Source organism: Coregonus clupeaformis, chromosome 11, assembly GCF_020615455.1.
Source record: "Coregonus clupeaformis isolate EN_2021a chromosome 11, ASM2061545v1, whole genome shotgun sequence".
In the NCBI taxonomy this organism is placed as follows: domain Eukaryota; kingdom Metazoa; phylum Chordata; class Actinopteri; order Salmoniformes; family Salmonidae; genus Coregonus; species Coregonus clupeaformis.
The window spans coordinates 40,217,785-40,361,963 of NC_059202.1; the positions used below are offsets into that span (position 1 = coordinate 40,217,785).

Below are 144,179 nucleotides of genomic sequence, written 5' to 3' on the forward strand. Positions count from 1 at the left end.
ACTCTGCAGCACACACAAAGCTTCTTTCTGCATCACATATCATACAGTGCATTCGGAAAGTATTCAGACCCCTTGACTTTTTCCACATTTTGTTACGTTACAGCCTTATTCTAAAATTGATTAAATCATTTTTTCCCTCATCAATCTACACACAATACCCCAAAATGACAAAGCGAAAACAGGGATTTTGAAAGGTTTGCAAATGTATTAAAAATTAAAAACAAATACCTTATTTACATATGTATTCAGACCCTTTGTTATGAGACTCGAAATTGAGCTCAGGTGCATCCAGTTTCCATTGATCATCCTTGAGATGTTTCTAGAACTTGATTGGAATCCACCTCTGGTAAACATTTCTAAAAACCTGTTTAGTCTTTGTCATTATGGGGTATTGTGTGTAGATTGATGAGGGGGAAAAAACAATTTAATAAATGTTCGAATAAGGCTGTAACGTAACAAAATGTGGAAAAAGTCAAGGGGTCTGAATACTTTCCGAATGCTGTCGGTCATGCACATGCTAAGGAAGTGGGCACCATATCAGGCAGGAATTGGCAGAGAAAACATCACAAAGTTGATTCAGAAGATTGACTGAAATCCAAACCACCGGAGGGAGTTTTATTTGAGAATGTATAATATTTTAGGTCCTTTAGGTAACACGTTACATCAAGCCGTCAGGTCTTGCCCACGCAATGTGGAAATGTGTCTTTCGCTTCACAATAAAGCAAATTACATTCAAACAGACAGACAGACAACATACCACCATGTATAGGCTACTCACTGCATGCATTTCGTATGTGAAGTATTAGGTTACATGTCCCTTCCAAAGGAGGGAGAATACAGTAGAATAGGGGGGGAATGGGCATCTGTGAAAGGACTGAGTGTAAACTATTACTGTACCGTGTCCCAAACAAACTCTGGGAACATCATTAGGTCCAGGGACATTAGGGCTAGACCGGTGGTGTGTGTCAGTGTGTGCATGAGTGTGTGTGACCAGTGGTGAGGTTAGAGAGTGGTGAGTTATGGCCCTATACTGCCTCGCTGGAGCAACGTTAACAGGTTTTCACATTAAGCAGAGCAACAGTATAGTCTCTGACAGAGAGAGAGAGAGAGAGTCAGACCTGGGTTCAAATCATATTTCTAATATTTCTAATACTTTATCAGTGTTTGATTGAGCTTGCCTGGCGCAAAGTCCCCAAAGTGCAGACCCTTCCCACCTGGCACTCTAGGCATACACTCAAAGTATGAAAGATTTCAAAAAGTCCCTGGTCGGGAGAGTGTGAGAGAAAACACAATGGCAATTATGTTTCTCCCTCTTCCTCACCTGGCTACTACTACTAGCCTACTGCAAACCAAACCCACACAACCCAGAGAGTCTATTGAAACGCACATAACCAGAGTATGTTCTGTTCTGGCCCTAATAGAGCTGCTGGCAAATTTGAATTAAGATCGAAAAAAAGAAGTTGACAAAGCCTACACACACATGCATGCACGCACACATTGCACAAACAAACACACACACATAGGCAGGCAGGTAGGCAGGCAAGCACACGCGGGCACACACACGCACACAGCGAGGTCGGCAAACGTAATACAAAAATTATATATATGGTATGTCCTCGCTGTGGAAAATGAAAACCCCAAATCAAAATTCCATATGACACAGAAATGAATCATTCCCCAGCACTGAATCCGATTTCTGGGGCTGGAGGAGAGAGGGAGAGGGAGGGAGGATGAGGGATGATGAGGAGGAGGGGACGATGTGGCGGTGATTCCCTTGCCCTACTTTCCTCCATTCACCAGCTTCTCCTGGGAAAAGAGGAGGTGGATGGAGGGAGGATGGAGGGAAGCTCTTCTGCCATGCTTGGCCTGTCACTATGAGATGCCACATAGCTCAGCAAGCCCACCACACCATACCGCTCTCTCTAACTCTTATGCTCTAACGGTCAGTTTCCCAGACCCAGATTAAGCCTATAGTCCTAGGCTAAAAATAACTGTCAATGGCTGACCACGTGTAACCACGCCAGCCCAGGACCTCCACATCCGGCTTCTTCACCTGCGGGATCATCTGAGACCATCCACCCGGACAGCTGATGAAACTGTGGAGTATTTCTGTCTGTAATAAAGCCCTTTATGGGGAAATACTCATTCTGATTGGCTTGGCCTGGCTCCCCAGTGGGTGGACCTATGCCCTCCCAGGGCCACCCAGGGCTGCACCCCTGCTCAATCATGTGAAATCCATTGATTAGGGCCTAATTAATTTATTTCAGTTGACTGATTTCCTTATATGAACTGTAACTCAGTAAAATTGTTGAAATTGTTGCATTTTGCGTTTATATTTTTGTTCAGTATACATAAAACGAGTCTCAAAAATAAGGAAGATGTCTGTACATTTCAGCAGAGCAATGTTTCAAAAATATTGCTCTGCTATTTAACATTTTACTCTAAGAGTGTTGGCTCAACAAGACAATTATGTTTACACTGCCATGTTTAGAGGGGGGCAACTGTCGGGCGAGTGTCATGCCCTACCTCTGGAGGTAGCATTGGAGACATGACAAGTTCGCAAGTTTACATTGTAGTAATATGTGTAGCCGAAAAGTCTAGTAAGTGTGAAGACCCTCTAACTTCACAGTTCCATTTCATTTCATGCTGCTCATATAAATAATTTATTATAATGTACTGGTTTCTCCCAGTTACTTCTCCCAGTAAAAGGGAGTGGGTTTGGGCGGGAAATCTCTGTTAATCTCGGTAACACGGTTCCCGCTATTAACCTCATAGTAGCAACCCAACTATCAGTGGTGTGTCTGTCATAAATTTGATTACCACAAGATAATGAAATTATTTTCATTAGAAAGAGGTGGTTGCAGGATGGAACCTGAAGTTGCATCCCACAGTGCCTTCAGAAAGTATTCACACCCCTTGACTTTTCCACATTTTGTTGTGTTACAGCCTGAATTTAAAATGGATTAAATTGAGATTTGTTGTCAATGGCCTACACACAATACCCCATAATGTCAAAGTGGAATTATGTTTCTCACATTTTTTACAAATTCATAAAAAATGAAAAGCTGAAATGTCTGCAGTCAATAAATATTCAACTCCTTTGTTATGGCAAGCCTAAATAAGTTCAGAAGTAACAATTTGCTTAATAAGACACATAATAAGTTGCATGGACTCACTCTTGCGCAATAATAGTGTTTAACATGATTTTTGAATGACTACCTCTTCTCTGTACCCCACACATACAATTATCTGTAAGATCCCTCAGTAGAGCAGTGAATTTCATACACAGATTCAACCACAAAGACCAGAGAGGTTTTCCTATGCCTACAAAGAAGGGCACCTATTGGTAGATGGGTCAAAATGTAAAAAAGCAGACATTGAATATCGCTTTCAGCATGGTGAAGTTATTAATTACACTTTGGATGGTGTATCAATACACCCAGTCACTACAAAGATACAGACATCCTTCCTAACTCAGTTGCCGGAGAGGAAGGAAACTGCTCAGGGATTTCACGATGAGGCCAATGGTGATTTTAAAACTGTTAGAGTGTAATGGCTGTGATAGGAGAAAACTGAGGATGGATCAACAACATTGTAGTTACTCCACAATACTAACCTAATTGACAGAGTGAAAAGAAGGAAGCCTGTACAGACTAACAATATTCCAAAACATGCATCCTGTTTGCAACAAGACACTAAGGTAATATTCCAAAAAATGTGGCAAAGCAATTTAACTTTTTGTCCTGAATACAAAGTGTTATGTTTGGGGAAAATCCAATACAACACATTACTGAGTATTACTCTCCATATATTTAAGCATAGTAGTGGCTGCATCATGTTATGGGTATGCTTGTAACAGTGGAGGCTGCTGAGGGGAGGCTCATAAGAATGGCCGAAACGGAGCAAATGGAATGGCATCAAACACCTAAAAACCATGTGGTTGATGTATTTGATACCATTCCACTGATTCCGCTCCAGTCATTACCATGAGCCCGTTCTCCTCAATTAAGGTGTCACCAACCTCCTGTGGCTTGTAATCGTTAAGGACTGGGGAGTTTTTGAGGACAAACAAGAAACGGAATGGGACTAAGGACAGGCAAATTCTAGAGGAAAACCTGGTTCAGTCTGCTTTCCACCAGACACTGGGAGGTGAATTCACCTTTCAAATCAAATCAAATCAAAAGGTATCGGTCACATACACATATTTAACAGATGTTATTGCGGGTGTAGCAAAATGCTTGTGTTCCTAGCTCCAACAGTGCAGTAGTATCTAACAATTAACAAAAATACACACATCTAAAAGTAAAAGAATGGAATTAAGAAATATATAAATATTAGGACGAGCAATGTCGGAGTGGCTGTGACTAAAATACAGTAGAATAGCATAAGTATATACATATGAGATGAGTAAAGCAGTATGTAAACATTATTAAAGTGACTAGTGTTCCTTTATTAAAGTGGCCGGTGATTCCATGTCTATGTATATAGGGCAGCAGCCTCTAAGGTGCAGGGTTGAGTAACCGGGTGGTAGCCGGCTAGTGATGGCTATTTAACAGTCTGATGTCCTTGAGATAGAAGCTGTTTTTCAGTCTCTCGGTCCCAGCTTTGATGCACCTGTACTGACCTCGCCTTCTGGATGATAGCAGGGTGAACAGGCCGTGGCTCGGGTGTTTGATGTCCTTGATGATGTTTTTGGCCTTACTGTGACATTGGGTGCTGTAGGTGTCCTGGAGGGCAGGCAGTGTGCCCCCGGTGATGCGTTGGGCAGACTGCACCACCCTCTGGAGAGCCCTGCGGTTGTTGACGTAGAGGGAGAGGCCATTTTCCTGGCACCACTCCGCCAGGGTCCTCACCTCCTCCCTGTAGGCTGTTTTGTTATTGTTGGTAATCAGGCCTACTACTGTTGTGTCGTTTGCAAACTTGATGATTGAGTTGGAGGCGTGCGTGGCTACGCAGTCATGGGTGAACAGGGAGTACAGGAGGGGGCTGAGCACGCACCCTTGTGGGGCCCCTGTATTGAGGATCAGCGAAGTGGAGGTGTTGTTTCCTACCTTCACAACCTGAGGGCGGCCCATCAGGAAGTTCAGGACCAAGTTGCACAGGGCGGGGTTCAGACCCAGGGCCCCGAGCTTAATGATGAGCTTGGATGTTACTATGGTGTTGAAGGCTGCGCTATAGTCAATGAACAGCATTCTGATGTAGGTATTCCTCTTGTCCAGATGGGATAGGGCAGTGTGCAGTGCGATGGTGATTGCATCGTCTGTGGATCTATTGGGGTGGTAAGCAAATTGAAGTGGGTCTAGGGTGTCAGGTAAGATATGATCCTTAACTAGCCTCTCAAAGCACTTCATGATGACAGAAGTGAGTGCTACGGGGCGATAGTCATTTAGGTCAGTTAACTTTGCTTTCTTGGGTACAGGAACAATGGTGGAATTCTTGAAGCAACTGGGGACAGCAGACTGGGATAGGGAGAGATTGAATATGTCCGTAAACACTCCAGCCAGCTGGTCTGCGCATGCTCTGAGGATGCGGCTAGGGATGCCATCTGGGCCGGCAGCCTTGCGAGGGTTAACACGCTTAAATGTCTTACTCACGTCGGCCACGGAGAGCCCACAGTCCTTGGGAGCGGGCCGCGTCGGTGGCACTGTGTTATCCTCAAAGCGGGCGAAGAAGGTGTTTAGCTTGTCCAGGAGCAAGACGTTGGTGTCCGCGACGTGGCTGATTTTCTCTTTGTAATCCATGATTGTCTGTAGACCCTGCCACATACGTCTCGTGTCTGAGACGTTGAATTGCGACTCCACTTTGTCTCTGTACTGACGTTTTGCCTGTTTGATTGCCTTATGGAGGGAATAACTGCACTGTTTGTATTCAACCATATTCCCAGTCACCTTGCCATGGTTAAATGCGGTGGTTCACGCTTTCAGTTTTGCGCGAATGCTGCCATCTATCCACGGTTTCTGGTTTGGGTAGGTTTTAATAGTCACTGTGGGAACAACATTCCCTACACACTTCCTGATGAACTCAATCACCGTGTCAGTGTATACGTCAATGTTATTCTCAGAGGCTACCCGGAACATATCCCAGTCCGCGTGATCAAAACAATCTTGAAGCATGGATTCCGATTGGTCAGACAAGCATTGAATAGACCTTAGCACGGGAAATTCCTGTTTGAGTTTCTGCCTATAGGAAGAAAGGAGCAAAATGGAGGCGTGATGTGTTTGCCAAAGGGAGGGCGGGGGAGGGCCTTGTAGACATCTCGAAAAGGCGAGTAGCAGTGGTCTAGTGTTGTTCCTAAGCGAGTACTACAGTCAATGTGTTGATAGAACTTCGGTAGCGTTTTCCTCAAATTTACTTTGTTAAAATCCCCAGCTACAATAAATGCGGCCTCAGGATATGTGGTTTCCAGTTTGCATAAAGTCCAGTGTAGTTCCTTGAGGGCCGTCGTGGTATCGGCTTGAGGGGGAATGTACACGGCTGTGACTATAACCGAAGAGAATTCTCTTGGGAGGTAATACGGTCTGCATTTGATTGTGAGGTATTCTAGGTTTGGTGAACAAAAGGACTTGAGTTTCTGTATGTTATCATAATCATAGAGGGCATAGATACGCTATTGTGTGCTAGTTAATTTACCACTATATCTATGTCCTTTTGCATTACCAATGCCCACAATAGTCTATCTATGCCCTTTTGCCATTCACGTCAAACACAGAGAAGTTAAAGAGTGAACCAGCCTGTTACTGAGAGTGTGGTCACTCACTGTGACAGAGTAAACACAGAGTTTCCACCTCTATTGCACAGAGCCATACAACTCAAGGACCATGGAGTCTGCATCCCTGATACCACCCTATTCCCTATGTAGTGCACTACTTTTGACCAGAGCCCAGGTTCTGATGACTGGAGAGTGGAGGAAAACCAACAGACATAACTGATCTGGTGGACTTTCCCAACAACAGTATATTGACCTTATTGTGTGTGACAAGCGTGGACCTCTGTCCTCTCTGAGCCCTGTGCTTAAAACACCAGACAGCTGCTATCATGTAGGCCTGCACACACGCACACACATGCACACACAACACACGCACTGCCATTTTGATGGTCATTTAACTCAAGTAGTTTCTTCTACTCAAGATCCTGACACTTTCTCTCTGTATTCAAATGTTCTTGTTAGGGTTAGGCAAGTAGAGGGGAAAGGGATCAGGAAAACACACTAGTAAAACACAAGGGAGTGGGGTTGGAGGCAGTTGGGGGTATCACCTATGACACAGGGAATGTCAGTGTCACGACCTTCTGAGAGAAGGAAAAAGATGTCTGGAGACCTGCTTACCTTGCTCTCCCATCTGTAGTAGATTTTGTGACATGAGGGTACATGCAGGAAAATAAAACACTTCCATCACCCCAGCAGCACGCTCTCTCCTCCCACTGGCATTGTTTTGGATAATCAGGGACCCAAATTGCATTTAATGTATCATAGTCTTTCATCTGTGAGTAAAGTTATCATTACTTTATTCAAGAGCATTGTGTTTAGAAGATACAATCTAATTCAAGCTAAAATAAAGGAGTTAAAAGGGGGCGTGTCTTACAGGATGAGTGCCCGCCCCCGGGGGCTGAACAACATGTGGATGGCTCGAGAGCTTTACAGTGTGTGGTTCGTTCGGAAGAAAAGTGTTTGCATACCAATCTCTCTCTCGTCTCGAAGACTGCGTGACCAAATTGGGGCTATAGTTATCTGCGGCTCTGGAATTTATTTGCTGAAGACTGAAGTCTATAGGCTTGTTGTTATTTTCTTGGACACATATCCTACTTGGCTATTTTCTTAGAATATTTATCTTGTTTTTATGCACTGATTTTAGTGCATAATTGTATTATCTGACATATTTTGTGGAGAGAACACCAGAAAGCTCGCGCAGAGGTGTTGGACTAAACTGCAGTTTTGAGGTAAGAACAGTCAATCTCTCTTTAGTCGATCTCAATACAACAACAAAACTATTGCGACATATTCAACTTGAACCGAATTCTGAATGTGTTGCTTGAAAAGTAATTATAGAGAGGAACATGAAGTGATGGAGAAAAGAGAGCGAAGTCTGTTATGTAAACAATGTTGTCCCATCTCTTCTAAGCTTGCTACGGGGGTTCTGTGGTATAACTTTGCAATATTGATTTAAAAAAATTGTACTATGCTAACTGTCTGTGTTGTGCGCAATGTGGAGTGCAATGTTTTGTTTTGGAAATTGTTTGGATTAGCCTAATGGGCTAATGCAGCTGTCGACTATTGTTCTAGTTAATTCAAGTAAAGGTTGTTTTTCTGACCGTGATATGCACACATGATTACACCACCACAAAATGTGGTAAAAGGCTATCTGTTGAATGAAATGTCAGTATTGCGCAAAGGAAATATTTGCTACACGTTGGATTCATAAATGTATCCAATTTCTCATGCGTCGAGCAGCGCGCATTGTTCAATACTGTTTATCAGTATTAACTCAGATGAGTGGAAATCATTAGGTGTGTACGTGTAGTCGAAAACGGAATTATGAAAATGGTTGTAGAACTTCTAATTATCGATTTTGCTTTAGCCTATACCTAGCCGCATTTTTCAAGATATAAAGCTTATTGTCAGTGGAGTGTATAAGTTATACTGAACATAATATAGCCTACTTTAACACTGTTGAATAAACTAATGATAGGCTACATTAATTTTGTATGACCAATACATTTATGATGCCAACATTTATCTTGCAAGATTAAATTCACATTTCATCTCTGGCATTATGAACACCGTTGACATATTTACCAATTAGCTTGCCTCTGAGAGAGTTGGATATTGGAGAGTTGAGAGGGAAAGCCGATGTTTGCCAGTCTGTCAGTCCATCAGTCTTCAAGATGGCATCTTTCCCACGCGAATTGACAGCGTGTAACGCGCGCGGCCCATGGGGTCCAGTCATAAACTGGGCTTGTCCCCCACGACGCACGTGGTACCAGATGGGAACGTCTCGAGCTGTCTCAGTTGGAGGCACCTTGGCTAGAGGGCAGGAGTTTACTGACAGTTAGCATTAATCAAAGACTAGCACACATGGGAGGGAGCCCTTTGCTATTATATGTAAACTGGAGTACAGTATGATAGCAGAGAGGTTTGAAACCTCTATATAGACTCCAGCCACCCAAATTTACATTTGACATTTTTACATTTTAGTCATTTAGCAGACGCTCTTATCCAGAGCGACTTACAGGAGCAATTAGGGTTAAGTGCCTTGCTCAAGGGCACATTTACGTCATTTAGCAGACGCTCTTATCCAGAGCGACTTACAAATTGGTGCATTCACCCTATAGCCAGTGGGAAAACCACTTTACACTTTTTTTTTGGGGGGTAGAAGGATTACTTTATCCTATCCCAGGTATTCCTTAAAGAGGTGGGGTTTCAAATGTCTCCGGAAGGTGGTGAGTGACTCCGCTGTCCTGGCGTCGTGAGGGAGCTTGTTCCACCATTGGGGTGCCAGAGCAGCGAACAGTTTTGACTGGGCTGAGCGGGAATTATTCTTCCGCAGAGGAAGGGAGCCAGCAGGCCAGAGGTGGATGAACGCAATGCCCTCGTTTGGGTGTAGGGACTGATCAGAGCCCGAAGGTACGGGAGGTGCCGTTCCTCACTGCTCCATAGGCAAGCACCATGGTCTTGTAACGGATGCGAGCTTCAACTGGAAGCCAGTGGAGTGTGCGGAGGAGGGGGGTGACGTGGAGAGAACTTGGGAAGGTTGAACACCAGACGGGCTGCGGCATTCTGGATGAGTTGTAGGGAGTTTAATGGCACAGGCAGGGAGGCCAGCCAACAGCGAGTTGCAGTAATCCAGACGGAGATGACAAGTGCCTGGATTAGGACCTGTGCCGCTCCTGTGTAAGGCAGGGTCGTACTCTCCGAATGTTGTAGAGCATGAACCTGCAGGATCAGGTCACCGCCTTGATGTTAGCGGAGAACGACAGGGTGTTGTCCAGGGTCACGCCAAGGCTCTTCGCACTCTGGGAGGAGGACACAACGGAGTTGTCAACCGTGATGGCGAGATCATGGAACGGGCAGTCCTTCCCCGGGAGGAAGAGCAGCTCCGTCTTGCCAGGGTTCAGCTTGAGGTGGTGATCCGTCATCCATACTGATATGTCTGTCAGACATGCAGAGATGCGATTCGCCACCTGGTTATCAGAAGGGGGAAAGGAGAAGATTAGTTGTGTATCGTCAGCGTAGCAATGATAGGAGAGGCCATGTGAGGATATGACAGAGCCAAGTGACTTGGTGTATAGGGAGAATAGGAGAGGGAGGGAGGAAAATGTGGCAAAGAGCTTCCTAGGGTTAGAGGCAGATGCTTGGAATTTAGAGTGGTAGAAAGTGGCCTTAGCAGCAGAAACAGATGAAGAAAATGTAGAGAGGAGGGAGTGAAAAGATGCCAGGTCGGCAGGGAGTTTAGTTTTCTTCCATTTCCGCTCCGCTGCCCGGAGCTCTGTTCTGTGAGCTCGCAAATGAGTCATCAAGCCACGGAGCTGGAGGGGAGGACCGAGCCGGCCGGGAGGATAGGGGACACAGAGAGTCAAAGGATGCAGAAAGGGAGGAGAGGAGGGTTGAGGAGGCAGTATCAGGAGATTGGAGGGAGAAGGATTGAGCAGAGGGAAGAGATGATAGGATGGAAGAGGAGAGAGTAGTGGGAGAGAGAGAGCGAAGGTTGCGGCGGCCTATTACCATCTGTGTAGGGGCAGAGTGAGTAGTGTTGGAGGAGAGCGAGAGAGAAAAGGAAACAAAGTAATGGTCGGAGACATGGAGGGGAGTTGCAGTGAGATTAGTAGAAGAGCAGCATCTAGTAAAGATGAGGTCAAGCGTATTGCCTGCCTTGTGAGTAGGGGGGACGGTGAGAGGGTGAGGTCAAAAGAGGAGAGGAGTGGAAAGAAGGAGGCAGAGAGAAATGAGTCAAATGTGGACGTAGGGAGGTTGAAATCCCCCAAAACTGTGAGGGGTGAGCCATCCTCAGGAAAGGAACTTATCAAGGCGTCAAGCTCATTGATGAACTCTCCAAGGGAACCTGGAGGGCGATAGATGACAAGGATATTAAGCTTAAATGGGCTAGTGACTGTGACAGCATGGAATTCAAATGAGGAGATAGACAGATGGGTTAGGGGAAAAATTGAGAATGTCCACTTGGGAGAGATGAGGATTCCTGTGCCACCACCCCTCTGACCAGATGCTCTCGGGGCATGCGAGAACACATGGTCAGACGAGGAGAGAGCAGTAGGAGTAGCAGTGTTTTCAGTGGTAATCCATGTTTCCGTCAGCGCCAGGAAGTCGAGGGACTGGATGTTAGCATAGGCTGGGATGAAGTCAGCTTTGTTGGCAGCAGAACGGCAGTTCCAGAGGCTGCCTGAGACCTGAAACTCCAGGTGTGGGGTGCGTGCAGGGACCACCAGGTTAGAGAGGCAGCAGCCACGCGGTGTGAGGCGTTTGTGTAGCCTGTGCAGAGAGGAGAGAACAGGGATAGGCAGAGGCATAGTTGACAGGCTGTAGCAAATGGCTACAATAATGCAGAGGAGATCGGAATGAAATGAGCTAAACATCTGGGAGAGGAGAGAGCAGGGCCTCCCTCACCAAAACTTCCACCTCAGAAACTATAATTGTTTCACTGAACCACCCGAACAAAAACTCTCCCAACTCCCACCTTTAGAAATCAGAATTGTTGTGAACCACAGCGGTTCAATGTTTCAAGGAATAGACTCAACCCACTTTATTCAGCTAGCTAACTATGACACCATAGCTAACTAGCATGCTAGCATCCAATAACACACAGTTTAGCACCAACACTTGGTTACAACAAACTACCAATAGTGTGTTAACACACTAAACAGATAATTCGTGTCCGTGTCTAGTTCCTTTCATAACGCAGCAATAATTAAACGTTGGCTAGCTAGCACAAGTATATTGTATTTAGCTACTACAGTACAGTTAGCTGGTCGTGTTGGCTAGCTAGCAATGGCTACTGTGTTGACTTTGTTTGAAAAACGGCTAGCTAGCTAGCTTCGTGCTACACCCGGCACCTCCGAAAAACAATGCTAACCTACAATAACTACCCACAACAGCCCACAATGCCTAACTATGACGCCATAGCTAACTAGCATGCTAGCATCCAATAACACACAGTTTAGCACCAATACTTGGTTACAACAAACTACCAATAGTGTGTTAACACACTAAACAGATAATTCGTGTCCGTGTCTAGTTCCTTTCATAACGCAGCAAAAATTAAATGTTGGCTAGCTAGCACAAATATATTGTATTTAGCTACTGCAGTACAGTTAGCTGGTCGTGTTGGCTAGCTAGCAATGGCTACTGTGTTGACTTTGTTTGAAAAAACGGCTAGCTAGCTAGCTTCGTGCTGCGGGCCTATCTACAATACCTAACTACAATCTAAATACATAATTAAGCCTTACTCGACAAAGCCCAAGCTATGTATAACGCCAAACTTACCCGACGCCAGCTAACATTTGTCTTCTGCAATCAGTAGGTGTAATTAAGTACAGTAGCTACTAACTACCTAACGTTGATGGCTCAGATAATGAGGTTAGAAAAAACGGCTGAATGGTAGGGTAGCTAGCTGGCTTAATTACAGGAACTCTTAAGCGTGAAATAACATTGGAAACAACTCTCCACCGTTGCTAAACGTTACCAGTAGCTACCCGCTAGCTAGCTAGCCTCGTGCTTCGCCGGGCTCCGCCGTAAACAATACTTACCTACAATAATTACCTACGGAAACCTACAATAACTACCTAAATAACTACCTAAATAAACTACCTACAATACCTAACTACAACTACCTACCTACGATCTAAATACATGGTTTAAGCTTTACTCAACACCATATAAGAAGCCAAGCTTACCTCCTGCTAGAGAAAACACAACCTCTCCCGACCACAACCTCTCCCATTCCTTCAGGTCAGGATAATTGCTGCACAATAAGGGAAAGTGATGGCCTGTAAGTCTGAAAGCACAATATGAAGAAACATTTAAATATGAAAAAGATTGATATGCAAAGAAATAGCAATGTCAATATTGCATTAATGAATAGCTTATTTCAGGGGTCATGGGGTACGAGCTAGCAGGATAAATGGTCAAATAAGACAAATAGCCCAAAATGGTGTCCCTCTCTTTTCACAAATCAGACTGTTCTCTCTGCTACCGCACAGCAAGCAGTACCGATGGAACCAACATGAGACCCTGAACATCTTCTAGCCCCAAGCCATAAGACTGATAAATAATTAACCATAGCTCCCAGACTATCTGCATTGACCCTTTTTGCACAAACACTTTTGACTCATCACATATGCTGCTGCTACTGTTTATTATCTATCCTGTTGCCTAGTCACTTTATACTTACCTATATGTAAATACAGGATCTACCTCAATTACCTCGTACCCCTGCAAATCGACTCGGTACCTGTACCCCGTGTATATAGCCAAGTTATCATTACTCATTGTGTATTTATTCCTCCTGTTATTCTTTTTCTATTATTTCATTTTTTTTTCTTTCTGCATTGTTGTGAAGGGCCCATATGTAAACCTTTCACTGTTTGTCTACACCTGTTGTTTATGAAGCATGTGACAAATACAATTGTATTTGATTTGAGATAATTGATGATAGTCTTGATGGCAGTGAAGATGGGTTATTTTGAGGTTTCTTGTCTTGACAATATTTGATTTTAGAATCTGCCTCTGGTGCATAAGGTTGCTTTCCCAGTATGAAAAAAAAGATGTATGCACTCACTAACTGTAAGTTGCTCTGGATAAGAGCGTCTGATAAATGACAAAACATTTAAATGTAAAATGTTGCATGTTCGAAACCAGCAATATAAGGTTATTTCAGAGATTTTTTTTAAGCCTATGCCAAACCTTAACCTTAATCATTCAGGGGGTTAATGCCTAACCTTAAGATTTTGGAGTTAATGTCTAAACTTAACCTTAAACACTTTTGAAATTTGACATTTGAGAAACATGGACAAACTCTAATTCTGAGGTGCGACTGAGAGCACATTGCACACACAAAATGTCAGTTATGTTTTTCATTTCCCCATTCCAATTATCCCAATAAACCATTTGTATAACAAATTATAGCTCCCTACTTATTATATTAAACAAGGCAGCTAGTGAAAATGAGTGTAGAGGTTTCAAAACATGGAAGCTGCCTGGTCATAGACTAGCTAACTAGCCTGGGGCACTGACATTTCACATTCAGTTGTTGCTCTGTATAAAGAGGTTTGCTGCTGCCTGCACTTGTTCACACACACTCTCTCTCTCACACACACACACACCAAATCAGGTTTCAATTAGACCAGCACTTGTGTGTGAAGAGATTGGCTCCAGGGGATCCATTACAGTAACACAGCTCTCTGGTCAGGTGTGTGTGTGTGTGACGGTGCTGGACTGCTCAGCCTCAAGTAAGACAGATTCACTTACTCAGGTTCTCTGTCTCTCTGAGGCCAGTCTAGCTAGCAATACTCTCCAGACCGCAGGGTGAGAACAAATGAGAGACAGACAATAGACTAGGTTAAAGATAGCTAGCTCTGAAAGACTGACTGACTGAGGATTGGAATCATCTCGTATCATGATTAATGGACAACACAAAAACACACACCAGCAGTATATACAACAGTACATGGCAAACAACTCAGGCTAAGTCAGTGGTGTAGCTATAATCTTCCGTTATTCAGTGCGTGCCTATAATGGGGCCAGTGTAGCGATATAAATCAAATATATTCTATTACTTCTATTTCTATGAGTGTAGCGCTCCATTCACATTGCAGGGTGAGGACAAAACAAGGAAAGAAGACAAACTATTATTCAACAGCTCACTGGCTCTGAATAACTGTGAGTGACTCAGATCACGTCCCCTATCATGATTAATGTGTTGGGCTAGGATCATGTACACCCCGATGTTTGTTATCTCTCGTTCCCTCTTTTTCTTTATCCAGCTTTCTTTCCTAAACCTGTCTGGTAGCTAAATGGTTTTTGAGGGGTGAGACGCACACATACACACACACACACACACACACTGCAAAGTGAAAACAGAGGAGTGTTTTGTTCCTTGTGTGTGTTGCGGCTGGGTGGGAGAGCATTTGCCTTGTTAAAGAAAGAAAAAATAGTAGTGTGATGATGGTAGAACAGCTGCCAACACGGATGACTAAACACACGAACACACACACACTCTTACCACCGCCTAAAGCTTTTCTTCTCTTAACTTTCTTCAGGAGTGTTGTTGGGAAGTAGTTTTGTTGCCCAGATACAGAAGTTATGTCCACAGGATATAAAAACGCTAATGCCAACACAGTTCACAAACACTACAATTTACACAGTATTACACAGTCATATGCGTCAGAGAGTAGCAAAAATGCATTCAGTTTCCTCAGCAGACCTTCTAATATAGCAGTGGACCCTGAAAGATCGCAGGAGAGGGAAATGTTAGGAAAAATCTAATCTCCACCTAACAAGCCTGCATTGATTTTGCCTGCACTCCAGAGATGAACTGGATTTTTGCCATCAGTGATACCATAATACTTGTGAAACACACAATCAGCCAGAAAGAGACAGACAGGGAAAAGGGACTGTGCCGATGTGTGTTCTTTGTCCCTACCCAATCTAGACCAATCCAGGTATGGTAGAAGATATTAATGTGTGAAATGCCCATGGCAATAATAATAATAATTTGGTGGATGCTTATATTTGTCTTGGAGCAATTAGGGTTAAGTGCCTTGCTCAAGGGCACATGGACCGATTTTTCACCTTGTAGGCTCAAAGGTTTCAAACTAGCACATTTTCGGTTAGTGGGCCAACGCTCCAACCGCAAGGCTACCTGCCACCTATCCCTCCCTGTTGCAGCTGATGAGGGCAGGGGTGACAGTGGTGTGCTGCGCTAGCTGGCCTGGCTTAGTATCATCATTAAAGAGATAAAATTAAAGATGCACTCTGCAGTAATCGCTCTGCCATTTCCTGGTCGCTAACATTCTAATAGTTAGACTAATTTAACTTTATATGACAAAACAAGGAAGTATAGTGTAGAGAATCATTGTACCACCTAACCGCTGTGAAATATATTTTCCATAACCAAAAATATTGTATTTTCAGCTGTTTGAAGCAGGTGTACAAAACGAACTACAAAACCAGATGTAAAAACGCAAAAACTAAACTTAAGAATGGGAAGCATAGAAATAGCGCACATAGAACATATCTACTGCTTCTTAGACTTACTTTCAATGAGAATGACAGAGCTATAATACACATTTCTATGTGAATTTGGTCAGGTGGCTCAAAAAGTCACATATTGCAGCTTTAATCAATCTGTGGAGGTTCCACATGGTGGGGTTCAGAGCCTCTCTCTCTCTCTCTCTCTCTCTCTCTCTCTCTCTCTCTCTCTCTCTCTATAGTTAATAACTGCTGATATGGCTGTCCGCTTGGCCGGGTGTCTGATCGCTTCATGGCCCCGTTTTCACAGCCTTAATCACACCACATGATTAATACTAATTCACCATACCCACTACCTTTCTCTCTCTTTCTTTCTCTTTCCCTCCCACTCTCACCTCTTTCTCTCCCTCCTCTCTCTCTGGTCGGTCGTCTGATCGCTGCATGGCCCTAATCAGACCAAATTATTCATACTAATCCACCATCCCCTTTCCCACTACCTTTCTCCTTCTTTCTCTCTCTTTTACATCTCTCCATCTCTCTTCTTCCTTCGTTATCCCTCGCTCTCTCTTCTTCCTTACCCCTTTTCTCTCTCTCCCCCCTCCCTCTCTCTCTCCCCCCTCCCTCTCTCTTCCCCACTCGCTCTCTCCCCTCCTCTCATCCAGCTTGCAGGGCACGTCAGGCCCGGTGGGTCATCTCTGTGCACTTTGCTTCCCGGTATCGTATCAGCCCCACTGCTCTTCACTCCGGCACCATCCACCATGCTGCATTTCACACGCGCACACACACACGCACGAGCACACACACACACACTCTTCCGCTGAGAGCTCGGAACTAAATGGAGTATCTATCTATTGGCTCAATGTGAAAATTGCTTTTTTCGATCGCTGGAGGACCCTTCATTTAATGTGTGTGATGTAGGAGAGTAGAGTAGCCTGTAATGGGTTCCGTATCTTTGTTGTCGAGAGACACCATGAAAATGACATTTGCTTCCCAGTGTTGTAGCAGAAATAATTTATACAGTCGAGGAGAGGAAAGGTGGGTGCTTTTCCGGCAACTTGTATATTTCTGGGGTTTTCACACACAATACATGCATTGGAATTGCACCTGTTGTCTTGCAATTGTTTTGATGTTCAACGACATAGTGGGATTTTGTAGTCTTGCTATTTCTTTTAAGATAAAGATCATTTCATGTTGCAATTCCTTTCAATGCTGCCCAGTTCTAAAAACAACAACCAGTTCTTAGAACAACCCACAGTTTTATCAGCTTTCCGGGTGGCTGGTCTCAGACGATCCCTCAGTTGAAGAAGCCGGATGTGGAGGTCCTGGGCTGGCGTCGTTACACGTGGTCTGCTGTTGTGAGGCCGTTTGGTCGTACTGCCAAATTCTCTAAAACGACGTTGGCGGCAGCTTATGGTAGAGAAATTAACATTCAATTCTCTGGCAACATCTCTGGTGGACAGTCCTGCAGTCAGCATGCCAATGCATGCTCCCTCAACTTGAGACATCTGTGGCTTTGTGTTGTGTGACAAAACTGCACATTTTAGAGTGGTCTTTTACTGTCCCCAGCAGAAGGTGCACTTGTGTAATGATCATGCTGTTTAATCAGCTTCTTGATATGTCACACCAGCCATCGCTTTGGCTCCCTCTCCTGTCCAGCTCAGGCATTCGGCGTCGCCGGCCTTCTAGCTGCTGCCGAACCTACTGCTGGCAAGCGCCCTTCACTCATCAACCCCGGACTTGTCTCGTCATCATTACACACTCCTGGTTCCAATCCCCACTCTATCACTGTATATATACTCTCCCTGCCATGTGTCTTTGTCGGTCATTGTATATGTTGCTTGTTTTCCTGAGAGGAATCGCTCCTACTATTTCCTGAGTACTTTATATTTTGCACTGTGGGTTTCGTCCCGCTTTAAGCTATGATGCTTTAATAAATTCAGTAGTTCTAAACCTGCGACTGTCTCCTACCTACTCCTCTCTACACTTGTGACAACATCTGTCAGGTGGATGGATTATCGTGGCAAATGGGAAATGCTCACTAACAGAGATGTAAACAAATTTGTGGCATTTCTTTCAGAGAAATGCTTTTTGTGCGTATGGAAAATTTCTAGGATAGTTTATTTCAGCTCATGAAACATGGGACCAACACTTTACATGTTGCATTTATATTTTTGTTCAGTGTAGATTCAACCGCGGGACGAATTATTATTGAGCAGATGGTCAGGGGGCCGGAACATAATTACAAATAATTTGTAGACTGCAAATTGACCGCAAGTAGCCCAAACAGATATCATATTTGACTAAAACATAACCATTTCAAACCTTGCTTACATTTGAATACGATCACATATCTCTCTATTATGGGTGAGGATACTTTGGTACAGATTTCCAAAATTAAATCACTTTGAGCTGATTTACTGGTGTTTTTATAGTCATTTAAATTAAATAAAAAATGTACGCTCAAATTTAGTTGCCACTTAAGGACATTCAGAGACTTCTCCCGAAGCCACTCCTGCGTTGTCTTGGCTGTGTGCTCAGGGTCATTGTCCTGTTGGAAGGTGAACCTTCGCCCCAGTCTGAGGTCCTGAGGGCTCTGGAGCAGGTTTTCATCAAGGATCTCTCTGTACTTTGCTCCGTTCATCTTTGCCTCGATCCTGACTAGTCTCCCAGTCCCTGCCGCTGAAAAACATCCCCACAACATGATGCTGCCACCACCATACTTCACCATAGGGATGGTGCCAGGTTTCCTCCAGATGTGACGCTTGGCATTCAGGCCAAAGAGCATTCAGGCCAAAAAGTTCAATCTTGGTTTCATCAGACCAGATAATCTTGTTTCTCATGCTCAGAGTGCTTTAGATGCCTTTTGGCAAACTCCAAGCGGGCTGTCATGTGGTTTTTCTGAGGAGTGGCTTCCATCTGGCCACTCTACCATAAAGGCCTGATTGGTGGAATTCTGCAGAGATGTTTGTCCTTCTGGAAGGTTCTCCCATCTCCGCAGAGGAACTCTGGAGCTCTGTCAGATTGACCATCGGGTTCTTGGTCACCTCCCTGACCAAGGCCCTTCTCCCCCGATTGCTCAGTTTGGCCGGGCGGCCAGCTCTAGGAAGAGTCTTGGTGGTTCCAAACTTCTTCCATTTAAGAATGATGGAGGCCACAGTGTTCTTCGGGACCTTCAATGATGCAGAAATGTTTTGGGACCCTTCCCCAGATCTGTGCCTCAACACAATCCTGTCTCGGATCTATACGGACAATTCCTTCGACCTCATTGCTTGGTTCTTGCTCTGACACGCACTGTCAACAGTGGGACGTTATATAGACAGGTGTGTGCCTTTCCAAATAATGTCCAATCAATGGAATTTACCACAGGTGGACTCCATTCAAGTTGTAGAAACATCTCAAGGATGATCAATGGAAACAGGATGCACCTGAGCTCAATTTCGAGTCTCATAGCAAAGGGTCTGAATACTAATGTAAATAAGGTATCTGTTTTTTGTATTTAATACGTTTGCTAAATTAAAAAAAACTGTTTTTTCGCTTTGTCATTATGGGGTATTGTGTGTAGATTCATGATAAAAGTGTATAATTTAATCAATTTTAGAATAAGGCTGTAACGTAACAAAATGTGGAAAAAGTCACAGGGTCAGAATACTTTCCTAAAGCACATAATTTAGATTGAGTGTAAGTCTGTCTCAGGGTTTTCTGTATTTATTTCTGTATGTATTTGTATAAATTTTACTGCTCTAGGGTTATTATTATTGCTGGATAACAGTATTTACTATTATGTATTGATTTCTGTTTCATTCTTTATGCGGTGCGCACTGCACAGAACACCGGAATAATTATTACCTAATTATCACTGTGAATTATTGTTGCCTAATGTTTGTTTATGTTAAATTTATCCCGTAAGGGATAGGTTGCCAACTGGCGATCTTACATTAATTCATACACACACAAACCCCCCACCACACACCTTCACTGAGTTGGCTTGTCAGGCAGCTGTGAGTGATCTCAGATTGGGGGCAGCTGGAGATCCCAGAGTTCACTGAGAATGGGAGGAAACACACACACACACACACACACACACACACACACACAAAGGAAGTTTGTCTGTCCAGGGGCCTCTCTCTGAGACTCCCTCTTTATCTAGAGGAAACAGGCTAGTTGTTTGTCCTCCGCCTCACTCCTCGCTCCTCGGCCACTCGGCCCAAGGATTCTTGGTGCTTATCTCACACTCTCCCTATTTCCCTTCAATAATAGCCTGCCAGAAACTTGCGGAGAGCAGGTAATTAGGTAAAAGTTATCGTTCTGTTAAGCTGGACTGGACAGATAGCAGCCGAAACTATGAGCAAGTGGAGATTGGATTCTGACAGGCGAGTCAGACGATTTGTGGAAAAAGGAGAGAGAGGAGACTTTTGTCTAAGGATGTTGGAAAAACAACATGCCCACAATGTTTTTGAGTCCTAATAAGCCGTGCCACTCATGTGTCCATTTAAAGCCTACAGCCAAGCAGACAGAGGATATGAGAGGGGAGCCGGTGGTCATTATAGAGACTGAGGACACAGAGTAAATCCCTGCTAGGCTTCATCTCTCATCTCTCCCACTAGTTTATTCATCCCCTAGGCTCAGAGAGCCAGTCTATGTCCAGAGAGAGGCTTAAAGAGAGCAGGGTGTCAGCCGTCTGATGGGCATGTGTCTGTCTGGGGTGAGGGATGGGGTTAGATGGGATTGGTTGACTGTGGGAGATTACCTAAATGACTGTAGAAAGACAGGGAGGTAGCTCTGATCCTGTGTGATGCTGAAGATTAGGGTTGGGCAAAGTCTGGAAGGACACGTTGGTGATAACAGAACTTTGATTTGGTGCATAATGTCATTCTATTTAAATTGTTACAAAAGTCACAAACAATATCGTTACATCATTGTTAGGTATAATTATGTTTTATCTAATTTAGGCTGCAGAATGATTTTCAAATTGATAGGGTTGTTGTTATATCATCTTGATAATCTGGGTAAGCGCATTTGCGACATTCTTTATTCCATTAGGCTACTTTCTGACAGTTTTAGACTATAATTTTTTTTTGATTTCACTTAGTAACTATAGTATAACCTGCCTTAGCTAAATCAGAAACAACTATGGCTGACTTGGTGGGAAAGAAAAGCAGGTCTTTGCCTGTTTAGCAGTTCTTAGCAGTTCTTCGAATGATAAAGGTGAGCCAGCAGTCCTGAACCAAGTCACTTGCAGAATATGCAAAAAGATTATCAGGGCAAAGGATGGACAAACTACAAACCTCCATCATCCTGCTGAGTTCGCTAATCTGGGGGTGAACATGCTGGTGTTCCTTGGTATATATAATCATTTGTTTTATCTGATTGTATAGTTTGGATTTTTACAGGTCAAAAGGCAAAGCCAAAGGATAATAGGCCTATTCATTTTTAGGCTAAGCCAATGTTCATTCAAGTGTTATAAAGAATGTTATAGTTTCAATCATTATTTGTTTTATCTGATTTTTGTTGACTTTTATATAAATGCACAATTTGTAAGCTATTCAAAATAAAGTTTTGTTCCCACTTATTGGAAGTGCTGCTGTAGGAGCATATACCTGATTGCCCAATTCAAGGACTTTAATAAACACTTTGACAATATTCGAAATATTAGTTTATAAGTTTAACGTTTACTGCAACTTTTATTGACAGTAGCCAATGTGTAGGCCAATATTATTGGCCGTTTGGTTTGCAAGGAGGGATTTTCCGGTAGCACAATTTATTTTGCCTACACTTCGGTCAAGTAAAGCAGAAACATATCAGGTTTGTTAAACTTCCTATTTGATTAGTCTATCTTGCAATTGTTTGTTATTTCACGCATTATTACTATACTACATTTTATTTAGGCTATTCACAAACAACTTTCTGAGATGGAACTCCGTTAGGCCTATAGATCCATTCGATGGTTGATCATGAAAGAGTAGGCTAGCCTGGGCCAACAAGTCACATTCAAATCGAATGGGGATTAGGGAGAAAAAGGGAAATTAAGATTTTAAAATAATAAGGCAGACAGCAGAGTGTCCGCTGCAAAAGCCGGCCCATGATCATCCGACATTGGAGAGGAGAGGGGGGGAAAAGTATGTTAAGCCCTAGCTGACATTTTGCTCTGCTTTGGGGCTCTCCGCTCTCCGCTCTTTCTACAATCTACGTTGTTCTCTTGCGTTATGTTAATAGTCTAACTACCACATATGTGTTGAAAATTTAGGCAAAGGCAATTAGGGAATATGCCACCATGCCAACCCTACTGAAGATAAGGTGTGAATTACTCTGGTGGGGGAAAAAAGAGACGGGCTTATGCCATAGAGTTCACTTGAGTTTGCCTGTAGAACTGCACATCATATTCTGGGGTTTGTGTGTTTATTTATTAAGGGTATATCGTCAGAGCTCTTAAGTGCGACCAATTTGGTTGCATATTAACTAAATATTTTGCTGTGCGACCTGGAGTTTTTTGGGGGGAGCACAAGTGCGACTAAAAGACAATCCAATAAAATGTTTAATGCGTAACAATATTTCCCTCAACACTCTTCTCTACACTGCTCAAAAAAGACAGGCTGCCTCCCAGGGCTGCTTGCTTCCAGTTCCAGGGCCACACACACCAAGCCCCGCCCCATGTCCCTCAAGCAGGCGCCACACAGTTCCTCCACTGTTTATTCTCTCAGCATAATGTAAATTCATGCACTCCACATATTCTTCTAAAACAAGAACGATGATGCTTTCCACGTTGCTTCTAAATGTGATTCCACATGATTTCTCTATTATACTATTAGTTTGTGTAGCTTGCTCTCTTTGGCATGTGCCTATAATAATGCTCATGCTAACTAGCTAGCTTGCTAGCTAAAAGCCATTTAGCTAAATGGACTAGTTAGGGCAAAGCAAACGTTAGCTCTAATACAGGTTGCTATCAGTGGTGGTGTAGATCAGCATGTTGTTTGTGCAACAGCATGTTCTTTATCTAAATGCAACATCTATTCAAATGTGATTAGGGTTTTGGTCCATATTGTGCAACCCTACTATCAACCTGATATCTGCAAACATTTGGTGGCACAGAAAGAAAGGAAAATTGATATCTTCTTCAGGAGATGTGCTTCAAAAGTAAGTAGGATTCATATAGGCCCAATGTAGGCTATATCTCAATTAATTTAAAAATCAATTTTTCTGGTGCTCCTAAATTTGATTTGAATTAATATAGTGCAGCAAATGAAACGTTTTCATTTAGATCCCTGTATATCGTAATATTCTAGTCAGTACCATTCTCCGACAGGACACAGTGGCTTGTATTGAGGAGATGTTCAGTGTTGAAAACAAGGAGAATCCCAACTGTGTTAATCCTACAGCACGGTCTGTGAGTGGGAACTCCTATCAAGCCGTATAATATCTGATTGTTTTCCACCCGCTCCCTTTAACACTGTAGTCTTTCACTCAATTTCCTGTCGTTCCAAATCTGCCAATTTTTTAACAAGTTTAAGATAAGCAGTGTAGTGATGCCACGCTTCGACACTGAGTTTAAATGCAGAGTCGCCCCCCACTGCCCTTGCCCACACCGTCTGTTCAGGAAGGATACCTCCTCCTGCATCTTCCAATCTACAACTCAACACCAAGATGAAGACGGCCGACCTGATCTTCAAAGTCACAGATGGCGACATCTTTTACACCGGATCCTGTGTGTTATCATAATTGGTGGATTGTGTACCCGTTTAAAATGTGTATCACTGAATTAATATAGTGAAGAAGAGGAGCTTTAGTGGAATACGGCTGGCTTAGGCACAGTGAATAATTTAAGCAATAATGCCTGAGAACTACTGACAAGGGCTGTTCTGAAGCCTGAGGTGAAACCAAGGGCCGGGAGAGAGTTATCACACCATAATTCCCGGGTTTGAGGGCATTATTGCTTTTATGAAACGGTTGGCAACATATTTATAAAGATATGAATGATATTCTTTTCATAAAAATTTTACATTTGTTTTTGCATTCTGAAGTTGCTACCCAAGCAGGCTGGTCGTTTAGTTATTTTCTGATGTTTTGACCCAGTCATTCACTCTAATAATTATATTCATTTGAAGTTGCTATGCTAAACAAATCATTGGCATGTAGATAGCTAGCAGAGATTCAGTGATGATGAGAGACAAGAACTTCAATAAATATCCAATAGGCCTACATAGGACGCATTTGCACTGGTTAATGAAATTGATTTTCACCTTCATTCTTGGGCTAGCTAGCCTACTGGTGCGGGAGAGATCGCATTTGTAAAATGATACATTGTTGCACAGGTCGTAGAGGTGGACAGGTAGGTTTATACGTTTTTCCAGAGGGAGATTAAGTTTACGAATTTCCTGCCTGGGCTACGGGACAGTGGAATTGTGACATTAACACGTAATGGTAAAACCCCACTGCTCACTATGACTCCTCCTGCCATGATCTTTAGATTGTAGAGAGGAGACCTTAACAGCACTGTTGTTGACTGTACTTTTGCAGATAGTGGCTATTTTGAATAACTTGCAATGGTCGTGATATGTGCTTGTTTTACCTACTTTAGTTGAATGCATTGATTGTATGTCACTCTGGAGAAGACTCATCTGCTGAATGACTAAAATGTAAAGCAAATGTCTGTGTGCCTCTAGGACTCTCCTCTCCTCTGGTCTTCTGGGCCGGTGCTGTGACTGTGATCAGAGCCCACTCCTGTTTTTACTGCCTCTCCCTGTTATGTGACTCTGACTCACTGTGCCCTAATGGCTCCTTTCTCCTTCCCCTGACACACACACGGTTGCACACACACACACACACGCCCACACACATACACACAAACGGACGCACACACACACACACACACACACACACACACACACACACACACACACATATATCCCCTGACTCAGGCATTCTTCTGATGAAATGGGACTCTTCTCTTCCAGCTTCTGGTCTTTTTTCTGTTTCCCCCAGCCACAACTGTGTCCCAAGTCTTTCCCTCTTTCTCTTTCAGTCCTTCCTCTCTCTTTCTTTCTCTGGGTTCTGGAAAAGTGCCTTAAGGAATGCTCCTCCTGCTGCTCTTTCAATCTGTAATTGAGTGCAAGAAGAGTGTTGCAGTGCAGACAAGACCTACTGTGCTGTAGGTCAGTCATTGTGGGCTTTGTGTGTTTGTAGCTTCTAGTGGTTGCTCTGTAATGGGATGCTATTGTTTTGGCATTGTAGCACTCCACTTTATACACTTGTACCTTGTATGTACTACTATCATTTTCCATAAGATAACTTCTATCCAGACTCCTGCGTCTATCTAGCTGCTTATTTCAAATCACACTAGGGCTTCAACTTGAAATACTCATTATCACACACAAACACACAGTCATGCTTTAGTATGCTGATTTCGCCAGACACCAAACAGTTGTCTTACATGCTGACTACACCGGCCACACGCGTGCGTCCTTGTGCGCATGTTGATTTTGTCCAGACGTGATCAGGACACGCAGGTTGAAATTAAATATTAAATATTCATGGACATTTAGCTAGCTAGCCTGCTGTTGCTAGCTAATTTGTCCTGGGATATAAACATTGGGTTGTTGTTTTACCTGAAATGTACAAGGTCGTTTTTTTTGCTGGATCTTTGTAGAATATTGAACTATTTTGTGTCACACAAGTGTTCTCTACTCCAAAAATTATTCCACAGATAAAAGGGGAAACCTAGTTAGTTTCTAGTAATCTCTCCTTGTTCAGTCTTCTTCTGTGGATTTTATATGGCGGTTGGCAACCAACTTTAAGGTGCATAACTGCAACCAACTGGACTGGAGTATGGACCTTGTTCATCTTTCAATCACCCACGTGGGTATATGCTCCTAAAAACCAATGAGGAGATGGGAGAGGTGGGACTTGCAGCGTGTCAAGCGTCTAAAATAGAGCCAAGTTCTATTTTAGTGCCTTGCTACGCGAGCAGTTTGGATGAAATTATTGAATAACATGTATGTGTACATTTATTTTGCAACACCCGCGCACGCAACACGGCCGGTGTGGTCAGCATGTTACAGGGATGAATGGTTGTTAGTGATGATCCTACCAATTAGCCTAATATTCATTCAAACTATTTAATTTAAAAACGTGTGTTGAGGGTAGCCATCGTCGTTACCTCAGGATTGGGGTTTATGAACGGAAGTCAACGTATTATACTGAGAGGGTGCAGTTAAAACAGATTTATAGACCTGGAGCCGACTGGAGACTTGGTGTGCTTCCAAATGGCACCCTATTCCCTATATAGTGCACTGCTGTTGACCAGAACCCTATACTGTAGGCCCTGGTCAAAACTAGTACACTATCAAGGGAATAGGGTGCCATTTTGGATGCACCCTTGGTGGTGGATGGATGTGGATGACGTTATTCCCTATTTGCTGTTTCTGCCTTTTCAGTGAATTATAGAGTGGCTTTTCCAAGATTTATACAGAGACTGATTTGGGTCTGCCTAATGTTCTCCACAGAACACACACACAAACACGCACCAGGGTTTCCGTTAGCCGGTAATTGCCGGCTTTTGGTCGATAAAATAAATTAAAAGCCGATAAATAAAATTGTAGCCGGCCAAATTGTCCGGGGCTGCCTCTCATACATCCCGATTCCCACTCCTTGAGCGCTGCCTTATGTGCATGCTCTGCGCCTGCTGCTGACGAGAGAGCGAGAGAGGAGCCTTGGCCTAGGTCAGTGGTGTAGTGGAGGATATACGCAGCTATACGTCGTATACCCACTTCATTTTTTGTGGGGATTGCGACTACTCACTTCTTAATACAACATATCAATTAATATGGCTGATGGAACAGATCAGAATGTTTAGCTTAAAGGGTAGGAAGTATGAGTTTTTACTTACCAATGTAACAACACAGACATAGTAACTTAGTTGTCGTCACGATCTGGTTACCTATAAGTACAAACATAGTTATGTTTTTGGGTATTAGATATTTATTAACTTATTTCCGGATGTCTTCTAAACTAGCCACAATGCACTATTTCTCAACATCATATGGAGGATCTACTATGTGCTACCGAGTTTGTATGCTAGCTTTATCTGGCTAAGGTTAGCCACACCTCATGCTCTTCACATATTTTGTGGCTGTGTTATCTAGTGGGAACCCATTAGCTTGGCAGACTCTAGTGCCTTCTTGCCGTGGGCTCAAAACGAAAGAGAAAATCATACCTGCTTGCTCTATTTGATTAGTACCTCGTCTGTTCTCCTTTTTGTTTTGTCAACTTTTTGGCATGTTCTCTGTGAAGTAGGCTATGAGAGTTTTGTAAACTTTTTCCACCTTGGCTAAGTGCTAGCGTGCTAGCTGACTGACATCTGGAATCTATCTATTTTAGATTTTTCTCGCTATATAGCTATTGGATTTCCCTGACTCTCCCTCAGCCCGGGGAAGCACCCACCTCCCCGTCGCTTTGGTAGCTAACTCAGCCTGCACTCTTTTAAAAGTTTTACCATCGGATGGGCCCCAGCCATCAATCTGTAAGTCTTTGCTCTCTCTTTGCTTTTGATCTGCGGTTAAGTTTTAGTTGTGTTGTGTTCGAGCTGGTCTCCAGTAGTTAGACTCTAGCTTGCCAAGCATAAAAGTGGTGGTTGGCTAGGCTGGCTAGGCTAAAAGCTAGTTGGCTAAATAGCTAACGTTAGCTGGCTGACTAAGATAACTACTTATAGCTAACATTCTTTGATATTTGGTAAGATGGCGTTATGTATTTCCAAAACTTTGGTTTACTTTAATGTACAGTGCCTTAAAGTATTCATACCCATTGACTTATTCCCAAAACATTTGTAGCTGACTGGTGGTGGCTATTCAGCAGCCTAATGATCTGGGGGTAGAAGCAATTGGCCAGTCTGTTAGTTTTAGCCATGATGCTCCTGTACTGCCCACGTCTGAGTGATGGAAGCAGTGACAACAGGCCGTGGCTCGGGTGGCTGAGGTCCCTGATGATCTTTAGAAACTTTTGTGAAGGTTTAGTGTGGTGTAGCTCAGTTGGTAGAGCATGGCGTTTGCAACGCCAGGGTTGTGGGTTTGATTCTCACGGGGGGCCAGTATGAAAAATAAAAAAATTATGTATGCACTCACTAACTGTAAGTCGCTCTGGATAAGAGCGTCTGCTAAATGACTAAAATGTAAATGTAAATGTGTGGCCTATTATACTGCAGGCCTATGATATGAAGGCAGTGCGCACCAGCGGTCCAACTGACTCCGACAGTTGAACTTGAGGTGAGGAAGAATGTTTTAGACTACCAGAGTTACTCCTATAATCTAACAATATAATGCTTATCTTGATATAAAATATTCTGATCTAAAGTTAACGAATTAGCCTCCTTCTGTACGCCTACATCTGTATAGCAGACATTGTAGCCATCTGACAAGGATAAAGAAATGAATGTCCGTGTCGTAGCATTCCACCGGCATATCTCTCTCTCTCTCTGGGGCTAGGCATAAGCTTATTTTTCTTTATATAAATGTTTTACATATGTGCCTGTGTATTTGAATGTTAGTGAAATGTATGCTAAATGTTTGAGATTCAGAGAACGTGGTGTAGAAAATGGCTTTGATTTGGAGGTGAACTTGGGTAAACTTCAGAAGACATAAGTGGGCTCCAGTTTTCAATGTAATTCTATACAATCTATTCTAATATCATGCTAATATCAAGGTAAAGATTCTCATAAATATTGGAGGGATTTTTCTTTTTAACTCTAGGCTGGTTTTCTTTCTTTCTCTTTCCCTCCATCTTTGTCTCTCTCTCTCTCCCAATCTTCTTCTTCTTCTTCTTCTTTCATCCATCTCTTTCGCACTTAAGCCCACACACAGCCTTAGTTCCCTGTAGGTCTTCTTTAGTAACAGTAATATCACACTACCTCCCACAGGTTTACCTTCATCACTGGTCTCCCCAGCTCCCTCTATGCCTGCCTCCATGGCATCACAGTGCGTCCTTGGAACTGATCAATGTTTGATTAAAATATCCCCTAGTGGTTCATAGACTCTACCTGGGGAGCTGGACAAGCTAATGATCCCTCCCCTGCTGCTAGCAATACGATCACAGTCCTCCCTTCCTGAGACAGAATTGAGGCGGTTTTACGCACATACAAAATAGCCTAATAACATGAGCTGGGCAAAATGAAGGTCCAACACGTAGAGAAACAGGGAATGTCCACTAACTACCCGGGAGGTAGTCTTGTGTTCTTCTTCTTGAGGGCACACAGAACACACTAGATTATTGGTACGATAGTGGATTTCTGTCACATTGCTTCAGGACTGTAGTGTTCTGGTACAGGGCGTTCACCTTTGACAGCTTCACACTCAAACTATTAGACAGCATAGGTTTTACAGTAACTGGAGCTCAGAGTATTTTGCTTGCAATTGAAGCCACTGAAGCGCTCTTAGTTACATCCTTGAGCGATCCAGGTCACTCACTTAGTGTGAAGACGGTCCAGTGACGATGGTTCTAGTACGTCTTTCTTTTTTTTCTCTCACCCCCTTTAATATTTCTTTAAGACTGAGAAAGTAGAGAGGGATGCAAATCAAATCAAATCAATTGTATTTGCCACATGCGCCGAATACAACAGGTGTAGACATTACAGTGAAATGCTAACTTACAAGCCCTGAACCAACAATGCAGTTTTTTAAAATAAAAAAGTAAAATAAAATAAAGTGTTAAGTAAAAAAAATAAAAGCAAATAACTAAAGAGCAGCAGTAAAGTAAAATAACATTAGGGAGGTTATATACAGGGGTGTACCGGTACAAAGTCAATGTGCGGGGGCACCGGCTAGTCGAGGTAATTGAGGTAATATGTACATGTGGGTAGAGTTAAAGTGACTATGCATAAATAATTAACAGAGTAGCAGCAGCGTAAAAAGGTGGTGGGGGGGCAGTGCAAGTAGTCCGGGTAGCCATGATTAGCTGTTCAGGAGTCTTATGGCTTGGGGGTAGAAGCTGTTGAGAAGCCTTTTGGACCTAGACTTGGCGCACCAGTACCGCTTGCCGTGCGGTAGCAGAGTGAACAGTCTATGACTAGGGTGGCTGGAGTCTTTGACAATGTTTAGGGCCTTCCTATGACACCGCCTGGTATAGAGGTCCTGGATGGCAGGAAGCTTGGCCCCAGTGATGTACTGGGCCGTACGCACTACCCTCTGTAGTGCCTTGCGGTCTGAGGCCGAGCAGTTGCCATACCAGGCGGTGATGCAACCAGTCAGGATGGTCTCGATGGTGCAGCTGTATAACTTTTTGAGGATCTGAGGACCCATGCCAAATCTTTTCAGTCTCCTGAGGGGGAATAGGCTTTGTCGTGCCCTCTTCACGACGGTCTTGGTGTGTTTTGACCATGATAGATTGTTGGTGATGTGGACACCAAGGAACTTGAAGCTCTCAACCTGTTCCACTACAGCCCGTCGATGAGAATAGGGGCGTGCTCAGTCCTCTTTTTTTCCCTGTAGTCCACAATCATCTCCTTTGTCTTGATCACGTTGAGGGAGAGGTTGTTATCCTGGCACCACATGGCCAGGTCTCCGACCTCCTCCCTATAGGCTGTCTCATCGTTGTTGGTGATCAGGCCTACCACTGTTGTGTCGTCGGCAAACTTAATGATGGTGTTGGAGTCGTGCCTGGCCATGCAATCATGGGTGAACAGGGAGTACAGGAGGGGACTGAGCACGCACCCCTGAGGGGCCCCTGTGTTGAGGATCAGTGTGGCAGATGTGTTGTTACCTACCCTTACCATCTGAGGGCGGCCCGTCAGGAAGTCCAGGATCCAGTTGCAGAGGGAGGTGTTTAGTCCCAGGATCCTTAGCTTAGTGATGAGCTTTGAGGGCACAATGGTGTTGAACGCTGAGCTGTAGTCAATGAATAGCATTCTCACGTAGGTGTTCCTCTTGTCCAGGTAGGAAAGGGCAGTGTGGAGTGCAATAAAGATTGCATCATCTGTGGATCTGTTGGGGCGGTATGCAAATTGGAGTGGGTCTAGGGTTTCTGGGATAATGGTGTTGATGTGAGCCATGACCAGTCTTTCAAAGCACTTCATGGCTACAGACGTGAGTGCTACGGGTCGGTAGGCATTTAGGCAGGTTACCTTAGTGTCCTTGGGCACAGGGACTATGGTGGTCTGCTTGAAACATGTTGGTATTACAGACTCAGTCAGGGACATGTTGAAAATGTCAGTGATGACACTTGCCAGTTGGTCAGCGCATGCTCAGAGTACACGTCCTGGTAATCCGTCTGGCCCTGCGGCCTTGTGAATGTTGACCTGCTTAAAAGACTTACTCACATCGGCTACGGAGAGCGTGATCACATAGTCATCCGGAACAGCTGATGCTCTCATGCATGCCTCAGTGTTGCTTGCCTCGAAGCGAGCATAGAAGTGATTTAGCTCATCTGGTAGGCTTGTGTCACTGGGCATCTCACGGCTGTGCTTCCCTTTTTAGTCTGTAATAGTTTTCAAGCCCTGCCACATCCGACGAGCGTCAGAGCCAGTGTAGTATGATTCAATCTTAGTCCTGTATTGACTCTTTGCCTGTTTGATGGTTCGTCGGAGGGCATAGCAGGATTTCTTATAAGCGTCCGGGTTAGAGTCCCGCTCCTTGAAAGCGGCAGCTCTACCCTTTAGCTCAGTGCGGATGTTGCCTGTAGTCCATGGCTTCTGGTTGGGGTATGTACGTACGGTCACTGTGGGGATGACTTCATTGATGCACTTATTGATGAAGCCAGTGACTGATGTGGTGTTCTCCTCAATGCTATCTGAAGAATCCCGGAACATATTCCAGTCTGTGCTAGCAAAACAGTCCTGTAGCTTAGCATCTGCGTCATCTGACCACTTTTTTTATTAACTGAGTCACTGGTGCTTCCTGCTTTAGTTTTTGCTTATAAGCAGGAATCAGGAGGATAGAGTTATGGTCAGATTTGCCAAATGGAGGGCGAGGGAGAGCTTTGTATGCGTCTCTGAATGTGGAGTAAAGGTGGTCTAGAGTTTTTTTCCCTCTGGTTGAACATTTAACATGCTGGTAGAAACTAGGTAGAACGGATTTAAGTTTTCCTGCATTAAAGTCCCTGGCCACTAGGAGCGCTGCCTCTGGATGAGCGTTTTCCTGTTTACTTATGGCCTTATACAGCTCATTGAGTGCAATCTTAGTTCCTGCATCGGTTTGTGGTGGTAGATAGACAGCTACGAAAAATATAGATGAAAAGTCTCTTGGTAAATAGTGTGGTCTACAGCTTATCATGAGATACTCTACCTCAGGCGAACAAAACCTCGAGACTTCCTTAGTGTTAGATTTTATGCACCAGCTGTTGTTTACAAATATACACAGACCGCCACCCCTTGTCTTACCGGAGTCAGCTGTTCTATCCTGACGATGTAGCATATTTCCAGCCAGCTGTATGTTATCAATGTCGTCGTTCAGCCACGACTCTGTGAAACATAAGATATTACCGTTTTTAATATCCTGTTGGTAGGAAAACCTTTAATCGTAGGTCGTCCAATTTGTTTTCAAATGATTGAACGTTGGCTAAAAGGATTGATGGAAGAGGCAGTTTACTCGCTCGCCGTTGGATCCTTACAAGGCACCCCGACGATATCTCTGTCTCTTTCTCATGCGAATGACAGGGATTTGGGCCTTGTCGCTCAACCAGACTCCGACACAATTCTTGTAATTCATGAGAACGTACAAATGAGTACCTGTAGACTACTCCATTACATGTTCTTCTAGTCTAGGTCAATAAAGGTTAACTTGTCTGTACGCTCTAACTTTAACTGTGATGTTATGTGGTTGCTGTACTTCCTTCATAACGTACAGAATACTCCACTACATCCACTATGTTTTTAAACTGTAGCGCTTTATGTTTTATGTTGTAAATGTGTCTGAAATGTTGTGTGCTGCTATTTTTGCCTCTCTTGTAAAATATATATTTTATATCACTAACTAGGTTTCCATCCAACCATTTCATGCCGATGAATTACCTTATTCAAGAAAAAGGTCTCGACCGGGCTGATGGAAATAGGATATGCCAGTACAATTGTATAAATGCCGACAGACAATTTGTTTGTTTGACATGGTGAGATCTTCTTGTGTCGGTAAAATGTATTATGTGAGAAATGGCAGTGAAAATGCTTTTTATTCGCAAATATTGATATAATAACCATCATATCGAAGTAAACTTGGAGTCACGCGATGACATGTTGTGTGGTCCTCCCACTACGACTCGGGAAACTATACAGTTTATTAGGCTACAGATGAAATAAGTTATGATGAACTTCAAAGGGAGGTGAAAGTGCACTTGATGATCTTGATTCTTGGGATATTCTCCTATTCTTCTCTGCAGATCCGCTCAAGCTCTGTCAAGTTGGATGGGGAGCGTCGCTGCACAGCTATTTTCAGACCACTCCTGTGTTATCTTGGCTGTGTGCTTAGGGTCGTTGTCCTGTTGGAAGGTGAACCTTCGCCCCAGTCTGAGGTCCTGAGCGCTCTGGAGCAGGTTTTCATCAAGGAGCTCTCTGTACTTTGCTCCGTTCATCTTTCCCTCGATCCTGACTAGTCTCCCAGTCCCTTCCGCTGAAAAAACAACCACCATGTTTCACCGTAGGGATGGTGCCAGGTTTCCTCCAAACGTGATGCTTGGCATTCAGGCAAAAGAGTTCAATCTTCGTTTCATCAGACTAGAGAACCTTGTTTCTCATGGTCTGAGAGTCCTTTAGATGCCTTTTGGCAAACTCCAAGCGGGCTGTCATGTGCCTTTTACTGAGGAGTGGCTTCCGTCTGGCCACTCTACCATAAAGGTCACCTCCCTGACCAAGGCCCTTCTCCCCCGATTGCTCAGTTTGGCCGGGCGGCCAGCTCTAGGAAGAGTCTTTATTGTTCCAAACTTCTTCCATTTAAGAATGATGGAGTCCACTGTGTTCTTGGGGACCTTCAATGCTGCAGATGTTTTTGGTACCCTTCCCCAGATCTGTGCCTCAACACAATCCTGTCTCGGAGCTCTACGGACAATTCCTTCGACCTCATGGCTTGGTTTTTGCTCTTACATGCACTGTCAACTGTGGGACCTTATATAGACAGGTGTGTGCCTTTCCAAATCATGTCCAATCAATCAAATTTACCACAGGTGGACCCCCATCAAGTTATAGAAATATCTCAAGGATGATCAATGGAAACAAGATGCACCTGAGCTCAATTTCGAGTCTCATAGCAAAGGGTCTGAATACTTGTGTAAATAAGGTATTTTTGTTTTAAATTGTTTATAAATTTGCAAACATTTCTAAAAACCTGTTTTTGTTTTGTCATTATGGGGTATTGTGTGTAGATTGATGAGTAACATTTTTTATTTATTCAATTTTAGAATAAGGGTGTAACATAACAAAATGTGGAAAAATTCAAGGGGTCAGAATACCTTCTGAATGCACTGTATAAGTAGGAGCTACCGAATGTCATTTTTGGTGAGTTTGGACATTTACAAGTAAATGTGAACAAGAGACGTTGTGCAAATGAACACAGTTTTGACTCAAGCTTGTCTGAAGGAAGAACAGTACTGGTTCTGGAGCAACATGTGTACACGCTGTGTCTGTGTGAAGTCTGGAGTCGCTAGGGCAACGGACCTGCCTACTCTGCTCTGAGAGGAGAAAAAACCCAAGGAAATCAAGATAGCAGCAGGTGTACAGATTTCTCAAACACGCCAGAAAGCTAACACTACCCGTCTCCCTATTAATTCAGCCACTTACTTAGCAAGTTAAACTTAGGGTTTGCGTTAACGCAGAATTCTACATTTTGTCACGCAAATTTTTTTCTACACTGATGAGAATTCACGAACGGGCTTTCTATCATCAGACAGCATTCTGACTGATGTTTAGCTACTTTTCTCCTGTACTTTTCGGTGTAGCCTACTTTTCTCTGGGAAAATGCAAGATTAACTTTAAGCAAAACATTAGGAAATGTAGCTGCTTACATTCTCTCTATGATAAACATCCGAAATATGATGGCCATGCATTGTTTTTGCAAAGGATAGCTTTTTCATTGTAAGCTCATTTATTTGTGTGTCTGCCATCAAATAGCGTTGCACTTCTGTTGTCATCTAATGAAAATGAAGCAATTTTCTGCCGAATGTGTTGCACTAATGTATTTTCTGGGAAGGAAATCTATAATTTCACGCCCCTGATCACTCTATTGAAGCAAAGAAACACTTGCCTTTCAATATAAAACGCGACCCCTGTCAATACACAGCTGGACTCCCTTGCTCCCACTTTCTCCTGTTGTGCTATTTCCAAAAAACTTGTGACTGGCTCAACTGTTCTGGGGAACTATGGTAAGCTTCATAATGTAAAATAATGTGACAGGTGAAATGAAAAACACAATCTGCTTTATCTCCTAACGTATTGCACAAGTTGACTGCAGGTATTTACACATATTACAATTTATTGGAAAACTTAAAGAAATAGTTTAAACGGTATTGACGGCATTGAAAAACCATCCCGTGGCTATTTCCAAATACCCCGGTATACGGTATATACACGGTATACCACCCAAGCCTAATTTCTATGCATTGCTTTTTAATGTGATGTGAAGATGACTGTGATGATGGTTATTCTTGTACTACTTGTACTTGAGAACGTACACTGAGTATACAAACATTAAGAACCTGCTCTTTCTATGACAGACTGACCAGGTGAGTCCAGGTGAAAGCTATGATCCCTTATTGATGTCACTTGTTAAATCCACTTCAATCAGTGTAGATGAAGAGAAGGAGACCGGTTAAAGAAGGATTTTTAAGTCTTGAGACATGGATTGTATATGTATGCCATTCAGAGATTGAATGGGCAAGACAAAATATTGAAGTGCGTTTGAATGGAGTATGGTAGTTTGTGCCAGGCGCACCGGTTTGTATCAAGAACTGCAACGCTACTGGGTTGTTCACGCTCAACAGTTTCCCGTGTTTATCAAGAATGGTCCACCACCCAAAAGACATCCAGCCAACTTGACACAACTGTGGGAAGCTTTGGAGTCAACATGAGCCAGCATCCCTGTGGAACGCTTTCGACACCTTGTAGAGTCCATGCCCTGACAAATTGAGTCTCTTCTGAGGGCAATGGGAGGGAGGGAGTGTTCCTAATGTTTGGTATACTCAGTGTACGTACTAGTAGAAGGTCGACTACTCCAGTATATGTGGCCTTCAGGCCTCCGCGGTTTAGCTTGTCTGCACGCTGTAACTCTAACTGGCGTAGCAGTGCGGTCGCTTTTATTTTTCGTTCTGTGTAAATATCCCGTTTCTTGTTTTTTTTTGTCTATATTTCTCAATTTTTTACTTTCATTCTTTAACTAAATATACTTTCCTGCAACCCGCCTCACCCAACGTGGAAAGGATTCTATTATTTCTTTATAACTTTCATCAAGAACCGTAAGCTGAAAATAGTGGCTACCTGTTATTAGTCACCGTTAGCGTCTTCACCATTGTCCGTGGCCTACACTATCCACCAGCCAGCTCTAGCTCTAGCCTGGACAATTCGTCGGCCAGTCTGCACAGCGTGCTATCGACCCAGCGTGCTATCGACCCAGAGCTTATTGGACTTTCTGCCGGAATCACTGGACCCTAGCGCCGGATCATCACAACCAGCTAGCTAGCTGCAACCTGTTGTTGGCTGATTACCATTACCATTGCCCTATAGCAAGCACCAGTTAGCCTTGAGCTAGCCTCAGGCCCATCTCCCGGCTATCTACCTCTCTGTCAACCGGACGGGACCTCCTAGTGTTGACACTGAGCCCCGCCCGATCCAACACGACTGGTTTGCCGACGAAATAGTCTGATGTGGTTTCAACAGGCTTCCCGTTGCGACGACCACGAAGATCCATCTGCCAGCCCCGGCCCGCTAGCACACGCAAACTACAACTGTGCTCCCTGCTAGCTGTGCTGAAGCACCAATTTGAACTGCTCTCGGACTCACGTATTGCTGTTCACTGGACCTTATGATCACTCAGCTGCACAGCTGATGCCTGCTGGACTGTTCCTTTACACGGTACCCTGTCCTGTTTATTCTGTTTAGTCTTAGCCCAAACGTTATCGCTATTTCCAGTTGTGTCTTAGCTCTCTCTAATAACACATGTGACTGCTTTATGCCTCTCTCCCATGTCAATTATGCCTTGCCTATTGCTGTTTGGGTTAGTTCTTATTATACAATTTCAATGTAGAACCCCTAGTCCCTCTCAAACTGCCTCATATAGTTCCTTTGTTCCTCCCCCCATACACGCCGAGACCGGCTCAATCGATGCCTCCAATGACGCTATCTCTTTCATTGTTACCCAACGCTTAGGGTTACCTGAACTGTACTCATATCCTTCCATATCCTTTTCTGTACATAATGCCCTGAATCTTTTCTACAAGGCCCGGAGAACTGCCCCCTTTATTCTATGTACCCAACGCACTAGAAGACCAGTTCTTAAAGCCTTTAGTCGTATCCTTATTCTAGTCCTCCTCTGTTCCTCTGGTGATGTAGAGGCTAACCCAGGCCCTGCTGCCCCCAGTATCACTCCTACTCCCCAGGAGCTATCATTTGTTGACTTCTGTAACCGTAAAAGTCTTGGTTTTCTGCACATAAATATCAGAAGCCTCCTTCCTAAGTTTGAGTTATTCACTGCGTTAGCACACTCCGCCAACCCTGATGTTCTAGCAGTGTCTGAATCCTGGCTTAGGAAGGCCACCAAAAATTCTGAAATTTCCATCCCCAACTATAACATTTTCCGTCTTAATAGAACTGCCAAAGGGGGGTGGAGTTGCAATCTACTGTAGAGATAGCCTGCAGAGCTCCATCATACTATCCAGGTCTGTGCCCAAACAGTTTGAGCTTCTACTTCTAAAAATCCACCTTTCCAGAAATAAATCTCTCACTGTTGCCGCTTGCTACAGACCCCCCTCAGCCCCCAGCTGTGCCCTGGACACCATATGTGAATTGATTGCCCCCATCTATCCTCAGAGTTCGTACTGCTTGGTGACCTAAATTGGGATATGCTTAACACCCCGGCCATCCTACAATCTAAACTAGATGCCCTCAATCTCACACAAATTATCAACGAACCTACCAGGTACAACCCTAAATCCGTAAACATGGGTACCCTCATAGATATCATCCTGACTAACTTACCCTCTAAATACACCTCCGCTGTCTTCAACCAGGATCTCAGCGATCACTGCCTTATTGCCTGCGTCCGTAGACGGGTCCGCGGTCAAATGACCACCCCTCATCACTGTCAAACGCTCCCAAAAAACACTTCAGCGAGCAGGCCTTCCTAATTGACCTGGCCCAGGTATCCTGGATGGATATAGATCTCATTCCGTCAGTAGAGGATGCCTGGTTGTTCTTTAAAAGTAATTTCCTCTCAATCTTAAATAGACATGCCCCATTCAAAAAATACAGAACTAAGAACAGATATAGCCCCTGGTTCTCCTCAGACTTGACTGCCCTTGACCAGCACAAAAACATCCTGTGGCGTACTGCATTAGCATCAAATAGCCCCCGCGATATGCAACTTTTCAGGGAAGTTAGGAACCAATATACACAAGCAGTTAGGAAAGCAAAGGCTAACTTTTTCAAACAGAAATTTGCATCCTGTAGCACTAACTCCAAAAAGTTTTGGGACACTGTAAAGTCCATGGAAAATAAGAGCACTTCCTCCCAGCTGCCCACTGCACTGAGGCTAGGAAACACTATCACCACCGATAAATCTACAATAATCGAGAATTTCAACAAGCATTTTGCTACGGCTGGCCATGCTTTCCACCTGGCTACCACTACCCCGGCCACCAGCTCTGCACCCTCCGCTGCAACTTGCCCATGCCCCCCCCGCTTCTCCTTCACACAAATCCAGACAGCTGATGTTCTAAAAGAGCTGCAAAATCTGGACCCCTACAAATCATCTGGGCTAGACAATCTGGACCCTTTCTTTCTAAAACTAGCCGCCGAAATTGTCGCAACCCCTATTACTACCCTGTTCAACCTCTCTTTCGTAACGTCTGAGATCCCCAGAGATTGGAAAGCTGCCGCGGTCATCCCCCTCTTCAAAGGGGGTGACACTCTAGATCCAAACTGTTACAGACCCATATCCATCCTGCCCTGCCTTTCAAACGTTTTTGAAAGCCAAGTCAACAAACAGATCACCGACCATTTCGAATCCCACCGTACCTTCTCCGCTTATGCAATCCGGTTTCGAGCTGGTCATGGGTGCACTTCAGCCACGCTCAAGGTCCTAAACGATATTATAACCGCGATCGATAATAGACAGTACTGTGCAGCCATTGACCTGGCCAAGGCTTTCGACTCTGTCAACCACCGCATTCTTATTGGCAGACTAAATAGCCTTGGTTTCTCAAATGACTGCCTCGCCTGGTTCACCAACTACTTCTCAGATAGAGTTCAATGTGTCAAATCGGAGGGCCTGTTGTCTGGACCTATGGCAGTCTCTATGGGGGTGCCACAGGGTTCAATTCTTGGGACAACTCTTTTCTCTGTGTATATCAATGACGTCGCTCTTGCTGCTGGTGACTCTCAGATCCACCTCTACGCAGACGACACCATTTTGTATACATCTGGCCCTTCATTGGACACTGTGTTAACAAACCTCCAAACGAGCTTCAATTCCATACAACACTCCTTCAGTAGCCTCCAACTGCTCTTAAACACTAGTAAAACTAAATGCATGCTCTTCAACCGAACGCTGCTTGCACCCGCCCACCCGACTAGAATCACTACTCTAGACGGGTCTGACCTAGAGTATGTGGACAACTACAAATATCTAGGTGTCTGGTTAGACTGTAAACTCTCCTTCCAGACTCACATTAAGAATCTCCAATCCAAAGTTAAATCTAGAATCGGTTTCCTATTTCGCAACAAAGCCTCCTTCACTCATGCTGCCAAACATGCCCTCGTAAAACTGACTATCCTACCGATCCTTGACTTCGGCGATGTCATTTACAAAATAGCCTCCAACACTCTACTCAGCAAATTGGATGTTGTCTATCACAGTGCCATCCGTTTTGTCTCCAAAGCCCCATATAATACCCACCACTGTGACCTGTACGCTCTTGTTGGCTGGTCCTCACTACATATTCGTCGCCAAACCCACTGGCTCCAGGCCATCTATAAATCACTGCTAGGCAAATCCCCGCCTTATCTTAGCTCATTGGTCACCATAGCAACACCCACCCGTAGTCTGCAGCTCCAGCGGGTATATCTCACTGGTCATCCCCAAAGCCAACACCTCCTTTGGCCGCAATTCCTTCCAGTTCTCTGCTGCCAATGACTGGAACAAATTGCAAAAATCTCTGAAGCTGGAGACACTTATCTCCCTCACTAACTTTAAGCATCAGTTGTCAGAGCACCTTACCGATCACTGCACCTGTACACAGCCCATCTGAAATTAGCCCGCCCAACTACCTCATCCCTATATTGTTATTTATTTTGCTCATTTGTACCCCAGTATCTCTATTTGCACATCATCTCTTGCACATCATTCCAGTGTTAATACTAAATTGTAATTATTTTGCACTATAGCCTATTTTATTGACATTACCTCCATAACTTGCTAAATTTGCACACTGTATATTATATGTATTTCTGTTGTATTTTTGACTTTGTTTTGTTTTACCCCATATGTAACTCTGTGTTGTTGTTTTTATCGCACTGCTTTGCTTTATCTTGGCCAGGTCGCAGTTGTAAATGAGAACTTGTTCTCAACTGGTTTACCTGGTTAAATAAAGGTGAAATAAAAAAAATAAAAAAATAAAAAAATGTTATGTGGTTGCTGTAGCTCTTCATAAGACTCAGAACCTGTAGACTAGTCCACTACATGCTCTAGTCTAGGTCTCTATGGGTTAGCTCGCCTGCACGCTCGAACTCTAACTGCGATGTCATGTAGTTCCTGTTCCTCCACGGTTTAGCTTGTCGGTACATCTTTACTTAGCATCTCGAAATGTCATGTCATACCGCCTAATAGTAAGATGACAGTGATGGGGGTTGTTGTATGGCTTGAGAACGTATGTACCTGTTAGACCACTCCAGTCTAGGGTAAGCTTGTCTGCACACGCTCTACAGTTGTCTGTACATTTTTACTCTTTACTTCTAAATGATGTCATGTCAGACTGCCTAAAAGGCCCGATGTTTAAACAGAAGATTAAATCTACATGCTGTAGACAGTTATATTTACTCTACTCCCAGGGACAGACGATTACAGGGCAAGGCTGAAGTGAAGAGAAAGTTGCCTCATGATTCTTTTATGTCGCTTTATGAAATTTTTAGCCTGCCGCCACTTTAAAAGTGCGCTGCTCCACACTTTAGTGTTTGTGGGTCACTGCACTAAAATAGTCTTAGCGTACAGCCTTCTCTGTCCTCTGGGTACTGAGCAGGTCAATGCGTGTCTGTACAGCCTTCTACAGAGGAATAACAAGTCAATATGTGTCTGTGTAGTTCTACTACAGAGAAAGACCATTATGTCAATGTCTGTCTCTGTACAGTTAATAGAGATGCAATGTGTTCTAGTTAATTCTTTGGCACAGCCCTACTAGTACTACTGTCAGAGGCTCTGTTATTTAGTAGTATGCCATTTCTCTCCACTTTCAGAAGAAATACATGTTTTTGTTATTGTCACATACACCAGATAGGTGCAGTGAAATGTGTTGTTTTAAAGGGTCAGCCATAGTATTATGACGCCCCTTCAGCAAATTAGGGTTAAGTGCCTTGCTCAAGGGCACCGACAGATTTTTCAACTTGTCGGCTCAGGTATTTAAACCAGCAACCTTTCGGTTACTGGCCCAACACTCTAACCCAGGGTTTCCCAAACTCGGTCCTCGGGACCCCAAGGGGTGCACGTTTTGGTTTTTGCCCTAGCACTACACAGCTGATTCAAATAATCCACTTATCATCAAGCTTTGATAACTTGAATCAGCTGTGTAGTGTTAGGGTAAAAACCAAAACGTGCACCCCTTGGGGTCCTGAGGACCGAGTTTGGGAAACACTGCTCTAACCGCTAGGCGTGAATGAACGAAAGTTGTTGTACGAAGCACTCTGGGTTGGCAAGATAAATGACATACTGCTTTAGCTATGAAGACTTTGGGAATCAGATCAATTGTCACGCCCTGACCTTTTAATGCCTGTTGTTCTTTAGTTGGTTTGGTCAGGGTGTGAATTTCTATGTGTAAGATCTAGATTGTCTAGATCTATGTTGGCCGGGTGTGGTTCCCAATCAGAGGCAGCTGTCGATCGTTGTCTCTGATTGGGGATCATACTTAGGTTAGGCAGCCATGTTGCCTACCTATGTGGTGGGATCTTGGTTCAGGTTTGGCTTGTTTATGTGTTAGCCATTTGAACTTCACGTTGCTTTTGTTGTGTTGTCAAGTGTTTATCTTCATTATTAAATATGTACGCATACCACGCTGCACCTTGGTCCAATCCTGTACTCAACGAGCGTGACATCAATAGAAGAAGGTTCTTTGTTACTCCTGAATGGACTGATGAGAAGAAGAAAAACTGATTTATATATTTTCTTTGAGGTGAAAAGAGGAGCTGTCTGCCATTATTTGGCCTTTAGTCTAAAGGAAATGTATTCTGATGCATACTGTGAATTATAATCCCTACACCTCTCTTCCGCTCATAATCCCTACCTCTCCATATATCCCTCCTTTTTCCCTACCTCTCCATATCTCCCTTTCACTCTTTGAGGTTAGCAGAGAAGAAGGAGTATCCATTGAGAGAGAGGAGATAGAGTGAGAGGATAGCGAGAGAGAAAGAGAGAAGCCACCAGACTGTTTAATGTAACCATTTGAGACATATGGAAGGTGTTTGAAATTGTCATGGAAATGTGTTTCATCATCCAACCAACTAATGTTTCTGACAGCAGCATCTGTCCTCCACCATCGATAGCTGTGTTCGCCACACGTGACAAAAGCATTGCAGGTGTCCTTCCCCTGATGCAGAGGAGGATGAGAGTTGAAATTGACTGCAGTCTTCTCTTCATCAATTTAAGCAGAGTAATTAAAACAAGATTGAGCTATTACGCACACACACGGTCTCACTTTTACAGGTTTTATTTTGAACTGGAAAGTCAGGGAGAGAGGTGACCTTGGATGCGTTCCCAATGATTACTCATGACCTGTCCCTCTTCCAGAGAGCAGAAAGCGAAAGCGGTCTAACCTAATCACCACCACCTGTGTGTGTGTGTGTGTGTGTGTGTATCCTTCTCTAATCAGAAAGTGAAGTGAATAGGGCCAAGACAAGCCAGACAGTTTTAGGCAGTGCTCCAGAAGTATACACTTTGGTAAGGCCTCATGATGATCTCTAATGATATCTGTTGGCAGGAGAAGAGACAGGCGACCCCAAGGGAATAGGCCTTGATGCATAATAAAGCTAGCCAAAGCAATTTGGGGGTGTCTCCTAAGTCTCTGGGTGCCCAGAGATTCAGTTAGCTTTATCTGCCAACTCATTGGTGTTGAGTATTATGTAGATTCGCCGGCACTACTTAAGGTTTCTATGAGAATAAGGTGCTTGCCTGGGGAAATATTATAGATTATCAACCTTACAAAAAAGGAAAAATGATATCCATATCCATAAATTACTGTCATCTGTTGCTGTCATTTTCCCCTTTTTTGGAAGGAATCAATGATCCATCTGTCTACCAACAAAACATAATTTTTCTCCCAAATTTCAATCTTGTCTCATCGCTGCAACTCCCCAACAGGCTCAGGAGAGGCGAAGCTGGAGTCATGCATCCTCCGAAACCACGGTCCTTAACCCGGAAGCCAGCCGCACCAATGTGTCAGAGGAAACACTGTTCAACTGGCAACCGGGGTCAGCCTGCAGGCACCCGACCCGCCACAAAGAGTCGCTAGGGCGCGACGAGCCAAATAAAGCCCCCCTGGCCAAACCCGGACGACACTGGGCCAATTGTGCGCCGTCCTATGGGACAGCCCGGGAATGAACCCAGGTCTGTAGTAACGCCTCTAGCACTGCAATGCAGTGCCTTAGACCGCTTCGCCACTCGGGAGGCCCCCCAAAAAAACATTCTATCTGGATATGGTTGTCAATGTTTTTTGAGATGGTGGTTGCGTTGTAGCCATAGAAAAGCCTGTTTCTCCAAACTAAATACATGTTCATGTAATGTTGACATAGACATGAGAAACTAGCAAATTAAGTCCATACTCCAGAAAAAGTATAGATGATCTCAGACTGTTCTCAGTTGTGAATGACTAGAGAAGAATAACAATGATGAAGAAAAAGAAAGCCAATGGTGTGAACTCTGCCACAACCACTTTCCCTTATCACTTTAGGCAGTTTGGAGTAGCTAGCACATCACTCTTTGTCTACTCCTAACAGAAAACAGATGTTGAAAGTCTTTCCTGCTCAAAACATCTCTGGGTGAAAGGGGAGCTTTCAGCCTCAACTAGAGGAGCCCACCATTCCTTATAATCCTGGACCGTGTTCATTAAATGAAGCTTATGCAACATGTTACACTCAGTTCAATACTGCTTTCTTCCGTTTTGTTCCTAGTGAACGCAAACCAGTCTAAGCTTCAGGCTTTACAAACTCCCCCACCAAAACTGCTTGGACCTTACTCATGCCTAGATATTTATGCCACCGCCTTTTAGCCCGACCCCAAAGTTAATTTTGTCATGCTTTTGAGGAACCCGAGACACCATAGATCAGAGGCTGAGATTTCCAAGGAGTTGAAAAGAGACACAGACAAAAAAACTATTTAGTATCTTTCTACCTCATTATTATACTAAAGCTATGCCTATCTCTCTGCCACGTCCATATCTTTACCATTTGTGTCTTATGTAGCAAAATTTGCAATTGTTTGTTTTACATTGGATAAAAGTAAAGACTCAGAGCTAGAAAATGGTATATCATACACTACAATTGAGGAACAATGGGAAAGTAATTCTGCATTGAAAGTTGATAAACTTGTAACCCCCCTTTTGAGAAAATGATCCTTGAATATTTTGATACGCCAACTGGAGAGCTATACTTTGTCTACACCCATTCAGCATTGTTCACACCCTCTTAAGCCTTAGCCCTACCCATCTCTTTAAGGATTCACATGTGAGGCCATGTGCTAAACAGAGTGAGTACGGTAGTGTACTAAACAACCAAAGATTTCTAGATTAAAGGCTGGTTTATACTACCTCTATCGACATGTAGACAGTTGTCGCAGTGACATCATGCACATTCTATTGTCGTCCGTTATCAACTTGTCTTGTCATTATGAAAAGTATAAACACAAAAACGACAGGCTGCATGACATCAGCAGCCTGGTGGTCCAAAATTGCATAACTGGTGTATTTTAACACCAATAAACCCATTTGTTTAAAAATGAATTTAGTATATGTCAACTTTCTAAACAATGTTTTGGTTAGTTTCTAGCTTGTTAGCTAGCTAGCTAACGTTAAGTTTGCTGGCTAGCCAGTTCAAAGAATGACCATATCATTTAGCTGACAGTTAATTTGTATTCATTATTACAGGAAAATAAACTCACAACAAGATTATTATTTACAAGTTAATGACGAGCTAATTTGAGAAAATAGCTTACGGTTGTGAGTGTGACGAAATAAAAGCAGGGCTTTCTGCCGGATAATTTTAGAACTTGGACACTGTCTTGTTGGCCTAACGTTATATCCTAATTTGACTTTGGTGCAGGTCATGTTGTTCTTCACATTTCCGTCTCTGGTAAACACACACTATATCAAATAAAATCAAAAGTTGATTTGTCACATGCACAGGATACAGAAGGTCTAAACGGTACAGTGAAATGGTTACTTGCATAGTAGACTCTTTTGTTTAGACATGTAGCTAGTTAGCTAGCTAAGCAATTAACCATAATCCCAACTCATAACGTTACTACCCTGCATGAATCTGCTGGTAGCTAAAACTAACCAACTAGGTTCAATGTTAGCTAGCTAGCTAACATTAGGCTATAACTAGCAATGCAAATGGCTCTGAGATACAAATCATATTACTAGACATATCATACATGTAACGTTAGCTAGCGAGCCAGCCAGCTAACGTTAGCTAGCTAGCTAACAGTATGCTTTAACCTGCAATGAAAACATCTTTCTGACAAAAATTTAAAACATATAATATCTGAAAATGTAGCTAGCTAGACTCTCTTACCCCTATATATGGATGAACGCTTCTCCCTCTCTGTCACGGATGCCATGGTTGCCCTTCGTTTGAAGATGTAATCCGGGGACAGGTTTTTATACAACAGATGACATACAAGTTTGTTATTAAGGCACACAAAAGTTCACATGTTCCAGAATACATTTCTACCAAAGATGACGTATTTTGATAAGAAATTAATGTTTACATTCAAATGCCGCTCCTGTGATGTAGTGATGCGCGCGATATACGCCTATTTTCCTGAAACAAGTCACATCTGGCTCCTAGCTTCCATCAAAGCTCAAAGCACCCAGTCTCATTCAAATTAATGAGAGATAAAAACACTATTTTCATTTTCTAGCCCAAGAATCCCCCTGTGATTGTGTCTGGATTTGGTGAAAGCAGGACACCCCCCACCCCACAACCCTAATATTTTATCACAATGCCTGTGACTGACAAGATATTACAGTGGTTCCTTAATTAAAAGTTACGAGCTTATGCCGTGACCGCTTGTGGTAGATGGTGGCAGATTGTGGTAAATTGCGTCATTGCGCCACACTATCACAATGTGGCATTAGAACACTGATTATGCTTTTGGTTTCTCTCCCTCTAAAAACAGAAAGAAGAAAGAATTCTAAATAACAAACTGGCTTTATTTACCACAGTGTGAAAGAGTGAAAGCCCCTCTATATAAAGTGAGTTTGAGTCCTTCTTTGTTGATGTGAAGAAGAAACTGAATAAAAGAGAGTCCAGCGAGGATAGGGAGGGTTAAAAGGTATTTTATTTACATATTTTCAAGACCTGAGCTACTTCATTTATTTATGAAATGTACTAGTTTATTTAGGCAATTTAATTTATTCGTTTAGGCTTGGCCTATTTAGTAGGCTATTTTGCAGCTTTAAGCTACATTTGTCAGCATAAAGCTGAGTGACTCACTCATCCATGGCTTTGGATCAAAAATAAATAAGTACCAACATTCTTTCTGATGGACAAAACATTTCTTTATTAAAGAGTAAGTTAATCTGGTCATGTTGTGTGTGTGTGTGTGTGTGTGTGTTCAATTATTTGTGACATTGTGGTTACAATGAAGAATGCAAACGAACGCATCACTCTCCGCCACATGGCCTCAAACTGCACCATTTTGTTTCTCTCTGACGCCCACGCACTTTCAACTTTTGGATAATAAAGCATTTAAATGCTGACATTGGTTGATTTTCAGTTTTTAAGCATATGTTTTTTCAAGATGATTGACGAGAAAAGTGTCATCCAACCCATCGGGTATCTCACTGCACCCTTATCTGCCATGTTTTGAAATATGCAGACAGACGGATTAAAAGTTAATTTCCGTTGTTATACTTCTGACAGGCAAATTTTTAACCCCACCCATAACTTTTTGACTTTTTAACATTCCCAGAAGGCATGGATTATTATAACCTAATGAAAAATGAACCTGGTAATCTAAAACATATGGGTGTAACCTTCTGAATGAATGATTATATTGAAGATAGAAGCTGCCTCTGAATGAGTTCCGAGAGTCGATCAGTTACCCAACAAAATAACATCAATTTAATTTATTTAGCCTAATTGTTAGCTTAATTGTTTTTAAGACTACAGACAGTAGGCTGATATTCCTATTGTTCTGCCTTCTAATATTAGACAACAAATAAATATACCAAAACATTAACTTCAAAAACAGTCCATTCATAACTAAATTTCTTCAAATTGCTGTGCAGGAAAATGATGTCATCCACCATGCCTGGTCGCAGGCTCGCAGCTGGCTTCTCTCTGAAGCCACACATCCATCTGTAGGTCCTTTGGAACCACACAATTACCAGGTGGACAGTAGGCCTCTTGAAGCGATAGATGAAATCAACAAGATCCACAAGTATTCTTTCACAATAGCTGGCCTTATGTTATCTGCAGTTTTGAGCTGCAGTGTCCCACTCTGTGGTGGATAACAGCCACTCTTCGTTTATGTAATGGGCTGGAAGACACAAGCATCCTATTTTTCAAAAATCGTCAATCCACATGTAATTGCTCCATTGTATTTACCGAAGGGGAACACCCGGGGAACACCCGGCAGCAGATTTTATTTTTGCCTGATGCAGACTCTAGTGCAGTAGGAGAGAGACTGACAAACACTCACACCTCCATTAATTTAGAAAAGGATAGTCTAATAGCTCGGCTAGGTGTGAAAAATCCCCCAGTTTGTGCCACAGTTTAGACTACCGATAGATGCTGCGGTCAGTTAGTGTTGAGTCCTATTGTGTAGCCTAATTGTCAAAAAGGGTAAACTTGCAATGTATTCGAGGCTTAAGTACTCTAAAGTTTTTTACGTTTTTAACTCAATATCACAGACCAGATTTGCCCTAATGAAAAATGCATCAACCCCTACAAATATATTCATTTATTATAATCCACATAATAATTCTAACAAAATTAGCTGTAGCGAGAGACTGCATGCTAAAGACAATCAGAAAGAATGTGTCTTTAATATAACATTATAATATAACTTATTTTGAATGAAAGCCAGGAATGAGTGAGTCACTCAGCCCTATGCTTCTGTTCCTGCTTCTGTTGGCTATTTGAGTGTTTGTTTAATATCCTAATGATTCTGTGATCACCAAGCCTCATGCAAAATATCAGATAAAGCAATTTCACAAATCAGGCGGTTTTTAAACTTTGCTATGCTGTATTAAAGGCTTTACACATTTTTCTTTCATTAGAACAGACTCTCTGGTATTACTTATACTTTATTTTGTATTGTTTACACTGTTCCAAACTGGCAGATCAATTATATTGTAATCTAACAGCACCTGTTTGTCATGCAACAGTATCTCTTGCACTTTTGACAAAGATTTTACATGAGGCCTAATTCACCTGATATGCCTAAAATACTTATATCCACTAGGCTAATAAATAATCAAATTTTTCCTTTCGAATATTTCATTAACCGATATCATGTTATTTGAAGTTATCCCTTTGGAGCACATGCAAAAGCGATTTGGAGTTGTTGAACGGGAGTGACAAAATGCATTACAATTGAATTTGAATGGACCGAATGATGAGGATGAAGAAGAAGTGAGTGATTTGAATTTAAAACAATTGTGTAAGAATTGCTCTTCCTTTGTCCCCTAGGCCCACACTATAAAAAAATACACTTTATTTTGTTTCTACTTTGTCAGAAGAAGCTGTAACTGGACCATGTAACACGCATATAGACGCATATACAGTATTTGTTCATCAACATCTTTATGTTTTCGTTAATAAAATAATGATTAAGACTCTTTCAAAGTGCAGATGTTTATTCCAACTACATCTCAACTATATTCTAGATGCACTTCCCCCCAGCTCCACGACCACGGGTAAAACCCTGTTGAGATGATCAATGTATTTATTGCATTGTTGTATCGTCAGTTTCTCAAGCCAAAACGTCTTGATGGCCTTCACCAGTTCATCTTTGCTTGTAGGCTTGGCAGAGTTATGGATGAATGTTTTCAGTTGATGCCAAACAAGTTTGATCGGGTTTAAATCAGGATACCTACATGTAGAGACGAAACATATATATTTTTATACTGTAGGCCTACCGTAGGCGAGGTGAGTCTCACTAGTGTTTGAGTAATGTGCTGTGAAAAGTGTTGTAGGTCTACTTACTCTGCTGGTGTCTTGACCCAGTTTATGCCCTCATTTGCATTGCTAACCCGGGCGGTAGTGTGTTTTGGGTCATTGTCTGCATGGTTCCCAAGAAAGTCAGGCGGGATTGGCAGAGAGTCAGGCGGGAGAAGGACGCGTTGAAGAGGGCGAGGAACGAGATGGAGTCACAATCCATGCCAGGCACACCTGTGAGCTCTGGAACTCCACCTGTGACAGGCAACAATCGTGGCGGGTTCGTCAGGTCGTCGGTTCACCCTGACATTTCCATTCCTCTTCTGACACCAGAACTTGACGAACTGCTCACCAGGCACAGCAAGGGCCATCCGGACCGTTCTGCTGTTCTGCTATTCCAAGGATGTGTAACTGAAGCGAGATACCACGAGTGGACACAGAATACCAACTGGGATGGATCCTGAGGCAAATGTGGCTTACCGATGAACCTCAGAGTGTTCATCATGAATACTGTGTCTCAGAAGTTTGGGTCCATGATTGAACCTGAAAAAGCATTAAAGACAGTGTTAATGAGTACTTGAGGTCACCGAGAAAGTCTGGACATGGCTTGCTCTCCCTTATCTAAGGAATAAGGCACTTTACTGTGTTTACTATGTAGGCTACAGTAAACATATCATTGTCCTGTTGGTTTTTGTCACACTGCACAGTAGCCTAACAAACATATGCATTTGGAAATTGTATGTTAATTTTTTTCGAATTCAATAATATATGCCTCCAGCTGTGATGGACAGCTGGAGGCATTTTGAAAACATGTTTTCAAACACGTTATAATCAATTTTTTCTAACAAAAAAGGTTTTAAAGTCTTTAGTACAGCCAAGATGAAAAACTGTCGAATTAATTCCTGAATTCAATTGCTTTAGCCGACATGTTGCAGTTTATTTGTTGTTTAATTATTCAAGGCTCCTTTCTCTTCTCTGTGCTGGAGTTCTTTTAAGAACTTGATGGTATAGCAATAGCTTAATAAACTTGACATTAACTTGAATCTTCTCTGTTCATTTTACCCACAAACAAAATCACTAATAGTTTAGCAGTGTCCCATGTAGCTCAGTTGGTAGACCATGGCACTTGCAACGCCATGGTTGTGGGTTTGATTCCCACGGGGGACAAGTATGAAGGAAAAACAAAAGTACAAAAATGTATGCACTCACTACTGTAGGTCATGTCTACGAAATGACTAAAATGTGAATCATTTTGTTTTTTATTATTGCCAGTATAATTTAGCAGCTTTGACATGCATCATCCAAACAGCCGCTGAAGGGCATCTCCAACAAGCTGATTATTTATAGTCTGAGCCGCCGGGCATTGCTTTGCTTCAGAGTTAATTCTACAGGTGGTTAGTAGCTAAACCCATCTATCAGAATCCCACAATACTGACAATACACACTAGAACATTAGAACACAGATTCAGAGACATCCCAGCTGTGGTCAGGCTACACATTGTCTGTGTGGTCCTGTTTTATAGCACTAAATGCAATGTTTATATACAGTATAACATAGTTCCACTGTGGTCGGTTGATACATGCACAGCGCTAGGCTAGCTTGAGAAAACTACTGCACACACACATAGATGTACTTACTGTTTCATCACCATTAAGTCCTAATGAATACTCACTCACAAAGCATCAGCTGCATCTGCACTAGCAAGACCATTGTCATAGTGATGTATACAGTGTGCTGTTTACTGAACGAGATAGTCTGTTAATTAGAGATACACTACATGGTGTAAAAAGTATGTGGACACCTGCTCGTCGAACATCTCATTCCAAAATCATGGGCATTAATATGGAGTTGGTCCCCCCTTTCCTGCTTTAACAGCCTCCACTCTTCTGGGAAGGCTTTTCACTACATGTTGGAACATTGCTGCAGGGATTGATTCCATTCAGCCACAAGAGCATTAGTGAGGTCGGGCACTGATGTTGGGTGATTAGGCCTGGCTCGCAGTCGGCGTTCCAATTCATCCCAAGGGTGTTTAATGGAGTTGAGGTCAGGGCTCTGTGCAGGCCAGTCAAGTTCTTCCACACCGATCTTGACAAACCATTTCTGTATGGACATCGCTTTTTTGCACAGGAGCATTTACATGCTGAAACCGGAAAGGGCCTTCCCCAAACTGTTACCACAAAGTTGGAAGCACAGAATGTCATTGTATGCTGTAGCGTTGATTTTCCTTCACTGGAACTAAGGGGCCTAGCTAAAAAAAAACAGCCCCAGACCATTATTCCTCCTCTACCAAACTTTACAGTTGGCACTATGCATTTGGGCATGTAGCGTTCTGCTGGCTTCCGCCAAACCCAGATTAGTCCGTCGGACTGCCAGATAGCGAAGCGTGATTCATCACTCCAGAGAACGCGTTTCCACTGCTCCAGAGTCCAATGGCGGCGAGCTTTACACCACTAGCCGACGCTTGGCATTGCGCATGGTGATCCTCGGCTTGTGTGAGGCTGCTCGGCCATGGAAACCCATTTCTTGAAGCTCCAGACTAACAGTTCTTGTGCTGACGCTGCTTCCAGAGGCAGTTTGGAACTCGGTAGTGAGTGTTGCAACCGAGGACAGATGATTTTTACGCACTATTCGCTTCAGCACTTGGCGGTCCCATTCTGTGAGCTTGTGTGGCCTACCACTTCGCGGCTGAGCAGTTGTTGCTCCTAGGCGTTTCCACTTCACAATAACAGCACTTAGAGTTGACCAGGGCAGCTCTAGCAGGGCCGAAATTTGACAAACTGACTTGTTGGAAAGGTTGGCATCCTATGATGGTGCCATGTTTGTCTATGGAGATTGCATGGCAGTGTGCTCGATTTTATACACCTGTCAGCAATGGGTGTGGCTGAAATAGCCGAATCCACTAATTTGAAGGGGTGTCCACATACTTTTGTGTAGTTTAATATTAAACTCACTATGCATGCACACTGAAATATGAACGCTGTTGATCCCCATTTGCCTCAAACTAAGCATTCAAGCACTTCAGCTATTTAATTTCACTTGACATCTCCCCAAATAAACCCCTTTCAAAGGTTTAATATCAGACTATACCATGAAGTTATGAATTAATTGTATAATATTTACTCTCCCATATGTGAGCCTTTCAATAAAAAGATTCTGAACACTGGTATGACTCCAGGCCATGTTGTCTGCCCGTCTGCGATCCACATTCATCCCACGCTATCCCATCCTATCAATCATGTTTTCTAGTGGAAACCTATTGACTTGTGTTCCTTCAGGGACCTAATCTTGGACCCCGTCCAAACGTCTCTGTTCCCTCCCTCCCTCCCTCCCTCCCTCCCTCCCTCCCTCCCTCCCTCCCTCCCTCCTCCCTCCCTCCCATAGATCAATGTGATGTAATTGTGTAAACTCACTTTCCCACAGTCTGGGACTCAGCGAGGCAGTGTATTCTCACAGTGTGTTGTGTGTGTGTGTGTGTGTGTGTGTGTGTACACAATTGTCTCAGAGTGGGCTAGTTAACCTCAACCCCATGCCCCAAAAACAGTCACTCTGGGTCTGGTGAGGGCATGTCAGATCACTCCTATTTCCCCGGACTACCAAAACTATTTATGCCTTTTAAAGACCTCTGTTTGTGGCCCTTATCCCTCCATTCGTGAAACATTTTGTGTTTTTGATGTTTTGTTTTCTTTGCTGGGAGATAGGGTTTGACCACTCTGATGTCCCGGCCTGCCTTGAAAATCTAACTATTTTTGCCTTTTAAAGGCACAATTCTTAACCAGTTTTTTTCCCAGCCAAATGGCATTAATTGAGATGACCATCAAACAAGATTAGCCTAACTATTGCAGATTGCACCTTTAGAGACTTCCCACTTTGTTGTGGCACTAAGCGCTCCCTCCATTTGGGATGAGTTTTGTGTTATTGAGCGTTTTTTGTGTTTTTGAGCTGTTGTTGCAGTGCAGAAACATGCAGCGGTTTTGTGTTGTGTGTTTTTTTTCATGTTTTGTTTTTCCAGGCTGGGAGGGGAGGGATTGATCAGGAAGTGAACTTTCTTTCTTTCTCACAGTTGGCTCAAACTGTTGATGTCTGGTTCGCTGCTTTTCTTTTGCTGCTCAGCTCTTAAGATTAAATCTCATTTCTCTGAGTGCTCTTTGTGTCGTGATTTCTGATTCCTGACGTCTTTCTCCGTCTCTCAGCTTGTGGCTTCCTCAAGGCTGGCGGTGGAATGCTCCTAAAAGCCGCTCCTCGCTTTTTTGAATTTTCACGAGATTGTAGCCAAACGGCTGTGGAAAATGTTCAGAGTCCAACTCCTTTTTCCATTCCTCCAGCTCTTCTTAGCTTCAGCTAGTTTCCTCTCCGGACTCAGTAAGACTCAGTAAGAGAAGCAGGATACGTATGTCCTTAAGGATATCTTTCAACTCCTTGTCCATGGAGGATTGCGCTTAGGCCCTATTCCCACTACGAGATATGAAGGAAAGTCTGAGGAGCGGGGTGGTGAAAGAGAATTACGTCATTACATCCTTGTCTTACCTTTCGTTGTGGGTGGCAACACAACATTCTTGATCAGCAGCTCAAATTGACCGTAACTATCACAGTAGCCACTACTAGCCAGTAACCACAAACTATTCAACAATGACAGAAATTTTTCTTCTAAAACATTAGGCTACACTATTGAATAATGCAACCAAACCATATTACACTCTTGAATAATGCAACAATTCACAAACATGTATGTGCAGACAATTAAAGAGTTTATCTTCTCGTCTGTAGGCTACACTCATTACATTTTAGCTTCAAGACAAAAGGACACAGTTGCTAAAACAGCATGTCTTCATAAAGTAACGTTAGTCTATCAAAAATGAATGGTTAACCCTCTCACACAAACATTAGGCCTACCTTACAACATTACAACAAACCAGGCTTTATTTTGATCAATATCATGCAAATCATTACATGTGGAAAAGCTATTTGCGACTGAAAATGTGGGCATAAGGGAATTAACCGTGATGAGCTGTTTTTATATGGAAGCCCATACCCTCCACCAAAGAAATGTAATAAAATGAAATGCCTCATGATTTGTCAACTTGCACAATTAGTATGTGCCTACTGATAACAACCACAGCTGCAGGAAGAAGCCTATGTGGTCTGATCCTGTCTGGGCCTGTCCAGAGGAAACGTAACATCATGTTTTTATAGCCTAAGCTATGTATTTAAAATAGGCCCATTTATTTGTGTTCTGAGAAAATGTGAACGTGATCAAATTTGGTTTATATTCACACTTCGGGTGGCTAGGCCTTTTTAATCCAAAACGATTGACTGGAATTAATCAATCAACACAATAGTGATGACATACTGTATGAGTATCTTTTTAATTACAGATGCAAAGGCCAACATGATGCAACCCTGCATACAGCGAGTTCAGCCCTGTTAGTTTCTGTCCATTCACAGTTGTTGTTTCTTTGTCTTTGTAAAGGGTTTTAATGTTTTCATCCTCCCTAGGGCCAGGATGTCTTCCAGGATTTACAAAATAAATAATAATATGACATCATAACCCATATAAAAACATTTTTACAGCTAATTTATTACTATGTCATACGCTACAACTAGGGTCTGGAGTTGGTTAGGTTAGCCTAATACCAGTTCAGGAAAAACTCTGGGCCCCAGGAAAACAATTCCTTCCCCCACCACTCTGGGACCTGTGGTGCCACCTCTGAATTCACTACACAATTTTACAAATAAACAAACATATTCTATTTGTATGATCTACATTTGACATGTTTTTGGTGGTGGGGATGGACTTCCATAGTTTTACGTGGCTCAGTGCAGCTGGCAGCTACTGTGACAATTTCAGAATGTAACAGGCTGTTACTGCAATTTCAGGTAAAAACTCAATAAAACAAGCCTGAAATATTAGGAAAATGTCTATACATTTCAGCTGTTTTCAAAAACATTGTTCTGCTATTGCCATTTATACTGTAGGAGTGTTGGCTCAGCAATACGATTCTGTTCACACTGCCCTGCTTCAACGGGGGCAACTGTTGGGCGAGAGTCGTGCACTACCTCCGGAGGTAGCGGTCGAGACGTAGCAAGTACGCAAGTTTACATTTGAGTAATATGTGTAGCCGACTGTATTTTTACGAAAAGTGTAGTAAGTGTGAAGAGGCTCTTAGAGTGAACTAAGAGATCGGAGGGAGTGCAACTTCTATTGTTTCTCTCTTTTTCTCTCTCTCTTTTTATCCCCCCCCCTCTCTCTCTATCTCTCTCTGTCTCTTTCTGAGTGTAACTTCTGAGTATTTGGATGGTCGGGGTACAAGTATCTTTAAGTAAAGGGGGAAGGGTATAACTCTGGGTCACACTGTTGAGTGTCCTGATTTATCCTGGTTTCATCTTTCACTGCTGAGATAATCCTGCAGATAATACTGTCACAGCGATGACATACCACACCACTGTCATGTCAGACAGGGTAAAGCTACCGTCGTCATGGTGTGCGCTGTCATATGGACCTCTGCCCTGCTGCAGAGCTGCCTGGGAAAATTAGCCAGAGTCCTGGATTATTGTCTGCCATAGTGGGCACACCACAACAGTGTCACACTTACACTGCACTCTAGCGACTGTCATGTCAGACAGTGTAACGACATCGTCAAGCTGTGCGCTGTCATATGGTGCTTTACTGTCACATTGTCAACCCTTTGTCAGAAGAACACACGTTTCTGCACGCAAGACACTTAGCTAGTCCAAAAACAGAAGGAGGACGGGTCTAGATTAGAGTCATCCATTCTAAAGAGATAAGGAAGGTTTTTGAACCATTGTACATGTTTCTTCCATTCTAGTTTCCACTTAAAGAAGGCGAGTGCAGGAATCCTCAGGCCTCTGTTAGCGTGGAACCCCGTATTATCGGCATATTCAACAGCGTTTAAGAAATATATTACCTTCAACAGTGTTATCTTGTGATCAAGCCATCAATGTTATGTGATTATTGATGTCGTAAAAATGTTAGCTAACGGGTTAGCAATTAGCAAGTTTGACATTTCAGTGGAAATACTACTATTATCAGCTTTTTGATAAGCGGTTTAGCAAAAGAATACGTCCCGTATTATCGGCATACGGTCCACAGTTATTGGCCACCTTACTATTTTGTTCAATTACAAGATATATCCGTTTAATTTTGTCCAAAAAAGAGACACCAACCTCGTATCCGAGGTATTTACTAGATAGTTGACGAGTTGGCTAGCCTTCCGGTAAAAAATAATGACTTGCCTGTCAACTTTTCATTGCGTAGCCCGGTGCGCCCTCCTGTGGACTCTTAAAAAAATTGTTCTTCACCAACATATTCAGTGTTGTAACCAAATAATGTCTCATCATTTGTTTTACAGATTAATCTTATGTTTTGAGAAAGTAGATAACAGTTGAATACTAAAATATGAGTATTAATAATTTACATCAAATAAAACTTTAATTTCAGTAATGTGCATTGACATAAACAATGAAATCACTGTTGGAGTTTGTGTTGCAGAGGTGCACTTGGAAAGTAAAGGAAGAAATACACAAGATGGGTTCAATAAATATATATATATTATATTTTAGACATTTTTTTTTTTTTTTACAAATAAGTAATTTCATATGAACACAAACAAAACAAACAATTAAATCTCGACCTCCATCCCTATATTGTCACAAAAATCACAATAAAAATCCAGCTCCACCGCTACCTCTTGATCCCACTGCACACACCTGCAGTGGAACCAGTGCTGGCAGAAGTCACAGAACACCCATGGCACCTCGGATCTACACTCCTGAGAGGAGCTTGCAGGCAGATCATGCTCCCCGTAGCGAGCACAGCAGGTGGTGTCTTCTTTTATAAAAAATTAAATAATAATACAAATTGATTAATATGGTTTTGCAAAATGTAGAAGTCTTCAACAACAATAGTAATTGATACAACAGAGAGAGAAAAACAGATTATGAAGTACCTGAGAGTGATGCCATGGGTGGTGTGACAGATGTGACCGGTGGAGCTTTTCTCTTCCTTTTCTGTGCTGCAGTTTGAGAAAAAGTAGTGTTAGACTGAGCATGTTTCATCAAAACCCTTTTCAACTTTTTTACATCAATACCTCTGGAGGAGGCTGAATAAGTTTTGGAGTAGGTGGAGATGACTTGAGGGCTGGTGCTATGGACTGTAGATACGTAAAGATATATTTTTTTATAAAACAGATAACAAACAGTCATTTTTTCTTAATTTAACATGTGTTTACCTGTGGAGGTGGCTGTATTCAAATTGCAGGGGGCAGGGACACCAGACGAGGCTGCTATGGTGGTGTGACCAGGGGAGACGGAGGAGGCAGTTGGTCCAGAGGAGGCCGTGTTGGTGGTGACAGACAGGGGGGGTAGTGTGCATTGTGGTGGTGGTGGACAAAACCGCCGACGATGGCTTGGAGGAGCTGGTGTTTGTAATGGTGGGGTTGAGGGGCCAACGATGTTGTGGCCGGGAGAGTAGGCACGTAGCCTTCTTCTGCAGCTGGGGACTCCGGTGGCTCCTACAGGTGTTGCACACTGGGTGGCACTGGCAGTGGTGATGCAGCTGTCAGGAGTGGTTCCAGCAGGGGGTCCAGCAGAGGTGATGGCGTCAATGGTCTCATCCATCTCTCCTGTGCCCTCTGTGTTCTGAGGGCTGCCCAACGCTCTTTGCTCTCTGCCTCGGCCCTCTCCTTCTCACCCCTCTCCTGCCACTGGCGCGTGTATTCCTCCCCGGTGAGGCATGTGGCGACCACAGGGAGTCTTCTGTATCGATCTAGCCGATACTTAAGGACAGTAAGGATGTGCCCCAGGTCCTTCGCTATCAGCCCCCCCTCTATTAGGGGGTGCTCTTCTAGAGCTAGGGCTGGGACTGGAGCAGGGGCTTGGACTGGAGCAGGGGTTGAGGGTCCTCCTGTGGTCACTGGGGAGGAGGTGCTGATGGACGGCACAGTGCTGCTGGTTCCAGGAGAGGCGGTGGTGGGACCCGGTAGGGACCGAGACGGCATTAAACGGGACCCTTCAATGGCTGAAGGGTCAAAAGGGAAGAGGCCACACTTCTTAAACCCTTCCACCACATAGCGCATGTCCTTGCAGCGCTGGTACGGGTAGCGGAATACTCTGGCAAATTCTTTAAAGGGCCAAAGTATGCCACGTCCAGCGGCTGCAGGACATGGGTGCAGTGTGGTGGAAGCTAAAGAAGTATAACCCCTTCCCTTAGTGCCGCCGCGAGCACCTCTGGGTCCATGTGGTTCTTGTGCCCATCGAAGAGGAGAAAGAGAGGGCGCTCCTTCACTGCATGCTTAATGAAGTGCTGAAACCACTTCCTGAACAGGTCCCCGTCAATGTAGCCACTGTTTGACCGTCCATACAAGGCTTGGGGGGGCTCCCAGTGTGTAGTGGCCACCGGGGAAACACTTGGGGTAGATGATAAATGGGGGACATCCTCCCCAGCTGCATTGAAGCAGGCCAGCACTGTGATGTGCTCCTTGGTCCCCAGACTCATCGCAGTTATAGATTTGTCTGGGTTTCTCCCTCAACCCACTCTCCTCCAAGTGCTTCTCGTAAGAAGTGAAGAAGGTGTCCATCATCGGACATGTGGCACACTCAGCTCTCCTTCTGTCCAGGGTGTCCGGCATCCTCATGGTCAGGTTATTGTGCCTCCTCCTGAACATTTCCCACCACCTCTTCCCCAGTGGTGGGATTGTTTCCCCTGGGTGCCGAAACCTACAATAGAAGAGAATATGTAATTGTCCATCCAGGATGTAAATGTTTGTTTTGGCATCACCTTACACATCCACATTTACATCACACACATTGAAAACAGTCAGTCCAGCATTCTACATACATAAACACATAGAACACCAAATACCTGCGTATTTTGATGGCGTATTTCAATCTCCTAAAAACAAAAGATGCCTAACCTTGGCAGCCTGGCAGATAGCCATCCCTGCCCCGCAGTCCTCCATGGCATGGAACATGTCCTCCTCACTCCACTGCTTCCTTCCACTGCTGTGGTGGTAAATACATGTAGCTAAATAACTTGGCATACTATATACATTTTAGAAAGATAACTCAATCTGAATATGTATAAACATTTACATTTCAAAGCTAAGGCATTGAAAAGTGATGAAAGTTTTCACAATAACTGAAAGTGTACCCACGTTTTTTGTTTGATGTTATCTGTAATGAAAATTAGTGTCCCAATTAGTTTAATATTGATGCATACATTGTAACATTAGACTAAATACTGCCTATATGTAGCTGTTGTAAGATTAAACATAGCCAACAGTGATAGGTGTCAAAAAGTTAATGGTTCAAAGTTCAAAATACATTTTTGCAGATTGTGTAAAACGCCCCCGTCAAAGGACTCCAATTCTGAAAAGGTCAAGCTTGACAACATTCAACTGTTTTCGTGATATGTATTATCTAATGCTTACAATTTATTTCCTTTATTTCCTTACTTAGCAGTTCTATCAACATTTAGCAACTAAGCTAGCAACATTAGAAAGTCAGCTATATTTCAGAGGTAAAAATTTGGATATTAAATGAGGTGTGGTCTGTCGCGCAGTCGAATTTTACAATATACAGCGTGTCCCACAAAATGTGTATGTATATAATTTTTTGGAAAACTCTCAAAACCTAACTTAACTTACAAAAATTGTAATGAAAATCGGTGGTCAGCTAGCTAGAAGGGTGTCTTAGTCGCAAAACTTACCGTTATTTTCCAGTCCATTTAAATGTTGAGCTCGAGGTGATTTAGTCCTCCAACCACTAGAGAGTGTCCGTCGTCATAACGAATCATGTGGAAAAAAAATCCTCATGCCTCTGTTAGTTATCCCTGATCCCTAAAGTCAAAGCAGTCTCTTAAGCACATGTTAAACCACATCTGGTCTCCATTTAAACCAGGGTCTCATTTTCAATCTGGTCTTAACATAACACATCAGTGGGTGATGTTAGAACATGTTGGGACTGAGAAGAACCTAAAGGTTCACCAGAACCAATACCAAGAGAGGTGAAACACTCCTTACCACAATAAGTTTGTTGTAGGGAGACTATAGATGTTTTGAAGTCTTGCAAACCATTTGTACTGTTCTCCCATTTCGAATATTTTGTTTGTTTTGTGGGGGGACACCAAGATAAATCATATAAATTGCAAAAAATAAACTTAATTGGCCATCTCTTCTATATACAGTATGCTACTGTTGTTGTTGTTGTTTTCTGGACAGACAGAGACCTTTTTCCTCTCCTCCACTTTTCTCTCCGTTCCATTGGGGGCTCACGTGGCGTTTGTTTAGCTGTGCTGACAAACAGTGCTGTAAACATCTCTCTGGCTCTGAGGGACCATCTGCCACTCACTCTCATAATTAAAACCAGTAGAAGACCTTTGTTTTAATTTCTTTACAAACATGCCTAATTTTCTGAAAGGCCTTCTTGGCAGCTCATGTGTATCACAGACTGCAACAAACACAGGGAATGTTTAACCTCTACTGGTTAAACCGAAATCGGGACAGTTGTTGCTCAATACGGATAATGTGACTACAATGACGTAAACAAAAGCACATTTTCACGGACATATACATGTCTTATATGGGAAGAAAGCTTAAATTATTGTGAATCTAACTGCAATGTCCAATTTACAGTAGGTATTACAGTGAAAAAATGCCATGCTTTTATCAAGGCAACTGGTTTGATACATTCACCTCTGAAGGTAAATAATGTACTTACATTCAGTAATCTTGCTCTGATTTGTCATCCCAGAGATAAAATGTAGAGTTGTTTTGTTTGATAAAATCCATTTTTATATCCTAACACGATCCATATTGTATACAGCGTTTCGCCTGAATTCCGACTCGTTCAACTTGCAACAAAATATTTTGACATAATATAAACGCTACACCTTGTTTCACCCAGTCAAGTTCGTTTTTTCTGCGATCCTCAGATACTCATCATTCTGCATGACGTATAGGCTACACAAAAGCTATTTGAGCCCACCAAGAACTGACATGATTACGCACCAATGAGGCGGGCGGTGTTCACTTGATTGACTGTATCTTGGTCCAATGACCACCTATCGTTTTGAAACATAGCTAGCTAGATAGCCAATGAGCTGGGCTTTACATGAGTATGAGATAGTCCTTTGTTTGAGGAAAAGCCTGTGTATTCAGCACGTGTGCAACGCGGTTTAGTGTCCATTGGAAATAAAAAAATTAGGTAGTTGCGCATCGTGTTACATACGATTTAGTAAACAAAGTTTTCTGCAAATTTTGAAAGTACAATATGGCTACTAATACTCGAAAAGCTAAATCAAAGTCCAGTATACAGATTTGGACGAGATTATAGCAGAAATCGACCGGGAAAGTGTCACAGAATCAGTAGATGAGGACTTAGTGAATATAGTTTAGACTCAACAGCTGAAGATCTGTTTTTGGAAGGAGAGGACGCCACTTTAGACTGGTAAGTGAAATACGTTTTTTCTACTCTCTGAATTGTTGCATATTATTCATTTTAGATATTTTTGAGATTTGTTCTTTGATTGCTATATATATATATATATATATATATATATATATATATATATATATATATATATAGATAGATAGATAGAATAACTAATTAAATATGTGTATGAATAGCAAACAAGGCACTCAAAAACCACAGCCCCAGCATGTCAAAGTCAACATAAAATACACATGTATGTATGTATGTATGTATGTATATAAAGTATATATTTTTTTTAAGCCAGTGGGGGCTGGTGACGGGAGGACTGCCCACAACAATGGCCGGAATGGAGTGGAATGGCCTGAATGGTGTGAATGGAACAACACAAAACAGATGAAAACCATGTGCTTGATACCATTCCCCTCACCAGCCTTATTTACCATTGGTACACACACTTCACCACAGTGATTGTGTTCCCCCTACTCTATATAATATATATGTTTATAGATATGTGTTGTTTATTTGATTCATTGATGCAGGGCTCATCTGTAAAAGTATTCTTACAGATTTTTTTGATTTTATTCAGTCAGACCCCTGCTGCGTTATCTGGATCCACACCTACCCCCGCCCGGCCATCTAGAGGTGTGAAGAGGCCAGCCCAGAAGTGGCACACTGTGCTAGAATATGATGTGGTGCCACTTCCACCAACATTTCGACCGAAAAGGCAGCCAGGAGCTCAGCTGGACATGACTGGAAAATACACCCCTCTACTTCTGCCACCAGTGGTGTTCACCTGCCAAAATACATAACTGCTGACATGAATGTGCCTCAGGTCCAAAAGAGCACAGCAGGGAGGCGTATTTGTATTTATTATGGATCCCCATTAGCCAAGGCAGCAGCTACTCTTCCTGGGGTCCAGCAAAATTAAAAAAGTCAGTTTATACAATTTTAAAAACATTCCAATACATTCACAGATTTCACAACACACTGTTTGCCCTCAGGCCCCTACTGTACTGCCACATATCTACAGTACAATATCCATGTGTATGTGTGTGTATAGTGCGTATGTTATCATGTGTGTGTGTGTATGCATGTGTCTGTGCCTATGTTTGTGATGCTTCACAGTCCCCGCTGTTCCATAAGGTGTATGAATGAAGGACCTACATAACATTTAGTAAGAAGTCACCCAGGTGTCTTCACAATAAATCTCCCATCACCTGCACTCTTTTTCTGTTACCCTCTGCTTTACAGCACAAAGAGACTGCTATGGGACTTGGCATCAGCAGCAAAATATTGTGTAGAGGACTGAGGGTGTTCTAAATACTGTAATTGTAAATAGTGTGTAAAAAAAAAATATATATATATATATATATATATATATATATACAGTGAGGGAAAAAAGTATTTGATCCCCTACTGATTTTGTACGTTTGCCCACTGACAAAGATATGATCAGTCTATAATTTTAATGATAGGTTTATTTGAACAGTGAGAGACAGAATAACAACAAAAAAATCCATAAAAACGCATGTCAGAAATGTTATAAATTGATTTGCATTTTAATGAGGGAAATAAGTATTTGACTCCTCTGCAAAACATGACTTAGTACTTGGTGGCAAAACCTTGTTGGCAATCACAGAGGTCAGATGTTTCTTGTAGTTGGCCACCAGGTTTGCACACATCTCAGGAGGGATTTTGTCCCACTCCTCTTTGCAGATCTTCTCCAAGTCATTAAGGTTTCGAGGCTGACGTTTGGCAACTCGAACCTTCAGCTCCCTCCACAGATTTTCTATGGGATTAAGGTCTGGAGACTGGCTAGGCCACTCCAGGACCTTAATGTGCTTCTTCTTGAGCCACTCCTTTGTTGCCTTGGCCGTGTGTTTTGGGTTTCGCTGCAGGATTTCAGTCCTTCACGGCGTAGTGTGTTACCAATTGTTTTCTTGGTGACTCTGGTCCCAGCTGCCTTGAGATCATTGACAAGATCCTCCCGTGTAGTTCTGGGCTGATTCCTCACCGTTCTCATGATCATTGCAAATCCACGAGGTGAGATCTTGCATGGAGCCCCAGGCCGGGGGAGATTAACAGTTATTTTGTGTTTCTTCCATTTGTGAATAATCACACCAACTGTTGTCACCTTCTCACCAAGCTGCTTGGCGATGGACTTGTAGCCCATTCCAGCCTTCTGTAGGTCTACAATATTGTCCCTGACATCCTTGGAGAGCTCTTTGGTCGTGGCCAGGGTGGAGAGTTTTGGTCTTGGCCAGGGTGGCAACATTTATGCCATGAGTTTTTGCTTGTGTCTGTCCGGAGTGATTATGATTTATCATCTTTGCTAAACAAATACCGGAGGAAAGTGGAAAGCCAACTTGAGCGCACGTGAAAAAATACACTGCGTCAACCTCTCTCTTTAATCTAAATTTTAATGGATGATGCGATGGAAGCTATCAACTCATTCGGAATTGTTTTCGACATCCTAGAAAACACCCTCTCGTCGTGTCCTATCGATGCAGCTTTTTCCCAGAAGCTTGATTCTGATGTGGGCATTTATATGCTCTCTGCTTTTGTTTTGCCGTTTAGCTGAACGATCAATGTTCTTCAGGTCACTGTATCCACCATTCGACCAAGGCTTTCCAAAAATCAGGCAAGGCCAGCAATACAGGCAGCTTGATGAAAGGCTCCTTGTTAACCAGCTATACTTTTGATGCCAGTTGGTATTGAACGCCCTTACCTTTTCATCCTTCTTAGTGAAGCTGATCTCAGGCAGAGGTGGACCCTCGCTTTTAATTCGCACCTTTTCTGTGTACCCCAGAGAATGAAAGGGGTTCTTCAACAAAAAGTCCACAACATTTTCGACAGCGTTGGCCATTCAACCAGAAAACTGCACACTCGCGCTGGTAGCTAGCTAGCTACTGAAGTTAGCAAGGCTAACTTTTAAAAAATTTAAGTAAATTGCACTAACTGGACACAAAAATAAAGGTCTAAAACCAAGAAAACTATTTATAATATACCTCCCCCGTCTCCTGTAATTTGAATGGAATAATATCCAAAAAATCCCCAACTACCACTATTAATCTCTACCCAACAATGTCACCAAACTTCTCAACACATAGAATCCCCATAATGCTCTGTGGGACAATCCCAATACAACACACTAGGTTAATTCTCTGATCCTAATTCTAGGATTGGATGGAAAACATGTCAGTTCATACTGCAAAAGTTTTCAATGGTTGGAGGACATCCTCCGGAAGTGGTCATAATTACCTTGTATGTCTATGGAAGGGGGTGAGGCCTACAAGCCTCCTAGGTTTTGTATTGAAGTAAATGTAGCCAGAGGAGGACGGAAGCTAGCTGTCCTCCAGCTACACCATGGTGCTACCCCAGACAGTGCTGTTGAAGTTACTGTAGACCTTTATTGCGAAACAGTGTATTTTATTCAATTATTTGGTAACATATGAATATATTTAGTATAGTTTTATCTAAAAAGGATAACTTTTTTAATGTTTCTAATGTTTTTATTTTTTATGAAATTTCACTGAGGAGGATGGTTCTCCCCTTCCTCCTCTGAGGAGCCTCCACTGGTCTGAATACTTATGTAAATGATATTTCCATTTTTGCTTTGTCATTATTGTGTGTAGATTGATGAGGGGGGGGGAAACAATTTAATCAATTTTAGAATAAGGCTGTAACGTAACAAAATCAGGAAATAGTCAAGGGGTCTGAATACTTTCCGAATGCACTGTATATACTGTATACAGTGAATTCAGAAAGTATTCACACCCCTTGACTTTTTCCACATTTTGTTGTGTTACAGCCTGAATTTTTGTTGTGTTATAAAGTGGGATTAAAATTGATTTAATTGTCATTTTTTGTCAACGATCTACACAAAATACTCTAATGTCAAGTGGAAGAAAATATTCTAATGTATAAAAATAAATAAAACATATCTTGATTACGTAAGTATTAAACCCCCTGAGTCACACTATATATACAAAAGTATGTGGACACCCCTTCAAATTAGTGGATTCAGCTATTTCAGCCACACCCATTGCTGACAGGTGTATCAAATTGAGCACACAGCCATGCAATCTCCATAGGGAAACATTGGCAGTATAATGTGCTTACTGAAGAGCTCAGTGACTTTCAACGTGGCACCATCATAGGATGCCACCTTTCCAATAAGTCAGTTTGTCACATTTCTGCCCTGCTAGAGCTGCCCCGGTCAACAGTAAGTGCTGTTATTGTGAAGTATAAAGGTCTAGGAGCAACAGCGGCTCAGCCGCCAAGTGGTAGGCCACAGAAGTTCACAGAACGGGACCGCCGAGTGCTGAAGCGTGTAGCGCGTAAAAATCGTCTGTCCTGAGTTGCAACACTCACTACTGAGTTCAAAACTGCCTCTGGAAGCAACGTCAGCACTATCTGTTTGTCAGGAGCTTCATCAATCAATCAATCAATCAATTTTATTTTATATAGCCCTTCTTACATCAGCTAATATCTCGAAGTGCTGTACAGAAACCCAGCCTAAAACCCCAAACAGCTAGTAATGCAGGTGTAGAAGCACGGTGGCTAGGAAAAACTCCCTAGAAAGGCAAAACCTAGGAAGAAACCTAGAGAGGAACCAGGCTATGAGGGGTGGCCAGTCCTCTTCTGGCTGTGCCGGGTGGAGATTATAACAGAACCATGCCAAGATGTTCAAAAATGTTCATAAGTGACAAGCATGGTCAAATAATAATCAGGAATAAATCTCAGTTGGCTTTTCATAGCCGATCATTAGAGTTTAAAACAGCAGGTCTGGGACAGGTAGGGGTTCCATAACCGCAGGCAGAACAGTTTAAACTGGAATAGCAGCAAGGCCAGGCGGACTGGGGACAGCAAGGAGTCACCACGGCCGGTAGTCCCGACGTATGGTCCTAGGGCTCAGGTCTCTCAGTTGGCTTTTCATAGCCGATCATTTAGAGTTGAAAACAGCAGGTCTGGGACAGGTAGGGGGTTTCGTAGCCGCAGGCAGAACAGTTGAAACTGGAATAGCAGCAAGGCCAGGCGGACTGGGGACAGCAAGGTGTCATCATGCCCGGTAGTCCTGACGTATGGTCCTAGGGCTCAGGTTCTCAGAGAGAAAGAGAGAACGAGAGAATTAGAGAGAGCATACTTAAATTCACACAGGACACTGGATAAGACAGGAGAAGTACTCCAGGTATAACCAACTAACCCCAGCCCCCCGACACATAAACTACTGCAGCATAAATACTGGAGGCTGAGACAGGAGCGGTCCGGGAGACACTGTGGCCCCATCCGAAGAAACCCCGGACAGGGCCAAACAGGAAGGATATAACCCCACCCACTCCGCCAAAGCACAGCCCCCGCACCACTAGAGGGATATCCCCAACCACCAACTTACAATCCTGAGACAAGGCCGAGTATAGCCCACAGAGGTCTCCACCACAGCACAAACCAAGGGGGGGGCGCCAACCCAGACAGGAAGATCACGTCAGTAACTCAACCCACTCAAGTGACGCACCCTCCCAGGGACGGCATGAAAGAGCACCAGCAAGCCAGTGACTCAGCCCCTGCAACAGGGTTAGAGGCAGAGAACCCCAGTGGAGAGGGGAACCGGCCTGGCAGAGACAGCAAGGGCTGTTCGTTGCTCCAGCCTTTCCGTTCACCTTCACACTCCTGGGCCAGACTACACTCAATCATATGACCTACTGAAGAGATAAGTCTTCAGTAAAGACTTAAAGGTTGAGACCGAGTCTGCGCTCTCTCACATGGGTAGGCAGACTGTTCCATAAAAATGGAGATCTATAGGAGAAAGCCCTGCCTCCCGCTGTTTGCTTAGAAATTCTAGGGACAATTAGGAGGCTCGCGCTTGTGACCGTAGCGTACGTATTGGTATGTACGGCAGGACCAACTCGGAAAGATAGGTAGGAGCAAGCCCATGTAACGCTTTATAGGTTAACAGTAAAACCTTGAAATCAGCCCTTGCCTTAACAGGAAGCCAGTGTAGGGAAGCTAGCACTGGAGTAATATGATCAAATTTCTTGGTTCTAGTCAGGATTCTAGCAGCCGTATTTAGCACTAACTGAAGTTTATTTAGTGCTTTATCCGGTAGCCGGAAAATAGAGCATTGCAGTAGTCCAATCTAGAAGTAACAAATGCATGGATCAATTTTTCTGCATCATTTTTGGACAGAAAATTTCTGATTTTTGCAATGTTACGTAGATGGAAAAAAGCTGTCCTTGAAACAGTCTTGATATGTTCGTCAAAAGAGAGATCAGGGTCAAGAGTAACGCCTAGGTCCTTCACAGTTTTATTTGAGACGACTTTACAACCATCAAGATTAATTGTCAGATTTAACAGAAGATCTCTTTGTTTCTTGGGACCTAGAACAAGCATCTCTGTTTTGTCCGAGTTTAAAAGTAAAAAGTTTTCAGCCATCCACTTCCTTATGTCTGAAACACAGGCTTCTAGCGAGGGCAATTTTGGGGCTTCACCATGCTTCATTGAAATGTACAGCTGTGTGTCATCCGCATAGCAGTGAAAGTTAACATTATGTTTTGAATAACATCCCCAAGAGGTAAAATATATAGTGAAAACAATAGTGGTCCTAAAACGGAACCTTGAGGAACACCGAAATGTACAGTTGATTTGTCGGAGGACAGACCATTCACAGAGACAAACTGATATCTTTCCGACAGGTAGGATCTAAACCAGGCCAGAACTTGTCCGTGTAGACCAATTTGGGTTTCAGTCTCTCCAAAAGAATGTGGTGATCGATGGTGTCAAAGGCAGCACTAAGGTCTAGTAGCACGAGGACAGATGCAGAGCCTCGGTCTGACGCCATTAAAAGGTCATTTACCACCTTCACAAGTGCAGTCTCAGTGCTATGATGGGGTCTAAAACCAGACTGAAGCATTTCGTATACATTGTTTGTCTTCAGAAAGGCAGTGAAGTTGCTGCGCAACAGCTTTTTCTAAAATTTTTGAGAGGAATGGAAGATTCGATATAGGCCGATAGTTTTTTATATTTTCCGGGTCAAGGTTTGGCTTTTTCAAGAGAGGCTTTATCACTGCCACTTTTAGTGAGTTTGGTACACATCCGGTGGATAGAGAGCTGTTTATTATGTTCAACATAGGAGGGCCAAGCACAGGAAGCAGCTCCTTCAGCAGTTTAGTAGGAATAGGATCCAGTATGCAGCTTGAAGGTTTAGAGGCCATGATTATTTTCATCATTGTGTCAAGAGATATAGTACTAAAACACTTAAGTGTCTCTCCCGATCCCAGGCCCTCGCAGAGCTGTGCAGATCCAGGACAGCTAAGCCCTGGAGGAATACGCAGATTCAAAGAGGAGTCCGTAATTTGCTTTCTAATGGTCATGATCTTTTCCTCAAAGAAGTTCATGAATTTATCACTGCTGAAGTGAAAACCATCCTCTCTTGGGGAATGCTGCTTTTAGTTAGCTTTGCAACAGTATCAAAAAGAAATTTTGGATTGTTCTTATTTTCCTCGATTAATTTGGAAAAGTAGGATGATCGAGCAGCAGTGAGGGCTCTTCGGTACTGCACGGTACTGTCTTTCCAAGCTAGTCGGAAGACTTCCAGTTTAGTGGTCTTCAGTTTAATGTGTGTTCTCAGAAGAGCAAACATGGTAGTCAAAACGATCAGCCAAGCAGTCCTATGGTAGAAGTGTATAAGGGTTTGTGAGGAGTTTGTTGAATTTTGACATATTACAGACATTGTGTTTTTTATCCTAGGAAGGATGGACAACATTCGCACTTGGGTTACTTCATCACAAACTTACAGTGCATATGGTTATGGACCTACATCTGTAGTTATAGACTACAATAAATGTGAATTTGGACAATGTAAAATCCCTTCAAGTGAGGATAGTCACATGTTGGATGACGGGTTCACATTCTTGAACTGTTCCTTATTGGTAATGCAAGTTGTCAAGTGTTGATTCCCTTTCCTGGCACTTTCACTGAAATAGTAGAGCATTACCATATTAACAAGGCTCACACAGTTCCATGTAATGACAAAATAATATACTATCATCTTTTAGAAATGCCCCCACATTTCTGATGAACATTAAGAGGAAAGGAGGAGGGGCATAGGAAATGACTTACATTTGACATTTTAGTCATTTAGCATACGCTCTTATCCAGAGCGACTTACAGGAGCAATTAGGGTTAAGTGCCTTCTGTTTGTTTGTCTGCCCCTTCTTTATTCACATCTCATAATCTCTCTTAAGCCCCATCTCTCCCTTTCTCTCCCTCTCTCTCCCTCTTGTTGCTGCTCTCTCCATCTCTCCATCCTATTTTCATTCATCTATCCATACTTTCTTCATTCATCTAACCATCCAAGACACAAAAATGTAACTCTTTTATCATGCTTCGTTCCTAAGAAAGCTCATGATCACAAAATTCAATCATTCAACACGATCGATAAATGATTGATGATTTAAAATTCCCAAATAGCCTACTTCATTGACTTTGTATACAACACCATTTAAAAATAATTATCAATTGTGTTTACCTTGTCATGTTGATTTTCCTTTCACATTTGTTAAATAACTAGCAACTAGAGAAGAGATTTCAAGGAGCTCTGTGAAGAAGTCTCGCCTAAGTCAGGTGTTCTCTCATCAGCTCATTTCAAACGAGGCTGCGAAACTGCACATCTCCCGCAGTTCATGGCAGGCACGAGTGAACTCCGAACTCCCCATTCCCGGGGATTCCCTCTCTAGCGTTCTTCCTATATAACGGGCATTTACTTTGTCACAGGGAGCGTCCAAACTCAATCAGCGAGGCTTTGAATGTTGCTAGGTTACTCATGGGCGTGGTTTTGCACCAAGTTTGGCGTGGATAAAAAGAACACCCCTCACCATCTAAATTGCTTAAGGGGCAATGGAAAACCTGTGAGATTGCAGCTCCATGAATACCTAAAGGAGTTACTTTGATGCTGATTGAAGTTGTGGAGTCAGTCCTCTTTTCCGAACTGGAGGCAGATATTAAACAGGTTCTGACGATCACCCTCCGAGGAAGAGGATGTTGTCATTTGATGAGGTTAAAGAAAACACCAACAAGTAAGTAGCTGGCAGCATGGCTGTTCATCGTCAAAGTGATCGTTATTGTCAGACTACGTGTGCCTGGTGTAATTATAGAAGCCATTCACAGATGTTAGAGAGGTGAGGTCTCAGTAGATCAGGACACACTTCACCAGCTTTTGGCCCAATCCCAAATTGACCTCTGCCCTTGTGGAGATCTGAGAGGATCTGGTCGGCATCTTTGATGACGACATGTTCAAGGGGTGATACTCAGAGCCACCCTAGAGTCCCTAGAGATACCTGGGTAATGTTTGCTTCCATTTGCCTCCAGCTTTGCAAAAATAAAGAAAAATACATTCAAATATATTTCACTTAACATAAAATGTATTTCAAATACATTTAGATACATTTGCATCGTTTCTGAAATGCCTGTAATGCCTGACAATATTCCAAAAATGCATGGTTACGATATCTAGTAGCCAAAGGGGTTTCTAATTCAGCTTCTTAAATTACACTTTACGTATTGATCAATGGAGAAACATTTTTGGCCCACCATACCAAAACTTGGGCAGTGATATAATTTAAATTCTGATGGTGAGTAAAAAAAAAAAAAGAAAAAAGAACTTGATTCCACCTCCTTTTAACATTCTGACATAAAGAGCACATGTTCAATACTTATTATAAATGTGTTTCTTTGTCATATGCACATGAAAGACATGGAGTCACTACATGACCGATAATGTATCATGTTTGTAGTCATTTTCTTAGTCATTTAAATGCATGTTAGTGCTTCTGGTATGTTTCAAGTACAATAAAAATGCATTTTGGCAAAATATATCGTAGCTGCGGCAGCCTATTAGAAGACTTGGAGGCGTGACTTTGTCTTAGTACTTTTTGGCCTACCATGAGATGGCTTGTCATGCCAGTTAATGTGCTATTTTGTGTTCTGTGATTAAAGGTTAAGTTTGTACACTGCCTGTTCTGCAGTCTTAATGATAATGACATACAGTGCCTTCAGAAAGTATTTATACCCCTTGACTTATTCCACATTTTGTTGTGTTACAGCCTGAATTCAAAATGGATTAAATAGATTTTGAATTCAGGCCATTCTACTGCCAATACCCCATAATTACAAAGGAAAACATATTTTTAGAAATGTTTGCAAATGTATTGAAACATAAGTATTCACACCCCTGAGTCATAATGTGTTAGAATCACCTTTGGCAGCGATTACAGCTGTGAGTCTTTCCGGGTAAGACTCTAAGAGCTTTGCACACCAGGATTGTACAATATTTGCACATTCTTCAAGCTCTGTCAAGTTGGTTGTTGATCATTGCTAGACAGCCATTTTCAATTCTTGCCATAGATGTTCAAGCCGATTTAAGTCAAAATTGTAACTAGGCCACTTAGGAACATTCAGTGTCGTTTTGGTAAGCAACTCCAGTGTATATTTGGCCTTGTGTTTTAGGTAATTGTCCTGCTGAAAGGTGGATTTTTCTCCCAGTGTCTGAAAGCAGACTGAACCAGATTCTCCTCTAGGATTTTTCCTGTCCTTAGCTCTATTCCGTATTTTTTTTTTTTTTTTTTTTTTTTTACTCTAGTCATTGCTGATGACAAGCATACATATAACATGATGCAGTCACCACCATTCTTGAAAATATGAAGAGTGGTACTCAGTGACGTGTTATGTTGGATTTGCCACAAACATAACACTTTGTATTCAGGACATGTATTTGTATTTTTTTGCCACATTATTTGAAATGTTACTTTAGGGCTTTATTGCAAACAGGATGCATGTTTTGGAATATTTTATTCAGTACAGGCTTCCTTCTTTTCACTCAGTCAGTAAGTCTTGTGGAGTAACTGCAATGTTGTTGATCCATCCTCAGTTTTCTCCTATCACAGCCATTAAACTCTGTAACTGTTTTAATGTCACCAATGGCCTCATGGTGAAATCCCTGAGCGGTTTCCTTCGTCTCTGGCAACTGAGTTAGGAAGGATGCCTGTATCTTTGTAGTGACTGGGTGTATCAATACACCATCCAAAGTGTAATTAAAAGCTTCACCATGCACAAAGGGATATTCAATGTCTGTTTTTTTATTTTTACCCATCTACACTACATGGCCAAAAGTATGTGGACACCTGCTTGTTGAACATCTTATTCAAAAATCATGGCCATTAATATGGAGTTGTTCCCCTCTTTGCTGCTATAACAGCCTCCACTCTTATGGGAAGGCTTTCCACTAGATGTTGGAACATTGCTGCGGGGACTTGCTTCCATCCAGCCACGAGCATTAGTGAGGTCAGGCACTGATGTTGGGCAATTAGGCCTAGCTCGCAGTCGGCGTTTCAATTCATCCCTAAGGTGTTCGATGAGGTTGAGGTCAGGGCTATGTGCAGGCCAGTCAAGTTCTTCCACACCGATCTCGACAAACCATTTCTGTATGGGCCTCGCTTTGTGCACAGAGGCATTGTCATGCTGAAACAGGAAAGGCCCTTCCCCAAACTGTTGCCACAAAGTAGGAAGTACAGAATCATTTTTAATGTCATTGTATGTTGTAACATTAAGATTTCCCTTTACTGGAACTAAGGGCCATAGCCCGAATCATGAAAAACAGACCCAGACCATAGTTCCTCCTCCACCAAGCTTTACAGTTGGCACTATGCGTTCGGGCATGTAGCATTCTCCTGGCATCCTCCAAACCCAGATTTGTCCGTCGGACTGCCAAATGGTGAAGCGTGATTCATCACTCAAGAGAACGCGTTTTCACTGCTCCAGAGTCCAATGGCGGCAAGCTTTACACCACTCCAGCCGACACTTGGCTGCTCAGCCATGGAAACCCATTTCATGAAGCTCCCGACGAACAGTTCTTGTGCTGACATTTCTTCCAGAGGCAGTTTGGAACTCTGTAGTCAGTGTTGCAACCGAGGACAAGCGCTTCAGCACTCGGCGGTCCCGTTCTGTGAGCTTGTGTGGCCTACCACTTCGCGGCTGAGCCGTTGTTGCTCCTAGATGTTTTCACTTCACAATAGCAGCACTTACAGTTGACTGGGGCAGCTCTAGCAGGGCAGAAATTTGACGAGCTGACTTGTTGGAAAGGTGGCATCATATGACGGTGCCACGTTGAAAGTCACTGAGCTCTTCAGTACGGGCCATTCTACTGCCAATGTTTTCCTATGGAGATTGCATGACTGTGTGCTCGATTTTATACACCTCTCAGTAACGGGTGTGGCTGAAATAGCCGAATCTACTAATTTGAAGGGGTGTCCACATACTTATGTACCAATAGTTGCCCTTCTTTGCGAGTCATTGAAAACCTCCCTGGTCTTTGTGGTTGAATCTGTGTTTGAAATTCACTGCTCGACTGCGGGACCTTACAGATAATTGTATGTGTGGGGTACAGAGATGAGGGAGTCATTCAAAAATCATGTTAAACACTTTTATTGCACACAGAGTGAGTCCATTCAAATTATGTGACTGGTTAAGCAAATTTTTACTCCTGAACTTATTTAGGCTTGCCATAACAAAGGGGTTGAATTCTTATTAACTCAAGACATTTCAGCTTTTAATATTTTATTAATTAGTAAAAAATTATAAAAACATAATTGCACTTTGACATTATGGGGTATTGTGTATAGGCCAGTGACAGAAAATCTCAATTTCAAATTCAGGCTGTAACACAACAAAATGTGGAACAACTGAAGGGGTGTGAATATTTTCTGACGGCACTCTTAAGTGCATGTGATACCAATGACCCTACAAAAGTTTCATTGTTAACACAATGAACAATTCGTTACAATATGATCTGGCCAATTTGTTTTATTTGCCATGCATTTTAATTTGAAAATATTTTTGTTACAAAAACATTTAAATGCATATTGGAATATATTTTACAAAACATTTCCAAACCCATTAAAGAATATATTTACCAAATATACTGATAAATACATGTGAAAATATATTCTTACATACATTCTTTAATGTATTTCATTATGTATTTTGAATTACATTAAATATATTTTCTGATGCATTTCACATAAATTGTGATATACATTTGACATACATTTACAGTTGAAGTCGGAAGTTTACATACACCTTAGCCAAATACATTAAAAATTCCCTGTTTTAGGTCAGTTAGGATCACCACTTTATTTTAAGAATGTGAAATGTCAGAATAATAGTAGAGAGAATGATTTATTTCAGCTTTTATTTCTTTCATCACATTCCCAGTGGGTCAGAAGTTTACATACACTCAATTAGTATTTGGTAGCATTGCCTTTTAAATTGTTTAACTTGGGTCAAACGTTTCAGGTAGCCTTCCACAAGCTTCCCACAATACATTTTGTGAATTTTGGCCCATTCCTCCTGACAGAGCTGGTGTAACTGAGTCAGGTTTGTAGGTCTCCTTGCTCGCACACGCTTTTTCAGTTCTGCCCAGGAATTTTCAATAGGATTGAGGTCAGGGCTTTGTGATGGCCACTCCAAAACCTTGACTTTGTTGTCCTTAAGCCATTTTGCCACAACTTTGGAAGTATGCTTTGGGTTATTGTCCATTTGGAAGACCCATTTGCGACCAAGCTTTAACTTCCTGACTGATGTCTTGAGATGTTTCTTCAATATATCCACATAATTTTCCTTCCTCATGATGCCATCTATTTTGTGAAGTGCACCAGTCCCACTTGCAGCAAAGCACCCCTACAGCATGATGCTACCACCCCCGTGCTTCACGGTTGGGATGGTGTTCTTTGGCTAGCAAGCCTTTTTCCTCCAAACATAACGATGGTCATTATGGCCAAACAGTTCTATTTTTGTTTCATCAGACCAGAGGACATTTCTCCAAAAAGTACGATCTTTGTCACCATGTGCAGTTGCAAACCGTAGTCTGGCTTTTTTATGGTGGTTTTGGAGCAGTGGCTTCTTCCTTGCTGAGCAGCCTTTCAGGTTATGTCGATATAGGACTTGTTTTACTGTGGATATAGATACTTTTGTACCTGTTTCCTCCAGCATCTTCACAAGGTCCATTGCTGTTGTTCTGGGATTGTTTTGCACCAAAGTACGTTCATCTCTAGGAGACAGAACACGTCTCCTTCCTGAGCGGTATGACAGCTGCGAGGTCCCATGGTTATTATACTTGCATATTATTGTTTGTACAGATGAACGTGGTACCTTCAGGCGTTTGGAAATTGCTCCCAAGGATGAACCAGACTTGTGGAGGTCTACAAATTTTTTCTGAGATCAAGGCTGATTTCTTTAGATTTTCCCATGATGTCAAGCAAAGAGGCACTGTGTTTGAAGGGAGGCCTTGAAATACATCCACAGGTACACCTCCAATTGACTCAAATTATGTAATTTTCCAAGCTGTTTAAAGGCACAGTCAACTTAGTGTATGTAAACTTCTGACCCACTGGAATTGTGATAATAATATAATAATAATGTAATACAAGTGAAATAATCTGTCTGTAAACAATTGTTGGAAAAATTACTTGTCATGCACAAAGTAGATGTCGTAACCGAATTGCCAAAACTATAGTTTGTTAACAATACATTTGTGGAGTGGTTGGAAAACGAAGTTTTAATGACTCCAACCTAAGTGTATGTAAACTTCCGACTTCAACTGTATATATATATATATACAGTATATATATATATATATATATATATATATATATATATATATATATATATATATATATATATATATATATACAGTGAGGGGAAAAATATTTCATCCCCTGCTGATTTTGTACATTTGCCCACTGACAAAGAAATTATCAGTCTATAATTTTAATGGTAGGTTTGAACAGTGAGAGACAGAATAACAACAAAAAAATAAAATAAAATATAAATTGATTTGCATTTTAATGAGGGAAATAAGTATTTGACCCCTCTGCAAAACATGACTTAGTACTTGCTGGCAAAACCCTTGTTGGCAACCACAGAGGTCAGACATTTCTTGTAGTTGGCCACCAGGTTTGCACACATCTCAGGATGGATTTTGTCCCACTCCTCTTTGCAGATCTTCTCCAAGTCATTAAGGTTTCGAGGCTGACGTTTGGCAATTCGAACCTTCAGCTCCCTCCACATATTTTCTATGGGATTAAGGGATGCCAAACACTGGTCTGCAAAGTGGCTAGGCCACTCCAGGACCTTAATGTGCTTCTTCTTGAGCCACTCCTTTGTTGACTTGGCCGTGTGTTTTGGGTCATTGTCATGCTGGAATACCCATCCACGACCCATTTTCAATGCTCTGGCTGAGGGAAGGAGGTTCTAATCCAAGATTTGACGGTACCTGGCCCCGTCCATCGTCCCTTTGATGCGGTGAAGTTGTCCTGTCCCCTTGTCCTGTCCCCTGGGAGATTGACAGTTATTTTGTGTTTCTTCCATTTGCGAATAATCGCACCAACTGTTGTCACCTTCTCACCAAGCTGCTTGGCGATGGTCTTGTAGCCCATTCCAGCCTTGTGTAGGTCTACAATCTTGTCCCTGACATCCTTTGAGAGCTCTTTGGTCTTGGCCATGGTGGAGAGTTTGGAATCTGATTGATTGATTGCTTCTGTGGACAGGTGTCTTTTATACAGGTAACAAGCTGAGATTAGGAGCACACACTTTAAGAGTTTGCTCCTAATCTCAGCTCGTTGCGTCTATAAAAGACACCTGGGAGCCAGAAATCTTTCTGATTGAGAGGGGGTCAAATACTTACAGTGGGGGAAAAAAGTATTTAGTCAGCCACCAATTGTGCAAGTTCTCCCACTTAAAAAGATGAGAGAGGCCTGTAATTTTCATCATAGGTACACGTCAACTATGACAGACAAATTGAGAATAAATTTTCCAGAAAATCACATTGTAGGATTTTAAATGAATTTATTTGCAAATTATGGTGGAAAATAAGTATTTGGTCACCTACAAACAAGCAATATTTCTGGCTCTCACAGACCTGTAACTTCTTCTTTAAGAGGCTCCTCTGTCCTCCACTCGTTACCTGTATTAATGGCACCTGTTTGAACTTGTTATCAGTATAAAATACACCTGTCCACAACCTCAAACATTCACACTCCAAACTCCACTATGGCCAAGACCAAAGAGCTGTCAAAGGACACCAGAAACAAAATTGTAGACCTGCACCAGGCTGGGAAGACTGAATCTGCAATAGGTAAGCAGCTTGGTTTGAAGAAATCAACTGTGGGAGCAATTATTAGGAAATGGAAGACATACAAGACCACTGATAATCTCCCCTCGATCTGGGGCTCCACGCAAGATCTCACCCCGTGGGGTCAAAATGATCACAAGAACGGTGAGCAAAAATCCCCAGAACCACACGGGGGGACCTAGTGAATGACCTGCAGAGAGCTGGGACCAAAGTAACAAAGCCTACCATCAGTAACACACTACGCCGCCAGGGACTCAAATCCTGCAGTGCCAGACGTGTCCCCCTGCTTAAGCCAGTACATGTCCAGGCCCGTCTGAAGTTTGCTAAAGTGCATTTGGATGATCCAGAAGAGGATTGGGAGAATGTCATATGGTCAGATGAAACCAAAATAGAACTTGTTGGTAAAAACTCAACTCGTCGTGTTTGGAGGACAAAGAATGCTAAGTTGCATCCAAAGAACACCATACCTACTGTGAAGCATGGGGGTGGAAACATCATGCTTTGGGGCTGTTTTTCTGCAAAGGGACCAGGACGACTGATCCGGTAAAGGAAAGAATGAATGGGGCCATGTATCGTGGAGATTTTGAGTGAAAACCTCCTTCCATCAGCAAGGGCATTGAAGATGAAACGTGGCTGGGTCTTTCAGCGTGACAATGATCCCAAACACACCGCCCGGGCAACGAAGGAGTGGCTTCGTAAGAAGCATTTCAAGGTCCTGGAGTGGCTTAGCCAGTCTCCAGATCTCAACCCCATAGAAAATCTTTGGAGGGAGTTGAAAGTCCGTGTTGCCCAGCGACAGCCTCCAAAACATCACTGCTCTAGAGGAGATCTGCATGGAGGAATGGGCCAAAATACCAGCAACAGTGTGTGAAAACCTTGTGAAGACTTACAGAAAACGTTTGACCTGTGTCATTGCCAACAAAGGGTATATAACAAAGTATTAAGAAACTTTTGTTATTGACCAAATACTTATTTTCCACCATAATTTGCAAATAAATTCATTAAAAATCCTACAATGTGACTTTCTGGATTTTCTTTTCTCATTTTGTCTGTCATAGATGATGTGTACCTATGATGAAAATTACAGGCCTCTCTCATCTTTTTAAGTGGGAGAACTTGCACAATTGGTGGCATACTAAATACTTATTTTCCCCACTGTATTTCCCTCATTAAAATGCAAATCAATTAATAATATTTTTGACATGCGTTTTTCTGGATTTTTTTTTTTGTTATTCTGTCTCTCACTGTTCAAATAAACCTACCATTAAAATTATAGACTGATCATTTCTTTGTCAGTGGGCAAACGTACAAAAGGGGATCAAAAACTTTTTTTCCCTCACTGTATATATACAGTGCCTTGCAAAAGTATTCAACCCCCTTAGCGTTTTTCCTATTTTGCTGCATTACAACCTGTAATTTAAATTGATTTTTATTTGGATTTCATGTAATGGACATACACAAAATAGTCCAAATTGGTGAAATGAAATAAATAAAAATTACTTGTTTAAAAAAATTCACAAAAATCAATAACGGAAAAGTGGTGTGTGCATATGTATTCACCCCCTTTGCTATGAAGCCCCTAAATAAGATCTGGTGCAACCTTCAGAATTCACATAATTAGTTAAATAAAGTCCACCTGTGTGCAATCTAAGTGTCACATGATCTCAGTATATATACACCTGTTCTGAAAGTCTGCAACACCACTAAGCAAGCGGCACCATGAAGATCAAGGAGCTCTCCAAACAGGTCAGGGACAAAGTTGTGGAGAAGTACAGATCAGGGTTGGGTTATAAAAAAATATCTGAAACTTTGAACATCCCACAGAGCACCATTAAAATTGAAAGAATATGGCACCACAACAAACCTGCCGAGAGAGGGCCGCCCACCAAAACTCACGGACCAGGCAAGGAGGGCATTAATCAGAGAGGCAACAAAAATACCAAAGATAACCCTGAAGGAGCTGCAAAGCTCCACAACGGAGATTGGAGTATCTGTCCATAGGACCACTTTAAAGCAACACTTGAGTGGTTTAAGGGGACACATTTAAATGTCTTGGAATGGCCTAGTCAAAGCCCAGACCTCAATCCAATTGAGAATCTGTGGTATGACTTAAAGATTGCTGTACACCAGCGGAACCCATCCAACTTGAAGGAGCTGGAGCAGTTTTGCCTTGAAGAATGGGCAAAAATCCCAGTGGCTAGATGTGCCAAGCTTATAGAGACATACCCCAAGAGACTTGCATCTGTAATTGCTGCAAAAGGTGGCTCTACAAAGTATTGACTTTGGGGGGGTGAATAGTTATCTTGTTTGTTTCACAAGAAAAAATATGTTGCATCTTCAAAGTGGTAGGCATGTTGTGTAAATCAAATGATACAAACCCCCAAAAAATCCATTTAAGTTCTAGGTTGGAAGGCCACAAAATAGGAAAAATGCCAAGGGGGGTGAATACTTTCGCAAGCCACTGTATTTTGTCTGCTTCAATCAGCATCAAAGTAACTCCCCCTAAACACTTAGTCAAGGGCTGCAGCTGCAATCTCTCAGGTTTCCCATCGTCCTTCAAGACATTAACACTGAGAAGACAGAGGACAGTGTAATGAGTTCAATCAGAATCATTTAAGATGGGTGATTGAGTTCAATATGTAACTGGAATGAAAGCATGAGAAGACAGTGATGGTGCGTTAACACACCTTTTTATTTTGTGAATAGGGTTTACCCGCCTATTATTCTAGGAATGTGTTTGTTGAGTTAGGGTTTACCTACCTGTTTACCCAAGGTGCTCACTGTTTACCAATCTATAGTCTTCTTACCACTACATCCCTTGAGATATAGCCAGAGAGGGAGAGCGCTACGACCAAAGAGACGGGAAGGTAAATTAATGATAGTTTTCTGATTCAATCAGATCAGTGTGGGGATTGAACCTCCAACCTCAGCAGTTTATCCCTGTCCGTCTGTCCTTGGCAGTTGATTTATACACTGTAGATCAATACATCTGGATCTGCTAGAAGAGCGATAAGTCTGTCTCAGCACTCTGCTCATTAAAACCTGTGACATCCATGAGAAATATAGCTGAAAAAGCTCTTGCTCTGTTGCTATGCTCTTTTGTTCTTTGGGCTGTGTCCGAAATCGCACCCTATTCCCTATAGTGCACTACTTTTAACCAGAGCCCTATGGTCTGTCAGAATCCTTTAAGGCTGTTTGGAGGCTGTGGAGCTGGTTATTAAAAGGAATAATTCTACAGCAATAGAAGTACTGCTTTGGGTGTAGCTCGCTCGTCGAACAGCGGGTCAGTGGTCACAGAGAGGAAGAGGCGAAGCGAGAGGGTTTACTCCGCCCGAAATGTCCACGAAAATAAGGCCACAAATTGAGGAATTTGGGGATGGAGGTCAATGAGAGATTGTCAAATTTGGGGGGAAGGATAGTGCTCAGAGTCAGAGGAATGGAAATCCTTTATTGATTTTACTTCCTCTTCTATCTGTGCCGATAAACATTTAAGTAATCTGGTACTTTTCAAAAAATGACAAAAAAGAGAGGTGAAGCCTGTTATTGAGGAGCGCTTAGTTTGTGAGATAGAAGTATTGTTGCATTGCAAGGCCCTCTGTATAGTAGTGCTCTGAAATAAATGAGGTAGGGTTGATGAAAGTGTGTAAGACGACAGTAGATCCCGAACAAGGTGGGCGTTAGAACACATCCTTATGGTACTCCACCACCGATTTTCAGTGAGTATGACAGTAGATGCAATAATAAACCTGAATATCAACAGACACTATTCAATTAGCTAGAGGCTTGATGTGTAAATCTCTCACACAGCGGACGATGCTTAAATGTCAACGATTGGAGAGTAAAAGGGATTTAGAAGCCCTACTTGAAAGGGTTTCTTTTGAGTGGATGTAGATGAAACCTATTGTCTGGTGGTGGAAGTCTTTCATTCTCTATTTTCTCTTTCTCTCTCTCACTCGGACCCTCAATGGCCTGGCCTTTCTAGTCTCCCACGAGGCAAGGGTCTGTACTATTTCTCTGTCCTTTTGTTGTTGCTTTCTTAGTCGCTCTGTGTGTGTGTGTGCGAATGTTGCCGATCTCCCCCTCACCCCACATAACATACACCCAATACCGCCGCATTGCTGAGTCTCTCACTCTGATCCTATTGGTGCTCCACTTTCCCCCTGTGGAAGGTTACCATGGAGATCTGTAAAGAATGCATACCCTCTCTACTGTTGCTTTCTCTCTGCCAGCAAATAATTAGGTGGCTGCTTGCATGTGTCCTATTTCACACATGTGTGAATTGGAAATGTGTATTTTTTTGCATATCCCACTCCCCTGAGACATCCTCGGAGAGTGGGGTCACGGCTAGGGATCAGCCATTATTGACAGCGACCTTGGAGCAATTAGGGTCAGGTGCCTTGCTCAAGGGAACATCGGCAGATTTTTCAGCCTGGGGATTCAAACAAGCGACCTTTCGGTTACTGGCCCAATGCTCTTAACCGCTAGGCTACCTGCCAACCGCAATAGCACCAAGCACAGGGCATGGAGAGGCTTTTTTGCTACCAGCTTGGCGGAATAGATAGACTTTGACCCCTTTTGTTTCAGTACACACTTCTAAGTATGGCTGCTATTGATATATGGGAGGGGGGGTTAGGTATTGATAGACTTGCCTGATAGACAAAAGATCTGTCTCTCTGTCTGTCCAAGAAGCAAATAGAGCCGATGATATTGGATTGTTTGTAAACAAGTAGGCTGTAAAATTGGTCTAAAACACCTCTGTTGCTCTCCTAAAGATGGATTTTGATTCCACGTACTGTAGATGTGTGCCTCTATATCCTCTGTGGAGGTTTATTGATTCCCTGGGTGTTTACTGTGTAGGGTCTCACAGTGCTAAACCCTGTGATAACAGTGTATAATTTCGGAGCATCTCTCTGCCTCGCTAGTGTGTGTGTCTGTTTGTGTGCGCGTGTGCGTGTGCTATATGGGGGTTGGTGTGAGTGTGTTCTTGTTATTGTTCTATGGGTGGTTGGTGAGCTGCAAGTGTCAGTTCGGTGTCTTGTTGATTCTGTACGAGACTGCTGGCAATATGGTGTGGAAGGATAGAAGGATGATGATGATGATGATGATGATGGCTTAGGCTCTGGTTGCAGAGTACTCACGGGACATTATGATTCTCCATTCCATCCCAGAATCTGTAAGAGGTAGAATACACACAGTATGTAATGGAGGAGAATGTCTCCACAGACAGCTAACGCTTCTATCCATAGATATTTGATGTTACAGTTGTCAAAGCCACTGCCAATCACTTTGAAATCCACTCCAAAGAATTGTCATTCAATCAGAATAACTCCTCTGACTATTTTTGCATTAGGTTGAAGCAGGCAGGAATAGCTACTAGCAGTAGTTGGCTCTCCATTGCATTGCCATATAATTATTTTCAGCTGGGATTCACTTAGACACTTGTGGCAAAGAAAGCAAACTGAAAAGCAAACTGAAAAGAACAGAAGAGCGAAGTAGGAAAAGTTAAAAGCATTTAGGCTCATTAGCCACACTAAGTTGAATATCCATTTTGACAGTTAGCGCTAGCAAAGTGTATTTAGCAATGTATGCTAGTTTCCCTATGTATAATGCATGAGATGCTAATCAAGGTTAGCATCAGATAGAACCGGTATGAGGAGTGTGTGCGCGCACGTGTGCAACCCTGAATGTCACAGTTAGTTGAGCATGGCGCTGCACCGCCAGGGTTGTGGGTCCGATTCCCGGGGCCACCCATACGTAATATAATAAAAAATATAATATGCCATTTAGCAGACGCTTTTATCCAAAGCGACTTACAGTCATGCGTGCATACATTTTTGTGTATGGGTGGTCCCGGGGATCGAACCCACTACCCTGGCGTTACAAGCGCCGCGCTCTACCAGCTGAGCTACAGAGGACCACAATACGTAACATGTATGCATGCATGACTGTAAGTTGCTTTGGATAAAACCATCTGCTAAATGGATATATATAATATTATTGAACGTGGTACACAGTAATAAAGGGCCAATTAACTGAACTGTATGGTACACAGATCCCTAATAGGGGAAAGGGGGATACCTAGTCAGTTGTACAACTGAATGCATTCAACTGAAATGTGTCTTCCGCATTTAACCCAACTCCTCTGAAACAGAGAGGTGCGGGGGGCTGCCTTAATCAACATCCGGGAACAGTGGGTTAACTGTCTTGCTCAGGGGCAAAGCAGAACAACAGATTTTTACTTTGTCAGCTCGGGGAATCGATCCAGCAACCTTTCAGTTACTGGCCCAACGCTCCTACCCGCCAGGCTATCTTGGCAGCAGGCATTACAATTTTACCTGACTGGTAACACACACACAGAGACACACTGTGGAACTATTAGAGGCAGCTGTCAATTAAAATAAATAATATATGGATTTAACTGGGAATGCAGATATGCATCTGTTGGTCACAGATACAGTACCTTAGGAAGAAAAGTAGGGGCGTGGATCAAATGGTGTGACCACCATTTGCCTCATGCAGCGCGACACATCTCCTTCGCATAGAGTTGATCAGGCTGTTGATTGTGACCTGTGGAATGTTGTCCCACTCCTCTTCAATAGCTGTGTGAAGTTGCTGGATATTGGCGGGAACTGGAACACGCTGTCGTACACGTCGATCCAGAGCATCCCAAACATGCTCAATGGGTGACATGTCTGGTGAGTACGCAGGCCATGGAAGAACTGGGACATTTTCAGCTTCCAGGAGTTATGTACAAATCCTTGCGACATGGGGCTGTGCATTATCATGCTGAAACATGAAGTGATGGCAGCGGATGAATGACACGACAATGGGCCTCAGGATCTCATCACAGTATCTCTGTGCATTCACATTGCCATTGATCAAATACAATTGTGTTCGTTGTCTGTAGCTGATGCCTGCCCATACCATAACCCCACCACCACCATGGGGCACTCATTTCAAAACGTTGACATCAGCTAACTGCTCACCCACACCCTCCTGAGTGGCGCAGTGGTCTAAGGCACTGCATCGCAGTGCTAGCTGTGCCACTAGAGATCCTGGTTCGAATCCAGGCTCTGTCGTAGCCGGCCGTGACCGGGAGACCCATGGGGCGGCGCGCAATTGGCCCAGCGTCGTCCAGGGTAGGGGAGGGAATGGCCGGCAGGGATGTAGCTCAGTTGATAGAGCATGGCGTTTGCAACACCAGGGTTGTGGGTTCGATTCCCACAGGGGGTATGAAATAAAATAAAATAATGTAAGTCGCTCTGGATAAGAGCGTCTTCTAAATGACGTAAATGTAAATGTAAATGACCCCATGTCTGCCATCTGCTCGGTACAGTTGAAACCGGGGTTAATCCGTGAAGAGCACACTTCTTCAGCGTGCCAGTGGCCATCAAAGGTGAGCATTTGCCTACTGAAGTCGGTTACGACGCCAAACTGCAGTCAGGTCAAGACCCTGGTGAGGACGATGAGCACGCAGTTGAGCTTCCCTGAGACGGTTTCTGACAGTTTGTGCAGAAATTATTCAGTTGAGCAATCCCACAGTTTCATCAGCTGTACGGGTGGCTGGTCTCAGACAATCCCACAGGTGAAGAAGGCAGATGTGGAGGTCCTGGGCTGGCGTGGTTACATGTGGTCTGTGGTTGTGAGGCCAGTTGGGTGTACTGACAAATTCTCTATAACGACGTTGGAGGCGGCCTATGGTCGAGAAATTAATATAAAATTCTCTGGCAACAGCTCTGGTGGACAGTCCTGCAGTCAGCATGCCAATTGCACTCTCTTTTTATTGTCCCCAGCACAAGGTGCACCTGTGTAATGATCATGCTGTTTAATCAGCTTCTTGATATGCCACACCTGTCAGGTGCATGGATTATCTTGGCAAAGGAGAAATGCTTACTGACAGGGATATAAACAAATTTGTGCACAGAATTTGAGAGAAATAAGCTTTTTGTGCGTATGGAACATTTCTGGTATATTTTATTTCAGCTCATGAAGCATGGGACCAACACTTTACATGTTAACGTTCATATTTTTGTTCAGTGTACATGTTCTTAATGCCCGGGTCCTACATGTTTTCTGCACAGAGAAACTGACTGTCATCATTGTGGTTCAGCACATGTTCTTCATGCCTGTTCTGGAGACAGTTTCTCTGTAAGTTAGTAAAAATAGAGAAACTAACCATTACGGTTCTGCACATCTGATCTATGACCCCTGACCTCTGACCTGTGTCTGACTTTCTGTCCACAGCTAAATGAAAACAGGAGAGGAGGGGAAACAGAGAGAACTCGTCTGCTTCATCTGAACGAAGACGCAGAAACAGAAACTCATGGTATGTTACATTCACTTCCATCGAAACCTCAACTCATGATCTCTCAGCATATAGCTTCAACAAAGAGTTTGCCTGCCTAAAACTTTTCTCCCAAAAATACTTCAATTCTCAATTCCCCATTTCTCAAAGCCTCCTCTCCCTCTGTGTTTTTCTCACATCAGTTCCTTCCCTGTGCATGTCTATCTTAGCCCAGAGAATTGTGGAGGTGTTTAGGCCCAAACTGCTGTCCTCTTCCTCCAGCCCCAGTTTAATCAAGCACACTGAGGTGTGTGTGTGTGAGTGAGTGAGTGTGTGTGTGTGTGTGTGTGTGCGTGCGTGCGTGAGTGAGTGAGTCAACAGGAGGCATGAGGGTTTGACGAAGGATCTTATACACACCACCAGTTGGCTTGGTGAAGGATGGCTGGGTCTTATAGGCTTGGATAAGGATGGCTGGGACTTATAGGCTTGGAGAAGGATGGCTGGGTCTTATAGGCTTGGTGAAGGATGGCTGGGTCTTATAGGCTTGGTGAAGGATGGCTGGGTCCTATAGGCTTGGAGAAGGATGGCTGGGTCTTATAGGCTTGGAGAAGGATGGCTGGGTCTTATAGGCTTGGAGAAGGATGGCTGGGTCCTATAGGCTTGGAGAAGGATGGCTGGGTCCTATAGGCTTGGAGAAGGATGGCTGGGTCTTATAGGCTTGGTGAAGGATGGCTGGGTCTTATAGGCTTGGTGAAGGATGGCTGGGTCTTATAGGCTTGGAGAAGGATTCTGGTGAATGATCTGGGTCTCAAGCTTGCTACAGAGATTACTGATAGTCTGCGTTCCATTGCAACATACTGTACATCCGTGCCTTGATAAGAGCCAAGGGAATGGCAAGGGATAGCTGGGTCTTATGTACACCACCAGAGCTCAGAGAAGGATGGCTATGTCTTACTAAGACACCACCAGTGGGCTTTGTCCCCTCAGCCTGTCGCAGCGGTGCAGTGGTCGGGTCTTTGTGAGACCCCTTATTAACATAGAGATCTATAGCATTAGCATTCAAAGCACGCCTCAGCAGCAGACATGCATAGATCGAGAGGTTAAAGTGGACTTCAGACAAAGCCACAACATAGACTGCAGACAGACATGTAAACCTTTCACCATACAGCTTTCCCTTTAAAGCTAGCAAACAAGCGTGTGGGTGTGTGTGTGGGTGTGTGTGGGTGTGTGTGCGTGTGTGTGCGTGCGTGCTGCGTGTGCCTGAACTTTTATGGCTGAAATAATTTATTTCCATTTCCAGATGGTAGCCCAGAGCAGTGGTTCCCAACTCTCAGGTGTGCCATGAAACCTTTCCTAATTTTATATATTTTTTGAACACTCACTTATAAACGTGACCTGTGGAATGCACTATGCACATGTAATTTTACTTTGTTTTATTAAATCAGTGGTATATTTACATGTGTGTAGCAGATGACCATCTTCCTTTTTCTTTTGAGACACAAACACACTTTCTCCAGGCTTTGGTTTTGATCCCCTCTAAGGTACAACCTGTAGCACAATAAGGCCCTGCTGATGTTTTTTTTAACCTTTTCTCTTTCCATGCACTCAGTCGGATCCCTCTATCCCTCTGTATTGTAGCCTGTCTTGAATATGTTCCTTCAAAAACAGCCTCATGGTGAGAGGCTTAGCTAACACACCAGCAAAGCAAACTGTAACAGGTTTCAGGCATGGTTTGGCCTGTGGTTCTCGTCCTCTGTCTAACTAACATATGGCCTGGTAATAGGGAACAGAGCGTGAGTGATCACTCATTCGACAAATGGCCATCCAAGCTGTTCCTAAAGTGCTCCCGCAGCTCTGATGTGCTGTGCTTTGTTTGGTGTAGGGTGAAGTTACCCCTAGACACAGATCTTGGGTCAGTTTTGCATTTTTCCCACTGATGGTTAAGGTTAGGATTGGGGGAGGGGGAGGGGAGGCTGATCTTAGATCTGTACCTAGGGGAAACTTCACCCCTAGGTGGAGATGCCAAACACTGGTCTGCAAAGTGGCTAGGCCACTCCAGGACCTTAATGTGCTTCTTCTTGAGCCACTCCTTTGTTGACTTGGCCGTGTGTTTTGGGTCATTGTCATGCTGGAATACCCATCCACGACCCATTTTCAATGCCCTGGCTGAGGGAAGGAGGTTCTCACCCAAGATTTGACGGTACATGGCCCCGCCCATCGTCCCTTTGATTCGGTGAAGTTGTCCTGTCCCCTTAGCAGAAAAACACCCCCAAAGAATAATGTTTCCACCTCCATGTTTGACGGTGGGGATGGTGTTCTTGGTGTCATAGGCATCATTCCTCCTCCTCCAAACACGGCGAGTTGAGTTGATGCCAAAGAGCTCGATTTTGGTCTCATCTGACCACAACACTTTCACCCAGTTCTCCTCTGAATCATTCAGATGTTCATTGGCAAACTGCAGACGGGCATGTATATGTGCTTTCTTGAGCAGGGGGACCTTGCGGGCGCTGCAGGATTTCAGTCCTTCACGGCGTAGTGTGTTACCAATTGTTTTCTTGGTGACTATGGTCCCAGCTGCCTTGAGATCATTGACAGGATCCTCCCGTGTAGTGCTGGGCTGATTCCTTACCGTTCTCATGATCATTGCAACTCCACGAGGTGAGATCTTGCATGGAGCCCCAGGCCGAGGAAGATTGACAGTTATTTTGTGTTTCTTCCATTTGCGAATAATCGCACCAACTGTTGTCACCTTCTCACCTTGCTGCTTGGCGATGGTCTTATAGCCCATTCCAGCCTTGTGTAGGTCTACAATCTTGTCCCTGACATCCTTGGAGAGCTCTTTGGTCTTGGCCATGGTGGAGAGTTTGGAATCTGATTGATTGATTGCTTCTGTGGACAGGTGTCTTTTATACAGGTAACAAGCTGAGATTAGGAGCACTCCCTTTAAGAGTGTGCTCCTAATCTCAGCTCATTACCTGTATAAAAGACACCTGGGAGCCAGAAATCTTTCTGAGTGAGAGGGGGTCAAAAACGTATTTCCCTCATTAAAATGCAAATCAATTTATAACATTTTTGACATGTGTTTTTCTGATTTTTGTTGTTGTTATTCTGTCTCTCACTGTTCAAATAAACCTACCATTAAAATTATAGACTGATCATTTCTTTGTCAGTGGGCAAATGTACAAAATCAGCAGGGGATCAAATAATTCTTTCCCTCACAGTATAACCCTGCCAGAAGTGTGCGTGCCTGCATGCGTGTGTGTGTGTGCATACTAGTGTTTACTGCTAGACAGAGGGGATTGTCTGTCCCTATAAGGACCTGTTTCTGTCGCTGTTTACATCCATAAGGCCATCTGTGATGTCATTGTCACCAGTGTTTATGTGGTGCGCTGACAAAGACAACAGTGATGTCAACTCTGATTGAATTGAGAACAATAGCCTGGGATAGCAGCATCTCCACATCACGCTCCTCTCAATCTTCTCTCTCCTCTCAATCAATCTGTTAGTGGAGGTCTAAGGCTTTCCCACTGGGCAAAATACTGGTCGCATCAACGTTGTTTTCACATCATTTCAACAAAAACAAAATCAATCTGATGATGTTGAATTAACGTGGACAATTGATTGGATTTGCAAAAAGTAATCAACGTAATGGAGTTCCGTATTTTTTTCACCCAACTTTTAACCTAAATCCAATGATATGGTGACATTTTTGTTGACATCTCATGCAAATGTAAATCAAAACTAGACGTTGAAAGGACGTCTGTGCCCAGTGGGTTTACTGTAGTTTCTAGAAACTGGACTAGCTTGGTTGCTATTACAGTAGTATCTAGATTTTGGAAGTAGCAGAAGACTGTTTTGTGATAGTAGATGTGGTGGGTTATTCTGAGAAGGTTCCAATGTAATGATGTGTATTCTTCAATTTGGACGATATTCAAAGGAGTTTGTAATGCAATGAACGATGTGTGTGCTTTGATAATCATTGATTCTATCAACACATGCCTAGGCAGACAATCCATTCCATACGTCCATTCCCAGAGCATTCCGGTTTAAATGGTCTGAACCCAGGAACACAGTCAGTCTAATAATATACCCCATTGTCATCAGCACATTATCATTTCACACATGATTTACATTGACTTAGAGCTTGTTCTCATGGAAAGCCCCAGTGTGTGTGTGTGTGTGTGTGTGTGTGTGTGTGTGTGTGTGTCTACAGCCCCCTGGGAACCCCCTGGTTGCACCCTGCAGGAATTAAACCCACAACCTAGTCGTTTGTTGCTAGAGACATCCTGTTACCAACTGAGCCACACAGCAGACCACAAATGTGTTTATGTGTTCATTGTTCACCACTACCGCATACACAGAGAGAGAGAAAGAGAGAGAGAGAAAGAAAAAAAGAAAAGGAGAGAGAGGACTAAGGAGGAGAGGGGGTGCTTCAGGGGATCAATGCCCATCGACCGTCTGCCATCCCTGGGCTATGTATCGATCCATCCTCCCTGAGCCTGTTACTATCTCCACTCTGTCTGATAGAGGTGTTGACACTATTAAGTGGGAACTGGAGCAAAGCCTATCTGCTGTATGTAGGAGAATGTAGAGGAGGAGATAGAGGAGGGGGATGGATGGGATGGGACAAAGAGGTGGAGGAGGGTGAGGTAGGAGGAGGAGGAGGAGGAGGGAAAAGACGAAGGAGGACAAGGATCACCACCACACCAAGCCATGGATATCAGCCAGGATCTTTCCCCCTCCTCCTGAAGTTATATTGAATTGAAGAATGCTAGATGGCAGACCTCTCTCTCTCTCTGTCTCTGTCTCTGTCTCTCTCTCTCTCTCTCTCTGGGAGGACTCTATCATTCTGTCTGTGTCCAGATTGGAAAGACTGTTAGTTAGACTGTTAGTTAATCAGACTATTGTTCAGGACTGTGTCAGCTGCCTGGTTATAGGACATCCTCAGACTCACTCATTGGGACTGTACCAGCATGAAGAGCGCTCCCTAGACGCCATAAAGGGGATTACTGGCATGCAGCAGTTTCTGAAACTGTAATATACGTAATGCCGTTTCCCAATAGCTGTTTTGGCTCCAAATGCCTGTACTGATTTTCTTCTTGTCTTAACTAGGCTTTTTAGTACAATGAATATAAATTATAAATGGGTCAACTGAGCGAGGATATCTTACCGACTTGTCTTGGTGTACAGTACAGCGCCTGTAGAGGTAATCTATAAGATCTCATCTTAAATCTATAAGAGCTGTTTTTTATTTATTTTTTTATTTCACCTTTATTTAACCAGGTAAGCCAGTTGAGAACAAGTTCTCATTTACAACTGCGACCTGGCCAAGATAAAGCAAAGTAGTGCGATTAAAAACAACAACACAGAGTTACATATGGGGTAAAACAAAACATAAAGTCAAAAATACAACAGGAAATATATATATACAGTGTGTGCAAATGTAGCAAGTTATGGAGGTAAGGCAATAAATAGGCTATAGTGCAAAATAATTACAATTAGTATTAACACTGGAATGATAGATGTGCAAGAGATGATGTGCAAATAGAGATACTGGGGTGCAAATGAGCAAAATAAATAACAATATGGGGATGAGGTAGTTGGGTAGGCTAATTTCAGATGGGCTGTGTACAGGTGCAGTGATCGGTAAGGTGCTCTGGCAACTGATGCTTAAAGTTAGTGAGGGAGATAAGAGTCTCCAGCTTCAGAGATTTTTGCAGTTCGTTCCAGTCATTGGCAGCAGAGAACTGGAAGTAATGGCGGCCAAAAGAGGTGTTGGCTTTGGGGATGACCAGTGAGATATACCAGCGCATACTACGGGTGGGTGTTGCTATGGTGACCAATGAGCTAAAATATGGCAGGGATTTGCCTAGCAGTGATTTATAGATTGGCCTGGAGCCAGTGGGTTTGGCGACGAATATGTAGTGAGGACCAGCCAACAAGAGCGTACAGGTCACAGTGGTGGGTAGTATATGGGGCTTTGGTGACAAAACGGATGGCACTGTGATAGACTACATCCAATTTGCTGAGTAGAGTGTTGGAGCCTATTTTGTAAATTACATCGCCGAAGTCAAGGATCGGTAGGATAGTCAGTTTTACGAGGGCAGCATGAGTGAAGGAGGCTTTGTTACGAAATAGGAAGCCGATTCTAGATTTAACTTTGGATTGGAGATGCTTAATGTGAGTCTGGAAGGAGAGTTTACAGTCTAACCAGACACCTAGGTATTTGTAGTTGTCCACATACTCTAGGTCAGACCCGTCGAGAGTAGTGATTCTAGTCGGGTGGGCGGGTGCCAGCAGCCAGGATCTATATCTATATGTTATAGCCTTCTCTGAACCAATTAAAATACCTTGCCTGATGGCAGAGGAGTAGCAGTACTGGATGTTTCCACCTGGGCTTTTAACCAGCATTTGTGGGTGTGTGTGTGTGTGTGTGGCCTTCTGTATCCAGCCTGATGCAAACAATGTACTGTTTCCTACACACACACACACACACACACATACGCGCACACACACACACACACACACACACACACACACACACACACACCTGCTCCCCCTGCACAGTGGAGAGGGGACAATCAGCCTGGTCCCTAGGGGTCAATTATAGGTGATCATTTAAGAGTGTCAAGTTCCGTCCTCATGATCCCAGCAATGTCTGATGGGTTAATGATGACTTGGTATGCAGCCTCATGGTTCATGGTTTGGGCGGGGGGTTAAGGAGGGAGGGAGGGAGGGTAAGGTGGGTGAGGGGCAGGGTGGGTGAAGGTGAGGGGACTTTGAGGAGGGGCGGTGAGGAAGGGAGGGTAAGGAGGGAGGGTGAGGATTTGGTATGCAGGCTCATGGTCGGGGTTGAGGGAGGGGGAGTTTGGCTCAGACAGCTAACTCCCAAATGGCACCCTATTCCCTATATAGTGCACTACTTTTGACTGGGCCCTGGTCAAAAGTAGTGCACTAAATAGGGAATAGGGTGCCATTTGGCTCAGAGCAGACACAGTGTCCTTGTCCTGCTGGTACATCTGTCCTGAATGGGGGGTAGGGGAGAGATGATGGGTGAGATGAGGGAGGGAGGGGGGGAGATGGGGTGAATAGTCACTTCATTACTGTCCTTGGTTAGGAGGGCGGGATGATGGGAGGAGAGATGGGGAGATGGTGGAGAGGAGAGATGGGGGGGGGGCAAATAGAGTCACTTCATGAATTGAGCTGAAAGTGACACTCTCAAGGAGAAACCACCATACAGCCAAGGGTGTTCTATTTTTAAAGAGAACCCAACTTTTTTGTACATAATGTTTCCGCCATCGTTTCCTATGACCGAAAAGAGCTTCTGGACATCAGAATAGCTACACTATATATACAAAAGTATGTGGACACCCCTTCAAATTAGTGGATTCGGCTATTTCAGCCACATCCGTTGCTGACAGATGTATCAAATCGAGCACACAGCCATGCAATCTCCATAGACAAACATTGTCAGTAGAATGGCCTTACTGAAGAGCTCAGTGACTTTCAACATGGCACCGTCATAGGATGCCATCTTTCCAACAAGTCAGTTCGTCAAATTTCGGCCCTGCTAGACCTGCCGCGGTCAACTGTAAGCACTGTTATTGTGAAGTGGAAACGTCTAGGAGCAACAACTGCTCAGCCACAAAGTGGTAGGTCACACAAGCTCACAGAACGGGACCGCTGAGTGCTGAAGCGCGTAGTGCGTAAAAATGGTCTGTCCTCGGTTGCAACACTCACTACCGAGTTCCAAACTGCCTCTGGTAGCAACATCAGCACAAGAACTGTTAGTCGGGAGCTACATTTATTTCACATACAAGCGACGGTACTTAACTCTTCCGAGACGGCTATAAGTAAATCTACCTTTAGGGAGTGTAGGAGTTATGAATAGACCTGGTTTGGGCAACCAGACAACTCCTCACAGACACTGCCAATCTGTTAAAAAAAGTTTAAATGGCTTCCATTTTCCCTGTCTTCCTTTCTAGCTTCAGACTCCTAATCTTCTAACTGCCTTTTCCTCTAGCCTGATCTGCTGTGAAAACTCCTCTAGGCTATCTCCATCTCTCTCAGGAACTCTGAGTCAGTGGTTAAGACCAGGGCAATAGGTTAAAATCCTACGCATGAACTGCCAACATTATTACGCATATTAATTGATAATGATGGTAAATAACATCATGAAAATATCTATTGTTTACAGGAAACTCATTCAACAATTCTAGATGAAGTTGCGTGGAAAAATAATGGGGGGGTGTCACGAATTCCGCCGAGGCTGCTCCTCCTCCTTGTTCGGGCAGGCTTCGGCGTTCGTCGTCCCCGGAGTACTAGCTGCTACCGTTTGATGTTATCTATGTTTGTTTGGTTTTGTCTGATTAGTGCACCTGTTCCATATCACGTATTGATTATGTCACCTATAAGTTTCCTTTGGTTTTGTTTGTAGTTGTGTGTTGTTGTCCGCCTGTCCGTTGGTGATGTGAGTTTTCTCTCGTGTATTTATGCACTGATTTGCGTGATCTCTTGTATTTGTGTATTGACGCACAGTATGCGTAATCGCTCGCCTCCGTTTTGTTGAGGCCCGTTATTTTGTATTGTCGTGTTTGACAAGTAAAGTCTGTTGGACTAAGCTTCTGTGTCCTGCGCCTGACTCCAACACCACATCCACATCAGCCCTTGACAGGGGGGCGAAATATACTTCTCCCATGGGCAAAGAAACTCAAAAGGGGTGATGATATTAATTAACAGTAATTTCGATCTGAATGTGCAAATTGTCCAAACAGATACGCAAGGTAGATGGATTATTTTAAATATGTTATTGGACCATAAACAGATATGGCTCATTAACCTTTACGGACCAAATAATGATGATCCACACTTCTTTGACAATATATATAATAAATTATCAACTCTGCAAGCAATTCAAGACTCTATTATTATGGTGGGAGATTATAATACCGTTATAAATAGCTCAATGGACCATAAAGGAAATCACACTACAAACAATCACCCTCATGCTCTTAAGGAAATCGTGAATGTCTGTCACGCCCTGGCTCTGGGGACACTTGTATGTTGAGCCAGGGTGTGAGTTTCCTTTGTGTATTCTAGTTGTTGTATTTCTATGTTGGCCAGAGTGGTTCTCAATCAGAGGCAACGAATGTCAGCTGTTGCTGGTTGTCTCTGATTGGGAACCATATTTAGACAGGCTGTTTTCCCACAGTGGTTGTGGGATCTTGTTCCTGTATAGGTTTGTGTTTTGCACCTTTGGACATCACGTTATCGTTTGTTGTTTTTGTTTGTGTTATCATTCAAATTAATAAAATATGTTCACCTTCCACGCTGCGCCTTGGTCCTCTGTACCCGACGTGCGTGACAGAAGATCCCACCATACCTGGACCAAGCAGCGTGAAGAGGAGAGAGGATGGACTTTGGAGCAGTGGAGTAAGAGTCTCGACTCGGCCAAGCCAAGTGAAGAGCAGAGAGGTTGGACTTTGAAGCAGTGGAGTGAGTGTCTGGCTAGAGACATGGAGGCCTGGTCCAAGAGGAGAGCTGCCCAGAAATTTTTTAGGGGGGGGCTCACGCCGTGGACAACGGGCAGCAGGAGGCCGCGATAGAGCGGTCCAGCGGGTTGGCAGAGGAGGCCGCCAGATTACGGGGGCCACTGGTATTAAAGGGGAAGGAAAGTGTAGAGGCACGGCGAGAGGTACTGGGGGTGTGTTACCAGTCCGGTCCGGCCCGTTCCCGATCCCCGCGTAGGGGCTAGTGGTGTGTGTCCCCAGTAAGGTCCGGCTTGTTCCTGTCCCTCGAACGAGCCTGTGGTGCGCGTCGCCAGCCCGGTCCGGCCTGTTCCTGCTCTCCGCACCAAGCCAATGGTGCGCGTCGTCAGCCCGGCTCGGCCCGTTTCCTGCTCCCCGCACCAAGTCAGTGGTGCGCTCGTTAGCCCGGCTCGGCCCGTTTCTGCTCCCCGCACCAAGTCAGTGGTGCGCTTCCGTCAGCCCGGCTCGGCCCGTTCCTGCTCCCCGCACCAAGTCAGTGGTGCGCTCGTCAGCCCGGCTCGGCCCGTTCCTGCTCCCCCGCACCAAGTCAGTGGTGCGCCCGTCAGCCCGGCTCGGCCCGTTTCCTGCTCCCCGCACCAAGTCAGTGGTGCGCTCGGTCAGCCCGGCTCGGCCCGTTCCTGCTCCCCGCACCAAGTCAGTGGTGCGCCCGTCAGCCCGGCTCGGCCCGTTCCTGCTCCCCGCACCAAGTCAGTGGTGCGCCCGTCAGCCCGGCTCGGCCCGTTCCTGCTCCCCGCACCAAGTCAGTGGTGCGCCGTCAGCCCGGCTCGGCCCGTTCCTGCTCCCGCACCAAGTCAGTGGTGCCGTCAGCCCGGCTCGGCCCGTTCCTGCTCCCCGCACCAAGTCAGTGGTGCGGCCGTCAGCCCGGCTCGGCCCGTTCCTGCTCCCCGCACCAAGCCAGTGGTGTGCGTCGTCAGTCTGGCACAGCCCGTGCCTGTTCCACCGGTGCCTGGTCCGGCACCGGTCAGCTGCTCCACGCTGGAGCTAGAGCAATCCGCTCCACCAGTGTTCAGTTCAGCTCCGGTCAGCAGGGCCAGACCGGACCAGGAGTACTTTGGGGGGTTAGAGAGGGAGTGGGGATCATGCCCGGAGCCGGATCCGCCGCCAAGGCGGAGTGCCCACCCGGTCCCTCCCCTGTGGTATTTGGTTGGCGCGGTCGGAGTCCGCGCCTTTAGGGGGGGGTACTGTCACGCCCTGGCTCTGGGGACACGTGTATGTTGAGCCAGGGTGTGAGTTTCCTTTGTGTTTTCTAGTTGTTGTATTTCTATATTGGCCAGAGTGGTTATCAATCAGAGGCAACGAGTGTCAGCTGTTGCTGGTTGTCTCTGATTGGGAACCATATTTAGACAGGCTGTTTTCCCACAGTGGTTGTGGGATCTTGTTCCACGCTGCGCCTTGGTCCTCTGTACCCGACGTGCGACGTGCGTGACAATGTCATGGATACACTAGAACTAGTAGATATATGGAGGCTTAAATATCCTGATCTAGTGAGATATACATGGCGGAGACTTAATCAAGCTAGTCGTCTTGACTTCTTTCTTATGTCATTCTCGTTGGCACCAAAAGTTTAAAAAGTGTTGATAGGGGACAGAATGCGGTCGGACCATCATATAATTGCCATATACATTACTCTTACTGAATTTCCACGTGGGCGAGGATATTGGAAATTTTATCAAAGCCTATTGGATGATAACTTGTTTTTAACTAGGACAGAGGAATTTATAACTGATTTTTTCCGACATAACATAGGTACAGCAAATCCCCTTATTGTATGGGACACTTTTAAATGTGCCTTTAGAGGCCATGCAATTCAGTACTCATCTCGAAAACAAAAGCAACTTAGGTCAAAAGAGTCCACACTAACAAAGGAAATAGAAGGTCTAACAGAACAGATTGATAGCAATAAAAACTGTAACATAGAGGCTCAGAATAAATTAGAGGAAAAACAAAAAGAAATTTAGAAACTTATTCAAGAAAGATCAAGTGTAATATATTATTAAAATAAAGCAAACTGGATGCAATATGGGGAAATCTTCAACATCGGAATGCTACCAAAAATAATTTCTTGAAACTGGTTACAAATGACGGAGTCACCCATGATTCACCAAATGATATTTTGAAGGAGGAAACAAAGTACTTTAAGCATATGTTTTTGTTTCAGTCGCCTTCATCTCCTCTAACTGAAGCAAATTGTAGAGATTTTTTTCTATTGATAATGTAAAATTAACAGCCATACAGAAAGACTCATGTGAAGGTGAAATTACAGAGGAGGAACTTCTGGATGCAATTAAAGACTTTAAGTCCGGGAAATCTCCAGGGTTGGATGGCATACCAGTCGAGGTATACCAGACCTTTTTTGATAGACTCAGAGGACCGTTATTAGCATGTTTTAACCACTCCTATGTAAATGGTAGATTATCAGACACTCAAGAAGGAGGTCTGATTTCATTATTACTGAAACAGGATACAAGTGGAAAATATAAAGATCATAAAGTACATTAAAAAAAATTGGAGGCCCCTTACACTTCAGTGTTGTGATGCAAAAATTCTAGCAAAATGTATAGCGCATAGAATTAAAAAGGTATTGTCGGACATTATTCATTCTAATCAGACAGGTTTTTTACATGGGCGATACATTGGAGATAATATAAGGCAAGTACTGGAAACAATAGAACACTATGAAAAATCTGGGAAACCAGGCCTACTATTCATAGCAGACTTCAAAAAGGCATTTGATAAAGTACGACTGGGGTTTATATATACAGTGGGGAGAACAAGTATTTGATACACTGCTGATTTTGCAGGTTTTCCTACTTACAAAGCATGTAGAGGTCTGTACTTTTTATCATAGGTACACTTCAACTGTGAGAGACGGAATCTAAAACAAAAATCCAGAAAATCACATTGTATGATTTTTAAGTAATTAATTTGCATTTTATTGCATGACATAAGTATTTGATACATCAGAAAAGCAGAACTTAATATTTGGTACAGAAACCTTTGTTTGCAATTACAGAGATCATACGTTTCCTGTAGGTCTTGACCAGGTTTGCACACACTGCAGCAGGGATTTTGTCCCACTCCTCCATACAGACCTTCTCTAGATCCTTCAGGTTTCGGGCTGTCGCTGGGAGATACGGACTTTCAGCTCCCTCCAAAGATATTCTATTGGGTTTAGGTCTGGAGACTGGCTAGGCCACTCCAGGACCTTGAGATGCATCTTACGGAGCCACTCCTTAGTTTCCCTGGCTGTGTGTTTCGGGTCATTGTCATGCTGGAAGACCCAGCCACGACCCATCTTCAATGCTCTTACTGAGGGAAGGAGGTTGTTGGCCAAGATCTCGCGATACATGGCCCCATCCATCCTCCCCTCAATACGGTGCAGTCGTCCTGTCCCCTTTGCAGAAAAGCATCCCCAAAGAATAATGTTTCCACCTCCATGCTTCACGGTTGGGATGGTGTTCTTGGGGTTGTACTCATCCTTCTTCTTCCTCCAAACACGGCGAGTGGAGTTTAGACCAAAAAGCTCTATTTTTGTCTCATCAGACCACATGACCTTCTCCCATTCCTCCTCTGGATCATCCAGATGGTAATTGGCAAACTTCAGACGGGCCTGGACATGCGCTGGCTTGAGCAGGGGTACCTTGCGTGCGCTGCAGGATTTTAATGCATGGCGGCATAGTGTGTTACTAATGGTTTCCTTTGAGACTGTGGTCCCAGCTCTCTTCAGGTCATTGACCAGGTCCTGCCGTGTAGTTCTGGGCTGATCCCTCTCCTTCCTCATGATCATTGATGCCCCACGAGGTGAGATCTTGCATGGAGCCCCATACCGAGGGTGATTGACCGTCATCTTGAACTTTTTCCATTTTCTAATAATTGCGCCAACAGTTGTTGCCTTCTCACCAAGCTGCTTGCCAATTGTCCTGTAGCCCATCCCAGCCTTGTGCAGGTTTACAATTTTATCCCTGATGTCCTTACACAGCTCTCTGGTCTTGGCCATTGTGGAGAGGTTGGAGTCTGTTTGATTGAGTGTGTGGACAGGTGTCTTTTATACAGGTAACGAGTTCAAACAGGTGCAGTTAATACAGTTAATGAGTGGAGAACAGGAGGGCTTCTTAAAGAAAAACGAACAGGTCTGTGAGAGCCAGAATTCTTACTGGTTGGTAGGTGATCAAATACTTATGTCATGCAATAAAATGCAAATGAATTACTTAAAAATCATACAATGTGATTTTCTGGATTTTTGTTTTAGATTCCGTCTCTCACAGTTGAAGTGTACCTATGATAAAAAAATACAGACCTCTACATGCTTTGTAAGTAGGAAAATGTCCACAGCCTCATAGAGGATCTAGATACATTTTCTAACCACTCTGGATTACAACCAAATTATGATAAATGTACTATATTACGTATTGGATCACTAAAAAATACAATTTATACATTACCATGTAGTTTACCTATAAAATGGTCGGATGTTGATGTGGATATACTCGGAATACATATCCCAAATGAAATAATTGATCTCACTCCAATAAATTTCAATAGAAAGTTAGCAAAAATTGATACGATCTTGCTACCATGGAAAGGTAAATACCTGTCAATTTGTTCAAAAATCACCCTGATTAACTCTTTAGTATTATCCCAGTTTACCTATTTGCTAATGGTCTTGCCTACGCCTAGCGAACAGTTTTTTAAATTATATGAGAAAAAAATATTTCATTTTATTTGGAACGGCAAGCCAGATGAAATTAAACGGGCCTATTTATATAATGAATATGAATTTGGAGGACAGAAATTATTCAATATTAAAGCATTAGACCTATCACTAAAAGCGTTATTCATACAAAAGTTATACTTAAATCCGAACTGGTTCTCTAGCAAATTAGTAAGATTGTCTCACCCAATGTTCAAGAATGGCATTTTTACCTTTATTCAGATTACAAACTCTCACTTTAAATTATTTGAAAAGGAAATAATTTCCCAAATATCACTATTTCTAAAACAAGCCATAGAAAGTTGATTGCAATTTCAATTTAATCCTCCAGAAACGACAGAACAAATAATGCAACAAATAATGTGGTTAAACTTAAATATACTAATTGATTAACATTTCTATTTTTATAAAATGTTTAAAAAAGGTATAATCTTCGTAAATGATATTATCGGTATGACTGGTGGAGTTAGGTCGCACATGCAGCCAACAAAAACATATGGAAATGTCTGCTCTACCCAAAATTACAACCAAATAATTGCAGGATTACCGCAAAAATGGAAAAGGAAAGTGGAAGGGGGTAAAAGTAAGGAACTTGTCTGTCGGCCCTGCATTAAAGAATATCATTGGTTAAAGAAAATTGTGATAAATAAAAAAGCATACCAGTTTCATTTAAGGACCAAAGGATTGACAGCCGTCCCATATAGATTGCAAAATAGTTGGGAAGAGATTTTTGACGTACCGATTCCATGGCATAGTGTTTATGAATTGATTCGCAAAATGACGCCGGATTCAAAACTTAGAATTTTTCAATTGAAATTATTATATAAAATTCTTGCTACCAATAGAATGTTATTTATATGGGGAATACAATCTTCCCAGCTCTGCAGATTTTGCTGCGGAGAGACAGAATCATTAGATCATTTGTTTTGGTACTGTCCATTTGTAGCTTGTTTTTGGACACAGGTCCAGGAATGGCTAAAGGATTGCAATATTTACCTGGAGCTAACACTGCAGATAGCACTACTGGGTGATCTGAAAAGTCATAGTCAATCGATCAATAATATGATAATACTTTTAGCCAAAAAAAATATTTTCAATTTACGATCTGTAGAAACAATGAGAATAGAAAGGTTCAGAACCTTTGTAAAACATCACAGTACAGTTGAAAAATATATGGCAAATAGAAATCCAATATGGATGGTGTTAAGAGATAGATGGGATGTGTTGAATGGAGCTGAAGGATGGGACTAATAACAACAACTAATAACAACAAGATAACTAATGTAAAGCGTACTGTGTCCATAATAAGTACATAGGTTATAGGTTGAGAGCTTTTGTGAAAGAACACACAATCCAATCCAGGGCTTGATGGTTTTAAGCTATCCGGGGAAATGCTTGAAGCCTCAACTGTGTTTGGGCGTGAATGTCTGATCCCCTCTACTGTGACGTTCAGAGTCTACGTCCAAACAGTAAAAACAATATAATCAAATCAAATCAACTTTTATTGGTCACATACACATATTTTGCAGATATTATCGCAGGTGCAGCAAAATGCTTATGTTTGTAACTCCAACAGTGCAGTATACCTAACAATACAAAACAATACACACAAATCCCTCAAATAAAAATTAAGAAATTAAGAAATATCAGAACGAGCAATGTCAGAATATTTCAGTGTAAACTTAAACGGCTAAAACCAGATATAAAGTATGGAGAAAAGGTAATGGACCTATATCTTATTAAATAAGATCAACTAACAATCACCAAAATAAAAGCTAGACAGTCAGGGAGAAATACGTTTTCAGTCACAATTTGGGGGCTCACCGGGTTGTGTGACATGTCATGTTGTGTGGTTCTGACACTGCGGAAATGTTGTTGTCCCAAACTATACTGTAGGTTTCTGGTTTCTGGGATGGTTCAGAAAGTGTTGCTGGTGCAGAATGCCTGTGGGGATGATTTGGGTGTTTTTCTGTTGCGATTGTATTGGCTGAAATGACAGGCGTGTATGCTAGCTACTCACTTTGTGTCCATACATTTGACAGGCAGAACTCATTAGAAAGTGGGCGCTGGGTTTTGTGCTGTTTGTTTTCTTGGCAGAACAAAATCAGTTTAAATGACTGCTCTGTCTCTGTGTGTGTGTGTGTGTGTGTGTGCGTGCACGTTTGTGTGTGTGTGTGTGCGTGCGTGTCTGTATGTGTCTATGCCTGTGTGTGTGCCTGCTTGCAAGCATTTGGTAGAATTGATTAACTTTGTGTGATCTCTTGGCAGAACAGAATCAGTTTGAATGACTGGTCTGTATACCTCTATGCGTGTGAGCATTGGCAGAACTCATTAACTAACCTGTCTCTGTGTGTTTTCTCTCTCTCAGGGGCTGGGGGAGGCTTCAGCGAGAGGGACAGCCATGGACAGAGACTGTCTCAGCTGCATCAAATACCTAATGTTTGTCTTCAATTTTCTCATCTTCGTAAGTATTCTCCTTACACCCTATATTATAAGCTAATAATAATAATAATAATAATAATAATAATATGCCATTTAGCAGACGCTTTTATCCAAAGCGACTTACAGTCATGTGTGCATAAATTTTTACGTATGGGTGGTCCCGGGGATCGAACCCACTACCCTGGCGTTACAAGCGCCATGCTCTACCAGTGTCCTCCTATATACAGTACACTGTATATACTCATGTACGTCCTATATATCCTCCTATGGTAGCTACTGTATCTAACAGTAATCTTTCCATTTCAGGTTACTGCTTTTATTGAACACCCTTCCCTCCTCTCTCTCCCGTGGTCTCACATGTATTTAATAAGATAGAGGGAGGCATTGTTTATTCTATTAAAATCAATATTTACAGTTCCACTGGGTATGCAGCTTGCAATTGACATTTTGGTTGATTAGTTTTGATCAGACAATCAAAGGTAACTCCAGAGGGAGCCAATAACTGGGGGTTTGGGAGTAGTGGTGAGGAGGGTCATATAATTAAATTTAGTGGGGAGGGTTCAATAACTGCTCAGTAGCAACCAGTGATTGTTACCATGTCCATTCCTTTGTTTATACTCTCAGACAATTCCACCCTCCCATGAGACAACACTCTCAATCTATCCTTCAGTGCATCCAAAATGGTTGCCTCTATAGCTCTAACCTCTGCCTTTGAGCCTTTGACAGATTTTTTATGTGACATTTATTGAAAGAAGCTCAGGTTTTTTCCCAGGAGGAAGGGGATGGTGTGAGGATGAGTGTGTGAAGCTCATATCTCTACCCCCTCCTCTCCTTTCCTCCGTATCCCCCTTTTCCTAATCACTAAAGAGTCACCCACTGGTGCTGCAGATAGGGTTTAGTGAAAGAGAGAGGATGGAGAGAAGAATGCTCAGGGGGGAGGAATGGAGGGAAGGGTGGATTCACTTTGAGAGGTAGAGGAAAGGGGGCAAAGGCAGTTAGCTGAAGCCCCCCACTGAAATACCTTACATTGCCTTGAGAAAGTATTTATACCCCTTGATTTATTTCACATTTTGTTGTGTTACAACCTGAATTTAAAATTGATTAAATATATGTTTTTTCTTACCCATCTACACACAATACCCCATAATGACAAAGTGAAAACATGTTTTTAGACATTTTAGCAAAATTATTGAAAATGAAAAACAGAAACATCTCATTTACATAAGTCTTCACACCAATGAGTTAATAGGTGTTAAAATCACCTTTGGCAGCAATTACAGCTGTGAGTCTTTCTGGGTACGTCCCTAAGTGCTTTGCACACCTGAATTGAATAATATTTGCCCATGATAATTTTCAAAATTCTTCAAGCTCTGTCAAATTGATTGTTGATCATTGCTAGACAACCATTTTCAAGTCTTGCCATAGATCTCCAACCAGATTTAAGTCAAAATTGTAACTCGGCAACTATGGAACATTCACTGTCTTCTTGGTAAGCAACTCCAGTGTAGATTTGTCCTTGTGTTTTAGGTTATTGACCTGCTGAAAGGTGAATTCATCTTTCAGTTTCTGGTGGAAAGCAGACTGAACCAGGTTTTCCTCTAGGATTTTTCCTGTGCTTAGCTCCATTCCGTTTCTTTATTATCCTGAAAAATTCCCCAGTCCTTAACGATGACACGCATACCAATACATGATGCAGCCACCACTATGCTTGAAAATATGGAGAGTGGTACTGTTGTGGAAATTCTACACCATGTCGTGGAAATTACCACTAGGGACACTCAAAGTAAATCTTAAATGAATCATTGTTTTTTGTCAGCGTGCTGGAGAGGTTCCACCCAACTCAATGCACCATATGTACACATGTCGACCAGGAGCTCTGCTGGGGAAGTCCCAGCAGTTGTCTTATATACGGCTATAAACAGACAAGTTATATTTGCATGATTTAGCATAATACATTCATCATTAGCGTTTTGTTTCATTCATGTGACCGACCAATACTGGTTCATAACATGTGACAGACCAACACCTCACGAGGCTTCTTCTCTCTAAGCTGAGACCTTGAAACTGAGATATCTTTCGTTCTCAAAACAAGGTCTGGGCGTACTGCCAAATTGCAGATACTGATAAGTAAGGATTCGTTCAATCAGTCACTTGCATGAACACAGACATTGGTTATTAGAACAGCACATGAATAGAACACAGAAATTAGTTATTAGAAAGGCACAAACATTAACATTTCCATCACAGTACTTAGAAATGTGTTGTATTGGATTTGCCCCAAACATTACTTTAGTGTCTTGTTGCAGGATGCATGATTTAGAATATTTTTATTCTGTACAGGCTTCCTTCTTTTCACTCAATTAGGTTAGTATTGTGGAGTAACTACAATGTTGTTGATCAATCCTTAGTTTTCTGCTATCCCAGCAATTAAACTCTGGAACAGTTTTAAAGTTACCATTGGCCTCATGGTGAAATCCTTGAGCGGTTTCCTTCCTCTCTGGCAACTTTGTTAGAAAGGATGACTGTATCTCTGTAGTGACTGGGTTTATTGATACTCCATCCAAAGTGTAATTAAAAACTTCACCATGTTCAAAGGGATATTCAATGTCTGCTTTTTTATTTTTACCCATCTACCAATAGGTGCCCTTCTTTGCAAGACATTGGAAATCCTACCTGGTCTTTGTGGTTGAATCTGTCTTTGAAATTCACTGCTCAACTGAGGAACCTTACAGATAATTGTATGTGTGGGGTACAGAGATGAGGTACTCATTACAAAATCATGTTAAACACTATTATTGCACACGGAGTGAGTCCATGCAACTTATTATGTGACTTGTTCAGCACATTTTTACTCCTGAACTTATTTAGGCTTGCCATAACAAAGGGGTTGAATACTTATTGACTCAAGACATTTCAGCTTTTCATTTTGAATTCATTTGTAAATTATGGGATATTGTGTGACAATATTTTAAATTCAGGCTGTAACACAGCAAAATGTGGAAAAAGGCAAGGGATGTGAATACTTTCTGAAGGCACTGTATATGCCTTAACCCACCCCCTGCTGTGGCATAAAGACTACAGATAGGCTTATTCTCACTGAATAGATTTATCAGGATTAAATGTCAATTTACATAATATGTACGTACACTTTGCAATTCTACATTAGCGTAGGGAATGTCAAGTGCCAAGAGAGGGTTCGGTTGCCGTTCTTGCTTCATAGCTCAAAAGTACCGTAAATGTCACAGTAGCCAGGAGGCTAAGCATTACAAACTGTTCAACTAACATTAGCTAGCTACCAGCTAACATTAAGCAAGCAATTCTTCATGCATCTACCATATTAAACTCTTAATTATTGCAACAAAACCATATTACACTCTTGAATAACGCAACAATTCACAAACATATGCAGACAATTAAAGGGTTTTCCCGTCTTTACACTCATTATGTTTTAGCTTCAAGACAAAAGCACAGAGTTACTGCTAGCTAAAGCTTCATCAAGTAACGTTAGCTTACAAAAAATGAATGATTACCCCTCTAATACAAATATAAAAGTACAGTAGGGCTAACTTACAACATTACAACAAACCATGCTTAATTTTTAGCAATATCATGCAAATCATTAGGCTATGTGTAAAAAGCCAATTACAACTGAAAACGTGGGTATAATTCACCGGGGAGTTGACAGCGATACATATAAATCATACATGTAGGTTATGTTTCTCAATTTGTGGCGATTTCCATCATTTTCACATTGCAGAGATCAGCACAGCAGTACATGTGGCGAGCTAGCATTTGCCCCAGCACTTTTGATTCAGTTTAATAAAAAATATAGACACAAAAGCGTTGAAAAGAGGGACAAAGTAATGTTGTTTAGACTGATTTGTTTGACTGTTTTTTCATGATTTAATCCTCCCTAGTGCCAGGAGTTTTTCCAGGAGTAAAAAAAAACAACATATGACCTGATTAGAATAATTCTGGTCCCATCATAGCCCATATAAAACAATTTTTTACAGCTGATTTATTACTATTTCATACCCATAGTTTTCCATGGTTAGGTTAGCCTACCAGATCAGGAAAAGCTCTGGGCCCCAGGAAAACAATTTCCACCCCACCCCTCTGGGACCTGTGGTGCCACCTCTGAAATCAACACACAATGTTACAAATGAAAAAACACATTTTATTTGTATGATCTACTATCTAAAATCTTTTACTTTCATAGTTTGACATGCGTACTTTCTCCGAAGGCACTGTATATATTTTTTAATCGTCCCTTTCTTTATCTCTACTCTTCCCTATATCTCTCCCTCTCCACCATCCCTCTCCCCACCCCCTACAGTTTATGAAACATTTAATGAAAGAGCAGAATCGTAAGTGTTGATTTAACCCCTTTACTCAGTGGTTATACCCCATCCTGGTCACTTATTTTACCCTTGCCTGGCTTCCCCAAACCCACTTCCATGTGTCGGTAGTACTACTTTAAATGCATTCCCTCACTCTCTGTTTGTCTTAGCAGGTCAGAAAGCCACAGACATTTCCACACGGTAATAAACCGTTTTCTTTATTGGTGGGGACTTTCTTTTGTGGAAGTGGGTGAACGATGCTAGGAGTCTCCGTCTCCATATTTACAGACCACAGAGATCCCTGTTTGTCAAGCAGCTGGCAAAGAAAGTGGAGAGGTTTCTATGGCAGAGAGGTGGGCAGGGCATTCAGGGCTGATGGAAATTTGGAAGAATGGCTGAGGAAGCAGCCAACTCTACACCAGCGACTCCTCTCAGAGGTGGGAATATCTCCCAGAGACTGCTCTTGGCTTGCTATGACTTTTCATTGAAGCCTTCAACATTCAGTTACTTTGCCAAACTACCACGTAAGGAACACACAACATTTGACATGTTACTCCCCTGCAAGGGGTATACAAACGTAACAGATCGGTAATATGAAAGAGCTGAAAGTGATCTCTTGGGTGAACAGTTGCAAAGATAGGGAGACTAGACCAGAGCCAGAGACACCATTTAGAGGGAGCGCTGGGAAGGTTTCTACTTTTATGTTGCTTTCTCAGATAAACCTCTCACTTACTACTCTAGTCTGAGCTCAGTGCTGACTCAAGTTCCTCCTCCCACAGACTTCCTCAGGATCTACTACAGAGCCAGTGACACTCTGGCATACAGTCATCATGTAAATGTACACTTTTATAGCTGATAAGATAGACATGGAGCCAATATGGAGGAGTCATGTGCAAAGATTTCAGTACTGTATACAAAAAGTAGAGGTTGTGACAGTGATTTAACTCTCTCCCTCCCTCCCTCCCTCCCTCCCTCTTTTGTGAGGTTTTCATAAGCCCCTGTTAGGTTTCCTACCTCACCTGCACGTGTTCTCTATCTTCCATTAATTGTAATTATTATGTGCAGATAAACTAAACTTAACCCTCTCTCTCTCCCTCTTCCCCCCTCTCTCTCTCTCCCAGCTGGGAGGCTCCTTCCTCCTGGGTGTGGGGGTGTGGGTGCTAGTGGACCCTACAGGCTTCAGGGAGATCGTAGCAGCCAACCCTCTGCTCTTCACAGGAGTCTACATCATCCTGGTCATGGGGGGAATGCTTTTCCTACTGGGCTTCCTGGGCTGCTGTGGAGCCATCCGGGAGAACAAGTGTCTGCTGATGTTTGTAAGTAGACCTACACTGTGTTATATTCTAGAGTCATTCGGATAGTACATTAGGTCAGAGTGTTATAACAGTGTTATAAGAGGGTTATAAACATTCCTGGGCTGCTGTGGAGCCATCAGGGAGAACAAGTGTCTGCTGCTCTGAGAGAGAGAGAGAGAGAGAGAGAGAGAGAGAGAGAGAGAGAGAGAGAGAGAGAGAGAGAGAGAGAGAGAGAGAGAGAGAGAGAGAGAGAGAGAGAGAGAGAGAGAGAGAGAGAGAGAGAGAGAGAGAGAGAGAGAGAGAGAGAGAGAGAGAGAGAGAGAGAGAGAGAGAGAGAGAGAGAGAGAGAGAGAGAGAGAGAGAGAGAGAGAGAGTCATGCTGGCCTGAGATAGATGGAAAATAAATAAGACATAATAAAACAGAGAGTATATTTCATGCTGCCAATCATTTGCCTTCCGTGCACCAGGCCTCATGCATAGTTAATGTTGAGGTGAAGATTCCGATTTTTTTGTGACTCGCATTCACTTTTGCTGACACTCACTCTCTGTTACTCTCTCTCTCCCTTTATCTCTCTCCTCTCACTACATTTCTTGTCCACCCCCGCTCCCTCTCTCTCCCTCCCTCTCTCTCTCCTGTGTCCCTGCAGTTCTTCATGCTCATCCTGGTCATCTTCCTGGCGGAACTAGCTGCAGCCATCCTGGCCTTCATATTCCGGGAGCATGTGAATAGATTCTGTCCTTATGGATCCTATGTCCATCCACTGTAGTGTGATGGTGATACAGTAAAACCTCTGACCATACAGAACTAATACTAACATTCTCCATGTTCCTGTATAGCTGACCAGAGAGTACTTCACTAAGGAGCTGAAGAGGCACTACCAGGGCTACAACAACACTGATGTCTTCACTGGAACGTGGAACGCTATCATGAACACTGTAAGGCTAATATACTGTATTTGCTAAGATTGAGGGTTAATTCCATTTCAATATACTAAATTCAAGTAAATTCCAATCAGTTCACTAACAGAATTGACTGACTTGAAATGGAATTGACCCCAACCCTGATACTTGCTGTTGGTAGACATATACAAAATACAATAATCTACTTAGCAGACATCTTCTTGGACATCTTCAACCTGTCCCAGTCCCAGGCTGTAGTCCCCACTTGCTTCAAGGGGACCATCAGTCCCAGTGCCCAAGAAAAACAAGGTGACATGCCCAAATGACTATCGCCACGTCACACTCACCCAGCTCATCATGAAGTGCTTCGAGAGGCTGGTCATGACTTTGCCATCGATACTATTGGCCAACGTACAATCGCTTGATAATAAAGTGGTAGAACTAGAAGCACGTATATCCTACCAACGGGACATAAAAAACTGTAATATCTTATGTTTCACCGAGTCGTGGCTGAACGACAACATGAATAACATACAGCTGGCAGGTTATACACTGTATCGGCAGGATAGAACAGCAGCCTCTGGTAAGACAAGGGATGGCGGTCTATGTATATTGGTAAACAACAGCTGGTGCACGATATCTAAGGAAGTCTCAAGGTTTTGCTAGCCTGAGGTAGAGTATCTCATGATAAGCTGTAGACCACACTATCTACCAAGAGAGTTTTCATCTATATTCTTCGTAGCTATCTATTTACCACCACAAACCGATTCTGGCACTAAGACCGCTCTCAATTAACTGTATACGGCCATAAGCAAACAGGAAAACGCTCATCCAGAGGCGGCGCTCCTAGTGGCCGGGGACTTTAATGCAGGGAAACTTAAATCCGTTTTACCTCATTTCTTCCAGCATGTTAAATGTGCAACCAGAGGGAAAAAAACTCTAGACCAACTTTACTCCACACACAGAGAAGCGTACAAAGCTCTCCCTCGCCCTCCATTTGGCAAATCTGACCATAATTCTATCCTCCTGATTCCTGCTTACAAGCAAAAACTAAAGCAGGAAGCATCAGTGACTCGGTCAATAAAAAAAGTGGTCAGATGAAGCAGATGCTAAGCTACAGGACTGTTTTTGCTAGCACAGACTGGAATATGTTCCGGGATTCTTCCGATGGCATTGAGGAGTACACCAGATCAGTCACTGGCTTCATCAATAAGTGCATTGACGACATCGTCCCCACAGTAACTGTACGTACATACACCAACCAGAAGCCATGGATTACAGGCAACATCCGCACTGAGCTAAAGGGTAGAGCTGGCGCTTTCAAGGAGCGGGACTCTAACACAGAAGCTTATAAGAAATCCTGCTATGCCCTCCGACGAACCATCAAACAGGCAAAGCGTCAATACAGGACTAAGATCAAATCGTACTACACCGGCTCCGACGCTCGTCGGATGTGGCACGACTTGCAAACTATTACAGACTACAAAGGGAAGCACAGCCGCGAACTGCCCAGTAACACGAGCCTACCAGACGAGCTAAATTACTTCTATGCTCGTTTCGAGGCAAGTAACACTGAACCATGCATGAGAGTATCAGTTGTTCCGGACGACTGTGTGATCACGCTCTCCGTAGCCATTATGAGTAAGACCTTTAAACAGGTCAACATTCACAAGGCCGCAGGGCCAGACGGATTACCAGGACGTGTACTCCGAGCATGCGCTGACCAACTGGCAAGTGTCTTCACTGACATTTTCAACCTCTCCCTATCTGAGTCTGTAATGCCAACATGTTTCAAGCAGACCACCATAGTCCCTGTGCCCAAGAACACTAAGGTAACCTGCCCAAATGACTACCGACCCGTAGCACTCACGTCTGTAGCCATGAAGTGCTTTGAAAGGCTGGTCATGGCTCACATCAACACAATTATCCCAGAAACCCTAGACCCACTCCAATTTGCATACTGCCCCAACATATCCACAGATGATGCAATCTCTATTGCGCTCCACACTGCCCTTTCACACCTGGACAAAAGGAACACCTATGTGAGAAGGATATTAATTGACTACAGCTAAGCGTTCAACACCATAGTGCCCTCAAAGCTCATCACTAAGCTAAGGACCCTGGGACTAAACACCTCCCTCTGCAACTGGATCCTGGACTTCCTGACGGGCCGCCCCCAGGTGGTAAGGGTAGGTAACAACACATCCACCACACTGATCCTCAACACGGGGGCCCCTCAGGGGTGCGTGCTCAGTCCCCTCCTGTACTCCCTGTTCACTCATGACTGCATGGCCAGGCACGATTCCAACACAATCATTAAGTTTGCCAATGACACAACAGTGGTAGGCCTGATAACCGACAAAAACGAGACAGCCTATAGGGAGGAGGTTAGAGTCATGGCCGTGTGGTGCCACGCCAACAACCTCTCCTTCAATGTGATCAAGACAAAGGAGATGATTGTGGACTACAGGAAAAAGAAGAGGACAGAGCACGCCCCCATTCTCATCGACGGGCTGTAGTGGAGCAGGTTGAGAGCTTCAAGTTCCTTGGTGTCCACATCACCAACAAACTAACATGGTCCAAGCACACCAAGACAGTCATGAATAGGGCACGACAAAACCTATTCCCCCTAAGGAAACTGAAAAGATTTGGCATGGGTCCTCAGCTGCACCATCGAGAGCATCCTGACTGGTTGCATCACTGCCTGATATGGCAACTGCTCGGCCTCCGACCGCAAGGCACTACAGAGGGTAGTGCTTACGGCCCAGTACATCACTGGGGCCAAGCTTCCTGCCATCCAGGACCTCTATGCCAGGCAGTGTCAGAGGAAGGCCCTACAAATTGTCAAAGACTCCAGCCACCCTAGTCATAGACTGTTCTCTCTGCTACCGCACGGCAAGCGGTACCGGAGCGCCAAGTCTAGGTCCAATCGGCTTCTAAACAGTTTCTACCCCCTGAAAATCTAATCAAATGGCTACCCGGACTATTTTACGCTGCTGCTACTCTGTGTTTATTATCTAGGCATAGTCACTTTAATAACTCTACCGACATGTACCTATTACCTCAATTACCTCGACTAACCGGTGCCCCCGCACATTGACTCAGTACCGGTACCCCCTGTATATAGCCTCGCTATTATTATTTTACTGCTACTCTTTAATTTTTTGTTACTTTTAATTCTTCTTATTTTTTTATTTAATGTTTTATTTTTATTTTTATTTTTTGTATTCTTTCTTAAAATTGCATTGTTGGTTAAGGGCTTGTAAGTAAGCATGTGACAAAAACATTGATTTGATTTAACATTTGATTTGATTTGATGGCACTCTGGACCCACTCAAATCTGCCTACTGCTCCAACAGATCCACGGAAGATGCTATTTCCGTCGCTATTCACACGGCGCTAACACATCTGGACAAGAGAAAGACCTATGGGAGAATGCTGTTCATTGACTACAGTTCAATATTCTAAACTATTGTTCCCTCCAAGATCGAAACCAAGCTCAGAGCCCTGGGTCTGGACACCACCCTCTGCAACTTGATCCTGAACTTCCTGACGGGCAGACCACAGGCTGTGAGGATTAGCAACAACACCTCCTCCACGCTGACTCTTCACACAGGGGCCCTTCAGGGGTGTGTCCTCAGCACTCTGTACTCCCTGTTCACCCACGACTGCGTGGCTTTGCACGACAACAACTTCATCATCAAGTTTTCTGAGGATACCATGGTTGTAGACCTGATAACCAACAACGACAAGTCAGCCTAGAGGGAGGAGGTAAGTGAACTGGCATTGTGGTGCCAAGACAACAACCTCTCCCTCAAAGTCAACAAAACAAAGGAGTTGATTGTAGACTTCAGGAAGCAGATGAGGGAACATGCCCTGATCCACATCAATGGCACTGCAGTAGAAAGAGCCAGGAGTCTTAAGTTCCTCGGCGTCCACATCACTTAAGACTTGACATGGACCAACAACACCACCACTCTTGTCAAGAGGGCGCAACAGCATCTCTACTTCATAAGGCGGCTGAAGAAATTTGGCATGCCACCCCAGGTCCTCTCCAAATACTGCAGCTGCACCATCGAGAGCGTCCTGACCAGTTGCATCACGGCCTGGTACGGGAATTGCTCTGTGCACGACCACAAGGCCCTCCAGCCGGTGGTGAAGACGGCCTAGTACATCACTGGGACCGTGCTCCCACCCATCCAGGACATACAGTGCATTCGGAAAGTATTCAGACCCCTTGACTTTTTCCACATTTAGTTACGTTACAGACTTATTCTAAAATTGATCAAATAAAATAAAATCCTAATTAATCTACACACAATACCCCATAATGACAGCGAAAATAGGTTTTTAGAAATGTTTGCAAATGTATAAAAAAATAAAATAAAATAAACTGAAATACCTTATTTAAATAAGTATTCAGACCCTGTGCTATGAGACTCGAAATTGTGCTCAGGTGCATCCTGTTTCCATTGAGCATTTTTGAGATGTTTCTACAACTTGATTGGAGTCCACCTGTGGTAAATTCAATTGATTGGACATGACTTGGAAAGGCACACACCTGTCTATATAAGGTCCCACAGTTGACAGTGCATGTCAGAGCAAAAACCCAGCCATGAGATCGAAGGAATTGTCCGTAGAGCTCCGAGACAAGAGTGTGTCGAGGCACAGATCTGGGGAAGGGTGCTACAAAAATTCTGCAGCATTGAATGTCCACAAGAACACAGTGGCCTCCATCATTCTTAAATGGAAGAAGTTTGGAACCACCAAGACTCTTCCTAGAGCTGGCTGCTGGGCCAAACTGAGCAATCGGGGGAGAAGGGCCTTGGTCAGGGAAGTGACCAAGAACCCGATGGTTACTCTGACAGAGCTCCAGAGTTCCTCTGTGGATATGGGAGAACCTTCTTGAAGGACAACCATCTCTGCAGCACTCCACCAATCAGGCGTTTATGGTAGAGTGGCCTGACTGAAGCCACTCCTGAGTATTTTGCCAAAAGGCACCTAAAGGACTCTCAGACCATGAGACACAATATTCTCTGGTCTGATGAAACCAAGAAGTGTCACGTCTAGAGGAAACCTGGCACCATCCCTACGGTGAAGCATGGTGGTGGCAGCATCATGCTGTGGGGATGTTTTTCAGTGGCAGGGACTGGGAGACTAGTCAGGATCGAGGGAAAGATGAACAGAGCAAAGTACAGAGAGATCCTTGATGAAAACCTGCTTCAGAGCGCTCAGGATCTCTGACTGGGGCGAAGGTTCACCTTCCAACAGTTCAACGACCCTAAGCACAGAGCCAAGACAACGCAGGAGTGGCTTCGGGACAAGTCTCTGAATGTCCTTGAGTGGCCCAGCTAGAGCCCGGTCTTGAACCCGATCAACACCTCTGGAGAGACCTGAAAATAGTTCTGCAGCGATGTTCCACATCCAACCTGACAGAGCTTGAGAGGATCTGCAGAGACGAATGGGAGAAACTCCCCAAATACAGGTGTGCAAAGTTTGTAGCGTCATACCCAAGACTCAAGGTTGTAATCGCTGCCAAAGGTGCTTCAACAAAGTACTGAGTAAATGTGATATCAATAAGGGATCATAGCTTTCACCTGGATTCATCTGGCCAGTCTATGTCATGGAAAGAGCAGGTGTTCTTAATGTTTTGTATACTCAGTGTAATTTACCCACCTCTCCTCTCCTCCCCAGTTTGACTGCTGTGGAGTGAACAGCCCGGAGGACTTTGAGGAGAGCCTGTTCAGACTGATCAACCCCAATGAGATGGTCCCTGCGGCATGCTGCAGGAGGGGTAGTCACCCCGGAGACTCAGCCTACATCTCCCAGAAGGAGTGTCTGATGGGGAACATGCTGTTCAGAAACAACAAGGTTGGTACTGGTACTAGACTACTACAAAACACTACTATGAACCCTTTAGCCTTTTGGACCATGTAATAATCTTTATTGACCCATTCAACAAAGACAATGGACCTGAAATAGAGCAGAGCAGGACCTCCAGAGCAGGGCCCCTAGAGCAGTACCCACAGAACAGGTAGTACATCAGGAGGTACAGCACATCAGCTGTAGGTGGCACCTGAGATATCTGGCATCCCTCCACATTCCTACCCTAGGATTTGAACTGGCTACTGTCGTGACGTGACTTTCATTATTGTGATGACTATTATTTATCAAATAATTACCTACTCTGTTTAATTGTTACTAGATTAATTTAATCACGTAACAATTAACTCATTAGGAATTTGGGGCACCACAGGAAAGGTTGTTTAACGAGTTACCGTTTCCCAAATTAACTCTAAAGATATCTAGATATCTCTTATCATTTAACCATCATATATTAATAATTTACCTCATATCAGTCTCATTCTGAAAGTCGTAGGCTCTTTAAGTCTGACCGAACCCAGGTCTTACTGATCATTCTGTACCACACAAATTGATTTAATTATTTACTTACTAACTAATTAAAAATGATAACACAAGATACAAACACGTAAACGGTATAGGTAGGGATTAGAAACTTAATACAATTAAAATGGTTCCCTACCGGACTAACACAATATGACACTTGTTACAAAAGATGGCGAGTTAAACAGAGAGAGAGATAACACTTGGATACACATGGACCTACACTCACAGTTATCTTAATACTTTGCCCCGAACTGCCACCCGTTTGGGAAGAAAAGCAATGCATGTATTTACATGTTGGAGGTCTTCGTCGTGTATCTCTGTTGGACCAAGTCTTTCGGGGGAAGGGGTCGATTGGGCCTTCTTTTTCTGGTTACAATGTCCTTCTTCTTAGTTATCTGTTTACTTTCACACGTTCTGGAAGTGGTCTTCTGAGGACGGCTAATCAGCCGTGTCGATGATCCCCTGTGGGGTGATGAGAGCAGTGTAGTAGACAATGTTTTGACATTTTCCATATTCCATTTCTCATCATTCCCAACATTGTTGTTGTTGAAATATATTGTCCCAATGTTCATTGCTGGATGTTGAAGTTTTTGGGCGGAAAAAGTCTCTAAAACAAAGGCATCCTTTTCACCATACTAGAGTGCCAGAGATAGATTCTCCGCTCTAATTTATGGCAATGTTAAGGTGTCAAGACCCCCCCCGTGGGTCAGAGGTTCTTGTTGGTGTCGGCCATTTGCCAAGCTTATGTGAGGCCTTCGATCCTCACCCAGGGAGAGTCATGACACTACCTTCCAGTTGCTGGTTCGGCGCTCTAACCTCGAGGCTACCGCTGCCCCCTCTCCACACTGGGAGACGAAACCCTCCTCTGGCCTATCAGCTAGAGTGTGTGTTGGAGTGATGATATAATGTAGACTGCTTCTCTACTGGCACTGTCCTCATACCGGTAGACTGATTTGTGCTTTTCTATGTTCGGGTGTCAAGGAAGTATGTTTTACTGTGTATTGTAGAGTAGGGTAGAGTAGGGCAGTGTGTGTGTGTGTGTGTGTGTGTGTGTGTGTGTGTGTGTGTGTGTACTTATGCATGCTTGTGTTTGACTATGTAGATTGGAGTAGGGTAGGGTAGTTCGGGCGTGGAGGAGGGTAGGGAAGTGGGCGTGCATGTGTGCGTATGTGTAGGGAGAAACATACAGTATTTAGCCATATTGACAATTGGATTTAGCCATATTGACAAACGGAATGCACACGTTTGTGTGCTTGTGTGTGCGGGTCTATATTTATCTCTGTGTGTGCTTGCCTGTTTTAATGACTGTCTTGAGAGTGAAATGTAATTACAGTGAACACTGATAGGAAGGAGAGGCTCCAACTGTTGTTGTTAAGGCCTGTGGAACAATGCAGTATCTCCGGAAGGCGTCTGTCTCTCCCTGTCTCTCTCTCATTCACAGACAGAGCCTCATTAAAAGCCAATGAGGCCAGGGGCCCTGTCTCAGTCTGTCTCTCAGCCCATTCATCTAGTCTATTGTTCACTGACGCATTCAGTTATGGCTCTGATGCTATTTATATTGTCCATGGATTTCAGCCACACACACACACACACACACACACACACACATGCAGGCACAAGTGCAAGTGTACGCATGCACACACACACACACACACAGATACAGACACACACACACACACACATACACACATACAAACACACACATTTCAGCACTCTCTCAAATTGACTCATAATATTGAATTGTGACTGAGACTATTTCCTCTCTGTGTGTCTTCAGGGCTGCTACTCAGCGGTGGTGGACTACTTTGAGCTGTACATCTATGTGGCTGGAGCGCTGGCCATCGTGGTGCTCACCATCGAGGTAGGATTTCTTATAATAAACGCATTGTGAGTAGCCTCCAAATCAACAAGTTTTTCCTTATCAGTTGATGTGATTGGTAATGTAAGCGGTTTAGAAAAATCCATGTAGCTTATCTCCCCCACACACAGTACACAGCAACGGAATCTGAAATACTGGAGAATACATTGTTTGAAGCAAGTGCTGGTCACTTCCCCGTTTATAGTACGAATACCCCACTTAGTGGAGAATATTGGTGTTGCAGGACTGTTACACACCATACATTACATAGGATAACTTACTGAGGAGGCATCTCTGAAGTCATAACTATGGATATGGCAATCTATTCGATTTATTAGGTCAAGCCAGAGCTGAATTGTCTAATCATCTGCATGTAGATAGTTTGGTTTATTTTGTTTAGTTTCATCATCATCGTTTGGCTGCAGAACAGTCGACCAGTTTAGGCTAGCAGCATTTAAACACTTACTTGTGTCTTGTTCTCTGTCCTGACTGCTGTTCTGTCACTCCTCTGTTCTTCTCCACAGCTGTTTGCCATGGTCTTTGCCATGTGTCTCTTCAGAGGTATCCAGTAGGAATACTGCACCGCACGCCGGACAGGAGGACTTTTTGGAGCTAGAAATCAGGAGAAGGGAAAGAAAAATGTACACTTGTAAATGTATTGTTCTCTTTTATATCTGCAAAATTGATTGGTTGGAAAACAAACAAACAAAACAACACTCAGAAAACAAACAACTAGTACTTCTCAGCTGGACCTTTGAGGTACTTGGTGACAAAAAAAAGAAAGGATAGAAAGACAAAAAGACAAGAACGACAGGAAAATAAATAAATAACGTATGTAAAGTGCTTTGTGTGTAAAGTGAAACAGATGTTTCGTGGACCAGGTCTAACATGGACCGGGTGTATAGTAGTGGAACCAGGCGTGGCGAAGAGGACCTGGGTGAAACCAGGTGTGGTGAATAAGAGGACCTGGTTGAAGCCTGCCCTGTAGCAGAAGTAGCTTGAGACCCAGATCTGTTTGTGCTGTCTTGCTAGCTAACTGGGACTCAGGCTAGAGCAGAAGGCACTGCACTGACTTTTGGATGAAGAATATTTATACTTACTGAGTAAAAGGTTGGCTTGACTGCAATATAGAAATATGTGTTTTATGTACAATTTGGCTGTTCCTTCCTATTACCCCTTCCTCCCTCCGCCGACCCCCCGCCCTTCCATCTACTGCAACCCCACTCCCTCCCTCCCTCACACTTTCCCACTCCCTCCCTCCACTAACTATTATTAGAGCCACACCTCTTTAATGCTGCAAAAAGCCCCATCTATAGTGTGTGTGTGTGTCCATCCTTGTATGAATGAGTGCATGTGTGCATGTTGCCTCTGTTTGACCATCTTCAAGCTTGAAAGCCATCTTCTGATAAAATATTGTATTTGTATTGTGATGTTCATTGCAATAGTGGTTACATGTGGCTTAGGTGAAAATAAATGTATGTGTATGCATTTGTATTAGATTCTTGAAAAGATAATGACATTAAAATGGCATTCTAAAATGTTTTCCATGTGGTGAATTCCTTTCTAACGCATTTAAAAGTATGTACCCGGTAAAGCAGGATAGAAGGTCTAGTCAGATACTTTTTGGCAAGGGCGTAGGAAGATTTTTATTTAGAAAAACTAGTTGCCAGATTTGTTGAGGGACTTTTTCTCACTCTCAGTTGTTACAAGCAGTGGAGCCCGTGGAGGTGGTACTTAAGGACGGCTCGGAGTTTGAGTGTTTGTGGAGAAGCAAAACAGAATTAATCGTTCTATATTGTGGTAGGCGGTTTAGCAACAGCTGTGCTGGACTGTTGTCGACATGGATGATAGTTCTGATGGAATGGGTGGGGATGATGAAAGTCATGGACCTGGATGGTCTGTGGTGAAAGGAAAATAATGGCCCTGCTATAAGCACTACTGACAACAGTGCCGCTTCTAGTGTTGAGAGGGTAAAGGTTAGTGAACAACAAAAGTGATGATGTGTCGGAGTGGAAAGTTGTAATGGTGTTTGATGCGACCACGGGGTCTCATCTACAGCCTATTCGATTAACCAATGCCGTAAAGAAAGAGATAGGAGAAGTCACATTAGCCCGGTTCTTGTGTAGTGTATTTAATATTCTGTGCTGATCATGTTCAGCATGGGAAGATTATGAAAATGAAAACTCCCAATGGGAAGAAAATCATGTCCCTGGAGCTTCAGCTAAGGTGAGTGGTGTCATTTCTAAAATCACTCATAATGTCTCTTATACAGAGGCTGCTAATGGTCAGGAGTTTAAGAAATATGTAATTGGTTTAGAGATCAAACCTGATGAGATATGTGTTCAAGAAACATGACTTAGACCACATCTTGATTTTATTAGTCCTGGTTATTGTTCAGTCAGATCTGATAGATCAACTGGACAGGGTGGTGGGGGTTGTGCTATAAGGGTTCATAAGGCAAGGTATTGTATATCATAATATACCTGTCCCATCTGAATACAAATGTGTGATGGTGGAAATCTACAGTGCAGGAAGTAGTATTAAGTTGCTACATTTTTACAACCCTTGTCATCAATTATCTGTAGCGATGTTTGATGAAATATCAGGAGAATTGGGCTCTGGAGAGATATGGTGTAGCGACTTTAATGCCGATAATAGTTTATGGGGAAGTGCACATACAGATGCTAATGGTACTATTGTGGAAGATATTATGGAATAATAATATTATAGGGGTTACATCCTGCCTGGACGTCACACTGGCTTCTAACTCTAGAATATGCTGCTTCTGTGACCTCTTTGATTTTGAGTGCTGTGAATGTATATGTGCCAGTGAGTGAAGTGGGTGAGAAAAGGAAGGTGGTTCCTTGGTGGACTGAAGAGTGCACTGCGGCTATTCGAGAAAGAATTAGGGCTTACAGTGTCGCGTCGGAATATGACTCCTGGGAATCTACAGTCGTGGTCAAAAGTTTTGAGAATGACACAAGTATTGGTCTTCACAAAGTTCGCTGCTTCAGTGTTATGAGATATGTTTTCCAGATGTTACTATGATATACTGAAATATGATTACAAGCATTCCATAAGTGTCAAAGGCTTTTATTGACAATTACATTAAGTTTATGCAAAGAGTCAATATTTGCAGTGTTGACCTTTCTTTTTCAAGAGCTCTGCAATCCACCCTGACATGCTGTCAATTAACTTCTGGGCAACATCCTGACTGATGGCAGCCCATTCTTGCATAATCAATGCTTGGAGTTTGTCAGAATTTGTAGGTTTTTGTTTGTCCACCCGCCTCTTGAGGATCGACCACAAGTTCTCAATGGGATTAAGGTCTGGGGAGTTTCCTGGCCATGGAACTAAAATGTCGATATTTTGTTCCCCGAGCCACTTGGTTATCACTTTTGCCTTATGGCAAGGTGCTCCATCATGCTGGAAAAGGCATTGGTCGTCACCAAACTGTTCTTGGATGGTTGGGAGAAGTTGCTCTCGGAGGATGTGTTGGTACCAGTCTTTATTCATGGCTGTGTTCTTAGGCAAAATTGTGAGTGAGCCCACTCCCTTGGCTGAGAAGCAACCCCACACATGGATGGTCTCAGGATGCTTTACTGTTGGCATGACACAGGACTGATGGTAGTGCTCACCTTGTCTTATCCGGACAAGGTGTTTTCCGGATGCCCCAAACAAAGGGGATTCATCAGAGAAAATGACTTTACCCCAGTCCTCAGCAGTCCAATCCCTGTACCTTTTGCAGAATATCAGTCTGTCCCTGATGTTTTTCCTGGAGAGAAGTGGATTCTCTGCTGCCCTTCTTGTCACCAGGCCATCCTCCAAAAGTCTTCGCCTCACTGTGCGTGCAGATGCACTCACACCTGCCTGCTGTCATTCCTGAGCAAGCTCTGCACTGGTGGTGCCCCGATCCTGCAGCTGAATCAACCTTAGGAGACAGTCCTGGCGCTTGCTGGACTTTCTTGGGCGCCCTGACGCCTTCTTCACAACAATTGAACCTCTCTCCTTGAAGTTCTTGATGATCCGATAAATGGTTGATTTAGATTCAATCTTACTAGCAGCAATATCCTTGCCTGTGAAGCCCTTTTTGTGCAAAGCAATGATGACGGCACATGTTTCCTTGCAGGTAACCATGGTTAACAGAGGAAGAACAATGATTTCAAGCACCACCCTCCTTTTAAAGCTTCCAGTCTGTTATTCTAACTCAATCAGTATGACAGAGTGATCTCCAGCCTTGTCCTCGTCAACACTCTAACCTGTGTTAACGAGAGAATCACTGACATGATGGCAGCTGGTCCTTTTGTGGCAGGGCTGAAATGCAGTGGAAATGTTTTTGGGGGATTAAGTTCATTTTCATGGCAAAGAGGGACTTTGCAATTAATTGCAATTCATCTGATCACTCTTCATGACATTCTGGAATATATGTAAATTTTCATCATCAAAACTGAGGCAGCAAACGTTGTGAAAATTAGTATTTGTGCCATTCTCAAAACCTTTGACCACGACTGTATTTGATTTCCAAAGGAAGAGAGCTTTAGTGGTTAGGGTCATTAAGTCTGTCAAGAGAAATGCATAGAGACAGTTCTGCTGTACAATAGGCAAGGGTACTGAGCTGGGGGATGTATGGTCAATGTTGAAGAAGCAGACTGGAAGAAGCAAGTCCACTCGAATTCCAGTTTTGCTTGTGCGTAAAACAATGGCTGTAACTGATGAAGAAAAAGCTGACTTGTTGGGGAAGACATTTGCTAGGGTACAAACTGTGGTTACTTTGGACAAAGTACAGTGCATTCGGAAAGTATTCAGACCCCTTGACTTTTTCCACATTTTGTTACGTTAGAGCCTTTTTCTAAAATTAAATTGTTTTTTTCCCCCTCATCAATCTACACACAATACCCCATAATGACAAAGCAAAACAGGTTTTTAGACATTTTTGCACATTTATAAAAAATATCACATTTACATAAGACTCAGACCCTTTACTCAGTACTTTGTTGAAGCACCTTTGACAGTGATTACAGCCTCGAGTCTTCTTGGGTATGATGCTACAAGCTTGGCACACCTGTATTTGGGGAGTTTCTCCCATTCTTCTCTGCAGATCTTCTCAAGCTCTGTCAGGTTGGATGGGGAGTGTCGCTACACAGCTATTTTCAGGTCTCTCCAGAGATGTTCGATTGGGTTCAAGTTCGGGCTCTGGCTGGACCACTCAAGGAAATTCAAAGACTTGTCCCGAAGCCACTCCTGTCTTGGATGTGTGCTTTGGGTCGTTGTCCTGTTGGAAGGTGAACCTTCGCATCAGTCAAGGACCTCTATGTACTTTCCTCCATTCATCTTTCCCTCTATCCTCTGTAGCTCAATTGGTAGAGCATGGCGCTTATAACGCCAGGGTAGTGGGTTCGAACCCCGGGACCACCCATACGTAAAAATGTATGCACACATGACTGTAAGTTGCTTTGGATAAAAGCGTCTGCTAAATGGCATATTATTATTATTATTATAGTCTCCCAGTCCCTGCCGCTGAAAAACATCCCCACAGCATGATGCTGCCACCACCATGCTTCACTGTAGGGATGGTGCCAGGTTTCCTCCAGATGTGGCACTTGGCATTCAGGCCAAAGAGTTCAATCTTGGTTTCATCAGACCAGAGAATCTTGTTTCTCATTGTCTGAGAGTCTTTAGGTGCCTTTTGGCAAACTCCAAGCGGGCTGTCATGCGCCTTTTACTGAGGAGTGGCTTCCGTCTGGCCACGCTACCATAAAGGCCTAATTGGTGGAGTGCTGCAGAGATGGTTGTCCTTCTGGAAGATTCTCCCATCTCCACAGAGGAACTCTGGAGCTCTGTCAGCGTGACCATCTGGTTCTTGGTCACCTCCCTGACCAAGGCCCTTCTCCCCCGATTGCTCAGTTTGGTCAGCCGGCCAGCTCTAGGAAGAGTCTTGGTGGTTCCAAACTTCTTCCATTTAAGAATGATGGAGGCCACAGTGTTCTTGGGGACCTTCAATGCTGCAGACATTTTTTGGTACCCTTCCCCAGATCTGTGCCTCGACACAATCCTGTCTCGGAGCTCTACGGACAATTCCTTTGACCTCATGGCTTGGTTTTTGCTCTGACATGCACTGTCAACTGTGGGACCTTATATAGACAGGTGTGTGCCTTTCCAAATCATGTCCAATCAATTGAATTTACCACAGGTGGACTCCAATCAAGTTGTAGAAACATCTCAAGGATGCTCAATGGAATCAGGATGGACCTCAGCTCAATTTTGAGTTTCATAGCAAAGGTCTGAATACTTATGTAAATAAATTTTTTTGTTTTTATAAATTTGCCAACATTTCTAAAAACCTGTTTTCGCTTCGACATTATGGGATATTCTGTGTAGATTGATGAGGAAAACATTTATTTTAATCAATTTTAGAACAAGGCTATAATGTAAAAAAAGGTGGAAAGAGTCAAGGGGTCTGAATACTTTCCGAATGCACTGTATATAAGCAACAAAGGTGTGAGATTTTAAATGCTAATGTAAACGTGTATAAGAAAAGGGATACTTCTTTGGATGCTGATTTTACCATACATGAGATGTGTTTAGCCTTAATAGGCTGTGGATATACAACCCCAGGTCATGATCATTTGTGCTATGTAATGTTTAAGCATCTACCTGATGAGGTCATACATGTTCTACTGGAATTATTTAATAAGATTTGGAGTGAGGGGGTTATACCTTCTGGATGGAAACGTGCAGTAATATTACCTTTCGCAAAGTCTTGTAAGGATCCTTCATGTGTTAATAGTTACAGACATATAGCACTGACCTCTAACTGATGGAAAAGTTGATAGTCAACAGACTGTCTTATTTCCTGGAACATAGAGGTTTATTGAGTCAATGTCAAAGTGGCTTCTGTAAAGGTAGATCTACCTTGGATGCATTAGTAAAGGTGAGCAATGGAGTTGAAAAAACTCTGGTCATGAAAAAATGAATGGCTACTGTCTTTTTTGACATTGAAAAGGCATATGACAATATGTGGAGAGAAGGCCTCCTGATTTAAGATGGAAATACTTGGTATTGGTGGGAGGTTATATAACTGGGTTTTGGCCTTATTTAATTGCTATTTTTGAGTTAAAATAGGATCCATTTTATATGAAGCCAATGGAGTTGACAATGGTATTCCTCAAGGCAGTGCTATCAGTCCTATTTTGTGAGGAGGGTTTCTACATTCAAATATTTGGGTCAATGAGTGATATACATGGAAAAATCATGTCATACATTTTGAAATAAAGTGTAAGAAGGTGGTGAATCTTATGCGCTCGGTCTCTGGTTATGAATGGGGTGCTGACAGACAATCGTTGATGGATATTTATAGAGCTCTGTTTAGGACGACAATTGATTACGGGTGTATAGTTTATGGAACAGCGCCAAAAATGTGGCTTCAGAGGCTGGACAGAATCCAGTTTCTAGCTTTAAGCATTGGTGCATTTAAATCAAGATCTGTAAGTGCCTTACTAGTGGAGGCAGGTGAGATGCCTTTGGATATATGGTGTAAAAGATTGTCATTAGCTTATTGGGTTAGTCTGTGAGGTTGATCATCCCACTGCTACTGTTCTAGATGACTGTTGGGGAATAGTAGATAAGGCAGTGGTTTTGGTTGGACAGTTGAAAAGCTTGCTGATGAGAGTGGTCTGAGCAAGTTGGAGGTTGGCTCTTCTGTGGTGATAGAGAATGTTCCTCTGTGGTTACTCCCGGATTCTGTTGTTGATCTAACCTTGGTTGAGAAAATAAAAGATGGGTCAGAAGTCAATTATATAGGGAAACTGGTTGACAATTACATTGGTAGAAGTTTTTATGAATTTTTACTGCTTTTCACAGATCGATCCAAGGACCCAGATAGTGGGCGCACAGTAGCAGGCGTTTACATTCCTGAATTTGATGTGCAGATATGTAGAAGACTAACAGATGAACTGTCAGTATACTCAGTTGAACTGTTGGCGATAGTAGTTGACCTCCAGTGGGTGGAGGGCGCTCAACCTATCAGAATTATAGTATGCTCAGATTCTCTGTCTGTATTGAATAGTTTATCATCTCACAAATCTAATAGGAGTGACCTACTATAGGAGGCATTAATGTTATTATGGAGAATCGAAAGACTGTGCGTAGGACTGAGATTCTGCTGGAATCCCAGCCCATTCGGGTGTGGAAGGGAATGAAATTGTAGACCAGATAGCCAAAAGGGCTTTAAAACGAGATATAATTGATATTCATGTTCCACTGGGTTGAGGTGAGGCCAAATGTAAGATCACAGGCATTTTGATAGATGTGTGGCAGAAAATATGTGTTTATATGCCCTCCAAAGAAAGGTTGGTGGACCAAGATTCAAAGGCCAGATTAGGAAGGAAGAGGTGGTGTTTGATCAATTGCGCCTAGGACATTGTACATTGAACTCGTCATTACATCTGGTTGGCAAGCATGTGAATGGTTTGTGTCTGGAGTGTTGTTATATTGTTGTAAGTATGTTGAAGAGAGGGAACATTTGAGGTGTAGGGTCTTTGGGGTTGGGCGGGTTTGGAAGGGATTTTGGGGATGGGGGAGGGTCTTTTAGAAGTAAGTAGGGCTCTTTTTTTTTTTTTTTCTCAGAAGTACTGAGTTAAATAGGAGGATTTAGAAATGTGGAGCTAATGTGATTGACCACACACTCCAGCACAGTAGGTAGCGGCATGCACCTTAAACGTTAGTTTGCGGGCCACCATTATATCATAGAAGAAGAAGAAGACTGGCAGTGTGTGAGTGAGAAAATGCAGCACCACCAACATTACTCACCGCACAGGGTAAAGTCATTGTTTTGTGGTAACAACAAAGGAAGTTTAAGTAAAAAGCGTGTAAAGGGCAATGAACATTAATATGTTAGAACGAACGTGAGCAACTATAAGCTTTCTCCTGGCTAGTAGCTATTTAGCTTTACATTTACAGTTTAGTCATTTTTATCTGTGTCAGGTTTTATCTAGCCCTTGATCATGACTCTCAGTTCCATTACATTACACATAAATCATTGGATTTAGGCATCTTCTGTAGGGGGAAGTTTTGTTAAGATCCCCGAGGCTCAATCGGAACATTAACACGTGACCTTGTGGTACGGTATTGGAAACATAAGGACCTTTCCCCCCAAAAAAATTATAGGGTTAGTGTTTCCACATGGCATATCTCCATGTTACAAGATTTGTTTACGGAAAACAGACGGAAGACGAGGTGACCACCTGTGCTAATTAGCTACCTAGCATGCGCAGAACGCCTGTGTTCCTTCGTGGACACCAGCACGCGGTACCGCGCGGTGAAACACCACTTCCCATTCTATTTCAATGGAGGGAAAGCGGCAAGAAACGGAGTGGGCGGGAACCGTTGGGTAGCGCGAACGTGGCGTGGGAGGCGGTGATAAAGTCAGCATTTCCCAACATTATGCAAATCACCAGCGGCGACCGCTGGGCGATGACAAATTTGACGCTATGCGACCCAAGGCTGGAGACTTTCTTCAGCGAAGATGGCTGACAAAAATACTAATGTAAGTAATTATAGCGTGGAACCCCGTATTATGGGCATATTCAACAGCGTTTAAGAAATATATTACCTTCAACAGTGTTATCTTGTGATCAAGCCATCAATATTTAGTGATTATTGGTGTCGTAAAAATGTTAGCTAAAGGGTTAGCAATTAGCATGTTTGACATTTCAATGGAAATACTACTATTATCAGCTTTTTGATAAGCAGTTTAGCAAAAACATACGTCCCGTATTATCGGCATACGGTCGACAGTTATTGGCCACCTTACTATTTTGTTAAATTACAAGACATATCAGTTTAATTTTGTTGAAAAAAGCGACACCAACCTCGTATCCGAAGTATTTACTAGATAGTTGACTAGTTGGCTAGCCTTTCGGTAAAAAATAATGACTTGCCTGCCTGTGGACTCTTAAAAAAGGGTTCCTCACCAACATATTCAGTGTTGTAACCAAATAATGTCTCATAATTTGTTTTACAGATTAATCTTATGTTTTGAGAAAGTAGATAACAGTTGAATACTAAAATATAAATGAGTATGAATAATTTACATCAAATAAAACGTTAATTTCAGTAATGTGCATTGACATAAACAATGAAAACACTGTTGGAGTTTGTTGCAGAGTTGCACTTGGAAAGTAAAGGAAGAAATACACAAGATGGGTTGAATAAATATATATATATTATATTTTAGACATGTATTTTTTTGTACAAATAAATAATTTAATATGAACACAAACAAAACAAACAGTTAAATCTCGACCTCCATCCCTATATTGTCACAAAAATCACAATAAAAATCCAGCTCCACCACTACCTCTGGATCCCACTGCACACTTCTGCAGTGGAACCAGTGCTGGCAGAAGTCACAGCACACCCATGGCACCTCGGATCTACACTCCTGAGGGGAGCTTGCAGGCGGATCATGCTCCCCGCAGCGAGAACAGCAGGTGGTGTCTTCTTTTATATAAAATAATAATAAAATTGATTAACATGTTTTGCAAAATGTAGAAGTTCTTCAACAACAATAGTAATTGATACAACTGAGAGAGAAAAAAACAGATTATGAAGTACCTGAGAGTGATGCCATGGGTGGCGTGACAGACGTGACCGGTGGAGCTTTTCTCTTCCTTTTCTGTGCTGCAGTTTGAGAAAAAGTAGTGTTAGACAGCATGTTTCATGAAAATCCTTTTCAACTTTTTTACATCAATACTTCTGGAGGAAGCTGCAGAAGTTTTGGAGTAGGTGGAGATGACTTGAGGGCTGGTGCTATGGACTGTAGATACGTAAAGATATATTTTTTTTACATTGCTGTTTTATGAAACAGATAACAAACAGTCATTTTTTCTTAATTTAACATGTGTTTACCTGTGGAGGTGGCTGTATTCAAATTGCAGGGGGCAGGGACACCAGATGAGGTTGCTATGGTGGTGTGACCAGGGGAGACGGAGGAGGCAGTTGGTCCAGAGGAGGCCGTGTTGGTGGTGACAAACAGGTGGGGTGGTGTGCAGCGTGGTGGTGGTGGTGGACAAAACCGCCGACGATGGCTTGGAGGACCTGGTGTTTGTAATGGTGGGGTTGAGGGGCCGACGATGGTGTAGCCGGGAGAGTAGGCACGTGGCCTTCTGCAGCTGGGGACTGCGGCGGCTCCTACAGGTGTTGCACACTGGGAGGCACTGGCAGTGGTGATGCAGCTGTCAGGAGTGGTTCCAGCAGGGGGTCCAGCAGAGGCGATGGCGTCAATGCCCTCTCCTGTGCCCTCTGTGTTCTGAGGGCTGCCCAACCCTCTTTCTCCTCTGCCTCTGCCCTCTCCTTCTCACCCCTCTCCTGCCACTGGCGCGTGTATTCCTCCCCGGTGAGGCATGTGGCGACCACAGGGAGTCTTCTGTATCGATCTAGCCGATAGTTCAGGACAGTAAGGATGTTCCCCAGGTCCTTCGCTATCAACCCCCCCTCTATTAATGGGTGCTCTTCTAGAGCTAGGGCTGGGACTGGAGCAGGGGCTGGGACTGGAGCAAGGGTTGAGGGTCCTCCTGTGGTCACTGGGGAGGAGGTACTGATGGACGGCACAGTGCTGCTGGTTCCAGGAGAGGCGGTGGTGGGACCCGGTAGGGACCGAGACGGCATTAAACGGGACCCTTCAATGGCTGAAGGGTCAAAAGGGAAGAGGCCACACTTCTTAAACCCTTCCACCACATAGCGCATGTCCTTGCAGCGCTGGTACGGGTAGCGGAATACTCTGGCAAATTCTGATTTGTTTACCATGTAGGAGTGGTCAAAATGGCTAAGGTCTCCAGCTACCTTGGAGAACTCAGCCTTTAAAGGGCCAAAGTATGCCACATCCAGCAGCTGCAGGACATGGGTGCAGTGTGGTGGAAGACAAAGAAGTATAACCCCTTCACTTAGTGCCGCCGCGAGCACTTCCGGCTCCATGTGGCTCTTGTGCCCATCGAAGAGGAGGAGAGGGCGCTCTTTCACTGCTGAAACCACTTCCTGAACAGGTCCCCGTCAATGTAGCCACTGTTTGACCGTCCATACAAGGCTTGGGGGGGGGGGGCCTCCCAGTGTGTAGTGGCCACCGGGGAAACACTTGGGGTAGATGATAAATGGGGGGACGTCCTCTTCAGCTGCGTTGAAGCAGGCCAGCACTGTGATGTGCTCCTTGGTCCCCAGACTCATTGCAGCCTGCTGGTACACATGTTTTGCGCCCCGGGGAGCCAGGACTTTGTGCCTGCGCTGGTCGCTACGAAACCCAGACTCATCGCAGTTATAGATTTGTCTGGGTTTCACCCTCAACCCACTCTCCTCCAAGTACTTGTGCCTCCTCCTGAACATTTCCCACCACCTCTTCCCCAGTGGTGGGATTGTTTCACCTGGGTGCCGAAACCTACAATAGAATAGAATATATAATTGCCCATCCAGGATGAAAATGTTTGTTTTGGCATCACCATACACATCCACATTTACATCACACACATTGAGAACAGTCAGTCCAGCAATCTACATACATAAACACATAGAACACCAAATACCTGCGTATTTTGTCAGCGTATTTCATCAGCCTCTGTCTGGTGAAGCGGAACCCATGGCTGGCGCTGTAGATACAGTACTGCACCAGAGAATTTTCATCCTCTGGTGCAAGCAATGTGGGTGGTCCACTGCGACAACCATGGGTCACCCGTCCGCTCAGCCTGTCCGCCAGGGTCTGCCGCGGTACACCATGCACCTTGGTAGATAAGAAAAGAAAACTGTTACTAGCAGATAAAATTCACATACACATGGTAATCTCCTAAAAACAAAAGATGGCTAACCTTGGCAGCCTGGCGGATAGCCATCCCTGCCCCGCAGTCCTCCATGGCATGGAACATGTCCACCTCACTCCACTGCTTCCTGTTGACTTTCTCCATGCTGTGGTGGTAAATACATGTAGCTAAATAACTTGGCATACTATACACATTTTAGAAAGATAACTCAATCTGAATATGTATAAACATTTACATTTCAAAGCTAAGGCATTGAAAAGTGATGAAAGTTTTCACAATAACTGAAAGTGTACCCACGTTTTTTGTTTGATGTTATGTGTAATGAAAATTAGTGTCCCAATTAGTTTAATATTGATGCATACATTGTAACATTTGACTTAATACTACCTCTATTTAGCTCTTGTAAGATTAAACATAGCCAACAGTGATAGGTGTCAAAAAGTTAATGGTTCAAAGTTCCAAATACATTTTTGCAGATTGTGCAAAACGCCCCCATCAGAGGACTCAAATTTTGATACGGTAAAGCTTGACAACATTCAGCTGTTTTCGTGATATGTATTATCTAACGCTTACAATTTCTTTCCTTTTTGCTGTCTTAGCAGTTCTATCAACATTTAGGAACTAAGCTAGCAAACTCTCAAAACCTAACTTAACTTACATAAATTGCACTGAAAATCAGTGGTCAGCTAGCTAGAAGGGTGTCTTTAGTCGCAAAATGTACCATTATTTTCCAGTCCATTTAAATGTTGAGCTCGAGGTGATTTAGTCCTCTAACCGCTAGAGAGTGTCCGAAGTTAGGGGGTGTCCGATGTTGGGGGAAAATTAGCTAATGTCATAACGAATCATGTGGAAAAATGTACAGTTGAGAGGAATATTTTAGTTAATGTAGAGACAAACGATTATGCATATTTTTTTGTCATAAAGTTAATTTACTAAAATCGCTATTTAGCAAGCCAGCTGACTAGCTAGCTAGCTAGCTAACTTTATAGGCGTTGTGACATTTCCATTTACATAATTTAGCAGACGCTCTTATCCAGAGCGACTTACAAATTGGTGGGGTCGTACTCTGCGAAAGTTGTAGAGCATGAACCTGCAGGATCGGGTCACCGCTTTGATGTTAGCGGAGAACGACAGGGTGTTGTCCAGGGTCACGCCAAGGTTCTTTGCACTCTGGGAGGAGGACACAATGGAGTTGTCAACCGTGATGGTGAGATCATGGAGCGAGCAGTCCTTCCCCGGGAGAAAGAGCAGCTCCGTCTAGCTTGAGGTGGTGATCCGACATCCACACTGATATGTCTGCCAGACATGCAGATATGCGATTCGCCACCTGGTTATCAGAAGGGGGAAAGGAGAAAATGAATTGTGTGTCGTCTGCGTAGCAATGATAGGAGAGACCATGTGAGGATATGACAGAGCCAAGTGACTTGGTGTATAGAGAGAATAGGAGAGGGCCTAGAACTGAGCCCTTGGGGACACCAGTGGTGAGAGCACGTGGTGCGGAGACAGATTCTCGCCACGCCACCTGGTAGGAGCGACCTGTCAGGTAGGACGCAATCCAAGAGTGAGCAGCGCCGGAGATGCCCAACTCGGAGAGGGTGGCGAGGAGGATTTGATGGTTCACAGTATCAAAGGCAGTGGATAGGTCTAGAAGGATAAGAGCAGAGGAGAGAGAGTTAGCTTTAGCAGTGCGGAGAGCCTCCGTGACACAGAGAAGAGCAGTCTCAGTTGAATGACCAGTCTTGAAACCTGACTGGTTTGGATCAAGAAGGTCATTCTGAGAGAGATAGCAGGAGAGTTGGCTAGAGATGGCACGCTCAAGACTTTTGGAGAGAAATGAAAGAAGGGATACTGGTCTGTTGTTGTTGACATCAGAGGGATTGAGTGTAGGTTTTTTGAGGAGGGGTGCAACTCTCGCTCTCTTGAAGACTGAAGGGACATGGCCAGCAGTCAAGGATGAGTTGATGAGCGAGGTGAGGTAAGGGATAGGGTCAAGTGGGCAGGTTGTTGGGTGGCCGGCCGTCACAAGTTGCAAGATTTCATCTGGAGAGAAAGGGGAGAAAGAAGTCAAAGCATAGGGTAGGGCAGTGTGAGCAGGACCAGCGGTGTCATTTGACTTAATAAATGAGGATCGGATGCCTTCTTTTCAAAATGGTTGACGAAGTCATCCACAGAGAGGGAGGAGGGAGGGGGAGGAGGAGGAGGATTCAGCAGGGAGGAGAAGGTGGCAAAGAGCTTCCTAGGGTTAGAGGCAGAGGCTTGAAATTTAGAGTGGTAGAAAGTGGCTTTAGCAGCGGAAACAGAGGAAGAGAATGTAGAGAGGAGGGAGTGAAAAGATGACAGGTCCACAGGGAGTGTAGTTTTCCTCCATTTCCCTCTTCTGTGAGCTCGCAATGAGTCGTCAAGCCACGGAGCAGGAGGGGAGGACCGAGCCGGCCGGGAGGATAGGGGACATAGAGAGTCAAAAGATGCCGAAAGGGAGGAGAGGAGGGTTGAGGAGGCAGAATCAGGAGATCGGAGGGAGAAGGATTTAGCAGAGGGAAGAGATGATAGGATGGAAGAGAAGAGAGTAGCGGGAGAAAGAGAGCGAAGGTTGCGACGGCACATTACCATCTGAGTAAGGGCAGAGTGAGAAGTGTTGGAGGAGAGCGAGAGAGAAAAGGATACAAAGTAGGGGTCGGAGACTTGGAGGGGAGTTGCAGTGAGATTATTAGAAGAACAGCATCTAGTAAAGATGAGGTCAAGCGTATTGCCTGCCTTGTGAGTAGGGGGGGACGGTGAGAGGGTGAGGTCAAAAGAGGAAAGGAGTGGAAAGAAGGAGGCAGAGAGAAATTAGTCTAAGGCAGACGTAGGGAGATTAAAGTCACCCAGAACTGTGAGGGGTGAGCCATCCTCAGGAAAGGAACTTATCAAGGCGTCAATCTCATTGATGAACTCTCCAAGGTAACCTGGAGGGCGATAAATGACAAGGATGTTAAGCTTGAATGGGCTAGTGACTGTGACAGCATGGAATTCAAATGAGGAGATAGACAGATGGGTCAGGGGAAAAAGAGAGAATGTCCACTTGGGAGAGATGAGGATTCCTGTGCCACCGCCGCGCTGACCAGATGCTCTCGGGGTATGCGAGAACACATGGTTAGAAGAGGAAAGAGCAGTAGGAGTAGCAGTGTTTTCTGTGGTAATCCATGTTTCCGTCAGCGCCAAGAAGTCGAGGGACTGGAGGGTAGCATAGGCTGAGATGAACTCTGCCTTGTTGGCCGCAGAACGGCAGTTCCAGAGGCTGCCAGAGACCTGGAACTCCACGTGGGATGTGCGCGCAGGGACCACCAGATTAGAGTGGCAACAGCCATGTGGTGTGAAGCGTTTGTATGGCCTGTGCAGAGAGGAGAGAACAGGGATAGACAGACACATAGTTGACAGGCTACAGAAAAAGGCTACAATAATGCAAAGGAGATCGGAATGAAATGAACTAAACATCTGGGAAAGCGAGAGAGCGGGGCCTCCCTCACTTACGTTTCATTGAAACACTCAAATATAACTCTCCCAACTTCCACTTTAGAAATTATAATTGTTGTAAACTACAGCGGTTCAATGTTTCTAGGAATAGACTAACTTAGTTTATTCAGCTAGCTAACTTGGTACAGTATTCTTCCATGAAAACCGTCCAGGGTATTAGTATGAAATTGTAATTAGTGTTGTTTAATGTTTTAGGGACTCCTGAGAAAACCAGCAAACCAGGCTGTCGTCTTGTGAAACAGTGGATGTAAAGAATCTAGCTAGCTAAAGCATTTACTACAAATTGAATGTACAATTTTGTAAGCTTGCCTTGCTGATATTTGCAATGCAATGCAGCTGAAGAAACTAGCTAGCTAACTATTTTCTTGCTTATTGTGTAGTGGAGGATAAAAATACCTGTATGCCTATAGATGTGTAACTAGCTATGTAGCCGATCTGTGTATGGACCCTAAAACGTTTGGTATAAATATTAGTTCAGAACCTCAGCTATCATAGCCGGTTGTATCGACTTCAAACCAGTCTGAATGGTATAATGAAGCCTATGGATTGAGTACAATGTAATATACCTTGATTGTGCCAAGGATGCAAGTCGTATATACATGTAGTTATTAACAAGCATGAGATCCCCACATTGTAGCCTGTACATTGAATATATTCACTGACCATGTACTCTACCTTGGCAAATAAAGGTGCAGTTCAAGTATGAATGTCTGTGAGACATTCTTTTTCAGTCATATCCAATACCAGGAGTATCAAACTCCAGTCTTTGAATGATGCTGTGTCTGCATGTATGTATTACAATTATACACTTCAACAATGTTTACCAATCCTGGTCCTGGGACATCAATGGTTACACATTGTAACTATGCAATAGACTAGAAACATGATTTAACTGATTTGTAATTCATATATACAGAAACATCATTTTAAAAAGAGTACACTACACTTCCTATGCATTATGTAAGTACTCTAAAACAGGTTCATCTCAATATCTAATTTCCTTCATCTGCACTGATCTGAGGACACAGGATATGAAACGCTTTATTGAAAGTTCATTATCCAAGTGTTATAAATACATTAATGCATTATAAATATTATAATTGTAATATTATAAATACAAATTCAATCTGTACTTCAATGCACATCTGGTGTGCATTATAACAACAGAGGAAGAAAGAGGAGGTGGGTAGAGAGGTGTAAGAAAGAGTGTCAAAGACAGAAAGGGAAAGAGGTTAGAACAGAGGAGCATGGAAGACAGCATATGATTAATGAATTACAGTGCTACTAAACTTCATATTCTCTCAGGTCATCACAATTATATAGTGTCTCTAGTGGTGTCTCCTAACCAGCCTTGGTTGCCCAATAGGCCCGAAGGTTATCTTAAGAGCGGGTGAGTTGGCGATGACGGGACTGGGGGTTGGCATCCTCTCTCACATCAAAACATACCTGCAGTTGAGAGACAGATGGAGAGAGAGATAGCATGATTAAGCCTTGTGTTGTTGTTATTCTAACACTGTCAGTCATCATAATCATCAGGAGGTGAAATGCAAAACTGACCTTGGATAATTAACTCTGGGACTACTACATCTCTTTCTGTATTTCAATGTAAAGCATGTCTTTAATAATACAGTGCTTCCTGTTGACCCGACCAAGTGATCTCTCACCTCTGATCATGCTGTGCTCTCTATGTAGCTAGTTCAGATGCGTAAGGGGGGAGAGGGACGAAGTGAAAGAGAGAGACTGTTATTGAGAAAATAAGGTAGTTAAAGAGACAGTGTTCAACAGGAATCTGTGTGTGTGGCCTCACCTGGTGTCCACACTAAGTGGCTGCAGAGTACTTTATACTGAAAAACAAGCACAGACACATGAGGACAAACAATATAGAGTAGTTATATAAATATAAATAATGAAGTGTCTTACTATTCTCCATGGTTGGTCCTCTTGCCTATTCTTTGAAGGTGGGAGCAGCCACAGTTCTACACCTGAGCCTGCTTACTGCACAACACAATCCATCAATCAGATTGATACACGAGTGTGTAGGTGTGGGTTATAGGGGTGTCTAATTGTTCTTATATATATATATATACACACACACACACACACACACACACACACACAGTGGGGGGGGGAAAGTATTTAGTCAGCCACCAATTGTGCAAGTTCTCCCACTTAAAAAGATGAGAGAGGCCTGTAATTTTCATCATAGGTACACGTCAACTATGACAAACAAATTGTAGGATTTTTAATGAATTTATTTGCAAATTATGGTGGAAAATAAGTATTTGGTCACCTACAAACAAGCAAGATTTCTGGCTCTCACAGACCTGTAACTTCTTCTTTAAGAGGCTCCTCTGTCCTCCACTCGTTACCTGTATTAATTGCACCTGTTTGAACTTGTTATCAGTATAAAAGACACCTGTCCACAACCTCAAACAGTCACACTCCAAACTCCACTATGGCCAAGACCAAAGAGCTGTCAAAGGACACCAGAAACAAAATGGTAGACCTGCACCAGGCTGGGAAGACTGAATCTGCAATAGGTAAGCAGCTTGGTTTGAAGAAATCAACTGTGGGAGCAATTATTAGGAAATGGAAGACATACAAGACCACTGATAATCTCCCTCGATCTGGGGCTCCACGCAAGATCTCACCCCGTGGGGTCAAAATGATCACAAGAACGGTGAGCAAAAATCCCAGAACCACACGGGGGGACCTAGTGAATGACCTGCAGAGAGCTGGGACCAAAGTAACAAAGCCTACCATCAGTAACACACTACGCCGCCAGGGACTCAAATCCTGCAGTGCCAGACGTGTCCCCCTGCTTAAGCCAGTACATGTCCAGGCCCGTCTGAAGTTTGCTAGAGTGCATTTGGATGATCCAGAAGATGATTGGGAGAATGTCATATGGTCAGATGAAACCAAAATAGAACTTTTTTGGTAAAAACTCAACTCGTCGTGTTTGGAGGACAAAGAATGCTGAGTTGCATCCAAAGAACACCATACCTACTGTGAAGCATGGGGGGTGGAAACATCATGCTTTGGGGCTGTTTTTCTGCAAAGGGACCAGGACAACTGATCCGTGTAAAGGAAAGAATGAATGGGGCCATGTATTGTGAGATTTTGAGTGAAAACCTCCTTCCATCAGCAAGGGCATTGAAGATGAAACGTGGCTGGGTCTTTCAGCATGACAATGATCCCAAACACACCGCCGGGGCAACGAAGGAGTGGCTTCGTAAGAAGCATTTCAAGGTCCTGGAGTGGCCTAGCCAGTCTCCAGATCTCAACCCCATAGAAAATATTTGGAGGGAGTTGAAAGTCCGTGTTGCCCAGCGACAGCCCCAAAACATCACTGCTCTAGAGGAGATCTGCATGGAGGAATGGGCCAAAATACCAGCAACAGTGTGTGAAAACCTTGTGAAGACTTACAGAAAACGTTTGACCTGTGTCATAAATTCATTAAAAATCCTACAATGTGATTTTCTGGAAAACATTTTCTCATTTTGTCTGTCATAGTTGACGTGTACCTATGATGAAAATTACAGGCCTCTCTCATCTTTTTAAGTGGGAGAACTTGCACAATTGGTGGCTGACTAAATACTTTTTACCCCCACTGTATATATGGGTGACTTAAAATAGTATTTTGTTTTTGTACAGACATCACCCTTTCCTAAACAGCATAAGTAGAAATCAAAGGGAGAGAAACTGGGAATTGAAACACTGCAGTTGACATAGCTAATTAAATGGAAGAATCCTCTTATTGCAATGTGGATGGCTCTTAAAAGAGCCTTTGGTTGTGCATAGTGTAGTCTGTGTGTTGCCAGGGAACAGCACCCTCTTCGAAGAAGTAGGTGAAGATCTGCACACGGATTGCCTCCCGTGCTGCGTTGTTGGCCCCCATCCTTGAAACATCCTGCAGAGCAGAATACCTCTCCTCTGGCACACAGCGGCGAGATGCAGATCCCCTCCAGGTCCTCATGTTCATCCTCATGAAGTTATGCAGGACACAGGTAGCCTTCACACGCCTTCTCCCAGGAGGCAGTCCCAGATGGCCCTGGTCACCCAACCTTGCAGTGCCCTACACTGTAATTGTAGGCAATCGTTTTGAAGGAATCCAGTTGTAAGGTATCTGTAGGAATATGGAAGATAATGTCATTATTAGACTTTTATATCACCAGGTCATTGTGGATTACTAAAGTATAATATATTTTATAACAAATCATGATAACATTGAATAGATAGATGCATGTGACAACAGCAGGATCATATCAAGGATAGCATCACAAATGAATACATAAGACCAGGACTGAGACCCATTGCTCTTCATTGGGACCTCTTCATCTGCAGACATGCTTTCACAGCTCTCTGTATCTGAGGACAGAACACATCACAAGAAACAGACTTCATTATACTCAAATTAGACAGCACTGAACTTTATGTTACTATTGTTACTATTATCTCTGTCCTCAAATCTATGGCCTGGAACTACACAAAAGTACCTGCCCTATCCAGAATATAATACTCTCTCCCTTTGACAGTTGGAGCTGCTATCCTTTCACCCTCCTTCATGGCTGTTAGCTAGCTACCTACAAATGCATTTGGAGTTTGTTTTTTTACAATGATAAATACATCAAGATAGTTAGCTGATATGAAGTTAGGTAGCTGGTGATATTTCATTCACTTAGCTAGCTATACAGTATGTAAAGTTGGCTAGATAGCTAGCTAGCTACGTTAGCAGCTCATTTGAGCCTGAACTGTAGCTAGTTAGATAATAACATTATTTACTTACTCGAAAAGATTCTCCCAGCCATGTGGACAATTGGAAACAGGGCAGCAAAGTTTGTTTGTCACCAGAGCGGTTTAGAGCATATTACTATTTACCTGTGAATAAATTCATGAAATGGAGAATGGATTAAACTATTTACCCATTTAATAACCAGACCTTCATACAAACTTGCTATGCTGAATTCTTGACACACAATCGAACGTGCTGCTATATGCTGCCAGCACACCCACAAGCAAGCCACTCTGGGCTTCCGGAGCGGCACGCAGCAATTTACCGCGTTCTAATGTACACGTACCATAAGTGTAATTCGTGAAGTGTTGCGGAAATATTGTTTCGTCGGATGGAGGCACACATAGCTGTATGGATCTGTTCAAAACTGCTACAGTATATGTATATTATTTTATTTTAAGGATTCTTTCTCACTGATGAAAGATAAGGACCATATGTTTCGAAAGCTGTATCGCAAGCAATGATTATTGACGTTTCTAAACGTTAAAACACAGTGTCGGGATTGTAGTTCACATGAGGCAGTCATGGGCGAAGCTAATGGCTGAGAACTGTAGGGAGAAAGCATAATGCCGCCTAGAGTTTTCGAGAGTTAGGTTTTATCTAACTAGCTAACGCTGGGTAGTTCTGGGGGGGAAAAAACGAATAGTGAATGTTTTGAAGCCAAGAATACTTGCTAGCTACAGAAGTACTTGCACAATCACTTTCTTTGTCTTCATCATAGGGTCAGCAAGTTAGCAATGGATGTGCCACCAGTCAAGAAGATAAAAAAATTGATCGCAAAGGCATATAAAAGTAAGGTTCTTGGCAACTGCCCGCACACCACCCCTAACAAACTAGCTGGCAAATTTGAGTGCTTTCACCTTAGATGTCTTTAACTTCATCACAGTAATTATGGGTCATGAAGGTGTGGACTTTGTTTGGTGATATCATGATCATGGCAGGAGAGTGACAGCCATGAGAGAGGCTTCAAACCAACAGGTAAGATAGAGAAGTGCCTCTCCAAGCTCAGAGTTCATTGACTGATCTCTTATCGTGTGAATCAATAATGAGAAAAATACTAGGAAATTCGTTATACATTAGCATAGAAAGAGTACAAAATGGATGTTTAATTGAATATATCCACATTAACAGTCACACTGGTATTCAGTACAGCCCTAAGACTGATTGGACTGTACCAGTGTAAATGCCCCTCTGCAAGGCCCCATTAGCCTTGTAAATGTGCCTATTTTTAAGTTAAGATTTGTCTGTATAGTTTTCTCAAAAGTAACTAGAAATTAGCATTTAAAATCTATTTTATATATATTTTAAACGTAGCAAAATGTGTGTCCCCCAATGTCAGTCGCTCCTACACCCCTGCTCTTTGGCCTAGTGCACCTTTTATCCCCAGGCTTATTGGAAATGAGCGGACGTTTCTGGTGAATGAGATTGTTTGGATTTTGAACAAACTTTACTCTCACCCTCATTTTTGAGATACAAGAATAATCGGAAAGGTAGTAAGATGAACAAACCTTGTGAGTTGTAGACAAAAGTATAAACCATTTGGTATCGTAACCATAGAGATATCTGCGCCATTATGGTGTCTGTGACAGCATGGGCAGCACCATTGAGGCTATGCTATCTCCATTTTAAAGTAAAGTAGTATTTTGATGTTTGAAAAAAGTATAAAGCTAATATTGATGACTTACCGCCACCTGCAGTGTTGGAGCCTTAAACCAAATATTGTCATTAATTTATTGTGGCCACTAGATGGCAGTCATATAGCTTAAAGCCATTTCCAACTAAGCAAACCAATTTGAAGAAGACAATGCCCTGATCATTGGCTGATCGCTCTCAATCCATAGGAATCCCCACCCAGTTGACTACTTTAAAATGGTGGAAGCCCTCAATGGCAAGGTCCATGCAAAAACAGGTTATTTCCAGGTAATGATCTCTATACATCTCTATGATCATAACCTAAAAGACCCACCTGGAGTGCGAGCTGCCGACATTCCCGGCAAACTGCATTGAAAGAGGTGACTCACTGAACTAAACTCCAATCAATGAGCGTCTGTTTTGTTCCACCTGAGCGGTTGTTCTGTCAAAGCAGGCGGATAGAACATTAAGACATTTTCTTATGCATAAAACATTATGTCATGACCAATTATGGGCCTGGAACAGTGGAGGCTCCTCAGAGGAGGAAGGGGAGGATCATCCTCCTCAGTGACTTTCAGAAAAATAAAAATAGTAAAACATTGAAAAAGTTATCCTTTTTAGATAAAACTATACTAAATATAATCACGTCACCAAATAATTGATTATTTTGCAATGAAGGTCTAAAGTAGCCTCAACAGCACTCTGTAGGGTAGCACCATGGTGTAGACGAAGAACAGCTAGATTCCATCCTCCTCTGGGTACATTGACTTCAATACAAAACCTAGGAGGCTTATGGTTCTCACCCCCTTCCATAGACTTACACAGTAATTATGACAACTTCCGGAGGATGTCCTCCAACCTATCAGAGCTCTTGCAGCATGAACTGACATGTTGTCCCCCTAATCAAAGGATCAGATAATGAATCTAGTACTGAAAGCATAAGATACAGCTAGATAGCACTGCAATGCATAAAATGTGGTGAGTAATTGACTCAAAGAGAAAGAAAGTTGAACAGTTTTGAACAAATTAATGTCTTCCAAAATGAAGGAGAAGCAAGAAAGAGTGTCATTTTCTTTCACTTTCAGTTTCACTTACTTAGCTAGCAAATGCAGCTAACTAACTTAGCCTACTCAACCAACCTACTCATACAGAGGGATGCCATGTTAGCTAGCTGGCTATCACTATCCAACACAACACTGAAACTCTTCCAAGTCAAGGTAAGCTTTTGGTTTTACAAATGTATTGACACCGGGGCCCGCCGGTGTAAGTGGTAAACTGCTTACTGACTGTACACTGTAACGTTACTGCATGATTGTAGCAGGTTTACTAATGCATTAGTTATATTAGCTATGTTGACTATGACATTACTTGAGCTAATATGGTGACAACGATGTAGGCTGTGTGTAGCAGTTATGATATGGTTTGGCTTGGAAAGGTTTTTTCACCTGGTCACATACAGCTGATGTGTTGTGCATTGACGTCCACAAGCGATGAAGGGAAAAGATGAGAGGAGGAGAGCGCATAGATGCGAGAAGGAATACAACGTGGCTGTTATGAAAGTGAACTGTGTTTACGCGTGATCAGGGGTGTATTCATTCCGCCGATTCTGTTGAAAAATGTTTCTTAAATGCAACAAAACCGGGATAAACATACCTGAATTTGTCCAATAGAAACTCTCGTTTGCAACTGTTGGACGATTGATTACACCCTATATCAGCTAGATGCAGGCAAAAGTGTGCAAGGCGATATTGAATGTGTTGCTGTCACCTCAAATTTTTCTCTCAACCTGTGTGCACCTACGTTGTAAACTTTAATTCATAGGCTAGGTTGTAGCAACCTCATGATTTCTGTATAGCACTTTGTGACATCTGCTGATGTAAAAAGGGCTTTATAAATCAATAAATTGATTGATAATGGGTATAGCGAAAATTTGAGTATCATGTAATAGCCTAAACCTATCGCTGTTACATTGAACTGGGTGAATGGAATATGAATGACAGTCATCCAATATGATGTATTGGAAATAAGGCCATGGTGATAAAAAAAAAAAAACATTGTCCTCCCCATCTTAAACGGCACCGACCGCCACTGGGCTAGACTAGTTCATGACTTGTGAATTTGTACAAAATCAATCCATTCTCGGAGACTATGCTCAGATTTGAATCTCGTTCTTCACTAGACACTTTCACCCATGCCTCATTTATGATCAATAACTGAGCGGATAGATCTGTGCTACACTAATCTACCAGAAGGGGGAAGCAGCACACCTGTACATAGACTGGCAATACTTCTTGATTTACTTGCTTGTTTTATAAGCTGGTGAATGTGAGCCATTGATAGGGAAAGGATTTTATCCAGTGATGGTTACCTGCCTGGGTGAGAAGTTTCACCTGCGGTCATAGGGAGCATTCATTTTTAGCTTTGTGAATATGAACTCTCTCACCTCGTTACTTTTTTATTTTTCTCATGTTGGAATTTGCCTCAAATCTGAAATTAAGAAGTGTGTACATTGCGGCAGCTTGACGGACCATTATTATAGGCTCTGTAATCTGTACAAACGAATGCTCAGTCCTCCTGTCGATACGTTTCCAATGACTTTCCATGACACAACTCTGATGCATTCATTACACTCTATTCTCTGTAGACTGAAAAATCCTTGTAACCACAGATGAACACTGAGGTGAACATTTGACGTGACCGTAAGGGGCTTGATCCTAAATTAAACAGGGTGTCTGAACAGTGTGTCTCTCGACGATTCAGAAACATTTAGCTTTTGACCCTATGATCAGAACGTATAGCACCAGTAGCAGTCCATGTCAGAGGACACACACACACACTGATTTGATTCAGGTCAGTAGCTTGCTGTGTGTGTAACAGCTGCTAGGTGTTACTGGTGGTCAGGCAGAGTAGCAGCAGTATTTCAGGCTGGTGTGTTATTACTCTCAGTATGGTTGGGGTAACAACACACGTGTGCCTCATTAACACGAGGCCGAGGTGTGTGTGTGCCCCTCCACCAAGACCCAGTTGTGTCAGACTAGCTACCTCCATCTAGTTCCATCTCCCCTTAGCCATT

At 43.2% G+C, this 144,179-nt stretch overlaps 1 protein-coding gene across 2 annotated transcripts; it reads left to right on the forward strand.

Moving 5' to 3' along the window:
- The first annotated feature begins 7,636 nt into the window (after positions 1–7,636).
- On the forward strand, positions 7,637–119,166 carry LOC121577100 (tetraspanin-18). Of its 2 annotated transcripts, none has more exons than XM_041890877.2 (9): positions 7,637–7,935; positions 86,825–86,906; positions 103,492–103,587; positions 109,027–109,221; positions 109,848–109,922; positions 110,038–110,136; positions 115,795–115,971; positions 118,286–118,369; positions 118,891–119,166. In XM_041890877.2, the coding sequence occupies exons 2-9, from the start codon at positions 86,904–86,906 to the stop codon at positions 118,936–118,938; spliced, it is 777 nt and encodes a 258-aa protein (XP_041746811.1). In that variant the 5' UTR covers positions 7,637–7,935; positions 86,825–86,903; the 3' UTR covers positions 118,939–119,166. The 2 variants fall into 2 exon arrangements, with proteins under 2 accessions (XP_041746811.1, XP_041746812.1); XM_041890878.2 differs by lacking the exon at positions 7,637–7,935 and adding an exon at positions 86,710–86,728.
- Positions 119,167–144,179: the final 25,013 nt, after the last annotated feature.

Coding starts and splice junctions, on each gene's coding strand:
- LOC121577100 (XM_041890877.2), top strand. Junction 110,137..115,794: donor GGAACGCTATCATGAACACT/GTAAGGCTAATA, acceptor TCTCCTCCCCAG/TTTGACTGCTGTGGAGTGAA. Junction 118,370..118,890: donor TCGTGGTGCTCACCATCGAG/GTAGGATTTCTT, acceptor TCTTCTCCACAG/CTGTTTGCCATGGTCTTTGC.